Source organism: Ziziphus jujuba, chromosome 7, assembly GCF_031755915.1.
Source record: "Ziziphus jujuba cultivar Dongzao chromosome 7, ASM3175591v1".
Classification (NCBI taxonomy): Eukaryota; Viridiplantae; Streptophyta; class Magnoliopsida; order Rosales; family Rhamnaceae; genus Ziziphus; species Ziziphus jujuba.
Window position 1 is genome coordinate 23,246,971 of NC_083385.1, and position 144,179 is coordinate 23,391,149.

The following is a 144,179-nucleotide window of genomic DNA, read 5'->3' on the forward strand; positions in this document are numbered from 1 at the left end:
GGATCAGATTTACCTTCATTCCTTGGTGCTTGGACAGATTCGCCCGTAGCTTCCCTTTTTGGCCGATTGGTGCTTTCCTCACCCAGCTTCGGTTTTGGCTTGTAATCATATGTGGGATTGCTTCTCCAACCACTCGGATTTGACCTCCCATTGTTGGATACTCTTCCAATTCATGTACTTGAGCCCTTCCTCTTGAACTGATGCTCAAGTTTGATAGCCACATGCAACATTTCTTCTAATTCAACATATTGTTGCAATTCTAATTGATTAGCTATCTCACGATTCAATCTACCAAGAAACCACGCCATGGTTGCTTCCCTTTCTTCATTCATGCTCAATCTCATCATAAGCATCTCCATCTTCTTGTAATAATCCTCCACAATCCTTACCTTGTGATAATGATTGGAGTCTTTGATGTAGCAACCTATGGTAATGAGTCAATACAAATCGCTTCCTCATGGCTCCTTTTATTTGTCGCCAAGTAGTAATCAATTCGTCACCTACTCTCATTTAGGTAATTTGCTTATTTATTCACCATTGAAGTGCATAATGTCCAAATTCCATTGCTGCCACTTTTACCTTCTTAGTCTCCGAATAGTTGTGACAATCGAAGATCATCTCCATACGCTTCTCCCACTCTAAGCAAGCTTCCGGATCACTTTTCCCTATGAAAGGCGGTATATTGACCTTGATATTTCCAAGATCATCATCTTGCTCCCTTGCTAGTATCCCATGGTTTTGCCTTCCTTGATAAGCAAAAACTTTACCAAATTCATCCTCTAAATTATCTCCAAAATTACCTTCCCCGAATTCCTCTCTAGGTCATCCTCGGCTTCCTCAATCTCTACCTAAGCCTCCATGAAATTCTTGCCTCAAATTTGGTCCACCTTGTGAAGTCTCTAACCTGTCCATCCTTTGATATATATGGTCAAAACGAGCATTAATCAGCTATAATTGCTCCATGACTGCCATCATGTCTGTGCGCTCACCTCCACTCCCCAAAGCTCGGGAATCATCGTTGGATCCTACGGATTTCTCTTCATTAATTCTTAATGGTGGATCTTCTCTTCTCATCCTTGAATCTGCCATGTTAGTATGAATAACACAAAAATAAAATAAAACCTCTCCAAAATCACTCCCTTACTTGTTTCACTCAAACAAGGTTTCAACACTCGTGTTTGCACACTAGTTTCCATTTTTAACCCTCTTTTTAGCTCATACACTCTTGCCTTCTTCCACTCAAAGAATTAACTTATATTTCTGATTAAAACTCCCACAAAATATCAATTAGATCACAAGTATGTTTTAATTAAACTTATCAACAAAATAGTAGCAAGCAATACCAAGTGAATTTAAACACCTAATTCTCGGTTTTCTAAGAAAAAAATAAGGCAATTTAACAAAGAAAAATTTCAGAATCAATAAGAACTGGACCATATGGTAAGAAATTCAGAATTCAAGAATAAAATTTAGAGAAAGAAATTCAAACACGAACAAGAATAAAATTGAACAAAAATATAGGATAGTTGTTGGTTGTTACTCTTTGTAATTCAAGTTTTTGCATCAAATTCTTTAACTAATTTCAATCCAATAGTTTGACCACCCAAAATTCAAATATCCAGTAGCAAAATTAAACTTCCAGCAACTCCAAATATTGAATAAATAAACAACAACTTAGCGGCTCCAACAAATTTCCAGCAAACAAATTCAGACTCAAAATTCAACAAAAATAGAACTTGTAAATTTTTATTTATTTTTTATATTCGGCTTTTTCTTCTTCTTTTTTTTTCCTTTTTTAAATCACAAAATATAATCTCTACTGCAGTAGCAAGAATTAGCAACTAAATTGCAATTCCAACACCAAACAACTACCAAACCCGAGACAACACAATGCAAAGTTTGCAAAATTTGTGACTTTTGTATTTGTTGCCGCAAACACACTTCTTTTCTCTTTTTTTTTTCTTTTTTTTTTAATATATAAGTGCAAATATTTAAGATCAAAAATAGCAAAGAAAAATCAACAGTAAACTAAATTACTAAGAACAAATATGTAAGACAACTAACAAACTAGGAAACAAAAAAAAAATACGGTAAAACAAAGAACCTAATGTCGGCTATGAATGATTTTTTTTTTTTTAATATGCAGAACGTATATAATGATAGAAGCAACCTTAAACTAATGCTAAAATTGCAGATTAACACAAAACAAAATAAAGCAAATAAGATAGATCAAACCTGAACAAAATCTTGGCTCTGATACCAAATGATATGAACCTAGGTCGACTCGTGCCTAAACCCGTATTATATTAGCCTGAATCTCAATTAAGTCCAAGTTCTTATGGAAACTTTAACCCCTAACCAACCTGTAATTAGAAGCCTTGATATAATGAAGATTCCACAATAGGTTATGAATGCCTTATTAATAAGTCAAAACTAAAACACACACTCTCTAATGGTGTTTTAGGTATTCAAAGAGAACAAAGAGAATTCTATCTCACAAAATAAATTCTTAATATTATTAAAGGTTGTGTTCTTCCTAAAAATTAAGCCCTTAAATAAGCTAGAGTTACAAAACAATAAACCCTAAAAATTTAGGTTAAAACTGGCCACCAAAAAGAAAAGGAAACATGTTAGCCTATTCTCACACTACTTTCCTAAACTAATTTGTGTTAATTAATTCACTTATTTTGAATTAGGAATTGATTAATTTACAATGAAAATAATAAAATAATAACTTTCCTAAGTTGATTTCTCCAGCAAAATAAACAAATAAAACCAAAATAAAAGCTAGTTTCCTAAAACAAAAGACAATGTTCAAATTAGAAAACTAGTTGACTAGTTTGAAAACTAAATTAACTTTGACCAATCTTCAGATTGTTTGAGCTCCAAATAAGTTTCTACATGCCATGTAGGATGCCAAATATGATTAATAATGATTCCTACACATTGCTCCTAAATTGGAATAAGTCAAACTTGCTTGAACAATAAGAAAAGTAAAAACCAGCGGCTAAACATCATATTTTCGGACAAATTGAGATGATGTTTGTACAAGTTTGTTTTAGGTGCTTTTGATTCTGCCTTGTCATGGTTCCATGACCTCTTGGTGATATCCATTGAATCTAAGAAGTTTTGGATCCATCCGTGGCTCCCCGAATTCCATATTTGCACTAAAATAGCTATCTGAATCTGTAACGGCTTCCACTACTTGGATGCTTAAAATAGGCTTTGTATCTTCGGGTATTGTCAAACCCTTTTGAGAATTAATTACTCCCTATATAAAGGCAACTAGGTTGTCCTTAAATCGCTTGGTTTGAGCTCTAGTGATTGGTCTGGTTTTCACTCATATCGGATCAGCACCTCAATGGATAGTCGGTTGTGCGGGTTCAGTGAATTCTCATCAATAAATATATTATATATAAGGTTTTTTTGTATGAAAAAAAGAAAAAAAAAAAACCAAAAACTGTATAAAAATTTTTTTGAAAACTATTCAACCAAACATGTTTTCGATTTTTTGGTATTGAAAACTGTTTTCAAACACCAATGGCCAAATGCTCATTGTTTTCGTTAAATACTGAAAAATAGTTTTATATTTTAATTTTTAAAAATAATATTTTAAAAACAGAAAACAAAAAACATAGTCAAACAGAACCTATATTAAAGAATAACCAGCATATAATAGTTCTAATAGCATAAAATGTATGATTTAAGCAAATAAGAAAATAATAAAAAAGTGCAAAAAATAGACTTTTACCCCAAAAAAATAACTCTTTTTTTTTTTTTGAATAATAACAATAATAAATAAATAAATAAAACTAATTATGCTTGACTAATTTCAGCCGGAGCGCATTCTTAAATGCACCTGCTTTAAAATTAATGTAGCTATTTGTGTACTTAATCATTGCTATCTCTATTTAATTTATTCCATTTAGAACTTTTTTTTTTTTGGCAATATATTTTAATTTGAGTTAAATGAATAACTATTAATAAAGAAACATTAAATTATGTATGCTATTAAAAAAAAATAAAAAAGAAAGAAAGAAACATTAAATTATGTATGCTATAAAAAAAATGATAATTTTGTAAATGATGAACGAGTAAAAAAACTAAAAAACACAAAAAAAAAAGAAAAAGAAAAGAAATTAACTTATGGTAAATATACCATAAATCAAGGTTGAAAAACAATAAATGTTGTATAAACAAAAGTTTAAGAATATGTGTCCGGAAAACTTTTTTTGTACAAAGACCTATAAAATGGCTTTCAGCAAACAAAAAAAAATAAAAATAAAAAGACCTATAAAATGACAATTTGATAAAAGATACATAAAAAGAATAACAATCGTTAGTTTGTGTTTTGAGTAACCTAGATTTTTACAAAATTACAATACATGCGTCATTTACACAAAACAGACAGTGCATTAGATTGTGTACGATAGAGGGACAAAGTGAAAAATGTGAATAAAATGAGATTGAGATTTAACCCATAAAAAAATAATAAAAAATAGACGTCCACTCAAACAAATAAAAAAATAAAAATGAAAAGTGGCGTGAATCGGAAGCTTGGAAGATGGCAAGCAGCGGAAGCGAATGAAGGTTAAGGGAAGTGTGAAGTTTTGGATTTTGAAAGGAAAACATAAGAAATGGCACCGCCCAAGAAGAGCAAGGCCAAGCAGGCCAATAAATCGGACTCTTCTGCGGCTTCCCCAAATTCAACCACTTCTTCCTCCAAATTCCCATCATGTATTCGCTCCGTCCCTCCCTCCTCTGTCGCCATCACCATCCATGCCAAGCCCGGTTCCAAACTCTCCTCCATCACTGGTCTCTCTCTTTCTCTCTCCTCTTATACACATATATTCATACACATTGTAATTATATGATTTGTTTTTGTATTCTTTTGAATGAAGAAGATTTCAGCGATGAAGCATTAGGAGTGCAAATAGACGCGCCTCCCAAGGACGGGGAAGCTAACGCCGCACTTCTTGAATATATCAGCTCCGTGAGCCTTTTCTTTTATTCATCTCATTTTTTATTTTTATTTTTATTTTTAAAATTTTACGTTTTATATTTATTTATTTTTTCTACTCAAAGAAAGAAAAAGGTTAGCTTAGGTAGATACTTGATCACGCATCAGACACTTAAGAATGTTTAAAAATTTGTTGTTTTTGTGGGTATAGATTTTTCACTTCATGTTGGATTTTGAGCATTATTATCTAATACTGTTTCGAACCCCTATCCTAAAAGTTATCTGGGTTTGATCTCATGAGTTTTCTTGCTAGGGCTTGAGTGAAAAAAAACTGGGTTTTGTCATTCCTACTAAAAGTGGATGCTTGACTTGAGTTGGTTGTGCTTTGAATAATCTGCAGTTTCATGAAGGGTTATAAATTCATTAGAGATTAGGATTTTAAAGCTTAATGCTCCTATGCTGTCTACACAATTGGCAATAAAATCAATTGGTGACAAAAAATTCGTTCCATAAGTCAAGCATAAAGTTGAACCCTATGAACAAAAGGCTAACTAAAGATTCTAGGGATTCCAAGTATAGTGAGGAGTTTTTAGACAAGACGGCACAAAAGTAGAGTTGTAAATTGTTTACATATTTGACCCCCTTCTGCAGAATCCCTACCAACTGCTAAAACTTAATGAAGCATATTTGATTCTGATAAGTATTGAACTGTAAATTATACAATCTGTTTCTATGATATGTATTTCAAAGTGAGTGATGTAGCAACTCTATTTCATGATAGTGAATCAATTGGGTGTGAGAAGGGTGAGGAAATCAAGGCATGCTTGAATGAGGCTTTGAAGCTGCTGTTAGATGATTGAAAAAAAAAAAAAAAAATTGATATAAGATAATATTTGTATATTTGTATGTATATGTGTCGTAGCAACTCTATTTCATGGCAGTGAATCAGTTGAGCGTGAGAAGGGTGAGGAAATCAAGGCATGCTTGAATGAGGCTTTGAAGCTCTTAGATGATTGAAAATAAAAAATAAAAAAATTGATATAAGATAATGTGTGTGTGTGTGTGTTGTAGCAACTCTATTTCATGATAGTGAATCAGTTGAGCGTGAGAAGGGTGAGGAAATCAAGGCATGCTTGAATGAGGCTTTGAAGCTGCTGTTAGATGATTGAAAAAAAAAAAAAAAAAAAAAATTTGATGTAAGATAATGTGTGTGTGTGTGTGTGTTATTGGTGCAAATGAGGCAGTTGGATCCAAGTTTAGGTTAGCTCCTTATAATTTCTATTTGAGCTCAAGCTCATCTTGAGCCTTTGCTTTTAAATGGAGAATTTGGAAACTTCAATATTTAAATCTAGATATTTATTTTAGTTTAGAAACCATATAAGAATGTATGTTATCGTTGTTTTTGGGCTTACAAGCCTAAAGCCAATCTAGGTGAGCTTGGGGTGACTAATTTATTGCATAAGAACTTGTGCTTGACTTAGCAAATGTTGTCCAAATAAAGCTTTTCTGGTTTGCAACCACTATGATGGGTGTTGCTTTGCTAAATTTGCTTGTTCTCTGTTCTGCTTCGGATGCATGGATTATAACTGGAATCATTCTATCCACCAAAACCTTGTTTCAATAGTCTCCATACCTGGCTCACTGGGGTTGGCCAGCAGAGTGGATTACTCATTTGACTCATATCAGTATCTATGTTTGTTCTTGAAAGTAATGAATTATATAGAACTATTGATATATGGTCTCAGATATGCAAATATTTGGTGGGGCCTTAAACTGAATCGAAGATTTATGAGAGTCAGTGAAAGATTTAAATGGATATGGTGTTTGATGCTTATTGGTATTGAAGCATTGAGAGGGGGACTTGGAATTTTGGGAAGTAGTGTGGTCTATGGACTGTTAAATTGACTCTCTATTGAGAGAGAGATTTGGACAGCATGGTAGTGGGAAAGGTTGGAACTCTGCTATCTTACGTTGTTTGTGGCTAGCGATATAGTCGGGCTATATAAGGGGATTTTTTTCGTGTCCATAAACTTACGCTTATGCCCTTTGTATTGTAACATAAATGAACCATCTGGTAAGTTTTGCTTTTCCACCTTTTTGGGATCTTAATACTGGACTTTTTAAGAATTATTTTTCCCACATTTTCACTTTTTTTATTTTTTATTTTTTATTTTTTTCCCCCAACTAGTAGGATAGGAATCCTTAAATTAGTTCAATGAGATTTAAGTATTTGAATTGGCTTTACTTGAATTATTCTATTAGATATCTCTATCTAAACTGGCTTTAGTTGAAAGGCCAGTCATTACTGTAAGTAGTGCATATTGACCATTAATTGAGTAATCTTGCAAGCTTCTGAGTTATATCATCATGAATCTGACCAAGAACTTGCTGTTGCATAATTTTTTTGCGTAGTTTTCTTTACAATCTTCTCTGCTTCCTGTGTCTGGTTTGTTTAGTTAGAGGGAGTTATTGTTTTAGATACACATACCTTGTATTCTTATTCTTCTTGACTAGCAGGTTTTAGGGGTGAAAAGAAGGCAGGTTTCAATTGGTTCTGGTTCTAAATCAAGAGACAAGGTTGTGATTGTGGAGGACGTAAGTCTACAAAGTATTTTTGATGCTTTGGACAAAGCTTCAAAGTCCAACTGATGGACAGTTATTTTTGAGTTAGGCTTGCGTCTGTATTATGTATATGTTATATTGGTTAGTAACATGTTGCGAATTTGATCTTGTTTACAATTATCTTTTTCACTGGAATTCTTCTTACAGATGCTTTCCATGCTCTGAGATCAATGTTACTTTGCTCCACTTCAGCTGCAAAATTAACACATGTTTTGTCTTCATCTAAAAGTATTACACTTGTAGTTTATCACAGATCAATATTTCCTTCAACTTTGTTACTTTGACATTGCCCCTTTCTTTTTATCATCATGTGATACCTTTGTATGTTATAGTGGACATTCTGACACTCATTGAATGTGTTTCATATATAATTTTATTTTCAGGCTCTAACATTCATCTAAACAATTACACAGCAACTTTTTGTATGCATTGTATGGCATGATGTTTTTGTTGAGCCTTTTATAGCTCAAGTGCACACAAAAGGCAAAAATAATTATAGTTGGATTATTCATTTTAAAAATATAGTACTATGAAGATTTATCTAATTAAAACCAAAATTACAAAAGCTACATGATTGTAAAATTACAAATATTTATAATGAGCTGAGATTGGCCCGTTAGGCCTGAGCTAAAAATAAGGATTGGGTTAGGTTTTGGTTAAAATTTTAAAATCATGATGTGAGCATCTTGAAGGGAAGAAAAGGAGAAAAGTATCAGAGATTTGTTCTGAATTTCATATAGAGAGCCACTCGATAAAGGAAAAAGTCAAAAGCTTAAACAGCAGAATTATGGGAGCAGAAATATAGTAGTGTCAAACTCCTTAAAATAATCACCACAGATATTACTGGCGATATAAATTAATTAGATAATGGATATTCATCAAATTGTTACCTAATGATGCTATAATATATTAATAGTTGAAAAATTAACATAAACTAAATATATATAAGATTAATAGTTGAAAACTTAACGTAAACTAAATATATATAAGGTAACCATTGATATGTACTGGTGAAACTCATTACATATCAATAAAATATTATTGCATTATTTGGCACACCATTTGTTAGTTAAATATGTTAAACAATATGATGAGTACAGAATTGTTGATTGAATTATTAAAATAAGGTTAAATTTTGGTACTTTGGGAAGTTGCACTTGTAGTTCTCAATTTTTAAACTTTGTAATTTAAGCCTTTAAATTTCAATTTGTTGCACGTCGGTCCAATTAAATATTTTGAATAATGATGGTTTGGAGCTCCATCTCATGTGAATAATATCAAAATACAATTTATGGCAATTTAGACTTTATAGTTTCAATTTGCTGTAATTTAGCCTCTCTAAAATCAAATATTTGCATTTCAAAACCTTCCAATTTATAATCACCGTAAGAACAAAAATTTGATTGGATCAAAATGCAATAAATTAAAAGTAGGATCTAAATTACAATATTTTCCTTGATAGAGGCTCTTCTTCATGCAATTTTGTGAATTGAGATTACCAAATATTCTTCTATATAATTTTGCTCCATCCCTCCACCTTTAGTGGGATATATACACTGTACCAAATTCTTCTTTTAGGTCCCACCATCGTTGGCAGGATGAGTTCGTCACCCAGGAGAAAAGTAGTGCTCTTCTGTGTACAAAAGTACAATTAATTCCTTGTGCCTCCACGATCACTCTATCCTTAGAACAGAGCCTTACATATATATATAATCATGTGCAGTTCAGGGAAAAACTGTCCAACGAGATTGTTTTTATCATACTTTTCATTTCTACTTCCCATGTTCTTTCTTCTGCTTCAGATATTAGCCATAACAAAGCAACAAAGCAGCAGAGGCTCTTCTAAAATGGTAAGCCAGCCTAGAAATCAAAAGCCAATTCCTCTTGTCTTCCTGGACTGCTGGTAGTAGCCATTGCGATAAATAACTTGTGACATGTCTGAAAGCATCATCCATTTCAGCCTTTCAGGTTATGGTTTAAGAGATACACTTCACGAGCTCAACTTCTCAATGTTCTCTTCTCATCTACTTGGAATTTGGGATAGGCAAAATCCAATTCAACCCGTTTAAACCGATCAATCCAATCCATTTTTAGCGGTTTGGATTGGATTTCTTACATAAATGGATTGGATTGGTTATTAGATTGGAAATACAAATTCAACCAATTCAATCTAATCCAATCCAAATAATATATTATATGATTAAAAAATTATATATTCTGTATTTTTTTATTATACATTAATTTTTAATATATATTTTTTAACATATCCCCAAAATCCCCAAATGAAATGAAATCCTAAACAACAGCCTACCTTATCATTATGTTGCCTTGCTACCGCTATCACCACCATAACTATTAACTAAGTTTCGACCATCACAGCCATCAAAACTCATGACACAACAAGCTATCAATTGCTGCTCATTCTTCATTTCTTTGCTTCAATACTCAGCTATCAATTGCTCATTTTTCATTCTCTGCTTCAAGAGTCATGGCAACTTCACAAGCAACACTCATTCTTTAATTCAATACTCGGCATCAGTTTGCTGTTCTTTCTTAGCTTCAAGACACACGATAGCTTCATAAGCAATACTCATTCTTTGCTTCAATACTCGGCATCAGCTTGCTGTTCCAAACGGGTTAATCAATCCAAACCAAACCGATCATGTTAGGACCCGTCCAAAATTCCTCACCGGAACCCTAGACAAGCCCTGATCCTAGGGAAACCCTACCGGACCTTCCAATGGAAAATCCAGCAGAACCTCCCCTAAGGATTGGACTTACCACAAATTTCCTGCATGAAAACACACTTCTATATACATCCCCTTATTCCTCCCACATTACTACATTTTAATTCCACAAATTTGCAGCACTCCAAATGAATAACAGTAAATCAGCGCATAATTAATAACTAAATGTCTAATACAGAATACAAAGCATTATACAAATAAATGTGAAATTAATACAATGTCAGATAAAGAAGCAATACAAGATGAAGAGGAAAAAGGGAAGAAATGTTTCTTGGACTTTCGGCAAAGAACTGAGACGTCGGGCTCGCACCGGACGATCAACGTCTCCCAAACCTGGTACCTAGGGGAATGGAATTCAGAAATATGAGATGCTAATTATCTCAGTGAGTGACCCTATATACTGTACAATTATAACCGTAATAATAATTATAGTACACTTGATTAATTAAGAATAAATAAATAAATAATAATTAATTGAAAATAATATTTTCACTCAAAACCCTCCCCATTCACTCCGTTGGAAAAATTCCCCGTTTAAAAATCATTTCACCAAAACCCAAACTTGTACCCCAATTAATATCATAAAAACTGATGCTCAAAAATATGAATGAGCGATCATTGTAATATTATGAAATGTTTCAAATCCAGATATAAACATTTGAGCATACACTATAATAAATACAATTCCACCAAATAAATATGAAAATGTAGGAATCATCCTAATATTTGTAACTCAACAATATATATACAAACATATACAATGTACCATACGATGTACCAATCTGTAAATCGTGGGATACACCCACCTCACGACCCTCAATATATGAACGGTGTCATGGAAATAATAAATAACTGTCGGAACGTACCCAACCTCACGGTTCGTGGCAATAATAAAACATGGGGTGATACCAACCTCACGGCACCGTGGTAATAATAATAAAACCGTCGGATGAACCCGACCTCACAGTCCATGGTAATAATAGATAACCGTTGGATGAAACCAATCTCACGGCACCGTGGTAATAATAATAAACCATCAGATAAACCCGACCTCACAGTCCGTGGTAATAATAGATAACCGTTGGATGAAACCAATCTTACGGCACCATGGTAATAATAATAAAACCGTCAGATGAACCCGACCTCACAGTCCGTGGTAATAATAGATAACCGTTGGATGAAACCAACCTCACGGCACCATGGTAAACCCAGCACGCTGTAATATAATACTGAACCAAACTCTGGTACTATATGGTACATCAATTAAAAATAATCAATACAGTATCCTATTATATCATAATTATAATTTAATTGTCAAGTTCAACCGCTTGTTTAAATATTTTAAAATTTTCAAATCGTCATTTCATACGAAAATCAGAAATACCACAGTGAAATATATTCACCATAAATCAATTTTTAAACCCATAAAATTCTTAAAATATTTGAACGTGCTTAAAATTATAAAATTTTCCATCTGCTTCTCAAATAAATAATTTCTGAACTGATTTAAAACCCCAAATTAAATACCAAAATATTTAACTACTCCAAGTTCACTTATGAACCCATTAGAATTTAAAACCATTTAATATATTGTCAAACCTTACGTAAAATGACAACTCATATTTAATAAGGCAAATATTTGTATATGCATAATCCAAACATTCAATTCAATGGTATATAAGCCAAATTATTCGAGTACATATATATTATATTATACCCCAAAACAATTTTTAAAACTATTAAGCATAGCAATAATTAAAATAAATCAAACCACAATTTCTTTAAATTTCCAAATATATTCCTTTGGCACCAAAACATATATTAAAAACATTATAAATTAGCAATACCATTTATCTGAAAATTCTCTTAATATCAAATACATAAAACATATTTATCAAATATTTAAATATCAGATATTTCAACAATGAAATTTGATAAAATTTACCAAAATCTCAAATTCCTTAGAACCAACATATTTTATGATGCTCAAATATTTAATTCCATTCAATTTTGGCATCAAAAATTCCAAATATAAATTTACTAAATATTCAACACATCAAACATATTTTCAAATAACCAATTAACACAAAAAATATATATATTTTAACATCCCAAAATAATTTTGAAGGTGGGTCACTCACCTCGAGCACGCAATTAATCCAAGATCCTCCATGGGATCAATTCCACGATGTACACGTGCTCCTAAAACAACAATATTACACATATCAAATAAATTAATATTTTATTCGGGTAAATAATACCCGGTACCCGAGGGGACTAACACAAACGTTAACCAAAATTGACGAGTAATATACCAAATCGAAGCTTATGGAACGAGGATCGCGGATTGAGGCTTACCTCCCGGAGATTGGACCCGTGGTGGTCGAAATCTTGTCGGAAAACTTTCGGGATTCAACTCTTCGATTCTCTCAATCCATTGAGATTTGAGGAAAGGGGACACCAGATTTGGGTTTAGAGGGTTGGAATTAGTAGGAAAGGAGGGGCGGTGCAGCCGGAAACTCGCCGGAAAGTCAATTTCCCGGCAAGCCGCTGTGGTCACCGGAATCCGCCACCGCCGGCGGCGCATCCGATGGCTACTGGCCGTGATTTTTGGTGGGAAGGTAGATTTGGTGATGGGTAACTCAATGGAACTGGCGGTGAGGCAAACGGTGGCCGGAATAGGGAGAAATCAGGGTTTGATGGAATCAGCGCTGCCACTGGAAAAAGCCTCGATCCGGGCGCGTCGGCGATCGGTTGGCCTTGATTTTTGGCTGGCCGGCCAGTTTTCAGGTGGGCTTCAAGGTGGGGTGGCGTGTGTACTGTTCCAGTGGCTGGAAATGGGTGAGCGGTGGTGGCCGGTTGGTTTCTCTCTCTAGCTCTCTCTCTCTCTCTCCTCCTCTCTTTCTCTCTCCTTTCCCCCTCCGGCTTACGCGTTTTGCCAAAATAAAAGCCACCCGTGGATGACACTGTTCACTTATGGGATTGGCTGAAATTGCGACATGTGGCACACACTGTTCACTCAAGCCAAATATATTAAAATAATACTGTATTCGGAAACTTTGCATGCCCATAACTTTTTAACCCGATGTCCAATTTAAGCGTGCCGCTAGTCTATGAACTCGTATCGACGACTACTTCACAACCATGCATGAGTCAAAGCTCAACTTTGCATGAATAAAAAGTCAACTCCGGCACCCCTTGGACAATTTGGACCTCAACTTGTTGTGCTCATATCTTTCAAACCGTACCTCCGTTTTCGACGTGCTACTAGTTTATGAACTCGTGCCAACGTGTACTTCGTAACGGTACCTCAGTCAACCTAAAATTCCATCCGAGTCAAAAAGTCAACTTTTGATCCCTTGGTCAATGGTCAATGGTCAAAGTCAATGGTCAACGGTTAACCTCGGTCAAAGTTGGAAAATTTCCGTTGTACTTTGGGACGGGGTGCTACAGATCATAAATGGTTTGGATTGGATTCTTCTATTAGGTAAACCGAAAGTATGGATTGGGTTGTATTTTGGTTCAAAACCGAACTAACCCAATCCATGCCCACCCCTACTTGAAATCATATAACCGGTTCAGGTCCTCAAGAAATGTGAACGTTGAGACCCTTTGATTATCTTGACTTATCAAGAAACAATCTTACTGGTTTGCTTCCTACTTCTTTTGGAAACTTGACCAACTTGGGTATTCTTTATATGAATGGTAACAAATTTTCTAGTTCCATCCACGAACAAATAGCACAACTCAATTCTCTCAGGAAGTTATATTTGCAAATAAACCATCTTAATGGATTTAACCTGCTGCTTTAAGAAACATGAGCAATCTATACCAACTTAGATTGTTTGGCAATAGGCTTTCTGGATCCATCCCTTGAGAATCGAGAATGCTAAGATCTCTCGAGAGTCTTAACATATCAAGAAAAAATCTCACAGTATCTTTTCCTCTTCATTAGGAATCTTGAGAAACTTGGCCATTTTATGCCTTAATGGACTTCTTTTAAATTTTGCATAGTTTGAAAACCATTTCACAGGTTCCATACCAAAAGCCTTGAAGAATTGTAGCAGCCTAATAAGACTTAGGTTTGAACATAATCATCTTAAAGGAAATATATCAAAAAATTTGGGCATTTATCCACATTTGAAATATATGGATCTGAGTTACAATGAACTTCATGGTGAGCTTTCTTGGAAGTGGGATATGTTCTCGAAACTACTAAGCTTGGAGGTCTTCAACAATGAACTTTCTGGAATGATTCCTCCAGAGATTGGGGAAAGTAATATTCAACTTCTTAATGCCTCTTCAAATCATTTGAGTGGAGAGATTCCAGCAGGGTTGGAATGATACCCTATTCTTAGAAAATAACAACCTTATTAGCACGGTTCCTGACAATTTTGGAGTGCTGTTCAATTGGCAACATTTAAACTTAGTAGGAAACAGGCTCAGATGTTCGATTCTTTAAAACCTATGCCAATCTCCAAGGCTTTGGTACCTAAATTTGAGCAGATATAAATTTAGAGAGCAAATTCTTATTCAAATAGGAAACTCGAGTTTCCAGAAGTTCTGGACCTTACTCAAAACCTTTTGAAAGGAAAGACACCACAACAGCTTGGAAAACTGAATATCTTAGAAGACTTGAACCTTTCCCACAACAATTTTTCTGTCTCCATCCCATCGGCTTTCGATAAATTGATAAACTTGACATACATAGGTCTGCCTTACAATCAGCTGGAAGGTCCTATTCCAGAAAATAAGGCATTTCAATTATCTTCCAGTGAAGCATTCAGAAATAAAAAGGCATGTGTGGCAATGCCTCCGATCTAAAGGCTTGTCTCCCTGCAACTGACAGCACAGGAGATTCCATGATTATGTGATATATAAATAAGATATCATAGACACTTTTAATAAAAGTTTCACAAATCATCAATCAAAGATAATATAAAACTCATGCATATTAAGTTAATCCATCAGAGTAATATAAGGAGTACAAGTAAACAAAAGAAAAATATTGAAAATGCCAATATAATGTATACATTAGCATTCACAAAAGAAAGAATATTTACTATCATCGGAGTCAAGGGAAAGAACAATACATCTGTAACAGAATAACATAGAAACAACGAAGATGCCTGGACATAATGTACATAACCTATTAGCTGAGACGTAGGGAAACAATTTAAAAATAAAATAAAAAAACTATGAGACAAGCTTAGTGAGTAAACAAACATGGTATTATGAAAAGAAATATTATTCTTAAAAATCATTTCCCTCAATACGTCACTTTCACTCTTTGAAAATTTCCATATTTAGCAAACAGTTTTCACAAAACCCTTAATTATTCCCAACATGACAATTTTGTAAATCATGGGATAATGAAATTAAAACCAAATAATATCAACTAGCTTACATTAAAACATATTCTTATGAGTTATGAATTATAGCTATCGATATAAGCATATATTATAACCATAGTATAACAATAATAACCCTATATACAATATCCATTACCATAATGTGTTGCCTAACCACATTAGAGTCCTAGTGTGTCATTGACTAGCGGGGGACAGAGAAACTGTCAATGCGATCCTTGGTGTCCCAGAAATGTCGTAGATTGGGACTTCCTAATACGAACCTAGGTCAACTTGCTACTAAACTCGTTTTATATTAGTCCGGATCACAATTAAGTTCAAATTTTAATGGTCACCTTAACCCCTAATCAACTTGTGATTAGAAACCTTAGTATATGATGAAGACGCCATAATAGGTGATGGATGTCTTATTGATAAGTTAAATTAAAACACTCACTCTCTAATAGTGTTTTAGGTGTTCAAGAGAACAAAGAGAATTCTTTCTCACAATTAATTTTTTAAATAATATGTAAGCTTAATGTACTGAATATTATTGAGAAATTAAGCCCTTACATAGGTTTCAAAAACAAATAAAAATTCTAAAGGATTAGGTCAAAACCGGCCAAGCATAAACAATTCCTAATATGGTCAAATTTCAACTTCCTTTCTTAATCTAATTTGGAGTAATTAATTTCTTTATTTTGAATTAGGAATTAATTAATTTACAATTGAAATAATAAAATATCAACTTTCCTAAGTTAATTTCTCCAGCAAATAAACAAATAAAAATCAAAATAAAATATAATTTTCTAAAACAAAAAGTCAAACTAAAATTAGGAAACTAGTTAACTAGTTAACAACTAAGCTGTCTTTATCCAATCTCCAGCCAGTTTAGGCTCCAAATTAGCTCCCATATACCATGTAGGATGCCAAATAGGACTAATAACAATTCCCATACATTGCCCCTTGATTGGAATAAGTCAAACTTGCTTGAACAACAAAAGAAGTCAAAGCCAACAACAAAATGAGCAATTTCGGCCAACAAGAAGAGTCATACACACAAGTGGAATTTAAATGCTTTTTTGTCTACCTTGACATGATTCTATGGCCTTTTGGTGATACCAATTGAGTTCATAAAGTTTTGAATCCATTCATTGCTACCCGAGATCCAAAAATTTACCAAAACAGCTTACGAGGTCCATTTTCGCCTTCATAACTTGGATACACAAGATGGGCTTTGGATAATGTCATGCCCTCTTAAAATTGAATCATTCCTTGGATGAAGCTAATCAGATTGTCTTTAAATTTCCTAGCTTGTGTCCTAGTGATTGGTCCTGACTTCATTTGTAAAGGATTAGCACCCCAGTGGGTAGTTGGTTGTACGGGTATGGGTGGATTCTCCTCATTTCCTTCATCTTGAAAAGGATTTGCCCTCAAATCAAAGTCACCACCTGCAGCAAATCGAGATAAATAAGCAACATTAAATGTAGCACTCACATTATAATCACCTGGCAAGTCAAGTTTATAAGCATTCTCATTAACCCTTTCCAAAACTTGAAAAGGTCCATCCCCTTGTGTTATCAGCTTTGACTTTCGTTGTTCTAGAAACCTTTCTTTTCTTAAGTGCAACCAAACCCAATCTCCTGGGTCAAACATATCACAAGAAATCCTAGAAATACAAGCTTATTTTGACAAAAATAATGCTTTTTAATATTAGCAAACAATCTTTCCTTCCTAATAATTTTTCAAACTTGCCTAATATGTCCTACATATTCATCAAGGTTTTGGCTATATACTAAAATATCATCAAATATACAACCCCAAATTTTCCAATGAATGGATGCATGACATGATTCATTAACCTCATAAAAGTACTAGGTGCATTAGTTAAACCAAAAGCCATGACTAACCATTCATACGATCCATATTTAGTCTTAAATGCAATTTTCCATTCATCACCTTCTTTCATCCTAATTTGATGATACCCACTCCTAAGGTCAATTTTAGTAAACATGCATGCACCATATAGTTTATCAAGTATATCATCTAACCTAGGAATTTAAAGCCTATACTTAATAGTTATATATTTAATAGCCCTACAATCAACACACTTGCGCCATGAACCATCTTTCTTAGGTACTAATAAAACAGAAACAGCACATGGACTCATGCTTTCATGAATATAATCTTTGTTAATCAACTCACTTACTTGACTTTATAGTTCCTTTGTCTCCTCGATATTACTCCTATATCAGGCCTATTAGGAATTGCAGCTCCCAGCACAAAATCAATTTGATGTTCAATTCTTCGAATAGGCGGTAAACCATTAGGAATTTCCTCCGGAAAGACATGATTAAATTCCTGCAAAAGAAAGGAAATAGAACTTGGCAATTCAAGCTCTTCAAAGTTAGCTTGATCATTTAGATAAACATCTTTATAAATCATGACCAGCAATGGTTTATTATTCAAAATTGCCTTTTAACCTCACCTAAACTGAGATAAAAAAAAATTTATTTTTCTTTTCTTTCCTCTCTTTTTCTTTGTGACTCATGGCCACCTCACTCTCTCTCATGCTCTCTGTTTCTCTACCCTTTTCCACCCTCTCGGCTTTTGAATTATTTTTCCACTCAATTTCACTTTTTGAAGACTTATCTTGGATGGATGAACCGGCCTTACCTCCATTCTCAATTGGTGAAACCGTGGGTGCCAGACTTGCACTCTCTTTTAGCTTTTCGGCCTCCCTCCTTTGCTAGATTTGAAGTTGGTCGCTAAACACCTCCTTTGGAGTTAATGGCTCTAGCTTGATCTTCTTTCCTTTGAATTTAAAAACAATACCATTCTCTCTTCAAATTGCCATGGCCTTCCCAACAAAATATGGCCAGCATGTATAGGAACAACACCACACACATCCACATATTTATCAATGCTGAATTTTACTTTGCCTTGTTTGTTCAGTTTCATCTCATTGCTATCATTAAGCCATTGTAATCTATATGGTTTAGGATGTTTAATAGTTTCTAATCCTAATTTATCAACTACCACATTACTAATTACATTAGCACAACTTCCACTATCAACTATCATACTACGTATGTTACCTTGAATTTCACATTGTGTAAGATATTCTTTCTTTGAATTTGATCCTCATCTTTGTACACAGTTAGAACCCTTCTTGCCACCAAACTCAATTCAGCCCTTAAAGCCTTGAGTGTTTTAGATTCCTTATGTTCCTCACCTTCAATTTCTTCAACATCAAACTCGGTTTCAGCCTCACTTTCTTCACTTTCGGATTCCAAGTCTCCATTACCTTTGAGCACCACGATCCTCATATTTAGGCATTGACTAGTAGTGTGTCCTCATCCCTGGCACTTAAAACACACAATATCATGAGTTCTAGAAGGTTTAGGATCAATTTTACCTTAAACTTAAGTGCTTAGACAGATTCAGTTTTGACTTCCCTTTTTAGCCGAGTAGAACTTTCTTCAACATGCTTCGGTTTTGGCCTTATGCCATATGTGGGATTGCAATTTGATCTCCTGCTATTTAAAACTCCTCCAAACCATGAGCTTGTACCCCTCCTCTTGATTTGGTTCTCTAGTTTGATTGCTACATGCAACATCTTTTCCAATTCCATATATTGTTGCAATTCTACTTGATTGGCTATCTCGCAATTCAATCCATCTAGAAACCGTGCCATGGTTGCCTCTCGATCTTCATTAATGCTCAACCTCATCATGAGAATCTCCATCTTTTTATAATAATCCTCCATGGTATTACTTCCTTAAGTTAATGATTGGAGTCTTTGATGCAGCAACCTATAATAGTGAGTCGACACAAATCTCTTTCTTGTGGCTCTTTTCATTTGTCATCAAGTAGTAATTAATTCATCATCAACTTTCCTTCGGGTACTTTGCTCATTGTCCACCATTGAAATGCATAATGTCCAAACTCCAAAGCTGCCAATTTAACTTTCTTAGCCTCTGAATAGTTATGACAATAAAAAATCATCTCCATTCGCTCCTCCCACTCTAGGCAAGCTTTCAGATCACTCTTTCCCATAAATGGCGAAATGTTGACCTTAATGTTTCCAAGATCATCACCTTCTTCTCTTCCATGCCTCCTACGGGTTGGCCTTCCTTGGTAAGCAAAAATATCATCAACCCCCTCTTCGAAATCATCTCCAAAATTACCTCCTTCAAATTCTTCCCTAGGCCATCCACAACCTCCTCATCCTCGTCCACGGCCTCCATGAAGTTCTTTCCTTGGATTTGGTCCACCTTGAGATGTTTCTAACCTGTCTATCCTTTGATCTAGGTGATCAAAATTAGCATTCAACCTTTGAAGTTGTTCCAAGATCACCATCATGTCGGTAGGCTCACCTCCACTTCCCGTTGCTCGAGAATTACCCTTGAACTCTATGGATTCCTCTTCATTAATTTTAAATGAGCGATCTCCTCTTCCCATCCTTGAATCTACCATGTTATTATAAATAACACAAAATTTCACACCAAAATCACTCCCTCAAATGTTTCACTCAAACAAGGTCTCGACACTCATGTTTGCACACTAGTTTTGACTTTTACCCTCTTTTAAGCTCACACTCTCTTGCCTTTTTCCACTCGAAGAATTATCTCTAAGTTCTAATTAAAACACACACAAAATAGCAACTAGATCACAAGTATGTCTTAATTTAACTTATCAACAAAACAGCAACTAAAACAAACTAATACCTAGTGAAATGACAAAACCTAGTCTCGGCCTAACTAACAAAAAAAAAAAAGGTAAATTAACAAGCCATTTTCAGAATTCAATAAGGAACTGACCAGAATATTAAGATATCAATAATTTAAGGATAAAATTTAGAAAAGAGATTGAAACAATGAATAAGAAACAATTCGAACAAATATGGAGTAGTTGTTGGTTGTTGTTCTTGTAATTTAGATCTTTGTATCAAATCCTTTACCAATTTTAATCCAAACAATTTTTGCACTCAAAATTCAATTTTCAAGCAAATAAATATGAATTCCAAACTTCAACTAAAAACCGGCCTTTTACAAATTTTTTTTTCTTCAGCTTTTCTTTCTTTTTTTTTTTTTTAACTCATAGAATATAAACTCAACTCCAGTAGCAAGAATCAACACCAAAAATTTCAATTCCAAACCCGATCCAATCTCCAAACAAAAACAAATTGCACAATTTTAAGATTTTAATGCAATATGCTTTCAACCCCCCCTTTTTTTTTTTTTGAATATATGAATGCAACTAATTATGATTTAAACAGCAAAGAAAAATTAACAATAAACCAAATTAACAAGAACAATGATGGAAAACAACCAACAAACTAAGAAGCAAAAATATGGTAAAACAAGGAAACCTAATTTGACTAAGAATGAAATTTTTATTTTTATTTTGTTTTTTCTTTAATGTAGAATGTGTATGAGATGGATGCAACCTTAACCTAATGCTAAAATTGTAGAATAACACAAAAATAAAGAAAACAAATAAGATAGATCAAACCTGAACAAAATTTGGCTCTGATACCAAATGATACGAACCTAGGTCAACTCGCGCCTAAACTCGTATTATATTAGTCTGGATCTCAATTAAGTTCAAGTTCCTATGGAAAAACCTTAACCCCTAATCAACCTGTGATTAGAAACCTTGATATAATGAAGATGCCATAATAGGTTATGGAAGCCCTATTGATAAGTCAAAACTAAAACGCTCACTCTCTACTGGTGTTTTAGGTGTTCAAAGAGAACTAAGAGAATTCTATCTCACAATTAATTTTTTGAATATTATTGAAGGTGCATTCTCATTGAAAAATAACTCTTACATAGGTTAAATTCACAAAACAATAAACCCTAAAGACCTAGGACAAAACCGGCCAAGCATTGTTATTTTCCTAATGTGGCCGAATTTTGTATTCATTTCCTAATCTAATTTTGATTAATTAATTCCTTTATTTTGAATGAGAAATTAATTTATTTGCAACAGAAATAATAAAATAATAACTTTTCTAATTTGATTTTTTCAGCAAATAAATAAATAGAAACCAAAGAAAAACTAATTTCCTAAAATAAAAAGTCAAAATCAAATTAGGAAACCAATTGACTATCTTTCAAACTAAGTTGTCTTTGACCAATCAATGACCAATTTAAGCTCTAAATCAGCTCCCATGTGCCATGTAGAATGCCAAATAGGATTATCATTGAGTTCCAAACGTTTCCCTTGATTGGAACAAAGAGAAAATGCCAACTCAGCAAAATATAGTAAAGCCAGCAACAAAATCCAGCAAAACTGGCCAAATTTTCCCCTATCCGCACAAGCCTTTTTTGATTGCATTTGATTCTGCCTTGGCTTGATTCTATGACCTCTTATTGATATTCATTGATTCCATAAAGTGTTGGAACCATTTCTTGCTGGCCGGAGTCCATATTTGCATTAAAGCCGCTTCCTAGGTTCTTAATGGCTTCCACCACTTGGATGCTTAAAACAGGCTTTATATCTTTGGATATGGACAAGCCCTTTTGAGAATTGATAACTCCCTAAATAAAGGCAGCTGGTTGTCCTTAAATCTATTAGCTTGAGCCCTAGTGATTGGCCAAGTCTTCATCCATAATGGATCAGCACCCTAGTGAGTTGTCGGTTATGCAGGTTCGGGCTGATTCTCATCACTAACTGTAGTTATAGAATATTGTCCAATGTTTCCCAAAGCTAGTAGAACCTCCGATAACCTGGCTTGCTCGTACCCTATCCCTCAACATCAACAATCCATTACTCGCACAAAGAACTCTAATCTCATTATGCTACAAGTAAGGCAATCTCATTTGAAATGGCTAGTTATCCAAAATAGAAACAATCCTTCCTACTCTAATAATCTCATTTATGTAATTCCTTCACAATATTTTCTTCAATTACAAGGCTTTGTGATGGAACACATGGTCTTTCTTATTGTGGGTCCCCATTGGTTACTCCTTATATATCAACAACACCATGTAACTTGATGAGTTTTGCTTCAAACATCTTGAATGATCCAATCTATACTTGTGAAACATAGTTTGTGAATATGTAATTAAATCTAAAACAAAATTTCTTGTAAAATTATTTCCCATGATGGCAATGTAGAAGATAAATTGCGCTTCATCTATATAGTAATGAACTAAATAAAGATTTTCAAGTGTCCAAGATAAAGGCTAGGTATAGAATAAACTTTGTAGAAGTAATATCATGTAGAAAATACATGCACAATTCATGGAGGAAGATTTCTGTGCCTTTCGTAAGGAATCGCCTTAGGTTGAATTTTTGGCCAAAGCATAACTTCCTTATAATGAAATCTACTGTAGCATATTTGGTAGCAACTATTTTATCTTCAAAATAACACAGAAACCTTCAAGCAAAAGAATTGGATTTGCTTCCATATTTGATCGCTAACCATGATTATACATCCATAACCATATTTGAAGTAGCATGAGTTTCTTGCTATATCATAGCAGAACTTTGCCTTGGTTTAATGATCGTCCTTTCTAGCTACTATCACTGCCTTTAGGAGTTAATCGTACTCTGCTACCGAAGAAAATACCATCTATATATCTTGCTGTGGACTTTGTCTCTCAGTATCATTGGCTTCTCAATGAGGAAAAAGCCTAAACCCATAAGCTCTAGTATTATTATATACCAAAAGAGGGTATTTCCTCTTGAAATAACTAAGATGTTCAAAATAATAGCATCCATTGCCATTCTGATGAATTATAAAGTGAAATTTACCACAAAAGCTATATGTATCATGATAATTTTATCTAAATTATCCATATTAATCACCATTAAGCTATCCAAAATGATGAAAATCACTAGTGCAATCCACTAATTACAAATCAGTACCTTGCATGAATGTAACTCCATAAACTCTATGATCCATAACACCAATACTACCTTCTCTGATATTGAAACCATCAGATAATGCTGAAGTGTAACAATCCTTTTTTGAAATAATATCTAACTGGAAATGCCCAAAGAAGTACCACTAATAAATCAACATCAAGCACTACTCAAAACACCGTACTTCTCAACTTCAAAAGCTACACTTTTGATAATCTTGATTAAAACCTTAGTTAAACAATTTATGGGATCCATTTGCTGTACAATCTAATTAACACTCCCATCTAACTTATAATGAATCCAAAATCCACCACTTCCATAACTATGAGGCATCTTTTTATCAATATTAAAGAAAAGAAAACTTACACATCACAATTGAACCAATAAATACAACTATTATAAATCCACATGTTTGGAAAGAAAAATCAAGAATCAAAAATCAAAAAACGAAAAGATGTTACAACTCAAATATTGCAAATTGGCCAATCATTTAACAACATATAAGGCAATATCTAAAAAGATAAAACAATAACAAAAGGAGATGGTAATGCAACTCAAGTGACATATTGTTGCCAACTCCATATCAAGAATGAGAATAATGTTGATAAAATAATTATCAGAAGGAAAGGATGCACACATAGTGCAAGTCTATAAGATCAAGATATCTAATGCTCAAATACCTCATTGATAGGAACACTCCAGGGGTTTTCTCCAATACCCAAAGTGGTCCCAATTATGAAAACACCACTGAAGTGATAGTGAAAGTTCAGAGGAACCTCCTCGTACTTTGGATATAACCTAATAATATAAATAAGATATCATAAATATTTTTAATAGAAGTTTTACAAATCATCATTCAAAGATAATATAAAAGTTGTACATATTAAGTTAATCTACTAGAGCAATCTAAGGAGTACAAATAAACAAAAGCAAAATATCAAAGCTGCCTAATATAATTTATATAAAATAATCCACCAAAAAAAGAATATTTACTCTCATTAGAGTTAAGGAAAAGAATAACATTGTGATGTTAGTGTGGTCAATTGAGCCCATTTATCTCAAGACCTCCCTTTCAATCTTTGAAAGATCCTCTCTTTTGACAAATGGTTTTCACAAAACCATTAATTATCCTCAACATAACAATTTCATAAATCATAGGATAAGAAAATTAAAACCAAATAACATCCTCTACCTTACAATAAAATAATATTTTTACTAGTTATGAATTTAACTATCGGTAATAAAAAATATATATATAAATAATCATATATTGTAACTATAGTGTAAAAATAATAACCTTATGTATCATATCCATTACTATAACCTCATGCACGACCATATTAGCATCCTAGTGTATCATCAATTATAGAGGAAGGGGGAAACTATCAATGCGATCCTTGACATCTCAGAGACATCGCAAACTAGATATTCCAACCAACCTAAAAATTATATGATCAACCAATGGATGGTCAAATAAGCGCCCATAGTCATAATCAAACAAATCTATATCCATGGCACAGTATGATACATAATAATCCACAATCACTATATAATTCATACCCAAAATATTTATACAATTTATCAACTAATAACCATAACCATCATATCAAAATATTATTACAATATCCAACATAATGATATATATGTATATATACTTGTCAAGCCATACATCAAATTTATTTATGCCAAACCATTCATTTTAATATATCATAATATGCAAAACCAACTAGCTATTTCATAGCATGTAATAAAGCATATGATTTAAGTAAATCTAGAAAATAATAATAATAATAATAATAATAATAATAATAATAATAATAATATAACTCATATATCATATAAAATCAAACACATAATTCCCAAAACCATTCCACAGTATGTATTAAAGCATATGACTTAAGTAAATATGGAAATAATAAAAATAATAATAATAATATAATTCATATATCATATAAAATCAAGCATGTAATTCCCAAAACAATTTCAAAAAATAAAGTTCACTCATAAAATTGCAACTTACTCTGAATCCATAATTGGATTGTCTCCAATCTCCGCCCTAATGGCGAAAATATCTCTAAAATTGCTCAATTAGCACCATATATCAACAAAAGAAAATGGATTCCTAACCCAAGCCTAATTTCACCCTCATAATCTCGAAATCCTAACTCTTAGTGTCAAAAACTAACTTCTCAAAATTTCTAACACCCTAACCTTAAAAATTAGGCTTTTCCAAGCTAAGATGCGATTTATGAATTCAAGCTTTCAATAAGTACTATTAAACCACAAATACACTTTTACAAATTCAAATGGGTCCTAGATCATTCGATTTCAATCCAATTTTATCTAGAAAATACTCAATTTATCTAGTTTAACCAAAAATTAGAAAACCACCCATATGACATCAAAAACTTGCAAACAATATATCATTGAAAAGCCCAAGAGACAAGGATTATAAAGGTTTACTCACCTTGTCGGAATTTTTTGGTCGGTGATAGAAAAACCTCCAAAGGGCCATTGCAAAGCTTGTATCTTCCAAACTGGAGAGAATAGGATCTAATGGAATCGAATATGGATTTAGAAGGGTCAAAATAGGTGTGCTAAGGTGAGAAAGGGGCCTAGGTTGACCAGAAAATGGTAAGTGGTAGGTGGAGGTCCAAGTTGGTTTCCGACTGGGGTTGGGGTTTCTCACAGATTTTTGGGTTTCTAAAGGATATTTTGATAATCTTCATCTTTTGAGATAGTTTCTAAACATGAGAAACCATGGATTTATTTCTAAGCTTTATATAGAATTTGGTCCACTACAGGACAAAATATACAAGTTTGGGCATTGCAAAAATTATATTGCATGAGAAATTTTATAGGACCATCAGTCTGTATCCGTAACTCATAATCAAGCATGCCACCAGTCTACAAACTCACATCAATGAACTCTATGCTAATACACAAGAGTCAAAACTAAAATCTACCTCCAAGAAAAAGTCAAACCTAGTCACACTTAAAAAGTCTAACTTAGTCAAACTTTGTCAATTTTTGTGAAAGTGCTCAAAAATTTCAATTTCGGATGTTTTATGGGGATGAGTTGTTATAGCTATAGTATTTACAAATCCATTTCTATTGAAAAAATAATTATATCTCAACAATGGGTATTTATTTTTACTTCTAGATTCTTTACAGATGAACAATACTTTGGGTGGAATTCAAAAATGAATTTTTGAAAATAAGTTTACCTTTGTATTCAAGTTTACCTTTGTATTCCTGGCATTGTGAAGTTTGGATTGATGGAATAGGAGAGAAAAGAAAGAAAAAAAAATTATATTTCGTTGTTTGGATTGTTAAAATTAATGGAAATGAAAGGATATGAAGGAAAGAGAAGAAAATAAGAGAATTAAATTATGCCTATTTTAATGAGTACCTTTCCACTCAAATTTAATAGGAAATGAATGAAAAAGAAAATAGTTTAATGAAACTTTTGAATATTTTAAAATTATCCTTATTAATTAAAAGCTAATTGATTGAGATATGTTGTATTAGGGTACTTTTGTAAAAACCATAAACAGCATTAATTATTTTGTTCCTTTTCCTTTCATTTTCATTGAGGGACAATTATTGTAAATATTGTCTTTTTTTCTTTCATTTCCATTTCATTTACTAATCATTCAAACAACAATTATTAATAAATATTATCTTTTCCTTTCATTTCTATTGTGGGAAAAATAAGTTTAAGACACATGGTGCAATCAAAACCATTCATCTTTAAGACTAAATATAATGGTGATGGATGGCAAATTGACCAAGAATTGGACTCCTTTGCTCGACCAAAAACTAATCTCATCTACTAAGAAAAGATTGGTCTCATCTATTCGACTAGGGGTTGGTCTCATTCATTCGATCAAGAACTAGTCTACCAAAAACTAGACATAATTTCTACTATCAATATTATGGATATGACAGAGCAAAGCCTTCATATGCTTAAAATTGGAATAATAACAAATAAGATCTATATTTGAATAATTTATCACCTTTTTGAGTAACACAATATTTAAGGATAATAGATAATATTCTATAGTTTTCTTATGGTTTAAACTGAGATTTGATGAAATCAAATTCAGATTGCACCACAATCTCAAAGGCCTAAATGCTATTATAAATATCTCTCAATTCTCTGATAATTGTAGAATCTTAAAATTCCTTCTACTATCTCTACTATTAACATCATAATTGATTTCTAACTTGAGTGGCGAAGTGTCTTTATTTGATACCACACCAATATCCCAAAAGGTTTAACTTTGTCCTTGATTGTAAGTTAGTAGTCCGATAGCTATGAGAAATAATTGAATAGCAGTTGGCTAGACAAAGAGAGGAATCAACGGTAGGCTAGATGGACAAGTAGTTGATTGGACAAACTAGTTGCCGGTGAGACAAATCGATGGTTGGTCATACGGATAGGTGGTTAATCAGACAAATTAATGGTCGGTGAGACAATCAAATTGGAGGAGATATTGGAAGTTGAATTTTTTGCTCCAACATTTGGCACTAAAAGGAAGGCTATGCCACTCCAATCAGACCTAGTTCTACAATAAGCTCATAATAGAATGTTGTAATTATTAATAATAAAGTACAATCAAATACCAATCTCACCAACATTGAAAACTAGTCTCCTTCTCTTGCTCAATTAGGGCAACGAGTAAAAGAATGAGCGGTGCTAATCTTCCACCAGCCAAAAACAAGAAATCCTCAATTTATATTGCTTAGCTTACAACACTAGAGAACCAAATCGAAGAACTCGATTAGACTATAAGGATTTTGCTTGACGAATCCATTCTAATCAAGAAGAACCACCTCTACTCAAAATGAGTAGGAAGATAGAGATCTAAGCAATGAGAGAGAAACCACTCATTCTTCATACAACCAAGAGTAATAATCAACTATATTTAATTGAAATTTGAAGTATCTTAATAATTAATTTAGGTATATTATAAATACACCAACCATAATGAAGTTAACATCATTTTTTTATTTTTAATTCAACATATAGAAACACAAACTTTTTGAAATAGCCCAAACTTGGGACCACATCACACCCAAGGAAACCCATATTCAGGACCACACATCACCAACAAACCTAGTAACAAATCAATTTAATATATATTGTGTATGTGTAATGGGGAACAAGCTTTCTATAAAGGATGGGATATGGGATCCAAAACCAGTACCAACCTTCTGTCATTTTCACTTTTCAAACCATATATGAAAGTTTTAGAGTATAAAACCTACAACTCAAACAAAGATGCAAAAAATTTCCTAGCCACATATGATAGTTGGGAATTCATTCATCACATCTTCATCTTTCAGCTTTACTCCTTGGATCAACTCAGCTCCTCATATCAGCTCAGCTCCTTCAATTTTTGTTCGCGTAAAGCTCCTCTCCAATTTTTGTTCACACTGTGCAAATTTCCTTCATGTAACTCTAATCAAACTTTACTTGATCAGCTCAATCTGTGAATCCTTAATATCAATCTCAGTTCTTTTTTGGGCTCAAAATCCCAATCTGAGGAGACCACTTTCTATTAACTGATCACACACATGAGAGGCATGTGATGGGGCCCATGAAATTACCTGAACTGATCTTGCTTGATGAGTACATGCATGACACGTGATCATTTAGTTATGCATTTTTAACAAAAGAACTAACGGTGCAAGCGAAAAGGATGTTTAGGGTGCAAATTGAGGAAAAAAATTTAGGGTGCAATGTGTCCACTTCAATAAAATTTAGGATACTTGACTACCAATATTCCAAAAAAAATAATTATCATCATCAACAACAGTCAAAAGAGAGGATAGAGACATGCATTCAAAGATTTCAAAAGAAAAACTGCTGCTTTCCTTGGCATCAAAGAAAGGAAAAAATATATGTTCTCACATGTATATATGTACATATATATATATATATATGTTTGCCACAATAAATTGTCAATTACAAGTAGCAAATAAAATAAAAATCATACAACCTTTTGCACAGTAGTGAGTAAGAGAAGATGAAGAAATATACAAACCCAGTGTAAATGCAAAAATTTCAAATGCTAAACAAGTTTGGACCAGAACAAAAAAACTTAATGATGTTGTCATTCAACAAGTTAAGAGCACTAAACCAAGCTCTTTGTGTGCGTGAGACTTGAACTTTATCAAAAAAAGGATTCAACAATAGGTTTCTCTTTGGAATTCTACATTTTGGACAAATATACAAAAAAAGAAAAAAAAAGGATAATAATATTTTTTTTTAAGAAACACCTTTTGGCTAGCAATCAAATCACTTTAACCTTCAAGTAAGCTTCAATGACTTGTAACAATGAATGCAAGGGAAACAGAGATTTTGCAAAGCTGATGAAGAAGGAAGTGTTGACTAACAAAGAGAAAAATATGGCCTATCTTTTCAATTTTCAAAAATATGTGATAGAAGTGAGAGACAAGTATAACTTTACAAGAAAGTGGTAACTATTACCTTTGTTTTCAAAAAAATATTTTCACAAGCCATGTTTGGATTCTTATCAACATTTTTTTTTTTGGCTTTTATTTATTTATTATTTTTTTAAAAAAATTTAAAACGTACTAAATATTAAAAAGAGAGGTTTTAGCCTTCATTATGCTTCCTTAGTCATAAAACATTTGGGCTTCAGGCTCATTTTAATATATATATATCTATCTATATATATATATAAAGACATATTGGGCCAAGATTCTTTCGCTTAAATTTTGGCCAATAATTTTTTTTTTTTTTTGGGGAAAAAAAAAAACTGCTCAATCCTTGGAAAATTTCTTTTAGCTTAAGCATAAAAGATTTCATATAGAGCTTATCAAGTACATGGGTTTATTTTAAAAAATAAGCCCAAAATTGTTAGAAATGCCCCAAGTTTTTATAAAGCTTCCTAGTCAAAATTGACTATTGTTAATTCTCTGAACTTTTCGTTTGTTTTCAATAAGTTCACAAAATTAAAGGGGTTTAATATTGATGGTCAATTTTGAGAAAAAGAACAAATATTTTGGGCCCAAAAAAATCAAAAACAATTTTAATATATAAATTTTTGGATCTATTTTACAAATAGCAAGTAGTCTCAAGCTATTACAGGGCCAAAAAAAGGAGGTGGTTTGGTTGGCACAATATTAAAATAAAGATCCTACATTAATTTATTTTCATAAATGAGTAACCAACTTAGGGGTCTCCTAACCCAAATTTATAAGATAAATTAACTTAGACAAATGGCGATGTTTACTTAAAAAAATAATAATATATTTTTTCTTACTAAGCCCAAGTGCTCAAGTAAGGCCCATAAAATAACAACCTAAGAATCCTTTCATCACATGCCCTGAAGCCCAACAAAATAAGATCCAAACTCTCCCACTCTTGGTCAAGAAAGATAAACTTTTATATTGCCTTTCCATGAGGCCCAAAAGGACCAAAACCAATCTTAAAACTTTTAGCTAGAAAAGCATCTTCCTTCTTTATTTATTTTATTATTAAGATTCCACATGCTTTTTTATATAAAATATTTCAAGACCTTTTTTATGCTAGAAAGCTATCTTAGCAAGAAAAACCCATGTGCTCTTATTCTTTGTTTTTCCCAAGTCTATCTTTCTATTCCCAAAAATGGATCTAAAGACTCTTAGTTATTTCTTTTTTTCACAAAAGCATCTCCTTTTAGCCTCTAAAAAAGGGAAACAATCACAATAAATGCAAAGTGGTTTTTTATCTCGATTTCTCACCCTTTTAACCCCATCATGATAAGCACTCTCTTTTTCTTCTTTTTGGACAAAGCTTATTTCCTTAAGTAAAAATGAATGTCATCTCCCACTATATAAACTCAATTCTTTCTTTCAAAAAGGATTTTTCTTTCTAGCATAGGAACACATTTTGCAACATTTTATAGCACAATTTCTTCTACACTTAGACCATTTGAAAACCTCCTAAGAGTTTCTAGTACATTACAGCCCCTAGGAAAAAATATACTTGCATGGAGGACAAACTTGCTTATCCATAAGATCGCTTTTAGATAATCTCCAACCAAGCACCAAAATAGTGCAAAAAAGCAGAAAGAGTGCAAGATTTCACTTTCGCTATGCCCCATTTTTCTGCAGCATTTTGGTGCAAATGGAATTATGTACAATAGCACACCATATTTGGTGTGCTATTCATGCACCAACATTATTCGTTCTTTTTTTTTTTTTTTACTTTTTAAATTTTACCAAAAAGAAGCCTATATTATTGTAGTTTTTATAATTTTTACCCCAATTGTACATTTTGAACAATATAAATTGCTTTTCAGTACCAAAGAATAAAAATCTTACTTTTGTCCAATATTTTTAATTATTATTTCATGATGATTAATTTTATATGGAGTAAAATTAATATATAAATAATATGAAATGTTATTTACAATATAAAAAGGTTAATATTAAAATTTATAATGAAATTAATTAAAATCCTATAATATTCAAATTGAACTTGAAGACTAAACGTAATGCAAAATACATATAATCCAATAACATTACATAAGTTCGACCAACAATTTAGTATTATGGTAGACCGAATCCAAACCCTATATTCTTGGTGGAAGAAGACTCTTGTTGTTGTTGAGATCTTTTTTTACATAGTTCTTATTTGTTCGGCTTGAAAATATTTATGTACATTCGGATCACCGATGAAATTCAAGTCTTTTAATAAAATTTTGTTGTTTTTTTCTTTTCTTTCTTTGAGGGCCAAATTTTGCCATTAGATATGCATTTGTTCTTGCCTATCGAAGCTCATCTTTTTTTACATATCCAGAAGTGGCTGATCTTCTTCTTTCATGGTGTTCATTGCAAATGACATTTGTTCATCTTTTTTTCTTTTTAATTTGTTTTTCTTGACCCAAAAAACCATCATTATCTAAATCGAAAAAAAAAATATGAAAACCCAAGAGATGTTGATATGGGATATCTAGAAGTGGGATCATCTGACTATGATGAGTCAAACTTCATATTTTGGCTTTGGCTTTGAGTAGTATGTCTTGTAGTTGGACATTATCTTTAAAGTTTTCAAAATTCTTAACCATACTCCAAAATGAACAAATTTGAAGTTTCTTTGTAATTTTGTTCTTGCATGAATAACATCTTTACTTGATGTAATTGTTGTGAACGTGATGAGAATCCTCCATACTTGTTCAATCAACTACCCACTGGGTGTTGATCTTGTACAAATGAAGATGGGACCAATCACAAGGGCACAAGTTAAGAGATTTAAGGACAACCTAGCATTCAAGGTGTTATCAAATCCTAAAAGGGCATGACAATACCAGAAGATCCAAAGCCCGTCTAATGCATCCAAGTTATGAATGCGAAAATAGACCCGGCAAGCTGTTTTGATGCTTCTATGGACTCCGAACATCAACGAATGAATTTTTTGACTTATGAACGTGATTGAGCACTCTTAGGGGCCATAAAATCATGCCAAGGTAGAAGCAAAAGCATTCAAACCCATCATTTAAGCATGGAGCTCAATTTGGCAAAAAATGCATGGTTTTGGCACTGTCTTTGACCATTCTTGTTATTCAAGCAAGTTTTTCTTATTCCAATCAAAGGCAATGTATGAGAACCAATACTAAACCTATATGGCATCCTCCATGGAATATTGGAGCTGATTTAGAGCCTAAACTAGCTGGTGATTGGACAAAGACAACTTAGTTGTAAAACTAGTCAACTAGTTTCGTAATCTGAAATTTAACTTTTGTTTTAGGAAATTAGCCTTTTATTTTGATTTTTGTTTATTTATTTGCTAGAAAAATTACTTTAGGAAGATTGATACTTTATTATTTTGGTTTTAAATTAATTAATTTCTATTCCAAAATTAACGAATTAATTAAACCTATTTAGATTAGGAAAGTAAAGGAAATTCGGCCACATCATGTTTCCTAAACCTATGGCCGGTTTTCCTAATGTGATTTAGGATTTTTGTTTTGTAAACCTTAGCCTATTTAAGGGTTTATTTTTCAATGAGAAGCCAGCTTAGATATTATTTAGAAATTTATTTGTGAGAAAGAATTCTCTTTGTTCTCATTGAGCACCTAAAACATTTAATAGAGAACAAGTGTTTTAGTTTGACTTATCAATAGGACAACCATCACCTATTATGACATCTTCATCATATACCAAAGTTTCTAATCACAAACATTAGGGGTTAAGGTGACCATTAGAACCTGAACTTAATTGTAATACGGGCTAATATAATTCAGGTTTAGGAGTGAGTCAACCTAGGTTCGTATTAGAACGCTAGCTTAAGTATTTTGATTAATAGTAATAAATTGAAAGTAAAGGAAATTCGGCCACATCATGTTTCCTAAACCTATGGCCGGTTTTCCTAATGTGATTTAGGATTTTTGTTTTGTAAACCTTAGCCTATTTAAGGGTTTATTTTTCAATGAGAAGCCAGCTCAGATATTATTTAGAAATTTATTTGTGAGAAAAAATTCTCTTTGTTCTCATTGAGCACCTAAAACATTTAATAGAGAACAAGTGTTTTAGTTTGACTTATCAATAGGACAACCATCACCTATTATGACATCTTCATCATATACCAAAGTTTCTAATCATAAACATTAGGGGTTAAGGTGACCATTAGAACCTGAACTTAATTGTAATACGGGCTAATATAATTCAGGTTTAGGAGTGAGTCAACCTAGGTTAGTATTAGAACGCTAGCTTAAGTATTTTGATTAATAGTAATAAATTGAAAAATAAGTTTAATAGAATTCTCACAATATCTTCATCCAAAGCACCACTCGGATTCATATACTTTACTTGTTTCAGGCACTCATTCAATTTCTTTACTTCAATAGTTATAGTGCTCCTTTGAGCATGTTACAATACTTCAATTAATGTTGTTAAAGTTGTATTTTTCCTTCACACAAAACCTAAATTCATCTGAGACTGCTATCTACTTGCAATAGGATCTTAAGAAATATTTAAATATACTTGACAAAGGAGTACATCTTCATTATCCAGAAGATCAATTAGTCATTTTTTTTTTCCCTCTTCTGAACTAGTGGATGATTTTAGAGAATAGAAATAGTTTGACAAAAACAAGAAGATGTGATTTGAAGGATTCTTTTTCCCCCTAATAGGATGATTTCAAATAGAATTAAGGAATGTTATTTATAACAAAACAAAAATCTTATATGATAAGAATTATATCGGTTTAAGACTTTATTCAATGTATACAAATAAGAAAATTTGGATTTTGTGAATATTTTCAAAACAAAAATCTATTTGATAAGAATCTTATCAGCTTTACACTTTGTTCAATGCATATCGATAAGCAATTTTGGACTATTAAAAGTAAACCATTTGATGGATTCATGATCACCTTTCATGGTCAGATTGGATTTTAAACCTTATAAAATAAGTTTTGCTATTTTCTATAAATAGCATATTACATTATGATATAACTCACAATCCTTAATTGTTATTAAAAAAACATATCTTCTCCTTTTCTGTACCTTTTTTAAAAACCTAAAAACCAACAAATTTAGCCCTTATCCTCGTTTTGAAAATAAACCTCAATATTGGAGGTCCATCATATTTATTAGTGATGAATAATATCACAAAGATTAATGCATTCAAAAAAAGCAATTTGTCGTGTGATCGTTAACAAACAACATGATCCTCACTAACTATTTCAATCAACAAAATAACCAAGTAACCCATGGTGGCTTGATTCCTAGTCACGTAGTGATCTACTACGATTGAGAAACCACGAATCATTTGTTCAAAGACTACTTGCCAAGAATCCACATTATGGTGATAACATGTTTCATCTATGATATTGAATGTTGAGAAGTTTGTTCCTTCATAGTATTGATAAGGTTAAAGATCATGACAATTACTCCCTACAACAAAGTAATGGACTTAGTAAACTAGGATTAACAACTTTATAGAAAGTAATAGCTGTATTCTAAAAGTTGGTGTGTGGTCTACTAATGAATGATATAGCAGATGATACTGATTAGTACATTAAAATAGGTGAGGTAATAGCAATTAAAAGCATGAAAAGATCTTGTCGTGCTATTAGGGAGATATTTGCAGAATGGTATCAACATGGTTTTTCAAGAATGTTGGATGGTCTAGATTGTATGCATTGGAAGTGAAAAAATTGTCCAACCATATGGTATGGACAATGCATATTTTGGTATGCTACGCACCAACAATGATATCAATGTGTTGGAGTCATCCAATATATTTTCTGGTCTAGCTCAAAGTATTGCTCCTCTTGCTCAATATGTTATTTAAGGAAAGAGTATAACATGTGTTATCTTTTAGCTAATAGTATATAGCCAAAGTGGTTCACTATTATACGAACAATTCACCAGCCATAAGATAGAAAGAAAAAAAAGTATTTTACCATGACACAGGAAGCAAGTAGACAAGACGTAGAATGTGCCTTTGGAGCTCTCTAATCGCAATTCGCAATTGTGGTAGGACTGGCATATTTTTGGAGAAAAAATGTGATACATGACATAATGAATATATGCATTATTATGCATTACATGTCAATCAAGTATGACCATAATTTTGATGCACCAATTGAAGATGTGAGGGAGTCAACAGCACAAGTTGAAAGGGTAGTAAATGAGACTATAAGATTTAATCTGTTTACTGCTTGCCATACACAAATCAAAGATAAAAATGCCTACATTGCTCTTTGTAATATATTAATTTATCATTTGTGGGAGGAATACACTAGTTCAAATGGTTAAATGAACATTAATATCTATTTTCTTTTATTTTTTTTATGTTTTATTACTAAATGTAGTATTTTGTTTCACAATTATTTTGTTAATGTAAATTTGTATTTAAATAATGTGTCAATAATAAATGAGTCATTTTAATGAATAAAATAAAACGCTTTTAATATGTTAGTTTCTACAACTTTGTTTAATGGTAAAACATATTATTGGATCAATATGTTGAAAAAAAAAATTATATGTGGGGCAATTAGTGAAATAGATAAAAAGTTAGGAATTAGAAAAAATGATATAAAAATAGATAAAAAGGAATATAAAGAAAATATTCTTTTTTTATATTAGAAATGGTACAATGGATTGGAGAGAAATTATTATTTGATGTAATATTTACACCATTTTGATGCTCTTAAATCCAACCCTCAAGTACCATCTCCCAACACTTACTCTCTATATATATTATTAAAAGTATTTGACTAGTTACACATCACAAGCTTCTTAGGGTTGTTCTTAATTTGAGTTTCTTTAACAATTTCCATGCATTTTACTATGGGCTAAGCAAGATACAAACTATTTTTTTCAACTCTCTATCTTGCCACCATACCTTATTCTAATATTGCTTTCCTTATTTTTGTTTCTTATTGTGTTCGATTGCTATTTTGAACTTTGCTTTATAGTACTTTATATTTGTCGTGTTATATTCTAATGTGCATACTTCTATTGGATTTTTTTAATTTATTGTTGGTTTTGTAATTAAAGCACATTCCAACATTTTCCTTCACTTGGCTCTCCCTTCACAAAGAATCTTGGGCTCAATGGAATTTCCATCTGCTACAGCAAAGAAGACCCAGATAATCCTATGGCAATAAGACAAATCGATCTTTCCCAACTTTAATCCCCAACATAAAGAGAGGAGGACTTGCTGGTTGATATGGTGTAAAGCCCAAAACTATACAACCTATAGAATTTCCATATACTATGGTAAAGAAAACCTTAAATAACCTTATGGCAATGAGACAGATCCATCTTTCTCAAAAACCTTTCCCAGTGATGATCTTACCCTCTTGGCATAACTGATTTGCTCTTTACATACATTTATAGCCTATAATTTTGTTGTGAGATAACTTTATTTATGCATAATTTTGAAACTTTTCTTTTCCAGAATTTTAAAACATGAAAGTACTTTTCATTTGATTTATGAGATCACTTAGCAAGTTCCATAAAATATTTATATATAATGGTTTTACTATATACGAAAAAAAAATATTTTGTTTTTGAAAATAATAGACATTATCCATATTTTGTTATAAATCTATGAGTAGGTTTTTTTTAGAATGCAAAAATAACTACATACAATCACATAACACGGTTAAATGACCAAAATATCCATATTATTTTTTGTTTAATTATTCTTTTTTCCTTTTTGTACTACCCAAAAAAGTTAAAATTATTGAGCTATATAAAGTTCTTTGTTTTTCAAAAGTAAAATTTCTGCTCAAATCTTAATGACATTTTTAATTTTGGCGATTCATTTTAAAAATGAAGGGTACACAATGGAAAAGATAAAGTTGCCAGAGCATATTCGAGGAGAGTCTTTAAAATAAAGAGTATATTTTCTATAAAAAAAAAAAGAGTTTCTTTTAAAATAAATAATGAATTTTTAAAATATCCTTCGAAAGCACTTTATATTTGTATTCTTTTTTTATTTTTTCTATAAATATTTATTGCTTTACTTATAATATATCTTTCTTTTTATATGAATTATCTATTAAATATTATAATTGCAACATCGGAACATTTAACATATCAAATTAAATCAATATTATATCATAATAAAGATTGGATTTTTGGCTTTCTACATTTCGAGAGCCAAGTACCACTCTTTATATTTATAAATTAAAATAAAGAATCTCTTAAAACTCTTTTTTAAGAATTAGTTCTTTAAAATAAAGAAAATTATAAATTTAAAATGTTCGTTGGAGATACTGTTATAACCTGTCATTAAAATGCTCTGACCACAATACTTTTAGAGTCATACCCCAAAAGCCAATGCATGGATAAAGAAAACACAAAGACAAATATAACCAAGTCTTTTAGAGAGATAAGATGGAATTTCTTAAGCCTTTTAAAGAAGAACAATCCATATTTCAAAAATATCAAATATTTTAGAGAGAAAAAATTAAATTCGAAAAAATAAAAATTAAATGATTAAAAAATTAAATCCCAAAAAATAAAATTGAAATAATCTTTCGATTACCCAAGAAAGCGTTAGACATTAATTAAACAAAAATGCCAGTAATTTGGTTTTAATAAAGGGTATTATGGTCATTTAAAAATTATGAGACTATGTAAAGTTTTTTCCACAATGCAAATAGCACTTTTTCAAATCTATTTTGAAATTTTTATAAATACATATAAAACATATTTAACGACAAATTTAAAATACATCTATATATTTGAAGAATGTATTGTACTTTTTGCAAATCATATATTTCAAATATAACTATGGAATGTAGTTTTGGCAAGTTTTTTTAATTTGTAAAATAAATAATTGTTTTAACAGATGGTACAAGATACAAGTACAGATCCTAAATTGTCTTAGTGTATGTTTAGAACATCTTCAATAAACATGTGAACTATGAAAATAGATTTGCCATGTAAATAATATGAACAGTATTTTAATAAAACTGCTCTCTTATGACAATGAATAGAATGAATGATGTGTAAAATCAATTTGCAAGTGCACGAATCGTTTTCAAGTAATAAAGTGGAAAAATAGGGTTGTCGTACTCAAGGGATTAAGTATTAAGTACCAAAGATAATTAGGTTTTGATAATATTTGAACTAAAATTTAAGATGGCAATTGAAAACTAAATAAACTAAATTAAACAAAAGCAATCAATTAAAATTAGATCAATTTCAAGTAAGAGAGAGAATTGAATAATTATGAATACTAGAGCATTTGATTTCACCGCTAACTATTCCAATTTAATTACTTAAATATGTGAATTTAATTAATTAGTAATTTTGTTAACCACACTTAATCATAAAATTAATCAAAAGTAGTTTCCACTCACAATTGATAATATTCACATAACCTAATTTATTCCTTCCGAGCTATAAATTAAATCATGCAAATTCATCAAGTATAGATTAAGCAAATAATATGGCATGAGACATAACTATTTTCCAATCAATTGTGCATTCATGTAAATCAATGTAGATCCATAATATTATCCTTTTCCAAGCTCAAATATTATTAAAATCATTCATTTCTTCCGACCTATGAAAGCATTAAGTATACCAATGATTTATTAACAAAACATATTACTAATTAAATAAAACTCAACATATATTAAAATAATTAAACCTTCATAGTTAGGGCTACATCGTAGACCTAGCTATGAAAATTAGTTCATGGTAAAAATAATTTCAACATCCATAATTATTAAAAATAATAAGATTCACAATTAAAGAGAAAGGAAAAGAGAATAAAAACTATTGAAGAAATTCTCCTCCAAGAGCTCTCAAAGTTGTAGCCTTCTTCTCCAAGCAAGCGCACGTCTCTCTGCCTCCTCCAAGCTCTCCAATTGATCTTCTAAAACTCTAAAACTTTAAAACCCTAGAACCCTTAAGAGAATCTTAGAAACTCCCAAAATTTGGTTTGTTTCTATTTAAGCCCCCTAAAAGCTTGTAAATAACTCTCTAAACTTGTATCTTCCTTCAATGTGGTGGGGGCTATATATATAGGACCTTGGGAATCTTTTTCTCTCTTTATTTTCAATGTGGGAGTCTTTAAAGATACCTTTTTTAGGCCATGAAAAGGGTTGGACAAATTTCATGTGTAAACAGGAAACTGGATATTACTTGTTCTCTACTACTTTCCTTTTATCTAATTCCTCCTAAAAAAATAGTTAATTAGTCTAATTTACCCTTAATGAAGCATGTGACATGACATGTGCCTCATTAATGATGAATTAACCAATTATTGCCACTTGTTTTTATCTTGGCCCTCAAATTGCCTAGATTCCCTCTTTTGATCAATGGTGGAGATTTAACTAGAATATTATTTTTTATAAATTCCAAACTTTAAATGATGATAACTCTTTGCTTGCACCTTGAAATCCAAAAATAACGAGACATTTGAAATCCTCAGATCGTGATGATTCATATGACATCCACTTCCACCATGAAATTCTCGATAGAATCTTTATGGAATCTTCAAGGTATCTTTTTGGAATCTTTTTAATGCTTAGTCCATTCGAGCTCAAATCTTGCTTCCCACCATAATTCGACCCAAGTAATCCATTTTTATGGTTGTTTTCTTAAAATTCTTCCTCTTTTACCTAGATTAAGAAAAATACATAATTAAGTATCTTTCCATAACAAATTAACACAAACTAACAAATATTAAGCTATAAATATGGCATAAAATCATCAATATTTTAGACCTAACAATGAATATCAAGTTATGTGGCCTAAACACCAAAATGAATGTCTACTCTTAAAAAGTCATTTCTTTCAAAAAAAAAAAAAACTAAATATAAAATATATATCAATTGATAGCCATAAAAAAGCCTTTCTACATATTATCAATAAAAAACCTTTCTACATATTATCAATAAAAAACAATTTTAAAATTAACTTGACATTTATATCTTTTGATTTAGATAATATTAATTTCTATATCACATAAGTAGCAATTCACATTCACTATTAGAAATGCTCTTATATTTGATTTTAAATGCCTAAATTTACTTTCAAAATGATAAAAACACTTTCTAGCATTTGGCTAAAAAAATGTGAAATCAATTTTTAATGATTATATTATTAAAAAATCGCATATTTGATGACTATAATAAAAGCACCAATTAAATTATTATTGGAAAATCACTTCCTAAAAGATAAGAAATTATTTTTTACCCAAAAAAGATAAGAAATCATTCATACTTTTAAAAAGCTTTTTAAATTCCAAAATCAATATTTTTTTACCACAACCAAACAATTATATGTGTGGGTTTATTTTGTTATGAGCTTATTTGCTGAGCCTCGGGTCGAGCATTTCATATGGGAGACATTTAGCGAGAGCCTTTAGTTGATGGTGATATGGTGCACCTGAGGCATCAATAGCTTCGACCTGCTTTAGGGTGACCGAGCTTTAATAGGCTTATGATCTGCACAAATTAGCTCATGTTCATCTGAGAAAAAGGAAATCTGCTCGTAATTTATGAAAGTATGCAAGAATCAGCTTTAGGAACTTTACATATTTGGAATCCTAAAAATCAACTCGTGAAGAGGAAATAAGAGTTTAGGAAATAAAGTGACTTTCCTATATTCAAGGCTCTATGGTCCAAGTCTATTAGAGCTTGGTGAGCTAGATTTCTTGAGAACCAAGGATACGAATGCCTATAAAAAAGTAAAAGAATTAGCATCTAAGCAAGAGAACACTAGATTCAATATTACCTATTACCTGCTTGAGGCATTCAAAGATCATGGTTTGATTTGAGTGTCAGAATGTCTTTGACCTTGATAGAGATACATAACTATCTACAGTTGTGATAAAGTAATCTTGCTGTCATGTGTGTATAGGTAGCTGGTGTATATCATATATGTATTGTTTCAAGTGTAGCTTATCAGCTTATCCTCTACAGTCAGAACATAGTCAAACACATTTGTACATAAAGCCTCAAATATATTCAGTAAAACTAATTATGTTTAGCAAGCCATATTCTTTGTACTCAATCTTTCATGGTATCAGAGCCTACAAAAATTTTCAAAATGTCTCAGATAATTATTTCATCATCAAAACTACCATCCTTGAGTGAAGTCACTTTACCTAATTACAATTTTCCTTTTCAGCTTCAAACTGATAATTATATTTTGTGGAAAACTCATATGCAGCTAGCAACCATAGGCAGAAATCTTGAAGGTTTTATAAATGGTGCTTTTCAAGAACCACCAATGGAAATTGCTATAAAAGAGGGTAGCAATTCAAAAACAGAGATCAATCCTGATTACTTGCTGTGGAGACGTTTGGATCAAGCTCTATTAGGTTGGATGCTTTCCTTTGTTTCAAAAAAGGTACGTACACAAATTAGAAAACCAGGAGCTTCTTTTTAACTTTGGAACTCTGTTGAAAAACTTTTTGGAAATCAATCTAGAGCAAAATTAATGCAACTGAAGCTTCAAATTCAATCAACAAATAAGGGATCCTTAACTATGAATTCATATCTGTCAAAAATGATGGAAATCTCAGATAATCTAGCCATGGCAGGTTATATTATTTTTAATGAAGACCTTGTGATGTATATTCTACAAGGCTTACCGATTGAATATGATCCAATTATTGCTAGTATTAACTCTTCCCGTGAACCTGTTGATATTGCAGATATTCAGGCTCTGTTATTGAGTCAAGAAATTTGTATCCAGCAGCAAAATACTTCTGAAATTGTTCCTTTTGCAAACGTTGTTGATCGCCAAAAAGGAAAGGATAATAATTATTTTGACTGGTCCGGAAATCATGGAAATAATTGGTTTGATCAATCTAGAAGTCGAGGAGGAATGCAACGAGGACGTGGTGGCCATGGAAGAGGTCATGGTGGTGGTACAAACCATAGAGGTAGAAACAACAACGGCTCCCAAGTTTTCTGTCAGCTATGTCAAAGATCTAGTCACATAGTAACTGAATGCTAGCACAGGTTTGATAAAAACTTTCAGCCTCCCCAAAATAATAATAATTATGCTTATTACACATCTCCAGATGTTGTGGCCACTCCCGATTGATTAATGGATAGTGGAGTAACAAACCATATCATTGCTGACCCAACAAATATTCAGAACAGGTTAGAGTATAGAGGAACAAAAAAATTGATAGTTGGAAATAGACAAGGTTTGCCTATACACAACACTGGATCATCTTTTTATTCAGTCTCCTGGAAAATTAATTTTAAAAGACATATTACATGTGCCAAAAATTAAAAGAAATATGTTAAGCATTGCTCGTTTAACGTCTAAAAATAATGCAATTGTAGAGTTTAACTCCCGTTTTGTGTTTGTGAAGGATCAGGTTACAAAGAAGGTCCTCCTACAAGGAGTGCTTCAAGTTTCTCTTCCTGGCATCCAGAAGGAAAAGTCGGCATCCTTAGGAATAAATAATTCATATTTTTTAGGACAAAATAATATTACTTCTTTCAGTTGTTATTCTTCAAGTTTATCTCAAAACAAATTTTGGCATTTTAGATTAGGTCATCCTTCCTTTCCCATTCTAAAATTAGTTGCATCTCAGTGTAGAACTCTATCCATATTAAATAATAAAGATTTTTGTGACTCTTGTTGTTTAGGAAAAATGCATCGCTTACATGCACCCTTATCACAATCCAAAAGCATAGCACCTCTTAATCTTATCTTTTTTCATGTGTGGGGCCTAGCTCTTGTATTATCCAATGAAGGTTATCGATATTATGTCCTATTTCAAGATGATTTTTCAAAATATTCCTGGATTTACCCAATGAAATTAAAATCTGAGGTTTCTAAATTTTTGTTTGCAATTTAAAACAATGGTTGAAAATATTTTTCAAACAACAATTAAAAATTTTCAATCTGACTGGGGTGGTGAGTTTCGACCTTTACAAATAATGTTAGCCAATTTTGGCATAAATTTTTGGCATCCTTGCCCACATACACATCACCAAAATGGCAAAACTGAAAGAAAACATCGGCATGTTACTGAAACTGCTCTTTCTTTAATGGCTCATAGCTCACTCCCTCATTCATACTGGTGTGATGCATGTGCTACAGCCATTTACCTCAGAAATAAATTGCCAACAAAAATACTTCACTTTAAATCACCCTTTTAGATACTTTTTAAAACAAATTTTAATTTTAATTTTTTAAAAGTTTTTGATTGTGAATGTTATCCATTCATCAGACCCTATCAAAAAAATAAATTTTCTTATCATTCTGAAAAATGTAATTTCTTGGGTTACAGTTCAAATCACAAAGGGTACAAATGTAAAAGCATTTCTAGAGGAAAAGTCTATATTATCCCTCATGTGGTTTTTAATGAATCACATTTTCCTTTTTGGATAATACAAGATCAGTCACATACATCAATTCCCCGTAATTCTACTTTTTCTCCTCTTAATGTTTTGTTGCAGCACCCCTCTCATTCACACGAACCATCACTAGGCAAGCCTTGCACGGATCATGCTTCATAACCAAGTCCATCACCTTTACCTAACGTAAGTGAACATTCCTACTGCTTCTCAAAGACTTGTTTCAAGCACATCTGCTCCTCTTAGAACCTATAGTTGGTGTTTCCATCCATCTACCAGGCAGTCGGCTCCACCTACTCACATTCCTATACCTGCAACGTCAACTCTCCATCCCAAACAACAAGCTGATCATATAACAAGACCTGAGAATATTCAGCTGTTTCCTGAACCTTCAATTCCATCTACTACCACCCATCCTTTGATCACATGGTTAAAAGCAGGTATCTACAAAAAAAAAAAAAAAACAAGTCATGGTATCTACTATTGACATATTTCAAGACCAAGAACCTGTTACTACCAAGCAAGCATTCATATCTCCTCCATGGACAAAGGCTATGCATAAAGAAACCAGTGCTCTCAAGAGAAATATTACTTGGCCACTTGACCCCTATCAGCCTCAAATGAATATACTTGGAAATAAGTGGGTATTTCGCCTAAAAAAGAATCCAAATGGATCCATACAGTGTTACAAGGCGCGTCTTGTTGCAAAGGGATACCATCAGAATGCCGGGATGGACTTCAAAGAGACCTTCAATCCTGTAATCAAACCTACAACCATACGTGTTATTCTGTCTATTGATGTTTCTAAAGGCTGGCCCATCAGACAGATCGACATTAATAATGCCTTTCTCAATGGCGACTAATGTGAGACTGTATACATGAGACAACTGATTGGATTCGAACATGAGAAGCACCCAGATTATGTTTGTAAACTCCACAAATCACTCAGTGGATTGAAGCAAGCACCACGGGCATGGTTTGATAAATTAAAAACCACACTTCTTCAATGGGTTTTTAGAATTCAAAGATGGATACTTCTCTTTTTTTGTTTCACAGTAGCCTTAGCTCTATTTGGGTCCTTATCTATGTTGATGATATCCTTGTAACTGGTTTTAATTCCTCTCTTATTAATCAGTTTGTGTCAAACCTTGATAAGGATTTCTCCTTCAAAGACTTGGGTTCTCTAACTTATTTTTCGGGCATTGAAGTACTTTGAAATGATGCTTTTCATTTGTCTCAAACTAATTATATTGATGATTTGTTGCATAAGACAGACATGGCTACTTGCAGCATCAGTCCTTCTCTAGCTAGTAAAGGTATTCAACTTAGCAAATCAGCTGGTAATTTATTCACAAACATTCTTTTTTATAGCAGCACAATTGGTGGTTTATAGTATATTACCATTACAAGCCCTGAACTTGCCTTTATTGTTAATAAGCTCAATCAGTTCATGCATAAGCCCACTGAAATCCATTGGACAGCTTGTAAATATATTCTGCATTATCTTAAAGGAACAAGATTTTTTGGTCTACAGATCAGTCCCTCTTCTTTAGATCAATTGGTAGGCTATACTGATGCTGATTGGGCCTCTGATGTGGATGACCGCTGGTCTACAAGTGCTTATTGTATGTTCTTGGGCACGAATCTAGTGTCTTCGTCCTTTAGGAAACAACCTATGGTTGCTCGGTCAAGCACCGAATATGAGTATCGATCCCTTGCCAATGGTGCTGCTGAAATTATTTGGCTTCAGCATTTGCTTCATGAACTAAGGATTCATCTCTCTATCGTGCCTATCTTATGGAGTGACAATCTAGGGGCTGGTTATCTTGCCACAAATCCAGTTCATCATCAAAGGACCAAGCATATTGAAATTAATGTTCATTTCATTTGGGATAGAGTTGTTGACAAGAAGCTTCAAGTCCAATATGTCCCCACTTCAGATCAACTTGCAAACTTGCTTACTAAAATACTACCTACAGCACGTTTTCTGTCTCTGTGGACCAAACTCAACGTCAAAGAATCTCCATTTCGTTTAGGGGGGGTGATAGAGATACATAATTGTCTATAGTAATCTTGTTGTCATGTGTGTATAGGTAGTTGGTTTATATCAAATATGTATTGTTTTAAGTGTAGCTTATAAGCTTATCCTCTACAGTCATAACATAGTCAAACACATCTGTATATAAAGCCTCAAATATGTTCAATAAAACTAATTACGTTTAGCAAGCCATATTCTCTATACTCAATCTTTCAAACCTGCACCATGCCAATGCCCTAAAGATCTTTGCGTATTGTTTGTGGAAATCTCATTTGGAGTTGATTCAATCTAGTAGTGCAAAATAGTGCATCAATATTATGTTTCCATAAATAAATAAAAAAATACAAACCACTATGTATTTTTTTGCCCAAAAAAGGAAAAATAATAACAAATATGTTTTTGACTTTTTTCACAAAAGAATTTCTTGCCATTTATTAATATGATGGCCTCTATTGTTAAAAATTTTATCATGTCAAATAAGATAAACAGTATTTAGTAAAAACTCTTTTTAATGGTTATGTGAAAGAGCTCTATCAAATTGATGTGGTGGACAAAAAAATAAAAATTGTGAAGCTAACACTATGCTTGTGGAGAATCCATTAGACATGGTAAATAAGTAATTTATTTTCTTATTTTAATAATTTTTGTTTTGCTTTTTATTTTTCCTTTGCCTTCTAATTTTTTTTCTTGCTCAAATTTCTCTTTCTCTTGCTCGAGTTTCTTCTTCTTCCATTTTATTTTCATTTTTACCTCTATTAAACAATATCCGCGGTTCTAGTGATATTTAAATATCATCATTACCTTTAGATGAACTATGCCCATTCCCTCACATGTTGGCTGTTGGAGACACTTGCAGTATGTTGTTGACTAAACACGTCCAATGATTTCGATGCCACTGCCTTTGGTGTTGGGTTCAATGGTGGCCAATCTTCCCCATGGATGCATCCTGATACTTAAAAATCTAATTTCTTGAAATGGGGATTTGAAATCTGGACCAATGAAGGGTTGAAGGTGGGGTTTTGGGAAGGTGGAGGATTTGGATAGCCTATAACAAGTCTCTAAGGGTTTACAATGGCATAAGACTAAAAGTAGATGCATTGGACATTGAATGACCACCTGCTACTGACGAAATTGTTAATCTTGTTCTTTGGCTCTCTATTTGTTTACTTTAATTTCTTTTTTTCTTTTTTTTTTAACAATTCATCTAATTATAAACTATTTTAAATCTCTTTTCATAATTTAAATTCGTGCTCTTGTAGGTACAAGTAGAGATACTCAACTACATAATTTAAATTTGTGCTCTCGTAGACATAAATAGAGGTACTCAACCACTGGAGCTATCCACTGTATCAATTTTTTTTTTTTCTTTGTATTCTTTTGCTTTTGTTTTGTTCTTTTTTTTTTTTTTTTTTTTCCCTTTGTTTTCTTGGATCTAGAGAATTGGCTTGAAAAAATTTACTCATACTGTATTTCAACATTTCAACGGAAAGAGAAACCAAAAAATAGAAAATAAAAATAATAAAATAAACTATAAATACTTTCCAAATTTCACGCCACTTAAACAAAGTTACTGAAAATACCATGAGCACGGTCTTAAAATTTATGTTTTCTCTCGTCATCCCGTCAGTTTTATTTATTTATTTTTTACTGTCTTAAAAATATCAAAATGTAAAAAGCGTATACACTTTGTGAGAACGCCCCCACCGTAACCTAACCACGAAAAAATAAAAATAAAAAATAAAAAATGAAAACGAGAACACACTTTTTGGCGGGAAAAAATCATTTCGCACCCAAAAGAATATTTAAACGAAAATCCCAAAAACCTTAAAGAAAAGAAAAAAAAAAAAGAAAGGCAAAAATCAGAGAATCGACGAAGAAAACCGAGGAAGCTGCGGGAACCCTAATATCACGAGAATAAACAAAATTCAGGTAGGTTTTGAGTGGAAAATGGGTCGCGACGATGCGAAGCTGAGCTCGGCGAAGATGTCGTACCAGAACGCGAAGGCGGTGGGGAACCATCACGAAGAGGCTCGGTGGGCGAACGTGATCGGTGACATCTTGAAGAACAAGGGAGAGTACGTGCAGGCTCTCAAATGGCTCAAAATCGATTACGATGTCTCCGTCAAGTACTTGCCTCAGAAGCATTGCCTCCCTACTTGTCAGTCTCTTGGGGAGCTCTATCTTCGCCTCGAATATTTCGAAGAAGCTCTCTTTTATCAGGTTTTTATTTATTTATTTTTTTTATCCCCCCCCTTTTTTTTTGTTTTTTTTGGGTTTTGGGTTGTTAAGTTAAATTTTGAATTAGGGAAAATTGGATGGAGAAAGTAGCTGAAACGGAAAATTTAGTGGGTTTTGGTTGCTCAGAAAATGAGCCAGAACAAAAGAAAATTAAGATTTTTCAGTTGTACGGACATAACTTTGAAACATGTTGCTTTGAGGGATAAGCACACGCTCAGATACAAAAACTCGCTTGGTCTATTTGGCAGAAATTTGGTTTCTCTTATTCAGCGATGGATCATATCTGGATGTGGGAAATGGTTAAGATCTATACTTTGACGACTTTCTATTTCGTGTTACTGTTCTCATATCTTAATAGAGGCTCAATTTAGAGTTCAAGTTTTCCAATCTGCTTTCATTGAAGAATAGCATATTAAATTGTTGTGTTTCAACATATTACACTCAACATCGACTTTCGTATTCAGCAAATTGCTTTTTGTTCCTTTTTGTTTTGTTGTTGCCTCTTCTTTTCTTCTCCACACCACCCTTTTGTGAGAATATAATAAACTAATAATGGCTCTAAGAATAATGCATTGAAAGAAAAAAAAAAGAATGACAATTTACCTTGTTGATTCTGTGGCAGAAAAAACATTTGGAGCTTGCTAAGGATACGAATGACCTTGTTGAACAGCAAAGAGCCAGCACCCAACTAGGTCGTACCTACCATGAAATGTTTTTAAGATCTGAGGATGACCATTGCTCAGTTCGGAATGCTAAAAAGTATTTCAGGTCTGCTATGAAGCTTGCACAGACTCTCAAAGAGAATCAACATAGTAAGAGTAACTGTTCTTTCCTCAAGGAATACATTGATGCACATAACAATATAGGAATGCTTGAAATGGATCTTGACAATTTGGAAGAGGCTCAGAAAATCCTGAGGAGAGGATTAGAAATCTGTGATGAAGAAGAGGTTATTGAAGATGATGACGGCCGCAGTAGGCTCCATCACAACCTTGGCAATGTTTATATGGAACTAAGGATGTGGGATGAAGCTCGGGAACACATTGAGAAAGATATATTGATTTGTAAGAGAATTGGGCATTGTCAAGGAGAGGCAAAGGGATACATCAATCTTGGTGAATTACACAACAGGGTTCAGAAGTATGATGAGGCACTCTGTTGCTACCAAAAGGCAATTGATCTGGGAAAATCTATGGAAGATGAGGATGCTCTAGTTAGGCAAATTGAACAGAATATTAAAATTGTAAAAGAAGCTATTAGTGTACTGGGTGACTTGAAGAAAGAAGAGCAGAATTTCAAGAAATTAACTAGAGAGTTGTCCATTGCGAGAGGAACACCATGTGAGAGGAAGTGCTTATTGCAACAAATTACTTCTCTTGACTGTCTTCTTGAGAAAGCAAGGATGATATATGCGTGGTCAAAGGTAATTTTTTGGCTTACTCATGTATTCTACCTTTTGCTTTTCTCAACTTCTTCTCTGATCAAAAGAACTACTTTCTTGGTGGTATCAATTTTCACTCGATAGTTTTCTTTTTACATCTATCTGCAAGATACATGCAAAACTATATTCTGTATTTTAGTGGGAATCACTGAAGTTGCAAATTGTTTGTTCAACTAAATATAACTTTTCACCCATAGTAGCATAAGTTGTATTTGCATCTTATATTTCTGAACTTGTATCTAAAAGAGACAGGTATTGAAGTTTCAACAATGTCTGTTACTAAATGTTGTTCATGCTCCTATTACACAGAAATCACACCAGCTTGGTTTGCACAACCATTTTTAATTATGAAATGCATTATGAAGTTGTTCATGCCCTTGTAATTTTGATTAGAATATAGTTAAACAAGAAGATAATTTGACTTTGCTTTTATGCTAATGGGCAGGTATTCTGAATCGTTATTGTTAATTGTCTATTAGGTTAGCTTGATAAACAATGTTGAGTCTACTTTCTATCATTTTAAGGTTTTGGGATGATGGTAACTTAACCTCCTATTAAAGCCTAATTATCTTACCAGTTTGTATTTGATTCATGCCAACCTCTATTATTGGATGGACCTATACATGAAGTAGAGTGTTAATTGTATTATCTGATAACTTCTTTTACGTAGGTGATAGTTGAAATGCTCCTTTTAGCATAAGCTTTTGGGAGTGATGGTAAATTAAAGTAATAATTATAAATATGGTTCTACTGGAGTCCCTATGGTAACCATTAATATTGAGCAATTGATGGTAAATTAAAGTAATAATTATGAATATGGTTCTATTGGAGTCCTTATAGTAAACATTAATATTGAGCATCATGCAGATCGATTACACCAAAAAAGTTCTTCTAGGTTCAACTTATTATTAATTATTTAAAAGTTGACGCGTTTTTGTTTGAAATGCCCATTTCAGAAATGAAATGTGAATCATAAGTTTCATGTAAGAACAACAAGAGTGTTGGGACACTTATGTCCATTCTTTTTCATGCTGAAGTGTTTAATCTAGCACTGCTAGTTTATTATAATAAGTTTTTTAGGATGGCTTGTTCATGTTCCTAATAAACTGGCTATATATTGCTTGTTGGTTTTGCCTCCATATTGGAGCTATAGTTCATTATTAATCTAGACACTGGAGTTTTTAATATGGCTGAGAACTGTTTGTGTATATTGTTTGTTCTTATTAAATTTAATTGGTATTATTTCTTATTTTAAAATTTTATGTTCAGCTTCGTGAATTCGCAAAAAGCAAGAAGAGGATAGCAAGTGAGCTTTGTGACACAGAAAAGTTGAGTGATTCACTTTTGGCCATTGGGGAATCATATTATAAGCTCAGGAAGTTCAGCAAAGCCATTAAGTGGTACATGAAGAGTTGGGAAGTATACAAGTCAATTGGAAACCAGGAGGTAAGATGGTATACTATAAAATCATGTACTGATTATTTTTTTCATTTGAAAAAAAAAAAAAAAAAAAAAAGAAGGAAAACTTCATAAATTCCATAAGGATGCTTTACATAATTGTATTTTGATGTTTTTATCTAGTCCAGGTTCATGTTTATGATACTTTGGTTCTTAGAGATAGGCCTGTTCCTAAGGGGGAAATAATGGGATTAATGTTTTCATAGTTAATACATATGTCATAATTATTGGTGCTCTGTATAATGCCTTTTACAAATTATACTCTGACTGATGAAATTTTCAGGGGCAGGCAATGGTAAAAATCAATATCGGTGATGTTTTGGACAGTGATGGTAATTGGCAAGGGGCACTAGATGCATTTGAAGAAAGCTACAGGTATTGTTCTTTGGGTGAAATATATTTCCTGGAGCTGGAAGTTGTTAGAAAGCATTTGAATATTTGAATGGCTTCTTAATTGGTGATGTCTAATGAGGTCCTATTGTAGTGGGCAATGGGCATAAAAATGCTCGATGCATGGGTCTGCAATTGTAAAATATGAACTTTTTAATATTCTGATCATTTGCCTAGTGTTATTAACATGAGTTTAGCTGACTGCATGATTCGACTACTGCTCTCTTCGTAACATATAGATTATAGAAAGTTTATTTTGCAACAGAAGTGCATATAGCTCATATCCAAGTTAAAAAAAATACAAAAATCAATAATATTGTAGATGTATATGTCAATGGTTGTATCAATGATCCGCTTTCTGTATAATGCATATTGGGGATATGAGATCATGATGTGCATGTAATATGTATGTCTTTTATTGGCTAATGCTGTTACTAGTGTGCTAAAGCATTTTTAAATGATTGATGAAAATGTAGCTATGTGGAAATCTTAGCGGTCTAGATTTATGGAAATATTGATGTATTCATGGATATCAGTATCTGGCAAATAAGATGACTGATATTTGACTCAGAGTATGAATCATCTTAAGTAAAACTTGAAATGGTAAGACAAGCAACCTTTGTTGCTTGGACTTGGGTACGAGTATTGGATACGGGGTACATATCTAAGAGTCAGATCCTTTCTTTTTTAAAATCTAGGGTATGGGGATACAGCTAAAAAGGATCCAAAATTAAGATACAAGAGGGCAGCTATGTCTTAGAAACATAAAATATTGTAAAAACTTATTTACTTAGTTGTATTTTTGAGGGATATATACTATATATTTGATTTAAAATCTTATATTAACTAAATAATAAATAATTATTAATTGATAAGTATGATGACAACTATTATCCATCTTAAACACAATTCTAGCAAACCTTGTCTCCTTATTTTTATGGTTTCCAAAGCTATTTTCTCCAAAGTAATCTTGAAAAAACAAGAAAAGAGCCATATTCTTTTTTTAACTTGAAGGATCTGGAACAGATTCCTTGCGAGCATCTGTGTTTTGTAGTGTTGACATGGATACTTCTTCCATTTGGTGGGTCTGAGCAACAGAGCAAGTGATATGGAATTTATTAAATTAGTTTTCTCTTAAAGTTATACATATCTATATATATATATATATATATTATTTCCCATGTGAGAATCATGGATGAATTTTTGTTCAGGACAAAGGATACGTGGGTAAATAAAAATACACGTGCATCCTTTCCTGGACAAAATTTTGTCCAAGATTTTTGGATTTGAGAATTACTATATATAAATATTACTATCTAATGCATAATCTCATCAACAGTCATCTGCATAGTAGTAATACATAACACAAACAATTTGATGATTGTGTAAGGTAAAAATATAAACAATTTGTTGATTGAAAGCAGGAGATGGAATATACGGCTAGTTTAAGGTGACATCAAAGAAGCATACCAAATGTGTAAAAGATGCGCTCTGCATGCAGGTGATCAAGGCATCAAAAAGTGTGCTTTTCTAAAATTTACTACTTCATCTTAAAGATAACAATTAATCAAGTACTATTATAGGGCTTACAGTGGTTTCTAAGCCTCGTTAAAACTTGAAAATTTCTCCCTGGGAGGACATTAAGATAGTATTGAAAAGAAAAACTAAAAACGAAAGGAGAAGACATAAAAAGAAGAGGTGTTTTCTTCTGGCCAGTTCATCCTCTTTTCTTCTCTTATTAGATCCCTTTCCCCATTCCCTCTAGTCAGATTTTTTTGGTTTAAATTTTCATAAGTCTCAAGATTTATTCTCACTTTTTTGGAGTTGAAGGAATATATATACTTATGAATATATGTATATTTTTGGGTTCAATTTGTATCTATTAGAACTTTGAAATATGTAACAGTCTCATAGTAATGTACTTTGTCGTGCTGCTTGTTCAAAGAGGTTGCAACAAATTAATTAAAAAAAAAAAAAAAAATTCTTTTTCAGAATTTATTCCCACTAGGATTGCAGATAAATGCACCCTTTTTAACTTGCTTTCCAGAGAAAAGATATACTTGCTTTGAGGGATAAGTTAATTTGTGCACATTCTGTATTACAGGATAGCTGTTCAAGCCAACCTTCATTCAATGCAGCTTTTAGCACTGGAAAATATGCATTATAGCCACATGATAAGATTTGATAATTTTGAAGAAGCCAGGTAAATTTGGTTCATTCCGAATAAGTTATCAGTTATATTTTAATTACTGTGGAAGATGATTACCAAAATATCATGTCTTAATTATTTAAGATTTATCATGAAGGAGGTCAAGTCTTGGTCAGTATATGTGTCTATCATGTTACTATCATAGCTTAGATAAAGATGCAGCTGTGCAGGAGGTTGCAGCTTCTAATTGACCAATTGAAGAAGCAGAGTAATAGGGAACCTGAAACACAAGATTTGGCAGAGGGTTGCTGCTCTGAGACTGACACTGAAGAGGAGATTCGTGTCTCATCAGAAACAAGCAAATCCAATTCTAGTAGATCAAAATCTGTAGCTGGTGTAGAAGAGTTGAATGATGATGTGCCTTTAATTTCACTTCTTCGGTCCACCAAAAGACCATCCAAAATGGAAACAACATATATAGGCTCACAAAACACTTCCACCAAGCCTGCTGAATTTTCACCAAAATGTTTGTCTAAATCCAACAGTGATCAGCAGACAATTGTTGGCCGCAAGCGTGTTCGTGTAATTCTTTCTGATGATGAAGATGACATGCATGATGAAGTGGAGAGCTCAAAAGGCAGAACTCATAATAATCCTGTAAAGGATGTCGCTAAATCCAATGAGTGTAGGTTTTTCAATGACAAAACTGCTTTAAGCTTGAATAAGCATTGATTGGAAAGTCTGAATTTTATCTCTTACATGGTTGCAGTTAAAGATATAAGTAGTAAAGGCAGCCCTGTTTCTATTATTCAGGTAAAGAAGTCAGTGAAGTTTTGACTTAGAGAATGCTGTTGCCATTGTTTTTAGTTGGTTTAAGTGTTTGGTCTTTTATTCACAGGACATCTCAACAGTTGAGTCCAAATGTGTGAACAGCTCCTGCAACCTTGTTAAAATTGAAGAGAGCTTTAGTTCATACAAAACTACAAATCCTTATGTTTCAACCCAAAGTGGCAAGTGTTTCAGATCTTCAAGCAATGATGAAGTAGCTATTGCATCTGGTTTAGCTGCTAGTAGTTCTAAATGTGAAACTGATGTCTCTGAAAACCTGTTGCATAAACAAAATCTCAAGGTACATGCTCCAGGTGATGAATATGGTGTGAGTGCTACTCATAGAGCTCTCAAAGTAATTGTCATATTTTACTAACCTGTTATCTCCTTTAAAACTGCAGCCATGTATTATATTCAAGATTGGCGAAGAGCTGATATGTGCAGAAACAAGTTTATCTTTCGCTATTGATACATCATGCATTGAGGCTTTAAAGGTTGAGTTAGCGTGCTTATACTACTTGCAACTTCCTGTGGAGAAAAGATCAGAGGGTGGGAAATATCTGTTAATTTGACATACTTCTATTTGGGTTTTCTTGCCAATCAAATTCTTGTGATATAAGATGATATGCAGCTGAAAAACTGACTTTCTTTTGAAGTTTCAACAATAAAGCAGTTATTGCAACCAAGTGATTTGTATGTATAGAAAAAGAGTGATCGAAGTGTCTATTTGTGTATTGTTAAATGTCTATCACATTTTTCCTTGATATATTGTTGGCTTTACTTCCTAGTTTATCTTTGTATTCATGATACATGGTTGAGCAAGGGATGGGCTGCCTCGGTGGACATAGTGGACTGCTGTCAGATACATAGTTATTCTGTACCAAAACTAGGCTATACTCTATTTGAATATACAGACATGCACTAATAGGAGAACCACTGTTATTTATTTATTTATTTTTTGCACAGCATTGTATTATCTCATGTCGAATCCTCAATTCACGTGTCTTGTTTAATGCCAGTTTTTTAACTTTTAATTTTACTAATATGTGGTTTGTTCTTTGTTAGGGTTGTTCCCAATTATTCAACTAATAAAATTTGGTGAAAGAGTAATAGAATCAATGGAAGCAATTGTATCCCTTAAGGATCATACAGGAAAGGTCTTTCTTGAAGCTTTCATTGAAGGTATGTACATGTTTGCTCTGTTTAAGTTCATATAATGCCGTTCTAGTACTATTGTTTCTATCATTTCCATACAATACAATGTGAATGACTTTTTTACCCTTTTTCTTTTGAGAATTATAATTTGTATAAACGCAGTAGTATGTCATACTTGCACACTTGATCTAACTATAAGGAATGGTTGCTTAACCACTGTGCTTTGCTTTCAAATAATTAACAGATCTCATGTCAGAAGACATGAACCGACTGTATATGGCAATGTCCTCTTTTGTGGACATTATACAGTGTGTGTGCATGCACTTGTAAAAAGTCATTAAATCTTTTTTTTTTTTTTTTTTTTTTTGACTTTTCTTTTGGTAAATACATCACTTCATTATTCATTATTGATTGAAACTCAAATTATTGAACATGGATCTTGCTCTTTGGCTTAGCAATTTGGGCACTCACCTAGGACTCTTAACTAAATCAATCAAAAAATAACATTATGGTTCTGTTATGTCACTGCCAATCTAATTTACTTTCATTTTGCTTTTAAGTTGGCCGACAGTAATATGGATCAAGTATGCAAAAATATTTTTTAACTAAAATTAGGGTAAATTGCATAAAACCACCTTAAACTATTAGTTAGCTATAAAAAACTTTCTTACCTTGCAAATAACTTCATGAACTTTGAAAGATGTACAAATAAGGATACTAATGACTTGAAAGAACCATATCACCCTTACAAATAACATATTAATGTGCATTTTTTTTTTTTTTTTTTTTTTTTATAGCTAACTTAACTATTAAGTTTATACAAAAATTTTGTTCAAAAAATTGAAAATGAAGTAATATCATCTACAAATCAATAAGAATACTTAAAAACTTTTGAATTCATGAATAATTACTATCATTAGTATTCATAGTTTTATTTTATCTTTTTTTATTTTTGTTTCCCAAAATACATGGACTGTATAACATTGTAGCACAGATTTTTGTTCAATTTATATGCACATGATTATAGCTAATAATATCAGACTATTTATCAATTTAATTTAAAATATTTCACTAGTATGACATAATAAAAAACAATACCCAGAATTGGGTATTTTCGTTGTACAAAAGATATTGTAATCTTTTTATTAATTACCAAATTGACATTATGGTTTAATATGCAACATCTTACTACACTATAAGGTTTTATTTGTTATTTCCATGGTTTGAGGTGTCATTTGTAACCATTTTTTTTTTTTTTTTTTTTTTTTTTTTTTTGTGAATGGAATATATAAGTTTTTTTATTGCAAAATTGTCAAATTAACCTCCATACTACATACAAAGGAAAAGTCAATTTAAATAAGTTGACTTTGTAATTGAAATTTTATAGTTTAAGCAAGTGCTTGGAAGTAAGTAATTTTCTATTGCAAAGAAATGAGGTCACACTATTGGCCTTTCCTCAAAATAGATATCTAACCTATGATTTATTCATAAATTAATGGATTTCATTCAACTTATATTCCAACTAGATGGTAAGTTTTGTCAGAAATTAGTCAGAAAGTAATACGAGTTGCTTTTGATTTTATTTAAATTAAATATGCAATCATTTTGAATTTTTAATGTTATCTCTAAATATTAATCATAATTAAGAAACTTTCTTAGATATTTGATTTAAATATTTTGACCTTGACGAAGAGTGAGATAACTTGGGGAAGATGTTAGATTTTGTTGAGATATCATACTCTAATTTGATGTTTCCATTACAAAATATAAAACATAGGGAACTAGGACTTTAGAAAATAATTCTACTCTATGGTTCTTCCTAGAAACTTATTTATACTTCAAATTTTAGGGTTGTACAGATGTTAATGGTTGTATCATGAGTCCCTACAACACAGATAAAGTCTCTGTCAATGCATTGATTTACAACAACATAGTAAAATTTTCTTTGTAACTGTCACAGGTTGGGTTCAGAAGCGCTTGATAAAACTTTATGTTGATTGCTGCAAGGAGTCATCTGAGACACCCAATATGAAATTGTTAAAGAAATTATATGACTTGGAGGTAAGCAATGAAGTATGTGGCAGTGTGGCCAAGTACTTCATTTATATACCACAAACTATTTCTTGATATATATTTGTTTATTTTTATTTCTTTTTTATTTGGTTTGCCGTAATGGTAATTTTCCAGGTTTCAGATGATGAAGTTGTTGTGTCTGAATGTGACTTGCAAGATTTGTCAATAACTCCGTTGCTGAATGCCCTGCATGCACACAAAACATTTGCAATGCTGGACCTTTCTCACAATTTTTTAGGTAGTGGCATTTGATTTCTACCTCATCTTAGATTGTTAAGATTTTTTGGACTACAAATTTTACACTGCATGCTTTCAAAAACACAAGCATTTTTCAATACTTATAAGAAATAAGTAGACCAACAATTTTTGGGTATTATTAACTGTCTTTTTTCGTACTGTCCCCAGGAAATGGAACAATGGAGAAACTGCAACAGGTTTTCACATTATCAGGCCCAAAATACGGTGGTCTAATGTTGGATTTGCATTGTAATCGATTTGGTCCCACTTCTTTATTTCAGGTATGCAATTATTTTGAGTTCCTAATATAACAGCTTGACCTTTTATATTCCTTTCTTTTCAAGTATTTATTTGTTTGAAGGATTGAATTGATTATTTTCTACAGGTTCATATAGTATTCTCAGCCAACCTTTTACATGCTTGACCTTTTAGGATTGTGATGTCTGAAAATGGTGTTATAGGTGCTGATCCTATTTTCAAAATTCTGAATAACTCAAATGTTACATTTTTTTGGATGTATGTTGTGATACGTATATTTGGATACACTTCCTTGCAACTTATGTTTCTGGGATTGATGGTAATTTAATGTGGTATCAAAGCCTAGTTGTCCATGTCTTGTGTTTGAATGCCTAATAAATGAGTTTATATTAGTCTATCTGGCTGCATATATACTTTTTTCTCCACCGTTTGACAGGTCTCTAGTGAGGGGGAGTATTTAGTGTGTTTTGTGTTAACTTGATACTTCATACGGTATCAAATCCTACTTGCCTGTTTGGTTTTCCATTCAAATTATGCGAACCCCCATTTATGTTAATTATGCAATGCATGCAAGACCTGCTTTTGGTCCTATGAGTTGACAGGCCTACAAGTGTTGGAAGTGTTAAAGCATGTGATATGTTGGCCTAATAGGCATCGTGTCCCCTTCCTAGCATTTTAATTTTTCATAATAGTGGTAACTTAACAGGACATAATTACCATAGTTTCAAGCTGTGATGCTCAAAATACATGAAGTAGCTGTATCCTGTATATTAGATTTTGCTTATACATTCAGTCTATGGTTGTATTGCCATCATACAAAGCTAGAACCACTTTTGAAGTTTACCTGCATTTTACCTCAACTATCCATTTAACATTTAGCATTCTTAATTAAGATTGCTTTAATTTTCAAACTCAGCGCTAAGTTCCATAGTTACATCCCACTATCCACCAATTTTTTGTGACAAGAATATTATTGTTTTAAGGGACAAAAAGTTATATGCGTTGTATAGTCCAACCGTGTGAGTAGTGCATCCAAAGTGGTATAGTGAGTCTATGAAGAAAATAGCATGAATTTAAGGCTATTGCTCTGTATCTCCTGATTAAAAAAGGAGGAGGTCTTGATTCAATTAAGGAAGAAGGAGAAAAGTGGCCAACCTAGACGATTGTATACCTGATGATATATTGATTACTATTCACTGAGTTCTATATTTTATATCATTATGAGTCAGAAATGTAGGCAATGCCTTTTCATTTGTAGTTATAGTATTATTATTATTATTATTATTATTATTATTATTTTTTAATAAAATTTCAGATTTGTGAATGCCCTGTGCTATTTGCACGATTGGAAGTTCTCAATCTCTCTGGGAATCGCCTTACCGATGCTTGTGCATCCTACCTCTCAACTATACTGGAAAACTGCCAAGGTAAACTGCCTTTTTGTTCATTTGTTCTTTGTTATCTTGCTTTGCATTTATTTGGAACTCTTCTCAGTACCATGACTTTGCATGGTGTTCCTTTTTTTTGTTTTTTTTTTTTGGACACACAATATCCATGGATTGGATATAACATATTATTCCTTTGCACTTTTTTGAAGGTACTGTCAAATTTCTTTCTTAAACTTTAACCAAATTTGAATTAATTGTTCATCTAATGTTTCTTAAAACTACTTAATTGTTTCAAAACATTTATTATAAAGACATTCTTTAATTATTCTACATAGCATTCACAGAATAGCTCTTAAGAGCTTGTTTGAAACACTATAAAAACATGTGAGCGTACTAAAACATACAATAATGTGTTTGGTATTTTGCAAAACCAGCATAACCTAATACCGTTAAACCCTTTTTGTCCAGTCCACCTCGCATAACTTATCCCAGTAAAAGCTTGGGTTTGGGTGGGACCATACTAAATTTTCAGAACCCAAAAGCCACTCGCAGTCAAGTTTCTTTCTTAGAGCAACCACTCTTTAAAATAAAGATGTCTTTTCTACGATAAAAAGCATTTTTTAAGATAAAAGAGTAAAATTAGGATACTCCAACAACACTATTTATGCTTTTTATTTTTATTCTCTGTAAACATTTATCGCACTACTCGTGTTTTATTTGTATTCTCTCTCAAATATTATAATACTGGAATGAAAACTAAGTTATACAATAAATTAAAGCGATGTAATATTAAAAGAAAATAGATTTAATTTTCTTCGTTTTAAAAGTCAAATTAATTTTTTATATTAAAAATTAAAATAAAGATTCTCTTGAAGTTATTTTTGAAGGGTTGACTTTTGAGCCCTTGGGATTCTCTTACATTTTTGTTGCACCTGCCTTTTGCCCAATGACCACCTCTACTGTCAACCTCACCGCACCCAACCTCTTCATCAAATTTCTATAGACGGTTTCTTTTCCCCTTTCCGCTTCTTTTTCTTCTTAATGCATTATTAACAATTCAAGTAAACAAACGATTCAGGCTGTTTCCACATCTGATCTACCTTTTGGTGTCCAAAAAATTGCTTCATGCATTTTCACTTCCAATAGTAAGACGAACAGTAGGAGAAAGAGAGATCTAATAATGAGAGAGTAGCATCATCAAGTGGGGGGTTGGGGTTGTTTTTGAGCTTTGAATTGGATAATGGTTTTGAGTTTGGGGTAGAGGATATTGCTTGTCGACATTCGTCTTCACGGCTGGGTTCTGATCGAGGAAGCAACAGGGGTGGGGGGATCTATGGTGGTGCATGTGAGGGATGGTGGATGAGACGGCAAAGATGACGACCTCCTTTCCTGTTTTTTTCCTCATATATAGATTAACATCATTTTTTATTTTTCATTCTATAAATCCGATGTATATTTTTAACAATAACTTATTTAATTTGTTCATATAGAATATTTAAATTTATATAAACATTGTTCATTAAAAAAAATTATTAAAAAAATTACAGTACAATACAACTATACATTCTACTTGTTTAACACAACACCAAACATGGTACAATATGATTTGATACAATCCAATTCATTACAACACAACATAAATAAACAAAGCATTAGTCTTGAATACCGGAATAACACTAACACTATCCTTAAAAATGCAGATTTAATATGTAACCAACCTTATAAAATGTCAAAAGCACACAAACACACTATGCATTATTAAATATTCATGAATTGTTGGTCACTTATCTTTGTTAATATGAATATTTGTTCTTGGGAAAAAAAATAAAAATAAAAAAATAAAATAAAAATAAAAATAAAAGAAGGAAAAATTGAATATTTGTTACTGATCCACTTGTTATCTGTAGCCCTTTGCAGCTTGAACATAGAACGCTGCTTCATAACATCTAGAACAATCCAAAAGGTTGCTGATGCATTGAGTCCTGGGTCTGTGCTTGAACAACTTTGTATCGGTAAGTTTACTTACAAAGCAGGTATTGGTGATATCTAATGAATTATTTCTATCCTAATAGGTTACCAACTCCCTCTTCTGTTGCAGGTCACAACAACCCTGTCACTGGAAGCGCTATCACTAATTTACTGGTCAAGCTAGCTAATTTAAAAAGGTGTAGATCGGTTAAAATGCTCGTTCTCTATTCTTTTTGAGTAAGCTGGAGATGGACTCAACTAATTAAAAAATACATAAATTTGGTGATAGATTTTCAAAACTACATCTGAATGGCCTGAAGCTAAGCAAGCCTGTCATTGATAGACTCAGCCAACTTGCTAAAAGCTCATCTCTGTCATCACTGATGCTTGGGGAAACTGGTATTGGAACTGTGAGTAAGCCCTTCGTTTCTCTACATCTTCTTATGTTACTTGTTAATGTGGGTGTTTTCTCCCGCTGCCTGTGATTGTATATGGTTATTTTGTCAGGATGGGGCATTACAAGTGACTGAGTCATTGTTCAATTTGAACGAGGAGTCCGTAAAGCTTGACCTCTCATATTGTGGACTGACATCTAAATACGTTCTCAAAATAAACACTAATATTTCTCTAGTTTGTGGCATTATTGAGCTGAACCTCACAGGAAATCCTATCATGCAGGAGGTCTGTTCTTTATTACTCCGTATCTATATATATATATATATATATTGTATATATATTTTTATCTTCTCATGTTGTGATTGGTCAGCATGTTTTATTTCTGTTGCATGTAATCATATGTAATTCTTGGAGTTAATTTAGAGACTCAATTAATTCTATATTTCATGTCAATTTTTTTTTTTTTTTTCCCCTCCCTTTCACCATTTTTCAATTAGTTGTTGGATGTATTAGTTGATTTTGTGAGGATGTATAACATGTACAATATAGCCTTTTGTTTCAGATATTTTATCAATGCTGCAAATGAAATAAAAATAAAATAAAATCAACTTGTTTTACTTTTGTTTAGTTGATAGTTCCAGTACCTCTTCTATGGTTTTTATTATATATATATATATATATAGATATATCAATTTTTGTGGAACTCAAATCTATAGGTAATTTAGAATATTTAATTTTAATAATACGTGTTGTATGCCCTACAAGTTTGCTTGGTAAGTTATGTCAAAATAGTTGTGAAGAAAAGAGGGAAAAAAAATAAAAATAAATAAAGATAGTTATTTATATTTATTTCTACCATTTTACTGGAATCACTAGCAAGCGGAATCATCATTTCTCACTAGCTTTATTGGACTTCATCATGCATGCTCATATCTTCTTGATTGACTTTGTTTATCCTGTGCCTAATTCAGTATATTTTGTTTTTCAGCAGTAATCCATTATCCTTAAAATTTCGTTGTTTTCTTTCTTTAACTAAATAATTCTATTCAACGTTGTATTTGCTTCAGTATGTAATACAACCAAATAGGTTTCGATCCTAACTATCACTATGATTTGCACTTACTTTGTTCAATTAGCATTTCAGGCATATTAGCTGATATGTATACTCTGTTCAATCCATATGGGGTTGGAATTGATTGACTTGCATTCTTTCTATCTTTTCATTAATTTGATGAAATTATACAGCTTTTCGAGAATTGGAGTTTCCTTTACATATTAGTACCACTAGCAAGTAGCATAGCAAAGGTGCTCTTTTAAATTTTTGTTGCAGTTGAGGATTAGGTTCTATTTATAAAAGTTCTTTGATAAATACACTAAAGTTGTATTAGGTAGGTCTATTCAAAAGCACTTTCTCAGACAAGGATTCCATCGCCTTGTGTTTCTAAAATGTAGGATTGAGCATTTCACTACATTGCACTTCTAATTACTCAAAGTTGTCTTGTTGTTGCCTGATTGTGACTATGGAAACAGGCTAGCGATGCACTATCATCACTGCTTTTGAATCCTCAATGTTGCCTAAAAGTTTTAGTCCTCAGCGAGTGTCAGCTTGGGGTTGTTGGAATTCTTCAAATAGTTCACTCACTATCAGGTTAAAAACTAATCCACTGTTATTTTTGTTGTCCACAGAATCTTACTCATGGGATCCTTGATTTCATGTTTTTTAATAGGTAATGGCTCTCTTGAAGAACTCAATCTTGCCGACAATGTCCAACTTGATAAATACCACCCTCCACAACATGACATAACAAAACAGAGCTCAGAACTCATGGTGCCAAACTTCAGCACATCCAAATCTTCTCCCAAGATATGTGTGCCTGAAGAAGTTGAGCCTTCTCAACCAGATTTATGCATCGTGAACACTGATTGCAATCAGCTTGAGGTTGCTGATAGTGAAGATGATCTAATTAAAGTTGAAGCTGCTACATTTGGAATTGATGACAGCTGTGCAAGTTCATCTCAAAGAAACTTCTCACCTCCTGAACGCCAATTTATTCAAGACCTTTCAACAGCAATTAGTGAGGCAAAAAAGTTGATTTTACTGGATCTTAGCAATAATGGTTTCTCAACAGAAGCTGCAGACATGTTATATAGTGCTTGGTCAAGTTCAAGAGTTGGTTCAGCACACCGGCATATTAAGGACCAGACAATCCATTTGACAACGGAGGGAAGCAAGTGTTGTGTAAAACCTTGCTGCAGAAAAGATTAACCAGGTTGCTACTACAATTTCTGCGCAAAAGGGATTAGCTTAAAGTGACTGGGAGGACACAATTAACAGGTATCATTTGTTTGTTGCTTGTAGCTATTTTCTGTATAGTGCTTTCTGCCCTGCTTAAATATGGAGTCACTGTCAAGTGAGTATTGGCTCAGTTGGTAAGCAACTCACATCTATGATTGGGAGGTCATCTGTTTAAGGTGCCGGCCAGGGAAAAAATGATTGTAATAATTAAAAAAAAAAAAGGAATTACTGTTTATGCATATTATGTTATTTGGCATGAAAGCTTGCAAAAAAAATATAGGAATGCTACTTAAATCAACATGCAAAAGAATTTTGATAAAGCAGGATAATGTAGGTTTTGTTGGTAACTTATTATGTATATGTAAATTTAATAGATTGATTGAATTAACTGATAATATCCTAGTGGTTGTCTTAATTGACCTTTATTTATTATTATTAGTTTTTTGGCTAATATTAATGACCTAGTTTGAATATGACTTGTATGCAAAATCTCATTCCTTGCTAAGGTTTAATTTGTTGAAACACTGTTAATGTAAACTTTAAAAGACTACATTTAAATTGTATTAAAGCTTGTCATAGCATGTTCAAATGATTCTTTGAGGGGACAGCAGCGAACTATTTCATCAATGATTATGAATTCAAACTCTCCTATCTTCAAGGTTTAAAAAATATCAATTTGTTTGTAAAAGAGAATATTTTATTAGTAAGACGGAAGAATATTTGCAGCAGGGATTAATGTTCAAGGAATCTTGTTGCGAAACCAATATTTTAATTTTTATGGCCCTTTTTTTAATTTTTTTTAATTTAATTTTTTTTTAGGTTAGTGAATTAGGATTATGCGGATGGTGAACCAAAACCTCTCATTTAAAGGGTGATGGATTTACTAACCAAACTGTAGCACAATAGTGCATTCTTATAGAGTTTACTCCCCAAATTCCACAATCAAAATTGAAAATCTATTTTTTGGGACACGTGTCAAGCTTATTGAAAGCATTATTTAAGTAGCTTTATATATGTAATTTTGGAATTAACAATTAAAGGGAAAATTAAAAATGAAAATATCCAAATTTGATACATTATAATAAAAATATAACACATTGAAAAGGAAAGCAAATTTTAATTTTGTACAAAAACTTACATGTTCTATTTTTTTTCTAAATTAGTTTGAATAAGTTTGATTCAATGATAAAACCATCTACCTCCAAATTCTAGGTTAAAAAATAAGTTTGATTCAATGATAAAACCATCTACCTCCAAATTCTAGATTCAATTAGGCTTCAAGTGCATTATTGTTAGCACTACCTGGCTTGACATAGGTCAAAACAAAAACAGTTGGGAAGGACAGCCTCCCAATTCCTACAAGCAAAGAACCACTTGGTCTTCCATTTTTAGTTAGTGGAATCATTGAGTACAGCTCCTGTGATAAAAAAAGTTTGGAGGAACATTGTCTGCAAAGAGGATTGTTGAGTCGGGAGTTATAGCCTTGCAAGGACAACTATTGCAATCTTAGTAGAGCCGTGTCTTTGCTAGGAGCACCGTAGACAGTTATGCCATCCAAAGTCTGGGGAATCATTATTTGTCAATATATAAATATATATAATAATAAAATAAGTAGTCTGGGGAGTCATCCATTACAACAGTGGATTATGACATCGGTATAATCCTTTGTATTTAGCGTTTTATAGTGCCTTCATATTTATCGTTTTTGTGTGTGGACTTCAATTTAGCTTACTTAGTAGATTTGAGTAAAAGCAGTTACTTACATTTATTGTTTCCCCATATAAGTGAGTTCTTCACGTAGAATTCTTTGTATTTATCATTGGTTAAATTGTTTAAGCAATAAATTTTAAAAATGTATAAATTCATATCCAATAAAATCTCTCACATTGATCATTTGACTTGATTGATGGTCATCCATCTAGTCAACATATTATCGACCACTTTATCTTGTATGTATGGGAGCAATAAGTTCTTAACCGTTTTGCAAAGTCAGATATTCGAGAATAACAAAAGGAATTGCACTGAAGTAGAATAGGTTAATACATCTACTTGACTACAAAAGTTGATTAAATATCTACCAAAGATATATTCAAACCTCTCAATTCTACTTCCGTTATGCATTTTCAAGCTAATTAACATGAATTCCCCTATGTTATGCGATATTTACACTTTGATCCCTAGTTTATTTTTATTTTCATCATTTACATAATGAAATCGTAAGCCAAATGCACATATAGGACATTGATTATCATTTCCCTTTTTAAACTCGACTAAAGTGAAAATTTGAATAATTTAAAAGGGCAAACACAGCAATATTATAATATTTGTATCATTTTTTGCCAAACAATATTTAAAAATTTTAAAAAATGAGTATAAGCTATAGTTAGTAAATTCACGAATAATAAGAGTAGAATATGCATAGGTTCTTTTTTAAAAAGAAAATTTTAAAACATGTATTAAACGTATTGATGTTTTATACAAGTGAAAAAACACATGTTTTCAAAAAATAAATAATTTCAATTATTTTTTTCTCTTCAACGACAACATATAAAAATGTGTATAAAAGTATTTTTTTTTACTTTATTCTTTTAACTATTTATTATTTATTATTTTTAATATATTAAATTATTATTATCTCAATAATTGTTATATTTTTCTCATACACATTAAAAATAATTCATTTTAATATACATTTAATACTCGTATTTTTGTCCCATATTTTTTAATTTAACGTATTATATAAGTACGAACCAAATTTATAAACTTCTTGTTTATATAATTTTAGTGAGTTTTTTTCCGTATTGTTAAATAAATAAACAATTTATGTATGTACATATTGTTTATACATTTTTACCATCCTCTATTTAACTAACTATGATATAAGCAGTTAAAAAAAGTAAAAGAAAAATAAAATAGAAACAGAAAATAATTTTAAAACATTTATGAGTAATAATTTATTTATTTATTTATTTTACAACCAATGATTAAAAAAGAAATTGAACCAGACTAAGAAATTTGATAAAGTTCAAAATTTTATAAAATCCATATAAATATTTTAAGATTTTGAAACATATTTTTTGGCAAAACCTAGCAATTTTTTTTTTTTTTTTTTTGAAATTAGAAGAAATAGAAATGCTTAGATTCTTTTAAATTTTAGAAATAACTATATTTTACCCTCTTTAACCATGAAAGCTTTTGCTTTTGCCCTTTATACCATGAAACCTCTCAAATTACCTCCTAAACTATTACTTTTTGGTCAGTTAAGTTCACCATGTATTTGACAAACATCAACGGAACTATTAATGAACCATGGCCCTCCAATATTTTGAATTTTTATAGTAAAGAATATTTAAATGAATATAATATCCCCCTCCTTCCCAGCCTACAGTACTTTTTCAATTTATTTTTAATATATCTATTCAATGCTAATTAGATATAAATTTCATTTTAAATTCATAAATATTAGGCGTTATCACTCTAATCTAATCTTAATCAATCTAAATTTATATACTAAAAAGAAAAAAATCAAACCTTTTTTCTCCCATCATAATACACAAGTACACATTACTGCTCTACAAGTTGCAATAACAAATTAGAAACATATTAGTATTGGTTCCAAAGGAGAGTAGGTAACTTTTCTTTTCTTTTTCTTTTTTTAACAATTAATAATTCATAAATTTAAGTGTATATCTTCGGATACATGAATTTTTTTCCTTTTTCCTTTTTATTTTTTCAAGTATCCAATAAACATATAAGGATTGATAGAAGGTGTGAAAGGGATGTTGGAAAATAAAATATTTGATTTGGTAGTGTTAATTTGTGGTTACCTTTTCTTCTGTATAAATGTATCTGTATAAATCTATATTATTACATTCCAATTCCTTCCTAATACTTCCGAAGGAAAATCTCGAATTGGATCCCCTTGAACTGAACATGCTTTGGCACTTTAGTCTCAAAATTTGACTTTTTAACACTTTGGTCCTTGAAGTCAGAAATAGTCTTTAAAGTGCCAAAACATGATTAGTTTAAGGATCATTTGTAATCATTCATACAATTAAAATTTGAAGGCACAAAAGTGTTAAAAATTCAGGTTTTGAAACTAAAGTGCCAAAATATGTTTAGTTCAAGGGGAAATGGACCATTTACCCTTTGTTAATATATATATATATATCTATAGATGATGAAATCATCTACTGTTAATTGGTTTTTCCAAACGAAATACATGTGCTAATTTAAAAGTCGAGACATCATTGCAATTTCTAATAGCAATGCAGAACCTAAGATACAGCCAACAAACTCTCCAAGCTTTTTCAACAGAATGTTGAGAGTGAGAAGACTCCAAATTGGCAACACCATATGAGGAGATTGTCATGTGCTGTGGAAGTAACTGCCCTCATCCTCATCTTGCTCTAGAGGGATAGATTCCTCCAAATACGCACAAAAAAAAAAAAAAATGCTCCAACTTGCTTTTCTAATCTCCCACTTCATGGTATATGCTTTCAACATGATCCTTTATTAAATGCAGAATGTGATACTTCCTGCAAAAATTGGCAACACTCTTTAAATGAAACCTCATCCCTTTAGATTTTTCCACTTACAGCTCACATATTGGATTGTTCAAGAAAGACTTAAACACATGAAAAATATGTGCCTAATACGGATCAAAGGCAGATACATACATACCAACACAAGAAGGATGTGCAACCTGTTCAACAAACTCCAACAAATTAGGATGTCTCAACTCTTACCTTAACAAATTGACCCAAAGGCTATAAACCATATTCATAGTTAGCGATGGATATGAGGATCCTTTACTCTAAACCAAATTAACCTTGACTCTATAGGGAGAATAAAAGGTAGTTGAATCTTTAAGCTTAAAATTCAAGCCCATGATGAAAACTAGAATAGAAATCAAGTATGGAATAGCTATATGAGGCACATCCAGTGTAAACATGATGGTGTCATCATATATATGAGCTGACGAATGAGTGTTCAAAATAGGGGCAACAATAAACCAAGGTTCTGTCTCCTTGAACAGCTTAAAGATAAATTGCTCTTCATTATCTGTAAAATCATTTAAGTGAAAATAATTTTCTCCTTGTGAAATGAAACCAAAAATGAAACGGGACACTCATCTAGAAAGCTTTTCAAGCTCTTCTATGGTAGTCCATTCTAGGAAAGTAGCCAGATCACTCAAAGGTTTGGGACTTGGTGCATAGATAGAGAAGCGCTCCTATGGAAAAAACTGAAGAAGGTTGACCAGGATGTATGAATGAAGCAAAGTGTAACACCCCGCCTCCACAAGCATACCTGTCATTCTCTATTGATATTGTTCCCAATTTAGCTATCGCATTCGGTATGAGGTTTTGTTGATATTGTTTCCAATTTAGCTATTGCATTCGATATGATATTTTTTGTTCAAAGCTACAAAGAGGTTATTCATCTAGGAGCCATCGCACTTGATATGAGAATTTTCATTCAGAGCTTCCTAAGAGGTCACCCATCCTAAGATTGTTTTCATTGAGTACACTTAACTTTGGAGTTCTTTTGAACATTGAAGTCAATCGCTCTGAAAGGGCTTCAATATTATGAAAATGACTACTATTATATTTGAATTATCCAATAATCTACATCCGGGTGATATAGGATTGGATACTAGGCAGCCTACTAGTGCCTTATACCCGCCCACATTGGTCGTCACAATCTACCCCCTTTGAGCCCAACGTCCTTACTGGAACACTTTCAACTGGGTAAAAGCTCTGATACCATTTGTAACACCATGCCTCTATAGGCGAGCCTATCACTCTCTGTTGATATTGTCCCCAATTTAGCCATTGCACTCAGTATGAGGTTTTTTTTTTTTTTTTTTTTTAAGAGCTTCCTAAAAGGTCACATATCCTAAGATTGCTCTTATCTAAGCACGCTTAAATTTAGAGTTCTTTCGAATCTTAAAGCCAACTACTCTGAAAAAAACTTGATATTATGAGAGAGACTATTATTATATTTGAATCTTTCCTTAATTTACACCCGGACAATGTGGGATTGGACATCAGGTAGGCTGCTAGTGCCACACATCTGCCTACATTGGTTGTCACATAGACAATGACAAGCACCAAATGCCTTATGATAAGTGAAGATGTCAAAGCATCGATAGAGAAAACTTAAGAAAGAAAGAGCCAAAGAAATCTCTAAACAAAGTATAATTGGTGGATGAAAAGGTGAGTCTTGACCATAGGAAGGGTGTAGAATAGGTACCAGCTCAACCAAGGCAACACCAAAATGGGAAGCTTAACAATGACATTTAACTTTTGGTTATATGGAATTTGTGCATCCATAAACCGCCATAGTACCTTATCCAGCCAGCAAAGGTGTGTCGAATGCCTTTCTTTAAATTGAGGCTATCCCAAATGGCATTTCAAAGATTGGTCTTGAAGTTCATTTTATCCTTAACATAACCCAAATTTTGTACAAAGGTATGAGTATCTTTGTTCCATTGGTCTTGAAAATCTTTAAATGTTGGAGCGAACTCGCCCTAAAAACATGCATAGGTATGAGTATCTTTGTTCCATTGGTGTAGCAAATAACGAATGGAATCAACATTTTGGATATTTCAAAATTCTAGGAAATCATGATGGAAGAAATAACTCTGGCATGATCAGCAGCTGGCGTATTTCCTATTCTTCAATTATTTTTCAACCCATTTATTTAGTAGCAACGTTACCTGATCTATTGTATTACTTATATGTTTACTACTATCTTGAACATCTTATACTAATAGTTAGGAAGTCTGTTAGTATGTTTGTATATCTTGCATTTTGTACTTATCTTGTAAGATGTATTCAAATGTTATTCTACATATTAATAATATTAAGCTTCACAATCAATATTCTCTCAACTTCTTTTTGGTATAGACTCACCATACTCTAACAAGTATTTTCTTTTTTAAAAAAAAATATGGCTTCCATCTCCTCTGCTACCTCTTTATCCAATACTGAAAGCATCTAATTCTACTTCTTAACCCAATCCAACGTGCATCTTTTAGATCCGCCATAATAAGTTTATTCTTAATGCTCTTCTTGTTTCCATTAATAGTGATGTCTTTCATCTTTTATCTGTAGCCAAAACTTCTTATAAGGTTTAGAATAAGCTCACAAAAACCTTTGCAAAACCTTCTTAGTCACATATTCTTCATTTAAGGGAAAAGTTGATCCATCCATAAGGCTCTCATGTTATTACAAATTATTTGTTGGATATCAAAGCAGCTGCTGATGAACTTGCACTCCTCCATCAACCAATTCTTGAGGACGATCTCACACTTTACATTGTTAATGGGTTGTCTCCAGCACTCAAGGATATCTCTACGGCTATTTAAACCATAATGATTCCATATCTTTTAAAGAACTTCATGAGCAACTTGTTGAGCATGAATCTTATCTCAAATGGCTTGAATCTCCATCAGATAACGAAGTTGTTACTACTTATTTGGCAAACAAATCTATTACCAAATCCAACTTCACTTCCTATAAAAGCTCCTGGATATCATGTTCATCTCATCCTACATAAAATTTCTCTCAATCCAATGGGTATCGATCGTAAAATTCTGCAAGATAAAGCAAATACAAAGACAAATGCCTACTTTATGATGCCTTGAAAGAACAATGGACATATACACCACAATGATCCTTCGTCCAGCACTAATGCCTCAAGCTTTTTATGCCAACCTAAAACCACAAGGACACCCAATGTCTTTAGGAATTCTTGGTATGCCCCCTACCACCTTTGCTAATTGGCTTATAGACTCTCGTGCCTTTCACCATATAGCCAATGATTTGCATAATCTTTTTTTGCACTTTAATTACAATGAAATTATTGAAATCATTGTTGGAAATGATAAAACACATCCCATTACTCATACAGGTTCTACTATATTAACTTCTCTTTCAAAATATTTTCTTTTAAACATTATTCTTTGTGTACCTAAGATGACCAAAAATTTATTTTCAATTTTCAAATTCTGTAAAGCCACTAATGTTTCCATCAAATTCTTTTCTAACCATTTCTTGGTTAAGGACTTATAGACATGATTGGTTGTTCTTAAGGGCTTGCATGAAGAAGGAACATGTGAATGGCCATCCATCAACCACAAGATGCCATCATTATCTTTGCCTATTCAAGCTTTTAACAGCTCAAAGGCAACTCTTCAAGAATGGCACCAATGTCTTGGCCATCCTTTTGATAAAATACTTCGAACAATAGTTTCAACTTCTGCTCTTCTAGTTTCCTCTTGGAAAATATTTTATTATTCATCTTGGAAATGTAATAAGATGCACAAACTTCCATTTGGCATTCCGTCAATGTTTGGTACTCAAACCTTTACAGTTGATTTACTTTGATGTCTGAGGTACTACCTAAGTTACTTCTTTTGATGGTTTTAGATACTATGTCTTGCTTATTTATCATTACTCTAAGTATATTTAGCTCTTTCCAATAAAACCTAAAGATTAGTTGAATATATTTTCATCCAATTTAAATCTAATAATTTCTTTCTACTTTGATAATGGAGAAGAATTCCTCAAGTTAAAATATATTTTTTTAAAAAATATGGTATTACACACTTTCTTACCACACCTTACACATCTGAACATAATGGCTATACCAAATGACGGCATTGCCATATTAGGGAAATTGGTTTCACACTCTTAACTCAAGAAAATTTGCCACCACTTTTCTGGACAGATGCTTTTAAGATAGCCGTATCTTTGATCAATCGTATGCATACACCTACTTTGCACATGTTGTTTCCTTTTCAAAAAAAATTTGACAAACATCCAAATTAGTCCAACCTCAAGACTTTTGGCTGTTTATGCTTCTTTTAGATAAAACCATATGTTCATCATAAAATTAGTGTCCTATTCTACCTTTTATATTTTCTTAGGATATCTTCAAAATCAAAGTGGCTATATTTTCTTTGATCCTATTAAGAAAAAAAAATTTAAAACAACTTATGTAATATTTGTTGAAAATATCTTTTCTTATCACACTTTGTAGCATCTGGACCCAAGAAAATGCCCCGAGTTTGAAATTTTGACCGAGTTTGACCAAGGTTGATAAGGATTGATCAAATAGATCCCACGGTTGATATTTTACTGCGATCAGAACTTTATGTTGACTGAGATACCATGGAAAAGTACCCATTGACACGAGTTCATATACTAGTAATATGCCAAAATCAGAGTCAAGAATAGAAATTTATGGCAAAAACAATATGCAATTCAGACTGATCAGCGAGTTTAGAGTTGAGTTTTTATCTATATAGATTTTGATATTGACTCATGTACTATGTGATAGTGTTTGTTGATACGAGTCTATAGACTGGTGGCACACTTAATTTGTACCTACGGTTGAAAAGCTACGGGTCTATAAAGTTATGCTTATCTTTTCCAGGACTGACTTTATTGGATAATAAAATATTTAAGGGGATCTCTGGCTTGTGCCGCATGTCACCTGTTTGAAGGTGTCGCATGTCATGTTTAGAGCATGCCACATGTCATAATATAAGAATGCCATATGTCATCATTAAATATAAAAAATATTTTTTTCTTTTTCTTTTTCTTTTTCCTTTCCCCACTCCCTCTCTCTCCTCCCTCATGTGCAAAAAAAGGAAAACCGTCCAACGGCAACTGCCGGTGACTTCCCATTCATCCATTTCTCAGCAGTCTCTGGTCGTGAGCTCGGTCCCTCCCTCTAGTTTTTAACCCCCTGATATTAAAAATAGCCTCCGTTTGTCTAAATTTCAAATTGTTTGTGAGATACATTGGGGGAGAGTTTGGTCGAAACGTTTTGAGCATTTTGTGGCTAGCACCACTAGCGTTGGGCTCAATGAAGGTTACTTTAGTGCTCCTCATCCTTTTAGCTTTCTATTGGTAACCTATTTAAGAATTTTGATGGTATATTTAGAAAATTGCCATTTTTGAGTGAATTTTTGTATTTAGTATAAAAATGGTGTGAAATTGAATATATATATTTATATATATGTGTTTAGATGTATATACGCATGTATATTTGTAAATTCATATATTTTGTATATATATATATATATATGTGTGTGTGTGTGTGTGTGTGTGTGTGTCTGTGTGTGTGTGTGTATATGTGTATGTGAATATGTATATATATATTGTGAGTGTATGGATCTATACATGTATATATATTAGTTTAAATATATTTTGTGGAAAGCTTTTGTATATACATATGAAAATGTATATATGTAAACATTTATATTGGTTAAAAATATGCTTGTTAAAGGTTTGTATGTATATATTTAAATGTATGAATATATATAATGTATGAATATCTATAGATGAATATATTTATACATATAATTGTGTATATATATATATATGTGTGTGTGTGTGTGTGTGTGTGTGTGTATATATATATGAATGTGTATATAATTATTAAAATGTTGTATATAAGTATGTGCGTGAATATATGTGTGTGAGTAATTTAATATAATTACGTTTGTATATATAAAAGTATATTTGTGATACATTTTAATTTTATGAATATATTTATCATAAACTTTGTTATACATATATATATATATATGTGTGTGTGCTTACTTTTATGTATATCTGATATATATCTATATATATATATATATATATATGTTTTTTTTTTGTTTTACTTAAAATTTCAGAAAGTATTGCGCTGCTTTAAAATTTAAGAAAATTGTTATTAAATTTGATTGTGTAAAACTTATGTGATATAAATATATTTCTTATAGAAAATTTATATTTATGATTTTAAAGAAATTATTGTGATAATAATTAATTTTATAAAGTTGTTGAATTTATGTGGTTATTTAAAAAGAAAATATGGAATTTTATGAGTTTAACAAAAGTTTATTAAATGCGATGGTATTTTAACAAATTTTAGTATTTATGATATAATAAATTTTTATAGTTTTTTAGATGAACCATACAGTATTGGTATTCTGTACTATATTGTTACAATTAGCGAGTAAGTATGTATGGCCAATCTGTGAATGGTTGTTTATTATAGTATGGCTATCCTGTGGGTGCCATGGACCTAAACGTTGACGAGTATATTTGCACAATGAGCATCAATAGCCCTCTTCCTTGGCTGCACGATGGTTGTTTATTATATTATGACTATCTTGTGGGTGTTATAAACATGAAGGTTGGCACATATATTTGTACAGTGGACGTCAACAACCTCCCTCCTTGGCCGCAAGATGGTTGTGTATTAGATCAACACACAAGTTACATTCACGGTCGTCCTTGTGTGTAACAACCTGCACCAAAATACACATGTTTTACTAGTTTGACCAGAATTGGACCAAGTTTGACCAAGTGAATAGTTTGTCGGTCCTAGGTTGACTTCTTCAATGGTCAATATTTTTGGTTTGATTGAAGTACCATTGTGTAGATCTCATCGATATGAGTTTATAGACTGATGGCACACCAAATTCTGAGTTATGGATAAAAAGTTATGGTTCTGAGAAGTTTTAAATATCAGTTTTATATCAGTGTCCAACCAGTCCCAAGTTTTTATCTATTAGTGATCCAAGGCTCTATATAATCCTCGATAAATGTGTCAAACAGGAGACAAATTCCAAAATATCCGTTTTATCCCCCAAACACCAAGAAATTTCTCCCCAGACCTGTGGATCTGAACTAGGTCGTTTTGAACCCGTTTACTGTCAAATTGGATCACCACCATTTTTCTCCATTCCAACCACCCATCATCTACACGCACCGGCCAAGGTGGAAGCTCACATAGCGGTGAGCTTGGACGTGAAATTTCACGGTGAACGACGGTCGAACATGCTCGGATCTGGCCTGTGAAGCTCGCGATGGTCGGCGAGGTGGGTCATTGGATTTTCATGTCTTTCGGCCATTCTTGGCTGATCCATACACCTCTTCTACTATTTTTGGACCCTATGAACTCATTTCTGTGCTTTTTTTGCCTAGATTCTTCACCGTTTAAGAGGTACGACAAAGGAAAGTTCGACCGAAACTTTAACCAAGTTTTCTGGCCACCGAAGGAACTTTTGGATCGAGGTGAGCATATCATTAAGTTCCTTGTCTTTTAGGCTTTCTGTAGATATAAAGTTTGTAAATTTTGGACATTATTTGATAATTTTTCCATTTTTGGGTTAATTAGTTAAATACCGGATAAATTAGAAATGTGTTTGGACAAAATTGACCAAATTGGACAAAACTGAAGTTAGATTAGTGAAATTAGATATTATTAGGACCCATTAGAAGGTTCAATTTCAAAAGAATAGTCTTCGGGTGAAAATCCCCAATTTTGGGTACCGAGTCTTAAGGGTATGCAATATAATTAGACCATTCGATGTCCAATTTATGAAATTTTATAGTGTTATAAATTAATTTGAGATATTTGATGTTTACAAACATTTTTGATTTAGTTATTGGAGCCTGAGAAATATTTTTATTATATTACAAACACTCGTGTTGAATTTGGAGGCAGTCCTATAGGAAAGAAGGAGCGAGCATCTGTAGTACTGTGAATGGTTATATCATTTTAAAATGCTTTGGGTATATAGTATAATATATATGTGGTTTAAATATTTTATGTATATACCATTTGATTGAAATATTTGTTTTATACATATATAAATATCCGCTTTCACATATATATATGCTATCATTTTATGTGATTTTTGACAGTATTTTAAGCGATTTTCAAATGTAATGAGTTCATAAATGGACTTATGGTATTTAAATGTTTTAGTATTTTAATTGAGGTTTTAAATCATTTTGGAAACTCATTGGTTTGAGAAAGCAGATTGACAATTATATGATTTTAAGCATGTTCAAATATTTTATAATTTTATGTGCTTAAAATTGATTTATGGTGAATATATTTCACTGTGGGATTTCTGGTTTTAGCATGAAATGATGATTTAAAATTTTTGAAATATTTAAATAAGCGATTGAATTTGAATATTAATTATGAATTATGATACAATATTGTTTGGAAAAGTATATATGATCTTACAAGACTGTTTTAAGGATACTGTATTGATTATTTTTAATTGATATATCATATAGTACCATAGTTTCGATTTAGTATTATATTACGGCGCATTGGGTTTGCCACGGCCTGTGAGGTTGGGTTTATCCTGCAAGTTTATTTATTGCCACGATACCATGAGGTTGGGTTCACCCTACAGGTTATTTATTGTCACGGACCGTAAAGTTGGGTTTATCTCACAGGTTTATTATTACCATGGTACCGTGAGATTGGATTCATCCATAGGTTATTTATTGCCATTTACCATGAGGTTGGATATGTCCCGATGGTTTACTATTTCCATGATGCTTTTCATATATTAAGGATCGTGAAGTGGGTATATCCAATAGTTTACAGTTTGGTACATCAAATGGTACATTGTATATGTTTTGAATATATTAATGGTTTTCAAATATTGTGGTTATTACTGCACTTTCATAATTATTTTACGAAATTGTGTTTATAATATTTTATGTTTAATATTTATATCTTGATTAAGACATTTTATAATATTATATTGATCATTCACATCATACCTTTTGTGCATCGATTTTATGATATTGAATTGGGGTAGAATTTTGGCTTTTACAAAATGACTTTTAAACAGGAAACTTTTCAAACGAGGGGAACGAGAGGTCTTGAGAAAAATTTTTACGAAAATAAATTATTATTTTTTATATTATACTGTACCACTTATTAAGATTTTTTATCTCACATTTTATTTGTTTTAAATTCATTCCCCTAGGCCTAGGCAGTTAGTAGTCATCTACCTCGCACATCGCTTGCCACTTCATTTTTTTCACAGCAGTAGTAGTACCTATCTTTCTTTATCCATCCTTATCTTTCTAGACTAATTTATTATTTATTTGTACTTCTAAACTTTGCAAATACTCTTAGAATGTGCTATTCTAATTATTCGACTCAGTCGAAACCATATTATATACATGTGTAGTTATGGCCTGTGGTACGATAGACTGGCTGTGAACTTAGGTTGTGGACTTTTATGCTATTGTGGTTTTATATATATTGATGTATTATTGCTAATGGATGTTGTGCATTGTCCACGTTTTAAGTGGGGTTCCATTGGATATCCTTTAGAGATTGTCCGGTGCAACTTTACTAGGCTGGACCACCCAGGAGATCCTGGGAAGGTTCTTGCGGGGGGGGATCCTATCATTGTGAGTTGTGTTGAGAGAGGGTATGCAAGTATAATGCAAAGTGAGCACCAAGCATCTTTTCCTTTGGCCACAGAATGGTTGGTTAGTCCGGGTTAGTGCAAATATATGTATGATTATCCTATGGGAGCTATGAGCTTGAGGTATGGCAGGTATAGTGCACAATGAGTATCAACCACCTTTCTCTCAGTCAAAGCATGATTGTTTTAGCCATGAAAAGTTATTAGCAGTTGGCACCGCAAGATGCTAAGATGACGATTACGAGTTTCTTTCTTTAACCTCCCTATCAGGTAATGCTCGGGATGGGATGCTGGATACTGTATGGCACCACTGGTAAATCGTATGGTGCATTAAGTATCTTTTTTTTATATATACGTGTATATATACATATATATATTGTTGTGTTTGTATTTATCACACCGTATAGAAGTAACAATTCAATTCGGCCCTTGAATAGCTTAGCCTTGTAACTCTGCTGCTTACAAGTTCAAGAGGTTGGATGGCCATTAAAAGTAATCATCCCGGACCGTGTTGGTAGCAGTGTACCTGCAATAGTTGATATCATAGGATCGTGTATTAGCATGTTATAGTATCATACTGATGAGAATCCGCTCGAACCCGCACAACCGATAATCTGCTAGGGTGTTGACCTGATACGAATGAAGACCGGGCCTATCACTAGGGCTCAAGCCAAGAGATTTAAGGTCAACCTGGCTATATTTATACAGAGAGTAACTAATTCTCAAAAGGGTTGTCAATACTCGAAGATACAAACCCTATTTTGAGCATTCAAGTGGTGGAAGCCGTTACGGACCTGGGTAGCTGTTTTAGTGCAAATATGAACTCCAAGCAGCCATGAATGGATCCAACATTTCTTAGATTCAATGGATATCACCAAAAGACCATGGAATCATGACAAGGAAGTATCAAAAGCACCTAATATGACTAATTTCCTAAAACAAAAAGTTAAAATCAAATTAGGAAATTAGTTGACTAGTTTGACTACTAAGGTATCTTTGACCAATGTCCAGCATGTTTGACCATATGCCATTTGGGATACCAAATATGATTAATAATGATTCCCACACATTTTCCCTTGATTAGAATAAGTCAAACATGCTTGAACAAAAGAAAAGTCAAATCCAGCGGCTAAATAACACATTTTCGGCCAATTTGAGATGCTGTCCGTACAAATCAAGCTAGAAAATTTATTATTTTATTATTTTCATTGTAAAGTAATTAATTTCTAATTCAAAATAAAGGAATTAATTACTCCAAATTAGTTTAAGAAAGTAGGTGAATTTCGGCCAACATGTTTCCTTTTCTCTTTAGTGGACGGTTTTAACCTAAATTTTTAGGGTTTATTGTTTTGTGACTTTAGCCTATTTAAGGGCTTATTTTTTAGGAACAACACACCTTTAATAATATTTAGAATTTTTTTATGAGATAAAATTCTCTTTATTCTCTTTGAACACCTAAAACACCATTAGAGAGTGTATGTTTTAGTTTTAACTTATCTATAGGAAATCCATCACCTATTGTGGTATCTTCATTGTACCAAGGTTTCTAATCATAGGTTGGTTAGGGGTTAAGATTTTACCATAAGAACTTGAACTTAATTGAAATCCAGGCTAATATAATACTGGTTTAGGCGCGAGTTGACCTAAGTTCGTATCATTTGGTATCAGAGCCAAGATTTTGTTCAGGTTTGATCTATTTATATATTTTTTTTATTTGGTGTTGTGTTAATCTACAATTTTAGCATTAGGTTAAGGTTGCATCCATCTCTTGCACATTCTACATCTTAAAGAAAAAAAAAGTTCATTCATAGCCGAAATTAGGATTCTTTGTTTACCGTATTTTTGTTTCCTAGCTTATTGGTTGATTTCATCTTTGTTCTTAGTAATTTAGTTTATTGTTGATTTTTCTTTGCTATTTTTGATCTTAAATATTTGCATTCATACATTAAAAAAAAAAAAAAAAAGAGGAATTGCGGCAACATGTATAAATTTACCAAAACATTACAAATTTGTATTTTTGTTGTTGTTGATCACGGGTTTGTTGGCATCTTGGTGTTGGATTTGCAAACTTGTTGTTAATTCTTGCTACTGCAGTTGATTTCATATCTGGGACTAAAAAAAAAAAAAAAAAAGCTTAATAAAAAAACATTTAGAAGGGCGGTTTTGGTTGAAGTTTGGAGTGTCGAATTTGTTTAAGCTAGAAATTTGGTATGTGATATTTTGGAGTTGCTGGAATTTTATATTGCTGCTGGAAATTTGTATTTTTGAGTGCTACAATTATTTGGATTAAAATTAGTCAAAGGATTTGATATAAAAAACTTGAATTACAAAGAACAACACCTAACAACTATCCTATCTTTTTGTTCGATTTAATTCTTGTTCGTGTTTGAATTTGTTTCTCTATATTTTATCCTTGAATTATTGGTTCATTCATGTTCTGGACAGATTTTATTTCATTCCAAAAATTTGCTTGTTGATTTACCTTGTTTTTGCTTAGAAAAGCTGAGAATAGGTATTTTCATTCCGCTTGGTATTTGTTTAATTTAGTTGCTATTTTATTGATAAGTTTAAATTAAGGTACACTTGTGATCTAGTTGATGTTTAAGTGTGTTTTAATTAGAACTTTGAATTAATTCTTTGAATGGAAAAAAGGAAAGAGTGTGTGAGCTTAAAAGGAGGGTCAAAAGCCAAAACTAGTATGCAAACACGAGTGTTGACCTTGTTGAAGTGAAACACGTAAGGGAGTGATTTGGTAAGGTTCTATTTTATTTTTGTATTATTTATACTAACATGGCAAATCCAAGGGTGGGAATAGGAGATACACCATTAGGAATTAATGAAGAAAAATCCATAGGATTCAAAGGTGATTCCTGAGCTACAAGGAGTGGAGATGAGCACATGGATATGAGGGCGGTCTTGGAGCAATTACAGCAGATGAATGCTTGATTTGATCACATAGATCAAAGTATGGACATGTTAGAAACATCACAAGGAGGGTCGAATACAAGGTTTGATGCTCATGGAGGCCGAGGTCGAGGTCGAGGTCGAGGAGGCCGAGAGCGACTTAGAGAAGAATTCGGTGAAGGCAATTTTAGAGATGACTTGGATGAGGAGTTTAATGAAATTTTTGAACCTCAAGCTAGGCCAATCCGTGGGAGACCAGCAAGGAATGAAAATGATGATCTTGGGAATATTAAGGTCAACATATCACCTTTCATGGGAAAAAGTGATCCGGAAGCCTACTTGGAGTGTGAGGAGCAAATGGAGATGATCTTCGATTGTCACACTATTCATGGACCAAGAAGGTAAACATGGTAGCAATGAAGTTTGGATACTATTCACTCCAATGGTGGACCAATAAGCAAAATACCCGAAGGAAAATAGGTGATGAATTGATTACTACTTGGTAACAAATGAAAAGAGCCATGAGGAAGCGATTTGTACCAAGTCATTTCTATAGGTTGCTGCATCAAAGGCTTCAATCATTAACTTAAGGAAGTAGGACTGTGGAGGATTACTTCAAAGAGATGGACATGCTTATGATGAGATTGAGTATGAACGAAGAGAGCGAAGCAACCATAGCAAGGTTTTTGGGTGGTTTGAATAGTGGTATAGCCAACCAAGTGGAGCTTCAACAATATGTAGAGTTGGAGGAGATGCTTCATGTGGCCATCAAAATTGAAAACAATTCAAAAGGAGGGGAAGCTCATGGTTTAGAGGAGTTACAAACAGCGGGAGGTCAAATCCAAGTGCTTGGAGAAGCAATCACATCTATGATTCAAAGATGATACCGAAGCAAGGTGAGGAGAGCTCCAATCGGCCAAAAAAGGAAGCCAAAATTGAATCTGTCCAAGCACCAGAAAATGAAGGTAAATATGATCCTAAAACTTCTAGAACTCATGATAGTGTGTGTTTTAAGTGTCAGGGATGAGGACACATCGCTAGCCAATGCCCGAATAAGAGAATTATGGTATTGAAGGGTAATGGTAAGCTAGAATCTAAAAGTGAGGAAAATGGAGATGAAACTGAGCAAAAAAAGGAAGAACTTAGAGATGAGGCCGAGACTTTGAATGCTTCACATGCCAAATTGAGTTTGGTGTCTAGGATAGTCTTGACCATGTACAAAGATGAGAAGCAACTGCAAAGAGAGAATATCTTCTACACTCAATGTGAAATCCAAGGTAAGATTTGTAACATGATTATTGATAGTGGAAGTTGTGCTAATGTGATTAGTAATATTGTGGTTTATAAGTTAGGCTCATAAACAATTAAACATGCAGAACCATATAGATTACAATGGCTTAATGATAGTGGTGAGATGAAAGTAAATAAACAAGCCAAAGTAAAATTCAGCATTGATAAATATATGGATATTGTAATGTGTGATGTTGTTCCTATGCATGCGGGTCATATTTTGTTGGGTAGACCATAGAAATTTGATAAGGATGCCATACATTATGGGAAAGAGAATTCCATTGTATTTAAATTTAAAGGGAAAAAGGTTAAGCTAGAGCCATTACCTCCAAAGGTAATATTTATAGATCAACTTCAAATGCAACAAAGGAAAGAGGTTGAAAAGCTTAAAGAACGGACTAGTATGGCACCCATGGTAATAACACCAATCCAAGGAGGCAAGGCTGAACAAAACCAACCAGGTAAGTGTTCTAAACTCAAACATGAAAGGAAAGAAAGAGAGAAAGCTGAGAGAGAGAAAGAGAGAGCAAAACCCGAGAGTGAGAGTGGAAAAAGTGACTCCATGAGTGGGAAGGAGAAAGAAAGAAAAGAAAAGAAAAACAAAATTTTTTTATCTTAGATTTGGTGATGTCGATAAAGCAATTTTGAGTAAGAAACCATTCCTGCTTAAGATTTATAAAGATGCTTATCTAAATATGTTTTTGTTGCATAGAACTTTATCTGCATTGTTGAGAACTTTACTTAGAGGAAATTTGAAAATTTGGACGACATTATTTGTTAATTTTAAAAAGTGTGATTTCTTTAAAAATAAATTGGTATTTCTAGGATTTTTTGTTATAGTATTTGACCCAGGAGACTTGGTTTGGTTGCATTTAAGGAAGGAAAGGTTTCCCGAACAAAAGAATCCCAAGCTTATGCCACGTGGAGATGAATCTTTTCAAATTTTGGAGCGGATAAATAACAATGCTTACAAACTTGATTTGCCGGGTGAGTATAATGTTAGTGCCACATTTGATGTTGCTAACTTATCTTCTTTTTCTGTAGGTGATGACTTTGATTTGAGGGCAAATCCTTTTCAAGAGGAGGTGAATGATGAGAATCCGTCCGAACCCGCACAACCGACAACCCGCTGGGGTGCTAACCCAATATGAATGAATACCAGGCTAATCGCTAGGGCTCAAGCCAAGAGATTTAAGGTCAAACTGGCTGCACATTTATATAGGGAGTAACCAATTCTCAAAAGGACTTGTCAATACCCAAAGATACAAAACATGTTTTGAGCATCCAAGTGGTGGAAGCCGTTACGGACCTGGGTAGCTGTTTTAGTGCAAATATGGACTCCGAGTAGCCACAAATGGATCCAACACTTCTTGGATTCAATGGATATCACCAAGAGGCCATGGAATCATGAAAAGATAGAATCAAAAGCACCTAAAATCAGCTTGTACGGATAGCATCTCAAATTGGCCGAAAATGTGTTGTTTAGCCGCTGACTTTGACTTTTCTTCTTGTTCAACCAAGTTTGACTTATTCCAATCAAGGGGCAATGTGTGGGAATCATTGTTAATCATATTTTGTGTCCTAAATGGTATATGGAAGCTGATTTGGAGCTCAAACAAGCTGGACATTGGTCAAAGATACCTTAGTAGTCAAATTAGTCAACTAGTTTCCTAATTTGATTTTGACTTTTTGTTTTAGGAAATTAGTCTTATATTTGGTTTCTATTTATTTATTTTCTGGACAAATCAATTTAAGAAAGTTATTATTTTATTATTTTCATTTTAAATTAATTAATTTCTAATTCAAAATAAAAGAATTAATTAATCAAAATTAGTTTAGGAAAGTAGGTGAATTTCAGCCAACATGTTTCCTTTTCTTTTTGGTGGCCGATTTTAACCTAAATTTTTAGGGTTTATTGTTTTGTGACTCTAGCCTATTTAAGGGCTTATTTTTTAGGAAGAACACACTTTTAGTAAGATTCAGAATTTATTTTGTAAGATAGACTTCTCTTTGTTCTTTTTGAGCACCTAAAACACCGTTAGAGAATGTGTGTTTTAGTTTTGATTTATCAATAGGAAATCCATCACCTATTGTGGCATCTTCATTATACCAAGGTTTTAAATCACAGGTTGGTTCAGGATTAAGGCTTTTCTATAAGAACTTGAACTTAATGGAGATTCGGGCTAATATAATATGGGTTTAGACGTGAGTTGACCTAGGTTCGTATCATATACATACCTCTATTACGAGTGTGCATACTTCGTAGTATATTTATAAATTTTAAAATTTTATTTTACTTTATTTTAGTTTATCTTTTCTATTTATGTTTATAATTTTGTATTATTATTATTATTATTATTATTATTAGTCGTTAATAACTTACTATTATTATTTTTAATTATTGGTACTATCTATCATTGTTAGTATTATTATTATTATTATTATTATTATTATTATTATTATTATTATTATTATTATTATGATTATTATTATTGTAAGTTGTTATTATTTATTATGATTAATATTATTATTATTATCATTACTATTATTATTATTAGTATTTTTACTAGTATTAATTGTTATTATCTTAATTATTATTGTAGTTATTATTATTTATTATGATTATCATTATTAATATTATTATTATTGTAAGTTGTTATTATTATTATTATCACTTGTGAATTTGTTACTGTTGTTACTATCATTATTAGTGTCAATTGTATATTCATTGTATTTATACTATCGGCCAAGTGTAATAGTTTTCAAATAAATATAATAGCCTTTGAGCAAGTGTGATAGCCCTCGGGCAATTTGTACTAATTACATTATCATTATGATTATTATTATCGTTGTTGTTGTTGTTGTTTTATTATCCTTCTATTTACATTTATGTCCATGAGTCCTAAAGGTGTTTATTTTCATTAATTTATTTTCAGCACATGTAATCTTACATTTTGAAGTGTTGCTGTTGTGGAAATCCTTGTAGTAAGGTGGGAGGAATAAAGTGGTATCTTTTAGAATTGTGTTTTCTATGCAAGGAATTTTATGGTATGTCCAACCCTTATGGGAAATGCTATTGGAAGGTCCAGTAGAGTTTTCCTAGGATCATGACTTATCTAGGGTTCCGATAAGGGATTTTGGATGGGTCCTGACACATTCTCTGCTAGACCAACTCTCCACCAGATATTTCGTTCTCTTCTAACCATGGTTCTACACATACATTCATTCTTTTCCAGCTTAAATTTGATCCTCTTAGCTACTCTTTTTACCACCAATTATCTATTGAATATCCTCATCCTTCTTAAACTCCTTCACAGATAACTCTAGGTCTAAATTAACAACCAAAATTGGATGCCACTCATAATGTTTCCCCACATGGACACCTTGAGGATGAAATCTCCTTAAGTAAGTCTTATACCTCTCAGTTTGAAACCCTCCACGTCAACACAAGATGAGAACTCCTTCCATGAATTTGATTTTTAAACCAAAAAAATTATTTAACGAGTTCTTTGCGGCAACCAAGCAATCCTTGTTTGAATAGGAACCCAAAATTATTAAGCAAGCTTTACACAGCAAAGGGTGGCATGAGCCAATGTCATTGAGTTTAACGCTCTCATGCACAGTGAGATGTGAAAACTAGTGCCTTCATCAAAAATTCAAAATGTCATTGGATGTAAATGGGTATTCCAAATAAAACGTAATGTAAATGGTTCAATCAACCAATACAAGAATCATCTCGTTGCTAAAGGATACAACCAACGGCATGGAGTGGATTACTCTACAACATTTAGTCCAGTTATCAACCCAGCAACAATTCATCTTGTTCTCAGCATTGCCTTGATAAGCAAATGACCAATTAGGTATCTAGATATCAATAAAGCCTTCCTCTGTGTCATTCTTCATGAAGAATTTTATATGGAGCAACCACATGGGTTCATTGATTCCAACAAACCAACTCATGTATGTCAATTACGAAGGCATTCTATAAGCTCAAATAAGCTCCAAGAGCTTGGTATAATGAGTTAAAGATGTTCTTACTATAGATTGGGTTCACACGTTCTCTGTTCAACACATCACTCTTTATATATCATCATCACGACCAAAAAATGTATGTGCTAATTTATGTGGATGACATTGTTTACACTGGTAATAATTTTACTCTTCTTTCTCATTTTCTTATTCAGTTATCTAATTGATTTTCTCTTAAAGATATGGGCAATCTAAATTATTTTCTTGAAGTTGATGTTGTTCCTACTAACACAGGTCTTTCTATCCCAAATCAAGTATATCTTGGAGATGTTAGAAACAACAAAAATGCTTGAGCAAAAGAAGTCTTTACACCAGCGGCTTCCTCCACTTTACGCATTCTTCATGATGGTTCCAAAGTCATTGATGCAACTCAACATAGCAAGTTAGTAGTCAAGTTACAATATCCGTCATTAACTTATCTCAGTTTTGCTTATCAGTCAATAAATTAACTCAGTTCATGCATCAATTGAGTCACACTGCGCTACTATTAAATGGTTGCTGCGTTATCTCAAAGGGACATCCTCAATGATACTCCTTTGTTTCTGCATACCCTCTTCGACGTGAATTAAGTAGGAAATAGGGATGACAAACCATCAACCATTACGTACATAGTGTTTCTTGGTACAAAATCCTATCACGTGGTCATCAAAAAAATAGAAATTTGTCTCGAGCTCCTCAACAGAGACTGAATATCAAGCAATTGCAAGCACAGTTTCAGAAGTATGCTGGTTGCTTTCTCTTTTGCATCAACTACATGTTTATCTTTGTCATCCCCATCGGTGCATGTGAAAAGCTCGGTTTATCACTCCAAGGTTAAGCATGTCTCTACTAATTTCCACTTTGTATGTGATCTAGTTTTTTCTAGCAAAATTTGTGTGACACTCTAACTAAACCCTTACCTTGACAACAATTTCAAAATATTAGGTCCAAGATTGCTATCTTTTCGAGACCACAAATCTTTAGGGGGCATAATAACAACATTACCTGATTGTTTTATTACTTATTTGTTTGTTACTATCTTGAATATCTTATACCAATAGTTAGGAAGTCGGTTTGTGTGTTTGTATATCTTGTATTTTGTATGTATCTTGTAAGCTATATTTAAACATTAGTCTACATACCAATAATATTAAGCTCCGCAGTCAATTTCCCTTAGTTCTTTATCATTCTAGAGATAAATGTTACTAGATGAAATAGAGAAGGAGATGGGAATATGGGGAAATCATATCTTTCAATCCTTAGCAAATGAAGAAATAATGAAAGTGGGAATTTCTCATGATCCTCTATTGTTAAAAAGCCCAAACATGTTTCTGAAGAAGCTTCAATGAGCCAAGGTTGAAATATTTCATAATTGGTGACAAAGTTATCCTTTTTGGGATATAAAGGGTCCACTGTGAACATGGATTAGGGACAGAAAGGCTCCTCATCTTAGCAAACATTAACCTCTTTTTTGCCTTTTGATATGGAGGATCAAGTCTACTAACGAAAAAAAAAAAAAAAAAAAAGCAGCAATTCAGCAAGGCTAACCATTCACCATCTATATAGGTTTAATTTTATTTATTTTATCATAAGAGTGACACACTTGAAGGATTCTTAACTCGATAATGATAAAACAAATTGAATTAAACTAAGAGTGGATATAGGGTTACCTTAGTATAAGGAACCAAATTATAATATTAATGTCTTTGTATTCTTTAGGCTCGCCCTCATGCTTGTGCCCACTTAGTTAGTTTGACCAAGCTCATTTCCATGCAAACCATTTAATATTAAGTTCTCTTGCTTCACCTAATTCATAGGCCCAACTCCTTAACACATCACCAATGCTTTCACGAGTATATATTTGTTTATAAATAAGTTTTTGCATATATAAATACATGTATGCATGCTTTTCCACACTAAAAAAATTATATTTGCTTACATACATAGCTATATGTTCACATATTTCAAGATGTATATGTATTTTGCTTGTATATTATATATGTATATAAAGAGAGTTTATATTATCAGGTCTAACCTTATCAAAATGGTGCGGTCCAAAAATGTAGAAAAATGGTCAGCCATTGGATTTCAAACTTATCACATGGATGGCTCAAATGACAGACTCACATGAGAAATACTTGACAAAATGAGGGAACCCTACCCGCTCGCACCACCGTTCCACCGACGGACCTTCCTCTTCTCCTCTGCTTCATGTTTTTCTGTATATTAATTTTTTTTTTCACTCTGGTTCAGTTCTATTCTTTGAAAAAAAAAAAAAAGAAAAAAAGAAAAAATAGTGGTAAAGTGTTTTTATTATTATTTTGATATGGGTTTTGGTTTGTTCTGCTTTCCTAATCTCCCATCTGTTATGTTTATAAAACGCTGACATCAGTGTAGTATATGTAACCACATCTTGTCTTATTCCTACCTTTGCCATCTCTGCCATAATCAATATGCTTTATCCAAAATACCCATTTCACAGTAAGCCTTAATAACAATATTAATGGAAAAAACATCTAACTCAATGTCAAACTTTGATGGAACCTCTTTCAGAAATGCTTCAATAGCTCCTAAATCACGGGTTAGTGTCAAAACTAAGTGCAGCATTGAAAGACTTAACAGTTCTTCGACAACCATACAAATGCACATCATAAAAACTATCAATTGCATGGTTAGTCATTCTAGCCTTACCATACAACATTATAATCCTCACAATAAAACATTCCCTCCGGCCCTTCAGAAGAGTCTTTTGATGCTCAAGCAACTGCTCGATGTAATCAAATCATCGAGCACTTGCTAGGCGGGACACTGTATCTTCAAATGCAAAGCTGTTCTCGATAACAATCCGATTGAACAACTGAAACAGCTTCTCAAGGTCTCTCTCGGCCTTAAGCTTAAGGAGAGTAGGTTCTTCTAATCGTTTGGTACTCAAGATGTGATTAGAGATAGCTGCACGATGGTCACTGGATGCTAAAACAATGGTGGCATTGCAAAACCTATGAATGGGTTGCAAAGAGGGCATGTTCTATAGGAGTTCCCTCAAACTCATAACCACCCATTTAAATGAGTAGTATTCTACACCAATGATTTTGATAAAATAACCATAGCCAAATCAAAAACTTGAAAACCAAAAAAGACGAACAATCAACAGTGACGACTCGTGGCTTTGTCAGATAATGTTGCAAGATTTCTTTCTTAGACTGAATCATGCTCATTGATCAATGCTCTAGGTAGCGATTTGAAAATAGTTATTATTACCCTTTACCCATAAAGCGAATTGAAGAACCCAAAAACACAAACACCCCAGAAACGAAGAACAAATGAGAATCAGAACAAACGTAAGGAAACCATCTTCCTCAACCTTTTTCTCTTTGGTGAATAACCAACTTCCTCAACTGAAAAATAACGAACATCATATGTTCTTCTGTTGCTTGATAAAATTGCTACTGCTACAGAACTAAATACTCAAACCCAACATATGTGAAGATCTTGAAAACAAATATTTTTCAGTGAATTGCATACCTATTGAGCATAATTAACCTTCTCTAAATAATTGCTGTATAATCCTTGTTTAATTTGCTAGTGTCCTGTTGTAAAGAAATTATGGAGTAATTTTTTTAAAATTCCTTTTCCTAAGAGATATAAATAATTGCAACTGAAAGCAAGTGGGACATGGTGGTGGCTTGTGTGCAAGCGAGGAGATGGTGCGAGTGGGAAGGGTGGAAGTAGAGGAGAAGAGGAACGGTGGTTGGGCTGGATTTGGAAATTTGAAATGGTCAAGCGGGTCGTTGGAACGGTGGTGCAAGCAGGAAGGGTGGAAGCATTTTGCCAAGTTTTTCTCACGTGAGGAAGCTTTGATCTAAGCCGTCCATGCCTTGCAATATGAATCTAATGACTATAATTTTTTCCACATTTTTTGACCGGACAATTTTAATTAGGTTGGATCTGAGGATAGAAAAACTCATATATATATATATATATATATTCTTTCACTAAATATATATTCTAAAGACATTTTCAGCATCTCTTTTCAATGGAAATGATTTGTTTTATTAGGAAATTGAGTTTTGTAAGCAAGCCCTTTGTCAAATTGCACTTTTCTTCTTTAAAAAAAAGAAAAAAAAGAAAGTTCTTTTGTTTTCCCAATAAACTTTTTCAGCTCATTGGGAGGAGAGAGAGAGAGTAGGGAAGAGAATAATCTATCTCATATTAATCTCTTCCGCATCCTAGATCTAGACAAAGATAGGCCTATCCAGATGCCCATCATCATGCAATAAGCCTTCAGTTTTTATCCTCCTTGGTACCAAACAAGGGAAGCAAACCATCTCCATCTCTTTATCTCTCTTTTAACCATCATCGTTGCTAAGTATTTTTTGGCTTTTGTTTAGTGGATAAAATAAATTATTGGTTAAAAGAGCAATCTAGAAGGGGATTTAACCTCACTATTTAAAGAGAGGCCTCTCATTCAAAAAGGGCCTCTTCTTCTCTCATTTTTCAGCCTTCTTCATATCACCATAGCCAAGCATTAAGATCAATGCAAACAATCCACACGACCCTCTAAACTTAGTGAATATTCATTTTCAACTCACAAATCCGTGCATTTCTTTCATTAAAACATCATGCTTTCTCTTTAGACTTGGAGAATCAAGTCATTCCCTTTACTTAGCACTTTAGAAAAGGCCACTTTGAACTATATTCCAAGGTTTGCTCCCCAACTTTTTCCTAAAACCATTTTCCCATATTTTGCTTCGTTATAGACATAGTTTGTGGCATATTTATTTCATATGTAAATAAAATAAATATATTTTTTTTTCATAACATCTTCCTTAGTCAGCTTTGTTCCTTATTTCTTGTTTCTTGGCAATTTCTTGAAGTTTGTGACTAGACGTCTCTTCAATGTTAGCCAAAATTGGAGTGCACTTGACTTGGCTTGAATAAATCAAGAATCGAGAAAATTCAATTCGGGCACTTAAAAGGACCATCCAACATAAGCCCAGTCTAGATACTCGTGTGAAGCCTGTAACACACATTTTGGTCCTGACAACTATTTTTTTTATGGCAAGATCCAAGATTATGTCAATAAATTTGGAATTGTCCTATCAATCGACAAGATGAAGTTCAAAGAACATATAATGAGGTGGGCCTATACCAACCTATGCTTTCAAAATATCCAAAATTTGGATTTGCAAATCATCTTCAATGCTTTCAATATTTATGGCTTAAGTTATTTCCTTTGCGGTTAGAACATTCTTCTCATAAAGATGCTGCTTTTTGTTTACCATGTTTTCTCTCTAATAAGATGTCTAGATGTTATACACAAAATGCTTTTACTATTAATGGATTTTAAAATTGGAAGAAAATTAGATATGGAAAAAAATTGTTCTTTTTTGATTCATGTAGAAAAAGATCGTAATTTGCCTCATAATATTGCTGAGAAATAAGCGAAGACTTGATGAATCAACCTCAGCATATAGAAAGAAGTACTCAATAACTATAAATTGCAAGCAGCCAGTTACGACTTAAAGTATCTATTGAAATGGTTCAATCGCTTCCATTTCAAGATCGTGCTTTCAGAGGTAAATATGAGAATCAAAATTCAAATGATCGTCGAAATTTTCTTCAAATGTTAGATTTATTAGCATCGTATAATGAAAAAGTTGCATTAATTATATTTCATAAAGCTTCGAAAAATGCAACTTACATATCACTAAAGATCTAGAAAGAAATTTTACATGTTTTATTAGCTAAAGTGAAGAAGGCCATCTGAGAAATTGGGGATGAAATATTTTGTATAATTATTGATGAGTCTTGCGAAAAGTTAAAAAGGAAGCATGTGACTATAGTTTTGAGATGTATTGATAAAGATGGTTTTAATCAAGAATGTTATTTTTGTTTTTTTCATGTCTCTGATACTGTTGCATTAACTTGAAAAAAAAGAATATATTTTGTACTATCTCATCATAGTCTAGATATTCAAAATATTCATGGCCAACTATATAATAGTGTAAGTAATATGGGAGGTGAGTGGAATGGCTTACAAGCTTTAATTTTAAATGATTTTGCATATGCTTACTATATCCATTGTTTCAAACATGTTTACAATTAACATTTGTTGATGCTTCAAACGACGTTATTCTTATTCATCAATTTTATTTTTTTTCACTAAATTTCATCCACTATCAATGTTCTTAGAGCTTCAAGCAAGCGTAATGATGAATTAAGACATGCTTGAGCTCTTAAAATTGAACATATGATTGTAACTGAAGAGATTGAAATTGGAAAAAAGACAAAATTAGATTGGTACCTTATAACAGCTTGGAGATACTCGTCGAAGTTCTCACTAGTATAAATCTTTTACCAGCTTGATAAAAATGTTTAGTTGGAAATGAGTAGTTTTACCGAATAGAATTGAAGATGGAATTGCTATTGCCCTACAAGAAGAACTAAATGTAGCTTATAAGGCATTGTTTTCATTTGAATTTGTCTTTATATTGCATTTAATGAAAAGAATTATGGAGATTACTTATTTACTTTGCCAAGCTATGCGGTGCCAGTCTCAAGATATTTTAAATGCTATGAATTTGGTTTCATCAACTAAATCATTCATACAAAAGTTGAAAATTGATTGATGGAATGATTTAGTTATGGAACTCAATTCATTTTGTAAAGCATGAAAAATTGATGTTCCAAATATGAATGGTCATTATGTTGTTAGACGAGGTCAAGCCTAAAATCAACAAGATGACTTTACAATTTAGCACCATTACCAAGTTGATATTTTTAATGCCGTAAATTATTCTTAGTTAGAAGGATTAAATAGTCAGATTGAGGATGACTTTCTCACTGACTAGTTGATTATGTATATTGAAAAGTAAACTACAGAAAATTTTAGCAATGATTCAACCATAGATAACTTTTCTGATTTGAAAGAATATAAAATTCTATTTTGATTTAAAAATAATTTTTGAATATTGATATATGCATGACAGAATTGAAAGATTTCAATTGAGTTATTAATATATATATATATATATATATCTTTTGCTTTTACTAATAATTTGATTTTATATATGTTTATTGTATTAGAAGTTATGTGAATCCCCATACCCTGACAATCTTGGTTTTGTCCCTGTTGACAGATGATTTCGATGAAATTAAACATACAAAACTCATGTAACTCTATTAACCATTCTATTATGTTTTAAGTTACTTTTTGATAGTACGCATGACTAATTTTGCTAAATTGTTATGGAAAATTGCATATGATTGGGCTAAATTGATCGAAAACAATTGTTAAAGGGCAGTACGAAGAGTTTTATAGTTTAGATAAAAATGTGCAAAAGATAGTAAGACTGGGAGTAAAATGTAATTATCCCTAAATTTTAATAAATAATACATGAATAAAGAAAAGGTTTTATTTTTTTTTTCTGAATATATCTATATATATATATATATATATATATATATATAAGTTCATGTGTCTTTCTTTTACATCATGGATTATGGTTTTTTGTTCTGATAATAATAATACTAGTTACAAAAATGTTTACTAGATTTATTTACCAAATAAAATTGTAAATGATATGGTAAAATTTAAATTTTTTTTTTATTCATTTATTCAAGGATTCACTTATCCATATTTAAGCTGTATAAAAAATACTAACTAATAATATAATAAGATATGTTATTTGATGAATAAATTTTGTAAATATTGTGATTGTTTTGAAAAAGCCAATCTATTGAGCTACAACAAAGGTACATGAGATTTTGTTTTCATTTAGAGTGAACATGAATTAATAAATTCAAAATGTAAATTTGATTTAATAGAATGGTTTCCTCATGTATATTTACACATAAATATTTAAATGTAACGTGAGTATAGAACTAAATATTTTACTAGACAATGGTAAATTTTTAATTTTGCATTTTACACTATCCTAATATAAAAATTATAATTTTTTTATTTTTATAAGATATATTTGATATAATTATCATTTTTTTATTTTTTTATAAAATATATTTTATATAATTTCAATTATCTATACAAATTCTTATAAAAGTTATGAAATATTAGAAAATACCTCATTGTAGTGGAAATAAGGCATTAATTTGGCATGTTTGCTCTTATACATTGTGCCACGTTGATATGGTTACGTTGATATGGTTATTATACATCCTATTAAAGGTGTTTTTCATATCACTAGGTTCTATGCAAATTTTGATGCTTCTTTACAAGTTTTTCTTGTGGAACTTTTGAGAAGGTTATCAGAAAAATATAGTTCACGCTGGTTTCTTTTAGGTGATTTTAATGAGTTATTTAATCATTCAGAAAAGTTGGAAGATTGTGAATGGCCTCAGGTACAAATAGATAGATATCTATGAGGTTGTTGATGCTTGTTATTTGCGTCAGATTCCATATGTTGGCTATTATTTCACATTGGTCAAATGGAAGAATGGACAAAGCTAATGTTCGAGCTCAATTGGATCGGTGTTTAGCTACAGTTGAAGGTCAAGTTCTGTTTCCTAACGCTATTGTTGAGAATTCGACAAGTAAAACTTCTGACCGTCAAGATATTTTGGGAAGGTAAACATGTTCGGTTCGAGATTCATTTTCACTTGGAGAGGCTTCGATAAAGGACCCTAGTTGTAGTAAAGTGGTGGAATCTACCGGGAGTTTTTCCATGAGTAAAAGTCACCATTGTTGATTTCTCAATCTTTACATATTTGTGCAGGCCGGCTGCAGCCATGGAAAATATTCACACTAAAAGTGGTGCAAAAGGATTTACATCAATGCCAGGATTGGCTAGTTTATTTGTAGAGGTTTTCTCTGTCTAGAGAGAATATTTTGAGTATTCGTGAAGCAAAGAAGCATATTAATCAACTTCTAGAAACATAAGAAATTATGTCGCATCAACATTCAAAGTTTGACTAGCTATGTAAAGGAATCAAAATACAAGTTTCTTTCATAATCATGCTAAGGGATAAAGACGTCAGAATATAATAAAAGGCTTTACTATTGATGGTGGTGCTTCGATGGAAAATAATGCATCTATTGGAGACGTTTTTGTCCAGCCGTAATATGTGAGGATCTATTTTTTGGGTTTGAAGGATGCGTTTCGGAAGCTATGAATAATTTGTTATGCTGTCCATATATAGCAGAAGATATTCAAGTTAGCCTTTTTAAGATGTATCCGAATAAGCCTCCAAGATATGGTGGGATGCCAGTTTTGTTTTTTTAGAAGTATTGGTCTATCGTAGGCCTGAATGTAATTGCTGCCTATTTGAATTTTTGAATGGAAGAGGTGACTAGGGTGTGTTAATCATACAGTGATAGCATCAATTCTAAGATCAATGAGCGAACTCAAGTTATGGATTTCCAACCTATTAGCTTATGTACAATTTATATAAGATAATTTCTAATAACACTTTTTAAATGTATTTTACCTTAAATTATATATGTGGAATAGAGCCTTTGTTCTAGGAAGGCAGATTATAGATAATGTCATAGTGGCTTTTGAGACTATGCATTTTATTGGGGGTAAGGAACCGGCGAAGATCATTTAGTTGCTTTAAAGCTAAACATAAGCAAAGCTTATGATTGAGTAGAATAAAATTTTCTTCAATCTATAATGCATCCCAAGGTTTTGATAGGCTGTGGGTTCAATTAGTTATGAGACTTATTTTTTCAATCACATATTCTTTGCTGATTAATGTTGAAACTTAGAATTTTGTTCAATCGAAGAGAGGATTAACGAAAGCTAACCTTTTCTCAACTTATCTTTTTCTTATTTGTGTTGAGGGTCTCTCTTGCCTGCTAATAAAGACAGAGTGGAATGGTTCTTTATCAAGTATTCAAATTTCTCGATTTAGTCCTGTTTCGTATCTTTTCTTTATTGATGATAGTATTTTATTTGTAAAAGCATTTGAAATTGAATGTAATAATATTAAGAATGTGTTGCTTACTTATGAAAGAGCTCAAGACTGCAAATTAATTTATGAAAAGCATTGGCATCTTATCGCCCTAATACAGCTCGGGCAATTAGAGTTAGAATCTTTTTAGATTTCAACTTCTTCAAGACATGATAAATATTTAATATTTGGGTTTATCAACCTTGATTAGATGAAATAAAACTCAACATTTTTGCATTCTAAAGGAGTACATTAGGTCTAAATTGATGGGTTGGAAGGAGAAGTTGTTATGTTAAGCTAGTAAAGATGTGTTGTTGAGGTTAGCAATACAATCTATTCCTACATACTTAATGGGGTGCTTCCGGATTCCGAAGTGCTTAATTAAGGAGATATATGGGATTATGGCTTCTTTTTTTCTTTTTTCTTTTTTAACGAGAACATGGAGAACATAGTAGAGAGATTTACAGAAAAAGCTGGGAATTTTGTGCCAACCAAAAGCTTGAGGAAGGACAAGTTTCAAATGTTTACATGATTTTTTTAAGGCTTGCCGAATAATGTTGGAGATTGCTTCATAATCTATCTAGTTTGGTTGGTCGAGTGTTAAAGGGTAGGTATTTTCCTCATTGTTCTTTATTGGAAGCTGGGTTAGGTAATCATCATTTTCATCTATTTAAAATTTTATGTTAAGACATGAAGTTATAGTCTATGCTGGTATATACTGTGTTAAGGATGGGAGCTCAATCCATCTTTATCAAGACCGTAGAATATCTACTAACAATTCGATAAGGATATTGCCTACACATACTCTTGCTTTGGATGCTAGAATTTCAAAATTAATTGTTGAATCTGGAGGAATGGGATGAGCAGCTTTTCATGCACATGTTAATCATAAAAAAGCTAATGATATTTTGCAAGCTCTTATCTTAGGTCTGGGTTGTAAAGACAAATTTGGGTAGCATTTTTCAGCATTGAATATTACCTCAATAAAATTTTAATATTGGGTGGCTTGTGTGATGAGGAATGGTGCGTTAATCAATGGTCTTAGTAGTCTTGATGCTCAAAAATGGTGGCGTAATATCTAAAAGTTAAAGGCCCTAAATAAGGTTAAATTATTTTTATGGTGGGTGGTCAAATGAGTTACTCTATGCTAGTTTACTATTTAGGAGGAAAATTAGTGGTGATGATGGTTGTGATGAACTGTAGAATTTATTGTTCATGTGTTGTGGGAATGCAAGCATGCAACAAAGGTTTAGAAAGAATAAGATTTTGTTGTTGAGTTGAAAAGTTTGAAGTTCTTATCTTTTGTTGATTTGTGAAGTGTGGTTTTTGAACAATTTTATGACTTTCATCAAAAGAGATTTGCATTCATGGTGATAATGGTTGTGACACTTGTCAGGGAGTTGTAAAATCTATTATTTATGCCTCGTGGGAATCCAAGCACCCAACGAAGGTTTGGAAAGAATAAGATTTTATTATTGAGTTGAAAGGTTTGAAACTCTTATCTTTTGTTGATTTGTGAAGTATATTTTTGGATTAATTTTTTTATTTTCATCAAAAGAGATTTTTGTTATGCTACTAGAATTTGTTTTCATTCAAGGGTTGTGAGTTCTAATTGATGGAAATTTGATAAACCATGTAGCTGATCTTCATGTAGAGTATGATGATTCAGAAATCTAACATGACCAAGATTCCCACCTCCTCGATCTCCAACCTACAAGTGATATTAGAAAAAACTTGGGATACCGGTATGGTACTAACCAAAACTCATGTCAGTACCGATATAATTGAATGGAAGTAGAGAATTAGTCAAAAAAATTTGAATGTCATCCCAACAGTGTTGATGCAGTTTGTATTTTAGTGCCTTTAGGATAGTTGATAAGCCTCGTAATTGAAATTTGATTATACCATTTATCTACTGAGATTTATTGAATAACTATTGATCAAGTCTTGAGATCATATTATCTTTGAGATTTACCTCATAATATGTCTGTCAAGAGGTTAGTTGAGATTATTCTTTCATATTTGACTAAATATCAAATATTATATCCCAGGATATCTCATTATTTGTAATAGTACATTGTTTTAGATTCCATGTAGGATTGTAATGCCAAATAGGATGACCATATAGGATGATAATGCCACATATATAAATATCACCACATAAGACTGCAATGTAAGTAGGAGCTAAATTCACTCATGACATCAGACCCCAAGCTACATTGCACAGTCGAAAAATGGATGTAAGTATCTTAAAAAATTAGTAGCTTAAAAAATTAATTATTTCTTGCAGCTCCATATATTTCTAGTGGCATTTAAAGATTTTCAAGTGACTTTTGCTACATATTTATGTTTATCATTTAAACCTTATGATAAAATAATCTCTGCAATAATTCTTCTCCAAAATTGCTCGATGTGAAAGCATATCCTCTAAAATTAGGTCTTCTTTTCACAATAAATTAAGCATCTAATCTCACAATTACAATATGGAAAATCATCAAATACTCTTTTACCCTTTGCGGGCAAAGGCTCTCTGCAAAAGACAAAAGGTAAAAACTTAATTTCTCTTCATTGCCATGGAAACACCATTAATGTTACTTTTGCCTTTCCATTGATTCCTGTATATATCCATATATATTAGACTCCAATTGTATATCTATTTGATACACAAATATTTTCCTCCATATGGAAATGTTCTCGTAGGTTTGCCAAAAATGAGCCCAAAAGCACACTACTTTTATCGAACTTTAGCTTGCTCAATATTTCAAATAAGTTCATGGAAATCAAAGATACAAATTATAACTCTAAATATATTATGTTATGAATTAATTGAACATTTGTGTGGAGAAACATGTAATTACCATGCTAGTAATTGCAGCTAACATTTCTTCTCCATTTTAAATGAATAATTGTATAATGGATGCCTCATGTACATCTTTCCTTTGATATATTGATATATATATATATATATATATATATATATCCCTTACTTTGCTCAGCCATGCACATCTATGTACGTCTACACTCACATATATTTTACTTCCACAATTCCAATTGTCCTATAGTCATGTGCACATATATATAGACATATTTCATGCATGAACCATATACATGCACGTTTGCAATACCCATTCAAAAAATTTTAGCTTTTTACTGTAAACTCCATCATGGCTAATCTCAAAGTAATAATTTACTTACTGGAAACTTGTGCAGCAATCTTGTTGACCCATATGCTTATATGTTGAGAACTTGCTGAAGTATATTTTTTTGTGTTCTATAGCATGTGCATAGTTACCATGAATCCCACTAACGTTGACGTATTCACCATTGACTCGACTCCTTTGATCCTGAATATAGCTCATTTGAATAGGCTAAGTGAAAAATATGACATCCCACCTAGCACTGGTTTGTATCTCCTAGTCATCCACCTCAAGGCATGGTGACCTTTCATTCAACTTTTTTCAAATTTGGTCTTTGTCTGCTATTTCTCCTATTCTACAAGGCATGGTGGCCTTTCATTCCACTTTTTTCAAAACTGGTCTTTGTCTATTATTTCTCTTATTCTACAAGGCATGGTGGCCTTTCATTCCACTTTTTTCGAATGTGGTCTTTGTCTTCTATTTCTCCTATTCTACAAGGAAGTTCTAACTCAATTGGGTATTGCTTTTGCCTAGTTGAATTTGAATGATTGGTGAGCTATTGTGTGTTATCTCATATTATGGTGTCGATTTGGTTATATTTTGAATGCAAGTATTTTTTTTTTTTTTTTTTTTTTTTTTTACTTATATAATATGAAATCACATACTTCAGTTGAAGGACTGTATTTTGTTAGCCCATTCCCAAAGCAAAGAAAAGGAATTATGACTTTTAATCCTTTGACAACCATGCTGGGAGAAACAAATGGTTTCTTATGTCTAGTGTATAGGAGGCTTCTCCTTTAGAATGAAAACTTAGCTTCTTTATCCTGACTAATTTCCAATCCCTAGGTAATTTATAGATGTCAATATCAACTTTCTTTTTTTTTTCACATTAACTTTATTTTTTTAGATGCTCAAAGACCTTTATGTCAACCATTAGCTATGCAAGCACAAAATAAAAAACTTCGTTTAGTCGACATTAAGGACAAAAACCCTGAATCAACCTTGCTATAATTGTGACAATTGCTGATTTATATAAGCAATGAGGACTTTTACCCTATTAATAGTTCAAATTTCTCTCACTAATTTCATTGTATCTTTAAGTGTTGTCTATAATTTTATTGATTGTCAATGCTTCAAGAAACAATCATGCTTTTGAGGATAAGTCATCCTTGAGGATGAGATGATTTTTGAAGATGAGATGATACCTGAGGATGAATTGATCATCCTTAAGGATGAGACTATTCTTAAGAATTTGATAATTCCAGTGACAGTGAATCCTATAGTACTTGGAAATGAATTTGTTTCCCACTTTACTTTTGAGGACGATGTTATATTTGAGATTGTTCTTGATTCTGAAGTTAAGCCAACTTCTAGCAAACTATCTCATGAAATTAATTTAGCTCTAAAGAGTAACTCGATACTCCCAAAGGTCCTCCAAACAAAATCATCAAGTAGATGATTCATGAAGAAAAAAGAAAATGGGAAAAAAAGAGTTCAAATAAAATCCTTAATTCATCCCTCAAAAACAAAGGTAAGGCTATCTGTGATCATTTCAAGAAATCTTAAAAGGTTGATAATATAGGACCTAACCTTGAAAGTGTCCTATAGTTAAAGCCATAGCTTGACCGCTCTCATAATCAAGCTAACCCTCTAGTTACCTTTGGCCAATGGGTTAGACAAGTCATCCCAACTCATGTAGCCAAAGTTTGAAATAATCATCTTGACAATGACTTATTCACTAAAAATCTTATTGATTGCTTTATGGTATATATTGAACTATTAATGAGTTTCTATAATATATCTTGATATTTATGTCGTATTCCCTGAAATTTTATGACATATTTCTTTTTCTTGTGCCAAGTTATGTATACTATGCTAAACTATCAAACTTGTTACAATTCACCATTTTCTTATTCTTATGATATATTGGTTCAGCTTGAGGATGTGAAGCTTCAACTATCAAATTGCCAGAAAGAACTAACTCATCAAAAAAAGCAAGTCTGCTCATCTTCAAGAAGATACACTTTAGCTTCAGACAAAGTGCTCTGATTTTGAAAAGTTCATAGAGACTAAAAAAGTCAAGACAACCCAAAAAACGGTTGAGGCATTCAGCTGAGATGGTAAAATTAATGAACAGGAAGCTGGCTCAAAGTTATTTGGATGGTAAGGTTCAAGTAACTGATAGGAACCTTGATGTCAACATAATATGGAATTAGATGAAAGATGATAACCTTCAAGATGGTGATGACACTCTCAAAAAATGATGAGCTATCTTTGACAACTTCAAAGTAGTGTAAATAGTTGGACATATATTTGTTGCTTATATTTTATTTTTAGTAGAATATAAGATGATATCTTTGATGGCATCATATTTATTTATTTAGGATGTAGGGCTATGTTTTTCCTTATAACATCCTATCTATTTTTATTGCTTCAATATTTTTAATAACATATCTTTTTTAGTATTCCTATACGACATCAAAGTTATTGATAAATTAATTTAGATTTTATACTTAGTTGAGTTTTGATAAAACTTTCAATAGGTGATGTTCATCATATTTTTAACACTTTGTTGATCTTGCAGTATTCACAATATTTACTTTATGCATTGCTTTTCCACATAATTTTTATTCATGCAATATTAACATTGTGTCATGCATTGCATAATTCATGATGTTCTACGTCGAACAATATCAACTTTACATCATGCATCCTTTAATATCGTCCAATATATAAAAGTTGACTATGTGTCATACATTGCATCCTTCATGAGGTTCATATCATGGTGTTTATTTAATTCTCATCCGATGTAAACTTTAGGTCAAACATTGCATTGTCCACGAATTTAAGTTGTCGTGCTCTATTTCATTTCCATCTAATATCAACTTTAATTCAAACAATGCATCATCCATGATGTCTAAGATGTGGTTTTTCATCCAAGTTTGACGTTATGTTGTACATTGCACTATGAAGTTCAATTTGCCATTCTCTTATTTATTTTCATCCAATGTAAACTTCATGTCATGCATTGCGTTGTCCACTACATTTATGTCATGCATTTTAATGTCTAACATTGCATTTTCATTCAATGGTGCCTTTATGTTGTACACTGCATTGTCCATGACATTTATATCATGCATTTCGATGACACTTACTTTATGTTTGAGCTTTTTTGTTTTGATTTTTATATTCTACTAGGGTACCTATCACCCTTCATTTCATTAAGCTAGTTGATAAAATCCAAACTAGGTGAATAAAATTTAAGTTATGACTCATTGAAATTTTGATAAATATCCGATGGAAAATATTAGTTCATAAACAACCAGTTCTTACATGCACCAATGCCTATTAAAGAATTTATTGAATTGAAACTAATATCCTATGCTTGTCATAGGTAGAGCTTGAGATAGACCTATTGGTAATAATTTCTCAGATGTTTAATATTCCAAGGACAAGTTATGAAATTTCGATCCATGTCTTCAAGTCGATAAGTGCCAAGTTTTACTATCCTTCTGACTTTATATGGACCCTCATAATTAGGATCAAAACTGATACGAACCTAGGACGACATGCTCCTAAACCCGTATTATATTAGACCGGATCTAATTATATTCAAGTTCTAGTGGTCACCTTGACCCCTAACCAACCTGTGATTAGAAACCTTGGTATATCGAAGACGCCACAATAAGTAATGGAAGGGCCTATTGATAAGTCAAACTAAAACACTCATTCACTAATAGTGTTTTAGGTGTTCAAAAGAATAAAGAGAATTCAATCTCACAAATAATTTTCTGTATAAAATTCAAGCTTAATTCTTATTGAAAAATAAGCCTTTAAATAGGCTGAAAAATTCAGCTAGTAAACCCTAAAAACTAAGTGAAAACAGGCCATACATTGAAGTTTCCTAAAGTGGTCGAATTTCCTACTTTCCTAAATCTAATTTCTAATTAATTAATTCCTTTATTTTGGATTAGAAAATAACTAATTTACAATGAAAATAATAAAATAAGAACTTTCCTAAACTTATTTCTCCAACAAATAAATAAATAAAAACAAAAAAGTAATGGTAATTTCCTAAAACAAAAAGTAGAATCAAATTAGGAAACTAAAATACTAGCTTTTTAACTAAGTTGACTTTGACCAATCTTTGAGCTCCAAATCAGCTTCTATATGCTTTGTAGGATTATTATGAAGTCCCACATATTTCCCTTTATCGGAAAAAAAAGAAAAAGCCAACTCAGCACAATACAGTAAAGCCAGCACAAAATACAGCAAAAATCGGCCAAATTTACTAACTGTCCGTACAACCCCTTTTTGGATGACTTTGAAGCTGATTTGACTTGATTCCATATCCTCTTAGACATATTTATTGAATCCATAACACATTAGAACCATTTCATGCTTCACGGACTCCAAAAATGTACCAAAACTGCTATCCGAGCCCGTATCGGCTTCCACCACTTGTATGCTCAGAAAATGTCTTGGATCATCGAGTATGGACAAGCTCTTGAGAATGAATTACCTCCTGGATAAAGGCAGAAATCGAGTATGGACAAGCTCTTGAGAATGAATTACCTCCTGGATAAAGGCAGAAAGTTTGACCTTAAGTTTCTTAGTTTGAGCCCTAGTGATCGGCCCGGTCTTCATCCGTATCGAATCAGCACTCCAGGGGTTGTCGGTTGTGTTGACTCGGGGGGAATCACATCATTCCTCTCCTCTTGAAAAGGATTTGTCCTCAAATCTAGATCATCACCTGCAGCAAAAGAAGGTAAACAGCAACATTAAATGTGGTACTAACACTATACTCACTTATTAAATCAAGTTTGTAGGTATTCTTGGTAATCTGCTCCAAAACTTGAAAAGGTCCATCCCCACGCAGCATGAGCTTTGACTTTCTTTGTTTAGGAAACCTCTCCTGTCGTAAGTGCAAGCAAACCAATTCTACTGGGTTAAACACTATCACAACAAAATCTAAAAGCACATGCTCATTATGGTAAAAATTATACTTTTTAAAGTTAGCAAACAATATTTCCCAACAAAAACATCTTTAGATAAGTATCTTTAAAAGTCATGACCAGCAATGATTTCTTATTCATAATTACTTTATTAACATCACCAAAGCTAAGATAAAATTTTTTATTTTTCTTCTCTTTCCTTTCTTTTTCTTTCCCACTTACGGTTTGTATTTGTTTTCTCTCATACTCAGCTTTGTCTCTCACTTTCTCTCTCTCGGGTTTGTTAAAATTTTTCCACTCAACCTGGGTTTTAGATGAATTACCTTGGACAGCAAGCTCACCTTTCTCCTTTTGGATGGATGGTGGAACTGTTGGTGCCATACTAGCTTTCCCTTTAAGCCTTTCAGCTTCCCTCCTTTGTTGCATTTGAAGTTGATCGCTAAATACTTCCTTTGGAGTTAATGGCTCCAGCTTAAACTTTTTCCCTTTAAATTTAAATACAATGCTACTCTCTCTACCATAATGGATAGCATCTCTATCAAATTGCCTAGGCCTACCCAACAAAATATGACCCATGTGCATAGGAACAACATCACACAATACAACATCCACATATGTATCAATGCTGAATTTTACTTTGGCTTGTTTATTTATTTTTATCTCACCACTATCATTAAGCCTTGTAATCTATATGGTTCAGGATGTTTCATGGTTGTTAATCCTAATTATCAACTCCCACATTACTAATTACATTACCACAACTTCCACTATCAATTATCATACTACATACATTACGTTGAATTTTACATCGGGTATGAAAGATGTTTTCTCTTTGAACTTAATCATCATCCTTGTAAACACTCAACATTCTCCTTGCCACCAAGCTCAATTTAGAATTTGAAACCTTTAGGGTTTTAGCTTCATCCTCAATTCCTTCCTCTTCATGCACGGTCTCAATTTCAGTTTCATCACTATCTGACTCCAACTTACCATTGTCCTTCAACACCATGATTCTTTGGTTTAGGCATTGGTTGGCAATATGTCCTCGACCCTAACACTTAAAGCAAACAATATCTCTAGTCCTTGAATGTCTAGGATCAGATTTACTTTCAGATTTGTGTGCTTGAACAAGGTCGGCTTGATTATCTTTCCTTGGCCGAATAGCACTCCCTTCACCTTGATTCGGTTTTAACCTTGGCTTAAACATGGGATTGCTTCTCCAACTAGTTGAATTTTTCCACTCGCTGCTTGAAACCCCTCCAAACCATGAGCCTACACCACTCATCATGAATTAAAGCTCCAATTTAATAGCCACATGCAACATCTCCTCCAATTCCACATATTGTTGCAATTCTAGTTGGTTGGCTATCTCAAGATTCAAACCACCAAGGAATCTTGCCATGGTTGCTTCTCTATCCTCATTCATATTTAACCTCATCATGAGCATCTCCATCTCCTTGTAATAATCCTCCATGGACCTACTTCCTTGAGATAAAGATTGAAGCCTTTAATGCAGCAACCTATGATAATGTGATGGTACGAACCGCTTCCTCATGGCTTCTTTCATTTGTCGCCATGTAGTGATCAAGTCATCACCAACTCTCCTTTGGGTGTTTTGCTCATTGGTCCACCATTGGAGTGCATAATGACCAAACTCCATTGCTGCCAACTTCACCTTCTTAGCCTCCGAATAATTATGACAATAAAAAATCATCTCCATTCTCTCCTCCCATTCCAAATATGCCTCTGGATCACTTTTTCCCATGAAAGGTGGAATGTTTACCTTGATATTTTCTAGATCATCATCTTCATTCCTTGTTGGTCTCCCATGGATTGGCCTCTTGAGGTTCAAAAACTTCATCAAACCCCTCATCCAAGCCATCTCCAAAGTTACTTCCCTCGAATTCCTTTCTTAGTCGACCTCGGCCTTCTCGACCTCAACCTCATCCTCCATGAGCAACTAGCCTTATATTCGACACTCCTTGGGATGTTTTTAACCTGTCCATATTTTGATTTAAATGGTCAAATTGAGTATTCATCCACTGTAGTTGCTCCAAGACAGCCCTCATGTCTGTTTGCTCACCATTCCCCGAAGCTTGGGAACCGCCATGGAATCTTATGAACTCTTCTTCATTAATTCTTAAAGGTGGATCTCCTCTTCTCACCCTTGAATCTGCCATGTTAGTATAAATAATGCAAAAATAAAATAAGACCTCACCAAATTCACTCCCTCACGTGTTTCACTCAAACAAGGTCTCGACACTCATGTTTGCACACTAGTTTTGGCTTTTGCCCTCTTTTAAGCTCACACACTCTTGCATTTTTCCACTCAATGAATTATCTCAAAGTTCTAATTAAAACACCCACTAAATAGCAATTAGATCATAAGTATGTTCTAATTAAACTTATCAACAAAACAGTAACAAAAAGTAAGCAATACCGAATGAATTAACAAATCCTAGTTTTCGGCTTTTCTAGGCAAAATAAGGCAAACCAATGAGAAAATTTTGGAATTTTTAAAAACTGGACCAAATGGTAAGAGTTTAAGGATTCAAGAATAAAATTTAGGAAAAATAATTTCAAACACAAACAAGAATCAAATCGAACAAAAATTAAGAATAGTGTTGGTTGTTGTTCTTGTAATTCAAGTTTTGTATCAATTCCTTTATCTAATTTTAATCCAAATAATTTGAACACCCAAAATCCAAATACCCAACAGCCAAATAATTCTCCAGCAACTCCAAATATGTAACAAATTTTCAACAATGCAACAATTCAAAGAAATTTCCAGCAACACTAAATTCAACAAACAGAAAAAAAAAAAAAAAAAAAAAAGAAAGAAAAAGAAGAAGATATTTTCACTCACAAATCATAAAATAATTGCAGTAGCAAAGATCAACACTAAAAATTGCAATTCCACACCAAAAATCCACAAAACCTATGGCCTCCAACAAAATACAAACGTACAGTTTTTTTTCTTTTTCTTTTTTTTTTTATATCTGTTCAAATTTTCCTTCTTTTTTTCTTTCTTTTTTTTTTTTTTTTTTGAATATATGAATGCAAATATTGAAGACTAAAACAGCAAAGAAAAATCAACAAAAACCAAAATTGACAAGAACAATAATGAAAGATAACCAACAAACTAGGAAACAAAAATACGGCAAAACTAAGAAATTCTAATTCAACTAGGAATGAATTTTTTTTTTTTTTTAAGGTGCAGAATGTGTACGGGATGGATGCAACCTTAACCTAATGCTAAAATTGCAGATTAAAACAAAAACAAATAAATCAAATAAAGATAGATCAAACCTGAACAAAATTTGGCTCTGATGCCAAATGATACGAATCTAGGATGACCTGCTCCTAAACCCATATTATATTAGCCTGGATCTAATTATGTTCAAGTTTTCATGGTCACCTTGACCCCTAACCAACCTGTGATTAGAAACCTTGGTATATCAAAGAAACCACAATAGGTGATGGAAGGGCCTATTGATAAGTCAAACTAAAACACTCATTCACTACTGGTGTTTTAGGCGTTCAAAAGAATAAAAAGAATTCAATCTCACAAATAATTTTCTGTATAAAATTCAAGCTTAATTCTTATTGAAAAATAAGCCTTTAAATAGGCTAAAAAGGTCACACAATAAACCCTAAAAGCTAAGTGAAAACCGGCCATACATTGAAGTTTCCTAAAGTGGCCGAATTTGCTACTTGCCTAAATCTAATTTCTAATTAATTAATTCTTTTATTTTTGGATTAGAAAATAATTAATTTACAATGAAAATAATAAAATAAGAACTTTCCTAAACGTATTTCGCCAACAAATAAATAAATAAAAACTAAAAAGTAATGGTAATTTTCTAAAACAAAAAGTAGAATTAAATTAGAAAACTAAAATACTAACTTTTTGATTAAGTTGACTTTGATCAATCTTTGACCACTTTGAACTCCAAATAAGCTTCTATATGCTTTTTAGGATGCCAAATAAGCTTATTATGAAGTCCCACACGTTTCCCTTGCTTGGAAGAAAAAAAAAAAAAAAAAGCGCCAACTCAGCATAATACAGTAAAGCCAGCACAAAATACAGCAAAAACTGGCCAAATTTACTAACTGTCCGTACAACCCCTTTTTGGATGACTTTGAAGCTATTTTGACTTGATTCCATGTCCTCTTAGACATATTTATTGAATCCATGAAACATTGGAACCATTTCATGCTTCTCGGACTCCAAAAATGTACCAAAATCACTACCCAGGCCCGTACATGTTTCCACCACTTGTATACTCAGAACATGTCTTGGATCTTCGAGTATGTACAAGCCCTCTTGAGAATGAATTACCTCCTGGATAAAGGCAGCAATTTTGACCTTAAATCTCTTAGTTTGAGCCCTAGTGATCGGTCTGGTCTTCATCCGTATCGAATCAGCACTCCAAGGGTTGTCGGTTGTGCGGACTCGGGCAAAATCACATCAGAAACATCCAAAATTGATGTCTTCAGTGTTTGGCATTGCTCTTTGTAAGACCAAGTCACTGACATGAAAGCTTCTTAATTTAACACTAGTGTTATAGAATTTGGCATTCTCTATTGATATTGTTATCGTCTTATTTTTGCAATTTCTCTGTGCTCCTGTAAGAGGTCAATGATGACTCTTATCTAATCATCATTCTTGTTATGTGAGAATGTGATCCTTCTAAGATTAGGCATTCCTACCTCAACTGGTATTATAGTTTCACCCACAAAGGCAAGAAAGAGTGGTGTTTCACTTGTTAAAGTTCTTGTTGTAGTCTGTAACCCGAAGAACATTGGGCAGCTCATCAACCCAAACTCCCTCTAACTTTTCTAACTTTGATTTAAGGCTGAGTTTGATTATCTTATTAGCTATTTCAACTTTTTTGTTTACTTATGGATGAATTATAGAGGAAAATGAGTTATTATTTCCAACACCTCAGACATATTTCTAAATTTTGTATTGTCAAACTATCTGCCATTATCAATATTGATAGTATGTAAAATACTAAATCTAATAATAATGTTCCTTCTAATGAAACTTGAGGTCTTGCTCTAAGTGATTAATGCTAGAACTTTTGCTTTTAAATGATTATTCGCATTGCTCGTCACAGTTGAACTTCTTTTTTTTTTTTCTCTCTCTTTTAGTGCTTTAAAAAAAAAAAGCATTTGTCAGCGGCTATGGAAACAAACCTATTTAGTGCTATGATTATTCTAGTTAAGCAATGTACTTCCTTAACAATTTAAGGTGATTGCATGTCAAGTACAGCTTTGATCTTGTCAAGATTTGCCTTAATGCCTCGTTGGTTACTATAAAGCCAAGAGACTTTGTAGATCTGACTCCAAATGCACATTTCTTCAAATTCAATCTCATCTTGTACTTTCTTAGAATATCCAAAGTTTCCCTCAATTCCACTACATGATTTGTCAAGTTTTTGCTTCTGACCAACATATCATCAACATACACCTCCATAAAGTTGCTAATTTGTTTCTGAAACATCTTGTTGACCAATCGTTGATCGGTAGCACCGCCATTTTTAGTCTAAAAGGCATGACTGTGTAGCAACATAACCCTCGTTTAGTGATGAACGTAGTTTTTTGTTGGTTAGGCTTGTGCATTTTGATCTGTTTGTATCTTAAGAAGGCGTCCATGAATGATAGCATATCATTTTCAACTACAACATCTACCAATTGATTGATTCTCGAAAAGAAAACCTATCCTTTGGACATACTTTATTGAGGTCTGTGAAGTCATTACAAAACCTCCATTCTCCATTCATTTTCTTAAAAGTGACAACATTAGCTAGCCAATCAAGATATTTTACCTCTCAGATGAATCCGACTTTCAATAGTTTCTTGACTTGTTCAATGATTGTAGTAGATCTCTCAGAATTGAATGTTCTTCTTTTCTATCTTGTAGGTTTGAAGTCTGAATCTATGCTCAACCCATGACCAGAAAGTCTATTATGAGGGTGACTTGATTACGGGACTCACCAGCTGTCATCAAGAGCTAAATTATTCCTTCCAAGGCTACATTTTTGTCTACAAATCTAAGTAGAGTTGTTATTATTGGCTTCAAATGATCTTTGCTAATCCCCATCTTGTTAAAGTTTCGTGAGGTACATTGTAACACCCCGTACCAAAAATACACATGTTTTAACAAGTTTGACCAAGTGAACAATATGTGGGTCCAAGTTGACTTTTTTAATTTTCAATATTTTTTATTTGATTGAGGTACCATTGTGTAGATATCATCAATACGAGTTCATAGACTAGTAGTACGTCAAATTCTGAGTTGAGGATAAAAAGTTATGGTTCTGAAAAATTTTAAACATAAGTTTTATATCTGTGTCCAAACCAATCCCCAATTTTTGTCTGTTAGTGACCTACGGCTCTATATAAGCCTTAGTAAGTGTGCCAAATAGGGAACCCATTTCCAAAATACCCATTTCATCTCCAAAACCCAAGAAATCCTCCCCAGACATGTGGGTCCGAACTGGGTCGTTCTGACCCGTTTAACGGTGAACTGAATCACTGCCCTTTTTGCCCATTCTGGCCACCAACTTTGTACACGTGCCAGCAAGAGAGAAAGACCACATCAAAGCAAGCTTGGCCATGAAATTTCATGGCAAACGGTGGTTGGATGCACCCGAATTTGGCCGAGAAGACGGCGGCAGCCGGCGAGGTGGGTCGCCAGATTTTCACGTTTTTTGGCCATTTCAAGCCAACCCATAGACCTTCCCACCACTTTTGGACCTCTAAACTCATAGCCGACGCTTCAACTGTGTTTTCCGGCCACCGGAGGAATCTTTGGACTGAGATGAGCATACTGCTGGGTTCCTTATCGCTTGGGCTTTCCATGGATATAAATTGTGTGAATTTTGGAGGTCGTTTGATAATTTTTCCATTTTTGGATCAATTAGTTAATTATCGGATAAATTGGGGCTGTATTTGGACAACAATAGTCAAATTGGTTAAAATTGGAGTTGGATTAGTGAAACTGGATATTATTAGGACCTATTTGGAGGTTCAATTTTGGGTACTGGATCCTAAGGATACGCGGTATAATTAGATTATCCAGTGTCCAATTTATATAATTTTATAGTACTAAAAATTAATTTAAGACATTTGGGTCATACAAGTATCTTAGTTTAGTTGTTTGGAGACTGAGGAATATTTTATTATATTACAGGCACTCAACTTGAGCTTGGAGGCGATCCTGTAGGGGAGCAGGAGTGAGCATCTATAGTACTGTGAGTTGTTATATCATTTTAAAATATTTTTGGTATATATTAGAGTATATATGTGCTTCGAATATTTTACATATATACCTTTTGATTGAAAAGTTTGTTTTGTGCATATATAAATATCAACTTTCACATATATGTGTTATCATTTAATGTAACTTTTGATAATATTTTAAATGATTTTCAACTTTAATGAGTTCATAAATGGACTAGTGGTATTTAAATATCTTGAAAATCAAATTGAGATTTTAAATCATTTTGGAAATTATTTGGTTGAGAAAGCAGATTGAAAATCATATGATTTTAAGCATGTTCAAGTATTTGAAATTTTATATGCTTAAAATTGGTTTATGGTGAATATATTTCACTGTGGTATTTTTGATTATAGTAGAAAATGATGATTTGAAATTTTTGAAATATTTAAATAAGTAGATAAATTTGGAAACTAAATAAAGACTTATGATACAGTATTGTTCGGAAAAGTATTTGAGATATTACAAGATTGTTTTAAGGATACTGTATCGGTTATTTTTAATTGATGTACCATATAGTACTAGAGTTTCGATTCGGTATTATGTTACAGCGCGCTGGGTTTGCCACGGTGCTGTGAGATTAGTTTCATCCAACGGTTTATTATTGCCATGGACTATGAGGTCGGGTTTAACCGTTGTTTAGTATTGCCATGGTACCGTGAAGCTGGTTTCATCCAACGGTTTATTATTACCATGGACTATGAGGTCGAGTTTAATTGAAGGTTTAGTATTGTCATTGTGTCGTGAGATTGGTTTCATCCAATGGTTTATTATTGCCATGGATCGTGAGGATAGGTTTATCCGACGGTTATTTATTGCAACGATGCCGTGAGGTTGGGTTCATCCCACGGGTTATTTATTGCCACGGATCGTGAGGTTGGATATGTCCCGATTGTTTATTATTTTCCACGATGCCTTCATATATTAAGGATCGTGAGGTGGATATATCCCACGGTTTACAGTTTGGTACATCGAATGATACATTGTATATGTTTTAAGTACATTGATGGTTTTCAAAGCTTGTGGTTATTACTGCACTTTCATAATAATTTTGTGGAACTGCATTTATAATATTTACGCTCAATTTTTACACCTTGATTAAGGTATTTTACAATATTATATTGATTATTCACTTTATATCTTTTGAGCATCAATTCCATGATATTGAATTAAGGTACAAGTTTAGGTTTTGTGAAATGATTTTTAAACAGAAAACATTTTCAAACGAGTGGAACGAGAGATTTTGAAAGAAATATTTTTACGGAAATAAATTATTATTTTTCTATTATATTATGCCACTCACTGAGATTCTTTATCTCACATTTTATTTGTTTTAAATTCGTTCCCCTAAGTCCAGGCAGTTAGTAGCAGTCTACCTTACGCTCAGTTGTCACTTCGTCCTTTTGTGACAACAGCAGTATTTATCTTTTCTTATCTTACCTTTATCTTTTCGGACTCGTTCATTGCTTATTTGTACTTCTAAGCTTTGGTAACACTCTTAGAATGCTCTGATCTATGTTTTGGACTTAGTAGAGACCATATTACTGATGGAATTTGGTGTAGGTTTATGTTATTGTACCCTAGAGCACAATCATTCAAGGTGTTAGTCAAGAATGATTGTTGTTGATTCTTGGTTCTTGATTTTTTTTTTTTTTTCTTGGGGTTTGTTTAGGTTTTTTTTCTGGTTTTAATGGCGGTTTGGGGTTCTTGAGAAGGTTGTTAGCTTTTGGGAAGAAGAAGAAAACAAATGTAGCAGTTGAGAGAGAGAGAGAGAGAGAGAGAGAGAGAGAAATTGTTGTTTTTCAAAATTTTTTTTTTTTTTAATATTACTTCCCCCTTTTTTTCATTACAATTTTCATACTTTTAAATACATCAAAAAGGCAATAAATACAGAAGCATTAAAAGTAACCAACCAAGCCAAACTACCTCAACTAACTCTAATCAATGTGCTGGGCATACAAGAAACCTTCTTTAATGGGCAGTTCGGCTTGTCTAAGCCATTTGAATTTGAAAACTAGCTCCATTTGACTTGAAAATTGAAGGGAAGCCTTTTTGAATATTAAACTATGTTCTAGCCAAAAAATAGATAAAACAAAGTCCATTTTCCCATTCAAAAATAATCAAACCTGAGACAGTTTTGCCTAGATTTCTGGGCAACAAAACTGCACAAGGGTCAGATTGTTTAGGGCTTAACTCAGCCTTCCCAACTCCAAATTGGGCCATTCTTTTTATGCTGCTTCCTCTGTGTTTCTAGCTTATTATATCCAAAATTCAGATTCAAATCCCAAACCTTCTTCAAACGGCATCCAAGGAAGTGGACTTATGTTGCTGGAAATACAATTCCAGCAACTAGACAAAAAAGGCCCTAAGCTTTAGTTAATGAGCTTAGGGCATTACAAAAAGGATATTGTTCTTAAACATTACAAGATAAAATAAAATGCATAAACATAAATAATGTTTGGTCTTTGATGTTACAAAACAAAGAATGCAAGTGTAACCGAACTACCTTGCACATAGTGGCAAAATCACTACATTTCAACAATTACTTATGTGTGTAGTTATGGCCTGTGGTACTATAGGCCGGTTATGGACTTGTACTGTTGTGGATTTATTTCATATTTATATATTGAGGTATTATTGATATTCATATGTTCGGTTGGCCATGTCTTACAGTGGGGTTCCATTGGATATCATGTACGAATTGTCCAGTGGAACTTCACCAGGCGGGAGCACCCGGGAGATCTTGGGAGGGTTCCCGAGGCAGGTCTTGTCATACATAATGTCAGTAGAGCTCCCATTGTCTACTAAGATACAGTGAACCCTATGATTAGAAATTCTTATAGTGAGGACTAGTGCATCATTTTGAGGATGACGGATGCTCCGTGCCTCATCATTAGGAAAAGTGATCATGCATGGCTCCTTCCTTATCTCTTTTGTTGATCTATGAACTAAATAGATGAAATTATCTTCAGGGTCTTTGACATGTTGAGCATAGGCTTGTCGGGCTCTTTTTGAATCTCTACCAAAATATGGACCTTCCAAAATGGTATGAATTTTATTGGTAGGCTCACAATGTTCATCTCAATGATCTTGGTTATTAAATTGTCTATCACTTTGTTATTTCTCTAGTCATCATTATCTGCTACAAATTCTTTCAGATGTCTTTTTCAAATCATATCTTCGATCTCATCATTCAGGTTTGTGCAATCCTCTATGATGTGTCCATGATGGTTGTGGAAATGATATAACTTGCTTTTATTTCTCGTTTTTGAATTGGATATGAGCTTATTCGATCAATGTAGCAAACTTTGATCCTCGATTTGCATTAGTACTATTCATGTGAGGTGATTAAAGGTGTATACCCATGGAAGCAAGTCGCAGGTGGATGTGAAGGACGAGTCTGGCTTGATTCATATGTTTATCGACCTCCAATCTTCTCATGATTTGTATTTCTATCTTCTGATGGCTTTCCTTTGCTTTTCTCTTCGAACTTATTATTTTCTTTCTTTTTCATCCTTCTAGACTTAACAAACTCTTTGATATTAATGAATTTTTGTGCTTTATTTAGTAGATCGGAGTCATTTCTCCAGTGGCTTTTTTCCAATTTTCCATAAAAACTTTTATGTGGTAATGCCCCCCATAATAGCCATCAATGCTAGTTCATCATTGCAAATTCTACCCGCATAGCCTAAGAATTAATCTGACAATGTAGTTTTTAAGAGACTCACCTTCCTCTATTCAACCAAGAGAAGATGAGATGCAGGCTTCCTAACAACCCTGGCTCCTACGAACTAAGAAACAAAAATGTGTCCTAGTTAACTGAATAACTCAATAGATCTTGGTGCAAGCTTTAGGAACCATATCTTAGCCCACCTGTTAGTGTGATAGGAAATACTCAACACATAGCTAGATTATAAATTCATTAAATCTCCAACCAAATAATGTATGATTGTGAATGCTCAACTAAATTTCCCATTCCATTGCAAAGGTTAATCTATGCATACAAAACTAGGGTAGTATTGGTGCTTTTGAAATTTCCTCAAAAAATGGAGATTTTATCTCTTTTAAGAGGTCAATTGTCTTAGTTCCATAACTAATTTTGAGGTCATCTATTTGCTCCTTTTAATTGATTAATATGCTCTTCTAAACCTTGCTGTCTCTTTCTTTGAGGTGAGAAGTCACTAAACCTCTAGGTCAACCTCATTGCCATGGTTCAAGGTGATGACATAGATCAATCTTGTCTTGCCTTTCTTTGAGATGAGAAGTTGTTGAATTTTCAAGTTCACCTCAATGTTGTGCATCAAGATGATGACGTAAGCCAAGCTTGTTTAATGTCTTACGTTTGTTCTTAGGCTTATTAGTTTTTCGCCGTTTCGTCTGAGCATTGGTCTCTCCTTCACTGCTACTTGAATTCTTATGAAGCTTACTTTCTTCAAGACAAGGTTGCTGTGAGTTCATTTGAGTGATCATCTATTCCAAACGTTCAAAGTGACTTTTTATCTTGTTTTCCAAATTTATGTAGAGCGATGACACCTTTTCTTTTTTTGGATTTTCTTTGTTACTAATAAAGGACTAACAGTGATACGAACCTAGTGCCTAAACCCATATTATATTAGCCCAGATCTCAATTAAGGTCAAGTTCTTATGGAAAAATCTTAACTGTTAACCAACCTGTTATTAGAAACCTTGGTATAATGAAGATGCCACTAGGTTATGGTTGCCTTATTAATAAGTCAAAACTAAAACATACACTCTCTAATGGTGTTTTAGGTGTTCAAAGAGAACAAAGAAAATTCTATCTCACAAACTAAATTCTGAATATTATTAAAGGTGTGTTCTTCCTTAAAATCAAGCCCTTAAATAGGCTAGAGTCACAAAACAATAAACCCTAAAAATTTAGGTTAAAACTGGCCACCAAAAAGAAAAGGAAACATATTGACTGAAATTCACCTACTTTCCTAAACTAATTTGGATTAATTAATTCCTTCATTTTGAATTAGGAATTAATTAATTTACATTGAAAATAATAAAATCATAACTTTCCCAAGTTGATTTTTCCAGCAAATAAATAAATAGAAACCAAATAGAAGACTAATTTCCTAAAACAAAAAGTCAAAATCAAATTAGGAAATTAGTTGACTAGTTTGACTACTAAGGTATCTTTGACCAATTTTCAGCTTGTTTGAGCTCCAAATCAGCTTCCATATGCCATGTAGGATGCCAAATATGATTAATAATGATTCCCACACATTGCCCTTTGATTGGAATAAGTCAAACTAGCTTGAACAAGAAAAAAAGTCAAAGTCAGCGGCTAAACACCACATTTTCGGCCAAATTGAGATGTTATCCGTACAAGCTGGTTTTAGATGCTTTTGATTTTACCTTAATATGATTCCATGGCCTCTTGGTGATATCCATTGAATCCAAGAAGTGTTGGATCCATTCGTTGCTGCCCAGAGTCCATATTTGCACTAAAACAAGCTACCCGGGCCCGTAAGGGCCTCCACCACTTAAACGCTTAAAACAAAGTTTGTACCTTCGGGTATTGACAAGCTCTTTTGAGAATTAATTACCCCCTGTATAAAATTAGATAGGTTACCTTAAATCTCTTGGCTTGAGGTCTTTATCCGTATCGGGTCAGCACCCTAGCGGGTTGCCAGTTGTGCGAGTTCGAGCGGATTCTCATCAAACAGGGTCTTTGATATTCTTCAGCCCACCTCTACCTCTTAATTGAGTAAAATATAAAGATCCATAGTTAGAGTTCATATTAGAACAAATGCTGTTTTAGGAACTTTCTCGGATACTCAGTGCTACCATTGTTTTAGCTATATCAGAATGTTCGTACCTTTTTCTAGTGCCGGAATATTAATGCAGAGATCTAGTACAATCAAAACTACCACCTTCTTCATATCCAACGTGCAAACCATGTCAAAAAAACCTTAGGGTGCCAATATGCTACCAGCCCAAGGCCCTCCAACACTTAAGTCTGTGTCAGTATGTTTGAACAGAAGCAGAGAATTAGTCAAGGGATTTTGAAGTAGCGATACTGATGTAGCTTGCATTTATAGTGCCTTTAAGATACTTGATAAGCCTTGTAGATGAGACTTGATTATATCGTTTATCCTTTGAGATTTATTGATTAACTACTGATCAAGCCTTAAGATCATGCTATACTTGAAATTTACCTCATGATATGTCTATCTAGAGGTTACCTAAGATTACTCTCTCATGTTTAATTAGATATCAGAGATTATATCTCAAGATATGTCATTATTTATAGTAGCAAACCGTTTTAGATTTTATGTAAGATTGCAATACCAACTAAGATGACCACATAGGATGATAACGCCACATAAGCAAATATTGCCACCTAAGACTACCACGTAAGCAAAAGCTAAATTCACCCATAACAGAGTACAAGGCTTATAATGCAGAAGTTAAGGAGTCTCAAAATGTATCTTCTGCTACTCATACCCAATGGTTGCCTCCATTTTTGGGTCAATTTAAGGCGAGTGTAAATGATGCTTTATCTATTGACAATGGGGTTGTCAATGCTCGGGTGTTAATTTGAGATCATCAAGGTCAATTATAAGGTTCAATGTCCAAACCTTTCTTTCATTTATATCTTCCCTTAGCTACTAGTTTGTTGGCAATTCATGAGAGTATATAGCTATGTTATAATTCTTGTTATACTAGTGGGGATGTGGTGAGTGATTGCAAAGAAGCAAGTAGGCTTATTCAAGACCCAGGAATTTACTTAGGACCTAAATGTTTCTTGCTTGATGAAGTTAAATCTCTTTTAGTTATTCATAGTGATTGTAATTGTATTTATGCTTCACGTATCTCTAATAGAGCTACTCATGCTCTAGCTAGGTTTTCTCATTCTGTAGATTCTTATGTGATTTGGATGGAGGTTGGAACTGATCAGTTGAATCTCATTCTTTAAGATCATATTGATGGTTTAACTTAATAAAATTGAAGTTTATTTTTAAAAAAAAAATCAATAAAAAAAAGTTTATCTCAAATTTCAATCTATCTCAAAAACCTTTTTCTTAATCAATTTTTTTTTTTTTTTTTTGTGAACTTAGATAGTGTTAATTTACCCCATCTTTAAATTTTTTGTAAGATTTGATGATACCGACCAATCAATATCAAACTGTTTGCATACATAAATAAAATATGTCTAACTCAAAACCTTTTTCAGAGTAACATTTTTCTTTTGCCAAAATATACTTTAATACCTCTAGTTTCACATAATCACCCATAAGGGCTTAAAAAATGTTTTGACAAACGATACTCCATGCTTTCGAGAAGTGATAAATCCATCCAAATCTGTTAAAAAATAACAAATGTCGTCTATTAATGGTCATACGATACTCACGTGACTAAAAAAAAGGATTTTTTAATTCTTTTTTTACATTTTCTTTAATTATTTTGTGAGAGAAAATCAGAAAACTAATTATCAAATCCTAAAAATCAAAACATGCCATTTAACCCAAACGTCTCAGTTCTTTCACTCTGTACTGTAATTTTTCTGCAAAAAATTTTCACTCCAAAGACATATTGTTACTGCTCACACACATCAACAATCCTCAATATGAAAGGCCTATGATTTGAATGGCAACAACATGAAGCACAGCCTCTGTATCAAAGCTGGTATTGAAAAGTGATCCATTATCTTTGCACTTAGCTCTAAGGACTTGATAATTCACCAAATTCCTATGGTAGGCAAAACCCAAAGACCTAAACCTATAGCCTGCAACAAAGGGACGGATATTCTTGAGCATGGAGGACCCAACTATCGAGTACCAAACATGCCTAATAGTGGAATCGCCAAACAATTGATTAAGTTTGGAGTCTTTTAACATGTCGGAGACGAGCCCAATACTGGTCATCAATTAGAAGACGTTGTCATAAACAAGGACGATTCCGACTGCTTTTTAACTGCAATGTTGGAGCATGTGAAGAGTAAGATCATAGAGGCGAGAAGCTTCCCAGTTACCATATATTCTAACAAACTCACAGCCATGACATGGCTTATCATGATCATCATCCTCGACATCACCATAACCAACGAAAGCTCCATATGGGTATGATTGTTTCTCAAAGAAATGTCAAAAATAAGATTTTTGGCCAAAAAAGTAAAGGCAACAGGTTGAAACTTTGAAAGAAGGTTAAAGGGAGAAGGAGTAAACAGTTTGAGATGGGATTATAGGGAAAGGTGTGGATTGGAGAGAGGCAAGAGACTGTTCACCATGGGGGAGATTCGAAGCAAAAATGCTTTGTTTTCAAAAAAATAGAGGCAAACAATGAGAGAGAGAAAGAGAGAGAGAGAGAGAGAGAGACTTAACTTTTAGATAGAGCGAGGTGGAAATATCTTAGAGTCGCTGTAGAGAAAGAACATAAACAGATGCGGAGAGCTGTAGTAGAGAAACAAAGAGCGAGATGGAAGACAATGGGAGAGAGAAAATAATGCGTTTAGATTTTAAGTTTTATCATTTATTTTTATCTCAAATTTATTGCAAAAATTAAAAAAGAAAAAAGAAAAATCCGTTTTAGAGTTGGGTCATGTGAGTCGCATGTGACCCATTTTCATGAATTTGGTTAAAAATTAATAGAGACTTTGATTGAAATATAAATTCTAAAATATGAAAGGTATGACTGTCAAAAATTGTTACCTCTACGAGACTATGTGAAAATAGAGGATATCAATGTGTTTTGACCTTTATTTTGGACATCATTGTTAATGACCCAAAAAAAAAAAAAAAAGAGCTTTATATTTTTGGTATTATCTTACAATTTTTATCAAATTTCATTAAGAAAAATTTTGATTTAGACATATTAATTTTAATTATATAAACAATTAATTTGATATTAACCAACCATTATTTTCAAATTCTAACCAAAAACAAAAAATTACTAAAAGGCAAGGTAACATTATGCCGAAGTTTAAAGAGGAAATTGCTTCAAGAAAAAAAGTTTATGGAGCAAATTGAAGTTTGAGCCAAGGTACATGAGGGATATTTCGTAATTTTCCCTAAAAAAGAAAAATTATCCCAATTTTCTTTTCGTATTGGTTCAAATTTGCCTAAAAAAAATTCTCAATATTTATTTTTTTATTATTTTTAAAGAAATACTTGTGTGTAGATATGGTTTATTTTTGGTATTGGTTTTGTATCATTTTCTTTTTGATAAGAATATTTTTAAATGTAAATAATCTTTCTTTTTTTCTTTTCAATGAACAATATAAATAATCTTTTTTTCATAAAAAATGAACATCTTTAACGGTCTATAAGCTACTTGTGTCAGCATATCATTGTCAAACTTGCTCTATAACCTTATCAGGTCAAAGATGAGATGATATGAAGTCTTTGAAGTCCATTTTTCCATCAGCAGTTTAAGCCAAATAGAGTGTAACATCCCGTTCCGAAGTACGCCGAAAATTTCTCAAGTTGACCGAAGGTGATCGAGTTTGATCATCGTTGACCAAGAAGGGTCAAACTTTGACTTTTTGACTTTGCAAAAATTCTAGGTTGACCAAGGCACCTTTGCGAAGAACGCATCGATCCAAGTTCGTAGACTAGTAGCACGATGAAAACGGAGTTACAGTTTGAAAGTTATGAGCAAAACAAGTTGAGGTCCGAATTGTTCAAGGATGCCATAGTTGACTTTTTATTTTTGTGAAATTGAGCTTTAATTCATGCATAGTTGTGAAGTACTCGTCGATATAAGTTCATAGACTAGCGACACGCATAATTTAGACATTTCGTTGAAAAGTTATGGACCTGCAAAGTTTTCCGAATATCGTAATATTTTAATATTATTTTTGAATATGTGAATAGTATGTGCCACATGTCAAAATCTGGTCAACCTGTGAGTGCACAGTGACAACCAAGGGAGGCATTTTGATTAGGCAAATGGTTGTGTGGGGCATGTGAGCAGTGAGGTGGAGGAGAGAGAAAGAGATGAGAGAGAGTCACCACCGGCCACCACAGATCCATCCTTTTCCGGCCACCCCCAATCTACACGTGCCAGACAACCATGAAGCCAACCTAAAAAGCGAGATGATTTCTAACGGAGGCATCAAATCCTTCTCCGGTCGATTTCTCTCAAGCCAGACCTTCGTTTGCCTTATCGCCGGTCCTATTAAGTCACCTATCCCCCAATCTACTTTTCCTCCAAAATCACGGCCAATGGCCACCGGATGCGCCACCGGCGGTGATAGTTTCCGATGACCACAGTGGCTCATCGGAAAACTTGATTCCAGCAAGTTCCCGATAACACCGCCAAACTAATCCAAACCCCTTGAAAGCAAATTCGAGGTCAGTTTCCTCCAATTCGCGGTGGTTTGTGAGATCCGAGAACCTAAAGACCGAAACCTTCCAGGCGAAATTCCGACCACCTCGGGTTCGATCTCCAAAAGGTAAGGGTCAATCCTTAATCCTCGTGTTGTAAGTTTAGTTTCGATATATTATTTGTGAACTTTGGTTAACGTTAGTGTTAAATCCTCCCGGTAACCGTGTATAATTTATCCGAGTAAAATATTAATTTAATCGGTTTGTGTATTGTCAATGTTCTAAGAACACATGTGAATTGTAGAATTGATCCTATAGAGGATCTTGGCTGAATTGTTTGCTCAAGGTGAGTGACTCACCTTCAAATTTATTTTGGGTTGATAAATTGTATATATATTTGGTTATTTGTGCATTAAGAAATATTTTAATTTCAAAAATTTTATGGATATGGGATTTTGTTAATAATTGTTAAATTTTATTGTTGGAATATTGTCTAATTAGAAATGTTTTCATATGAATTTTAATATATGTTTAATATTTGAAGGAATTTCCATTTAATTTTATAATGCCAATTTATGATGGTTTTAATATATGTGTTGTTGCCAAAAAAATATATATTTTGGATTTTAAAGGAATTATGGTTTAAGGTTTTTTAATAAATTATTGTTGAGTTTGATGTTGATTTTATAATGCATAATAAATGCGTTTATATGATTTTAAGGATATATGAATTTCATGTGGTTTTAATATTATTTTTGACATAGTGGTTTTAATGATTTCAAGAAAAATATTTGTTCAAGTTGGTGCTTCCAAAATATATATATATATATATATATATATATATATTTATGTGCTTAAATTATTAATTGATTGATTTTATAGTATTTGGAAAATTGTATAATTATATCGATGGATTTCTGATGAAGATTTAAGAAAATGTGGGTTTGAAAAATGGTATAATTTCCACAGTAAATTTTGGAAAAGCTTGGTATTTTAATAATAAATTTAGTAATTGATTTTAGACGCACTCATACAGTGCTGGTGTTCTATACTGTATATGTGGATAAGCGCATAGGTTGTAATGTCTCCTTTGAGTTGCCATCGGACCGAGGGTAGGCAAGTTTGATATTAGCCATATTCATCCCCCTCCATGGCCGAGATGATGATTATAAGCAGCAACGCTGTCGGGATGCCGAAGCGACCGTATGCAAGTTTCTCTCTTTAACCTCCCGCCAAATGGTCTCAAGACGTTGGGTATCGTAGGACATCACTGATATATAGTGTGGTACATCAAGTTATTTTCTCGATAAGAATTTCAAACCAAAATGCTTTAAAATCGTATTTAAAATTAAACGTATTTAATTTTGTTTTATTGTTTACTTCAAACTAATATTTTCTAAAATGTATTTATTCATGTTTTTATCAATTATTTTAAATTGGTGTTTTAGAATTTTATTTTACCATGTTGATATTATTTATTTAAATTTTGAGATTTTAACATGAATTTTATTGTATTCTTATATCTATTTTAAATTGAAGTTTAAATATATTAAAATGTTTCTTTGATTATTTCATTTATTTAAATAATAAAGTTTACAATTTATATATTGAGTTTATTTTTGTTTTATGCCAAATTTCTTTAATACAAGTTTATTTATGATTTTATTATTTTATCTAATGATATCTTATTCTAAATTTAATAATTGGATTTTTTTTTGAAATGTTTTCAATGTATATATATACTGAGTTCCAAATTAATATTTGTATTTTATGTGCAGTCTAAATTATTGCATTCCACTTAATTTAATATTTTCTTAATTATTTTTAATGTAAATTTATTATGATTTTACTTATTTTATTTATGACATTTTGTATACAATTTAATAATTGTTATTAAAATTATTTTTGTTTTTTATTATACATTCTAGATCTTTTATTTGATGTATTTTATTTATAATTTATTTAATTAATTATTCTTTGATTTTTGGGGTACAATTATTTGGTTTTGTGAAAATGTTTTAAAAATGGAAACTTTTCCAACTATATAAACTGTGAGGGTTTTGAGTGAAAACAATATTTCAACTACTTATTATTTATTTGATTATTTATTATTAATTAATAAAGTTCTTCTTATCATTATATTATTATTATTATTATTATAATTGTGTCGTAGTTAGGGTCACTCACTGAGATGATTGGCATCTCATGTTTTTAAATTTCGTACCCCTAGATCCAGGTTAGTAGACATTGATCGTCCGGAGGCGAGTTCGATGTCTTGTTCGTTGCTGAAAGTTCAAGGAGCCTTACTTTTCTTCACTACCTTGTATTGTTTCTTTTATCCTTTGTTGTATTAAATTTCATATTTAATTGTATCTTGATAAAGCTCTATATATTGTTTCGGACATTTATATATTTAATTATGTACTAATTCCTTATTATTCATTTGAAGTGCTACAAATTTGTAAAATTAAATTATAGTAAGGTGGGAGGAATAAGATAGTATATATAGAAGTGTGTTTTCAGTGCAGAGAATTTGTGGTAAGTCCAATCCTTAGGGGAGATTCTGTCGAATTTTTCATTGGAGGGTCTAGTAGGATTTTCCTGGGATCAGGGCTTATCTAGGGTTCTGGTGAGGGATTTTGGACGGGTCCTGACATAGAGTACACCACAAGACACAAATAGGACTTACCAGAAATCAATCCCATAAAATGCAATATTCATAAATTGGACAATATAGATTCGTTTGGCACATATATATCAGAGTGCATATCTTTCTCTAGCTCATAAAATCTAAGCTTATATTTTCATTTGTCATTAAAGACATGGTATACATAACATGGATGATATTGGTCCATTCGATATATGTACATCAGAGTGCACATATTATTTCGAATTATATAAATTGGTTTATGTTTTCATTTGTTATTAAAAATACAATATATATAAACTAGACCATATTGATCCATTTGATATATATAAACTGGACAATATTTGATTAAGTGCCAATATTTATAACCTTTTATCAACAGATATTTTTCAAATATAAAAAAAATTAAAAATATGGTATTGAGCAAATTTTGTAGTGTAAATACAAGTGCTGATAATTTTTTAGCACTAGAGCAGTTGCCCCCTTATACTATATGTTCCGCTTTGGTCGCCAACACCCATACATGCATGCACGTGCAATTGAAATTTGGGTCTTGAGAAGGATTTTTTATGATAGACCAAGTTTTAAAGGCTTAATGATGAAAAATAAGATATAAAAAAATAAAAATAAAAGTGAAGTGGAAAACCTTCTGAGCGTGCATGAAGCCCAAGCCGGTTAAGCTGAATATACTCCAAAATGATTTTTTTTTTTTTTTTCTTTCTCAGTTTTGTCATTCAACTTGATGAATCTATCTATATTTTTTTCTTCCTTGCTTCCGTTCTTACTTTCACTTTTCTCTTTTTGAATCATTAAAATCCACTAGCTATTGGTATAATGTTGCGAATGATGGTTTTACAGCAATCTCCGAGCATGCATACAGAATGGATCATCATGTAATATTATTAACTGCCAATTAGCGGAACAATGGCCAATAATGATCAGCCTGGATATAAAGGAGCTTCAAAATTTTTTTTAATTAGGTATGTGTAAGTGATTAATGTATATGATTATTTGAATATTATTTTGACATTGTTTCGAACATGGTTGTCAATTTATGGTGGACATCTATTAATATTGTCCAATTTGATTTTTAATTTTAAATCATTAATTGAACTAATATTTTTAAAATTTAATATGTTGCATTTCTCTTTTTTTTTTTTCTTTTTTTTTTTTTTTTTTTGGTGCAAAACACACTTCTGCCTTATATTGAAAATATAATTCTAATATAATGCAATTTATATAATAACGACCTTATAGTAAGAATAACTTATATCCAAACCACAACATTTAAATATGCCACATTATTTAAATATGTTTTGATTTATATATATATATATAATTTAAAAGGGGATTTGCAAAAGGTTAATTGAATTTTTTTTTTTTTAAAAAAAATGATTGATAATTTAATTTTTCATTGTGAAAATCAATATGAATGATATGGCTTGACACATAAAATATCTTTACTATAAGGTTTTCAAAACGTTCTTACCTAATCCATTATATATATATATATATATATAATATTTTTCCATATCAGGCATAGCTGTCACAATTTAGGCCCCAAGTTCCAAGTTTTGCCTTCACAAAAAAAATAAATAAATAAAAAATAAGGTTCCAAGTTTTGCAATGACCGAGGGGTTTGACTTTTAGAATTCATCTAATAGCTTTGATGAAGCAGTTTGAAATACTTTACCATTCATTTTCAATACTCAGAATGTATATCCTACCATATGGTAAGCTTTTGGGTTAAGGTGATGATATTAAAGGAGTATGTCTATTGCCAATTTTGGGCCGGGCTTTGATTTGATGAACCTTCCTTTTCCTTTTTAAATTATAACAATCCCACTAGCTATTGTTCTAATGTTGTAAATGATGGATTTACAGCATTCTCTTAGCATGCATATAAAATGGATCATCATTTAGTGGTATTATTAATTACCAATTGCCATGGCTAACAATGATCAAGGCTTTAAAACTTTTTAATTAATGTATATCTGATTCAATTAACCATAATTTTTGGGATATTCTGATCTACATTATATACCATATTAGAATTCTATATTAATTGTTAATAAATTCATAATGAGATTCCGAAGCCAAGTGAGATCTAATGTAAATTAATAAAATAATGTTATATTCCCAATTTTGTTGCATACTTTTATTATTACTATTTCTTGGTGTATAATATTAGTATATCCCGCATAAACATGACTATTCATTACCAAATTTTCTTTAGAGCTTCATAATATTTTTGGTGGCAAAAGTCATTTTGGCTTTTCACTCATAAACTTGATAAGTCACTTTGCTTAGACCTTTTACTGGAAATTTGAAACTCTTCTTAAAATAATAGTTTCCAAGTGGAAAATGTGAGCCACCAAAGGAGTTTCTCAAAATTTTAAAAAATTAAAAGGAAAGTTGTTCTCTAAAAATCGGTATCATTCTCAAATTCCTTAAAAATTAGTTTAAGATATTTTTTTAATAACGGTCTTTCCCTTAACAGGCATAAATTATTAATTACATTTAAATCATGTGTATTCCCGTCACTAACCAAAATTTTATTTTAGAAAAAAAAAAAGAAATAAAAAAAGAACGATTGTCTTGAAACTAATTCCCAACAAATAGTTTTGCTCATTTCTATGAACGAACGGAATCTAAGTTCCATTAAATTTTTTTTAAAAAAAATTTAAAAAAAAAAATCACCTTATTAGCTATTATTAACAACAGTCCTTCAAAAAAAAAAAAAAACTATTATTAACAACAGAGAATTAAACTAATACCAAGCCAAGTTTAGCTCTAGGCTTTTTTTTTATTTTTTTATTTTATATTTTTGGTAATTAAGAACCATTATTAACAACAGAGATTCAAGCTAATACCAAGCCACGTTTAGCTTAAGGCTTTTTTTTTTTTTTATCTTTTTTATTTTTGGTAATGAAGTATAGCTAAAGCTTTGGTTAGAAATAGGTAAAAGAAACTGATTTATTTAGCAAAAGGGCAAAAGCGAGTACATATATATTATGGTTGCTACTTGTGGGACCTCAAATACACTCAACTTTGTTTGTTATGATAGTCACTTGATCTATTTGATCAAATCAAGAAATGACTTTTTATTTGTGTCAAATCATGGGCCATACAATTTTTCCCTTCCCTTGAAATCATGGGCCTGCCCTTAAATGGTGCAATGAATTATATCCATCAAATAGACCTAATCCCCTACACAGTGGATTGAGACATTACATCATCCACTAAAGTTCTTGAAATTGATGAAACTCGTTTTTTCAACATTAGATTAAAAATCAAAAAATGGTTCATCATTATTTTCCATCTTCTTTAAACGACAAATGTGGTAAAAGCAAAGCGTCTTAGGTTTGGAAAGATAATGATTAGAAAGATTTCTAAAACTAATTAATTTCATGGACTATTCTTATCTCATAATAAAATTGTTGAATTGTCTGGCCCCCCCCATTCCAGAGAAGAGTTCATCATTGCATCCCAAAGCTTTTAAACTCATTTTGGGAAAGTTTTTTAGAAGGAAAAATAAAAAAAGGAAAAGTAAAACTTTTTGGGAACTTCTTAATTAATTTAAATATATCTTTTTTCCATGAAACAGGGAACAAAAACATGTACTGTTCTATTTCCTGGTCAAAGGTTCAAAAAGAGGGGGGGGAAAAAAAAAAAAAACCAAGAACATTTCGGCAAAACGGTCCCTCTAAAATTTTAAACTAATTGATTTTTTCCTTTTAAAAAATAAGCATCACTTGTGCTCAAAGTGTAAATATTGACTTTGAAATATCTTTGAAATGGAAGCAAAAATATTTTTAAATTTTAATATCCTAACTCTTCTTTAATTATTCTTATGTTTGGATTCTAAAATCATCAAAGGAAAAAACAATTGAAAAAAAAAAAAAAACTGAGAGAGAGAGAGAGAGAGAGAGATTGAAATCATTACTTGTATTTTTATTTAAAAAAATTATAGAACATGGACCTTTTTTTTTAATTGAAGATCATGGAATTAAGATGATCATATATAGATTTGAGAGCTAGCCATCATATGTATATGTTGGAGTTGCAAATCCGATTACAAAGTCCAATTGCTCGTAATTACCCAAAAAAAAATAAATAAATAAACAAATAAAAGTCCAATTGCTTGAAAATTGGCTATATTGGTGAAACTAGTGCAATTGTTCGAACTCATATTTATATTATATATATTAAAATAGACAAAAGGTCGTAAGATATTTCTTGTGCACGGTTTCCCATGATTGCTGTGAGGGTTTTTGTATGTTAGCATACTGTGGAACCTGCTCGATGTTAAAGAATTGGTAAATTTTTGGCCACCTGCACACTCAATTGTTATTCTTCCCATGACCCACACACAAACGAAGAGCTCTAAATTCATGCCATTGAATTTAAAATGCTGGAAGATTCTTGGTCTATCTGAAATTTGACTAAACCACTAAATTTTCAATCTCCCTCTAACATAGCCATGTGCCTCTTCTTCTTCTTCTTTTTTTTTTTTTCCTCTCTTTTTTCCTTTTTTTTCAACCAAAAATAAAAATTGTGTCCATTTTTTGGGTGGAGGTGGGGCTTGAGGAACAAACAGGGCCTCTAAACTTTGAAAAAAAAGTAAATTGCAAATTGGGGCTCACGCAAGGTCATGCAAGCTGTAATTCCTGTTCCTTTTGTGTCAATATTGCATAAGAATAATATTGAAGATAATAATTTTATTTTCCAAATAATATGATAAATAATGTAATATAATGTCATTGATTTTCATTAAATTTCATTTACCTATTTATTTTTAGTTGACAAATTAATGGTTTTCACAAAGAAAGCCTACCCAAAACGTCTGCTGAACCACGCACAATCACCAAGCAATAGCATCCAATGATCTATGGGAATTATAGCTTTTCAAGAATAATCAAGAACAAAAAATATTAATTTACCAAACAAAAAAGAATAAAACTAATATTCCTAATGCGTGAATACAAGCATCAAGCAAATAAATTTACTTATTATTTCAAAATAATAATAATAATAAGTGTGCTTATATTGCAGGAATATATATTAAATAGATAAAAACGAGGCAAGCAAGTTGACAGAGAACAAATAATAATCATTGTGGAGAAAAGAAAACTAACAATTTTTTTTTTACCTTATTTCTTTGTTGGTTTCGGGCGCGAGCCAAAAAACACAAAGAGCCTTGGTCGAATGAAAGATATTGATAGAGTATTGATGGTTAACTTGTTTATGAACTAGCCTCACCATTTGTTCTTTTGATCTTAGCATTTTAGAGAAAGTTCTTAATTAGAATTGTCCACTTCTTATCTTTAATGTTAGCTAGGTCTATCCTTCAAAGTCCCTGAACTGGCAAATGCTTGGTGAAATTTCATAATTTTTTTAAAGCTCAAATTAAGCTTATATTTACACAAATCATAAAATTACCAATTTAAATTCAACAATATTAAAGATATTAAATTGTTTATCAAATTCATTTATTGAATCATAATTTGATAATATTTAATTAGTTTTTAAAGGGTTTCACTTATTCATATTTAATCTATACGAATTTTTCAATCATTCTTAGATGAATTTTATTATTTATTACCCGTAGTTATAATTATTAATAGGATCCATTGTTATTGTGACACTTATTAACTGGTAGCATTTAATTTTATTTTTTATTTTTAATCTTAAAATTTAATGTAGGAAAGTGAACTCTAAATTAAATGGCAACAATGCAAATTGCATGTAGCCTGTAGGTTTATCGTAAATGGTGAAGTTTCCAACATTATTGATTGATTAAATTGCATTCACTTACACTTACAGATAATACGATAAAATAACTGACATTTTTGGACATGCCATCTCAGTTTTAATATGAGGCTATTATATATAACTATAACTTGGCAGTATCATGTTAATTAACATCTTTTTTTTTTTTTTTCTAACCTAGGATGGAGATGCAAAAATTAGAACTTAAAGTCATTATCAAAGAAATGTGATAGTTTGGATTTAAATACGATCGTTCAAATCAGTTTGTGAGTAAGCTGTGAGATAACTAAGTGCTCCATATATACAAGGTAAATTAACTAAATGCATAACTAAATAAGTTCAAACTTATCTAGTTTTGTACTTTAAGTTTTTTTTATTTTTTTCATGAACTTAAGTTTTTTTGGAAAAAAAAAAAACTAAATTTAAATTTATTAAAAAAAGAAACTTTTAGTACTTCATGACCCAAAGGTTTCTAGATCATCTTTTGTGCATATTACATGTCCAAATTAGATCAATCGAGCTATCACACATATTATTGGCATGTAATAGTATTTTGCCATTATTTTTCTTTTTATTATAATATTTTTTATATGAGCCAAATCATCACTTTAATTATAATTAACTTTTACTTCACTATAAGACTAAAATTTTAAATTAACGAAATACCAAAAATGTCATTTAAATAAGTTTGGTCATCAAGATAGTTTATAAATGTAGTTTATTAAAGCAAGAGAGTTATATGGGGAAAAGGTCATAATATAATTAAATTGTCACAATACTATCACACTCAAAATGGGTTCATTCTAGTTCATTTAAAATTATCATTTTCTTCAAATAATTAATCGAGCATGAGACAAACAAATACAATAAAATAAGTATTATTTAATTATTTTCGGTTACCTCATCATGCAACTAACCCCTTGGTTTGTTTCATTTGTCAAATAAATTAGGAAAACACTGCGATCTATAGCTATTGTTCCTTCATGATTGCATATCCCCAATAGTGTGATATTAATTGTCACTTCAGAAAGCAATGAGACATGCATCAATTGCAATTCCATATTGAAAAAGAAAAGTTAAAGTCTCAGAAATATATAGTTATATATATATATATATATATATATAATGAGTACAATAATTATGAACATATAACTAAATGTAATACGTAGATATCAAAAATCGTATATATATATATATATTATATGTATCATGCCCCATTTATATAAGCACCAATCCTTTCAAATAAATTGTCAACCAAAAAAAAATCCTTCCAAATAATTTAAGAGGTTTAATAATTTTCGAGTAGAATCCAATGGAGCCTCAAATTATAACGAGCCTTAGGACCCATCAATATTACACCCCTTGGTGATCATATGTAGGAGAGGCTACTTTGAATTGGAGCTTTTTAGTTTCTTTTGCAGTACTTGATATAATAGCATATGATGTGACAATAAAAATAAAATAATAATAATGATAATGATAACAATGAAAGAATTGTGTTATAATTGGGAAAATTTCATATTCCTTATCCTTTACTATTGGGTTAATATGTATATATATACACACCTTTAATAAGATAATCCACTAATTTCATCATTATACGGAATGTCATTGCTTATGATTTGAATTGTTTGTCAATACATATTCTTTCAAAAGTATACTTTAATTATATTGCAATGTGCTCAAGGATATATGTACAGTATACAATATTATAATTAGGAAATTTTTTTCCGATGATTATTGGGAAATTTGACAATGAGCAAACATATTATTACTATAATAAAGGTCTCGTGTAGATTGAAAATAAGATAATTAATTAAATATCATTGCTAAATATTAAAATGATTTACATATATATACATACCACTCATATTAAATTATAATCTTTTTTATCAACTATTAAATCGTTTTAAAAATTAAAATTTTAAAATACGATGATTATTTATCAAATATTAAATTTATTTTTTCTAAATAAAATTTTAATATATATATATATATAATTAAATTCATATTATATCATTAATAAACTTTTAAAACTTAACTTTGAAATAATACAAAAACTAATAAAAAAATATAATATTAAAAATATCAAATCAATATAATATAAGCTTGACTTTTTTTTATATTTATATATATTTATATGTATATGTAGTATATAATGTGAGCTTGACTCTCTTTTTATATGGATATCAACTTTATTCTCTTTATTATTTTCTTTTGGTAAATTTTTATACCAAAGGAGACAAAAAGTGCATGAAATTGGAAACACTCAATCAGTGGTAAGTGGGTAAAGTTAGATTTAATTAATTAATTACCTCACGCTGATTAATTATATATCATTGCTAAATATCAAGACGATATATGTGGGTTTTGAGTACACAATAGTAACACAGATAATGGCGTTCTATACCAGCTTTATTATTTTTCTTTTTTAATAAATACCATCTTTATTATTATTATTTTGGTATTTTTTTTTATACAAAAAGTGCATGAAATTGCAAAACCTCAGTCAGTGTAAGGGAATGGGTAATATTAGATTTAACTTTATTAATTACCTCGAGCTGATTAACTGTCAATGTGCAGATTATCATAACAAATTAAAGAATTGTCAACTTTAATTTTATAGCCTCTATATATATACATGCCTAACTTTTTTCTATACCCACTCGTCCATTTGGATATATTTGAGTCCTTTTTTGTTGCTTTCATTATTGTCAAAATCTCATTACATGATATTGTTGGACAACACAATTATAATACTTGATTATCATTCCACCTTAGAAATCAATAATTATGGTACACAGTAGTTCTTTTTTTTCTTTTTTTTCTTTTTTATGGGGACACTTAGTAGTTATTCAGGAAAAGGGCTTTTTGTGAGCAAGGGAAAAAATATATATGTTAAAGGTCTGAAAAAAAATAAAAATTTGAGCTTCGTGGCCACATTGAAAGATAAAAAAGGAAAAACAAATTAAATTGAGGAAAATAGACAAATGATTTAATTGTGTAGTATAGCTGAATTATGCATGAAATTAATTTTGCAAATATATTATACAAAATATCTAGTCCTACAAGTAGAGAAAGAGATTTATAAAAAAAATAAAATAAAGGGATAAAAATCAGTGACTAGAACTTTGATGAAGCTGTTGATTTTGTCTAAAATTAATGCAAGCCCCAAAAAAAAAAACAAAAAATAAAATAAAATTAATCCAATTAACCAGCTCTCCTTGAGTTAAAAGGAGAGACCAATACATGAACATTAATACACCTCCTGAAACTAAAAACATAGTCACCAAACACTCATAAAAAGAATTACCCTTTAACAACCCCATGTACATTGACCACCAAATCTTCCTTTTTTTTCCTTTTCTTCTTTTTTTTTTCCTCAAGAAAATTTGAAACTAAAAAAGAAAATATATATATATATAAGTAAAAAAAAAAAAAAAAAAAAAAAGAACAGGTCACCTTTTGTCCAAAACTTGTTTATGTATGATCATATTTTCTTCATGGTGATCTCCAACTTTGTAAACCAATGTCATTATGCTTTCTCGAAGGACCAGACGCCGGTATCGGTGTCCTTCTCGGTAAGAACCCTAAGAAATGACCTGAAAACTGAGACTTGGGCTTGATTTTGAAGACCTGGGTTGTTCTTGAACCTTCACAGTTACGAAATATGAAGACAAACAATATTACAAAAAGCCAAACAAGCAGAATTGAAGGTCTTCTACATTGACCCATTTTTTGTCAAGAACTAGAAGAGAAACAAAGAATGGATTTGGAGAAGATTGGGTTGGCTTGGTTTTGAAGGTATTGATGTAGAAAAGTTGGTGAAAGCAGGAAGCATATGGCCTGGCAAATTGAATGCTCAATATTTTACTTAGCGTATTAGATCGAGCCGTTGGGTTGTTTCTGTGCTTGTGTTTTTGTTTTGAGAAATGTGGTGCAGAGAGAAAAAAGAGCAAGACAGAAAGAGAGAGAGGTGACTTGAAAGATAACAGATGCTTCTACAAGTAGAAGTGATATTGAAAGCAGAAAGTTGAAAAGTTTTTGAGAAAAAAAAGAGCAAAAAATAAAAAATAAAAAAGCTTTTTTGAATTGGTCTTATGGTTGGGTTGGAGTGAATATTAAAAGAAAAAAAAAAAAAAAAAGCAAAACCTTAGGAAAAAAGAATGACAGAAGAAAAACAAAAAAGTAGATAGGAAAAATTATATTATTTGTCTCCCATAAAATTAGGTTTAAGTACCAATTTGATCCCATTTAAAATATATCAATCTTTTTATAGATTTTTAAAAGCTATCGTATTTCTCTTCTATTATTTCATTTATATCAATTGGATTAATATACATCAATTATTATAAATATAGAAGTATTAGTTACAATTTTTGACATCTAAGTACTTAAATTATAATTATAACAAATTCTGAACGGTCCAAATAAAATATACAAAAAAGAAAAAAAAAAAAAATATATATATATATATATATATGTTGTTTCTTCGTTAAATTCTAAAGAAAAAAAATTAAAAGGGAAAAGTTGGGTAATGTAGATTCGCAAATTTAAGGGGTGAAAAAGGAACAAAGAAAAGAAGGAGAGAAAGAAAGTAAGAAGGAAGGAGAGAAATGTAATGTCATACTTTTTGTTGTTAGGTGAGTGGTTGGTCCCACCAAACATTAATGGCCGACTAAGAAACTAAGAAACTGTTGTATGAGACCCCCCCATAACAGGAAATCTTGTTCCCCCTGCCACACCACCTTTTGTTGGGTACTTTGATTTGATGCTCTCTCTCTCTCTCTCTTCATCTCCGTCTCTAGATATGTGTGTTTTTCTTTTTCTAAGCTATACAATATGACCCATTCCCCTAATTCTTACCCACACTCCAAATATTTTATTGTTTTTACTTGTACACAAAACAGTAAATAAACAAATCCCAGTACGTATTACTGACCTCATTTCACCACCCTCTCCATCCCTCATACTATTTCAACTTTAGAGAGAGAAATGAAAAAATTTAGAGGGAGAGAAAGTGTATGTTTATAGGAGTGTTTGAGGGGCATGGGAATTGGAAGCTATAAATCTGAAAAATCTGCATGGTCATGTCGATTTGTCCAATGTCCAAAAGAATACCATATTGACGAGAGACACGTCCTTTTGTTTGTATGCATAAAATCATACTCATTTCCTTTATGCAATGACCCTTCAAGTTTTTGTACAGCAAAAAAAAAAAAAAAAAAATGTACAATTTTTTTTACACTCATTTTTCCAATTCAAAAACGCATTTATACCTTATGTTTAATGTAAACGTACGCAATAAAGAAAAAAGTGAAAAACTCAGGAAAGAAAGAGACACATAATGCCAAGCGATGAACCAGATTATGCAGAAAAATAAAGAGGGACAAAAGTCGTGACCATAATACAAGACGAATTATCAGAGAAAAGTAAATTAATCCATGTACGAGTTTACTACGTTTTGATATTTAGATATTTTTATAATCAATTTCCAAGATTAAAAATAATTATTTATGTATTTATTTATTTGAGAATTTTAAGGAGGTTTTTGAATAAGAGATTGAAGAATTTGAGGTGGGTTTAATTAATTAGCAAAGTGTGACATGCCAACTTGTTGAGATCTTCCAATCAGGAGAAGCAAATGCAGTGTCAGAGAGAGTTTCATGCTATCTCTGTATCCAAGCTCTGAGCTTCATAATGAGCTAGGGGTCCCCCTGGACCCTCCCCTAGTATAGTTGTTGAATTTAATTCAGCTACTAAGCTTGGCTATTACCAATATATATATATATATATATATATATATATATATAATTTTAACATTATAGAAGACGTTACCCATATGAATAACCATGCCATCGAACCCAATTATATCTAATTACAATATGCTTATATATAACCGTATAAATTGAATGGTGATAAATATTTATTGTGCATATTTTGATGAAGATATTGTTTGCAATAACATTTTTAAATGTATATATATATAAACATATAAATTTTTGACAGTGGATGTGAATACTTTTTTAATAATGAATATTTTTTTCACATGAATTATATGGAATTATATGTAATCGGCAATTTTTAGCATGGAAAGATCGTCCATGTCACTTTAGCAGTATTGTATATATAAACGCTTTTTCTTTTATCTCATATTTTTAATATTTATGGAAATGTAATATTTTTCTTTTAATTCGCTATCTCCGATATATATGGTCACCTCATTTAACCCCAACGAAAAAAATAAATGTGGTAAAGAAAAAAACAAACCAAAAAAAGTAAGGAATATAACTATTTTTAAATGATGTACGGTTATATTACTAGTGGAACATGAATGGGGATAAAAAAAAAAGGAAGAGGAAATATAATAAATAAAGAATTCTACATTTGATCCTTGTATTTAAAATTCAATACAAGTGTTTTTTTTTTTTTTTTTTTTTGGGTTATTTTCTTCTTCTTCTTCTTTTACCTATAAATACAAAAACTCATTTTCAAAATCAAGCAAAAGAATGGAAGATTTGGTGAAACCAACCTTGGATTCATTTATGGCTCCAAACCATTGAATTTGAGGGTCCCTACTTTGAAGATATGCTGGGCTCTATTAAGCTTTCCCAACTGGTGAGAGATGAGCGTACATGATAATGCAAACTAATATTGCATGAGAGAGAGAGAGAGAGAGGGAGAGAGATGGCTAACAATTTCTTTGACTGAGAAAAGATTGAAATACGTTTTTGATTTGTCAGCAAAGTCATCCAAAACTAGTCCCGTTGATTTGATGGTAAGCTTAGATTAGATCCCCATGTGTAGCGTCTGGCAAAGTCAATAACTTTGGACCTTTTCTCTTCTGTTCTCTCACATGTTTTTTATTTTTATTTTTTTATTTTTTTAATTCTCTATAATCTCTGTAAATGCTATATTTCTTCAAAGGAAATAAAAAAGCAAAAAACTATCAGGGCCCATATAGTAGTCATACATATTCTTTCACTTTTTTACTCTGTTTTAGAGTAGGCTTTTTCATCTTGTCAAACAATTGGGGATTTGGTGAAAGCTGTGAGCCGTCCATCACACATCACATTGCCAAAGATAAAATAAATCAATAAAAAATTTGAAAGACAAGTAGGACCTGTCATCCATAAGATGCAAAATATTTTATACAAAATGCATTAAATAATATAAATAAATAAATGTTCTTGCAAGCGGCTCGATCTATGACTGAAAATTAATTAATTTTTGAAAAGATGATGAAAAAGAGAGGAGAACCCTCCCAAAAAGTGTTAATCTTTTTGACTGTGCAATTCAATGTACTAGAACATTGTACGTAAATTAATTATGTGATTCTGGTCACCCTGCCCGTGATCCTAGAGTTGCCTCTCGTACATTCTCTCTCACCCCACTCCATGCCAACTGTTCTGCTACGGTAAACACTGTTGCCAACAACTAAGTGCCATTAAAAAATAAAAATATGTTTAATTACATGATTTTGTTTATTTAAACTCCATGCACTTTTCCCAACAATCCAGACTTAGTAATCCAGATTTTAAGTTCGATCTGAAACTAAAGCGAAATTTCTTTCCCCTATGCTTTATTTGACATATTCTACGTTCGATCAGTCTGAAACTAAAACAAAAAAAAAAAAAAAAAAAAAAAAAAAATCCATGCCTCCATGCCCTTTTATATTTTATTAGACAATCTAGATAACAATTATCTTTAATGATTATATACAATATAAAATTCCAAATTCGATCAGGTCTGAAATTACAAAATTTTAAAAAAAAAAATTTGAATGCCCTCCTTTGCTTTTATTAGGCCATGGGAATTTATGAGCATGGAAATAAGGGACAACCATTTGTTTAAGGGTTTTTCTACTTCATTGTCACTCAACTTGTAAAGGGAATTTATATAATCTGTAATTAAGGAAAGAGTTTGAAAGAGAGAGTGGACTTTTGTGCATAACTATTATGTGAAAAATAGTTTATGAGTTTGTTGTGGATAACGATAGAATTGAGAATCATATATCTGATGAAGATCGTTTGGCGTATGGTGTCCTTCACGAATAGCTTCAATAGGTAGCCTGATGGCAATGCCAATATTCTCTATATGTTAAAAGTCCTGATATTGAATCTTTTTACCCCCCAAAATTAAAAATAATAATTTGATTGTATATGGTGAATCACAGTGTACGCAATCCAAGTTGGATAGTTCAATTATTATACCAAATGTGGACAATAGGAGGTATATGTTCAATTAAGTGACATTTTAAGTTTTTTGCAGGTTAGGGTTCATTGAGTATGGAATTCAATAATGGCTAAGGATAATGTTATAGATATCTACTGGCTTTTAGTAATTGATATGACAAATAATTTAGAAATATACAGAAAATATAATATTTGCTTACATGAACAACACATAAGTTTCTTCATGTAAAAGATAGAGTTTAATATATATATATATATATATATATATATATATGTATATATTGAGGACGGGATCAAATATAGGACCTTTGCCTAGAAGAAATAAGGGTCGCATAACCACTTTGGGATTTCTTAGGGGATAAAAAAAAAATATTATACCTTGAGTACTGTGTGGATATAGTCTTTTTTTTTTTTTTTTTTTTTTTTTTTTGGTTGGTCATAAATTTGAGTATGTTGATGTCACACCCTCATTAATCTTAAAGATTAAAATTTGAGCTGGCTATATGAAATTTCAATCTTAAAGCAACACTTTATATTGTATTTAGATAAGAATTTTCAAATAGATTAAGAAGTAGTACAAATTAATTAAAACTATAACTTGTAATCCAAATAAACGTGGGGTAATTGCTCTTTGTTATCCTCTAATTTGAGGAAATTATATTTTTGATCCTTAATTAAATTTAAAATATTTCAATTTAAGTTCTTAAGCTTCAATTTATTGCATTTTTGTCAAATTAAATTCTTGACTAGTGATAGTTAACAATTTAAGGGTATTAAAATGTGTTTTTTTTTTATTTTAAAAAAAGACTATCTGAATAGCCCCAAAAAAACAATTGAAATAAAAAAACTTAAATTATAACAAATTATATTTTAATATTGCTTCGATATAACAAAACCGTTAAATATCATTAGTCAAAAAAATTCAATTGGATCAAAATGTAACCATTGAAACTTGAAGGTCTAAAAATTTGGAAAGTTTTTAATTTGAAAGTTGAAAGTGAAACTTCCCTAAGATACAAAATATTGAAGTGCAGTTAATTCAATTAACTTTTTATCATTTTAAGAAACCGTTATGTATATCATTCAAACAAAATGTTTGGTATAAGTTTTTTTAAGCATCACACTCGATTATTTATTATTAATCCGACTCCATCCTCTTCTTAACTTAAAAAGAAAGGGATAGATTATTAAAGTAAGCACCAAATTACATTTTTCAAAGAAGAAATTGAAGATGATACATGATACCCATTTAAATGTGCATTCTTGACTCACCAATTCAATTAAAGAAATTTGAAGAGAAACTCTCAAATATGGAGGGAAGCTTTCACTGAGCTTTTAAGCTACATATAACCTTTTTTTTTTTTGGATGAATTAAGCTACATATAACTTATATTTTAATAACAGAGTGGAAGAAGTTGAAAGACAGACAAAAATAAAAAAAATAAAAAAAATCTCTATGAGGTACTCCGATGCAGAGCCGAGTTTTGTTAGATTTTGTTGTCTATAATGTAATCTATAAGGTATTTTGAGTGTTTTCAGAAAACGTACTAGCTTTCAGTAGGAGCGTCCTAAACGATTTTTTTTTTTTTTTCATGGGCTTATTATTGTTATTTATTTATTTTGAAAGAAATAACATTTTCATTAAGAAATCACGTAATTACAACCATCATCTTTAATGACAAAGAGAAGCCACTCAAGACCCTTTTCCATTCAAGACTAATAAGATAGCATATTAAGCAATTTTATGAGCAACTCGATTTGCTTTCCTACATGAAAAAGACACATTATAAACCTTATGAATAGACAATAAAGACTTAATTTTTCCTCAATTAAGAAACAATGCACTTCCAAATTCGAACTAGAATCATTGAGAAGCCTCTTCACTATTTGAGAATTTGTTACCATCTCTCCACCAAATATCACTTGGAAACAACAATAGATAGCAACCTTAATAGCAACTAGTTTTGAGGTTAAAGCTTCCTATCCAACCTGAAAACTGTCCAACTTAATTATATATAATTTGCTTGTTTCAAATGTTTATTACTTAAAATACAATTTAAAATTATTTTCAAAATACAGTTTATTATTAAAATGTCTAATAAATTTTAATCACATTAATATTAACAAACATTTGAAGTAAATAGATTATACATAATTATATAAGGAAAAATCAAAAACTAAAAACCAACATTTTATCAAATGACATCTAAGGTTCAAGAAACGTTTTCACCACCAAAAAAAACAAAAAAAAAAAAAGTGAGAGAAATATTTGTGATGGAAATATGCCCCTCTTGCTTACAATTAAAATGAAATAACACCCACAAAAAAAAAAAATATTAAATAAAGAGGAAATTCTCTCTCTCTCTCTCTTTCTCTCTCCCCTTTAAAATAAAGTCTATTCAACTGGCTGTAGAAAGTTAGAAACCGTCTTTGTGTTCTGGGATTTTAGAAGTGCATGGACCATTTCTGTTTTCAAAGCCCAAATATTGAATTATACAAACCCAAGCCCAGCAGCGAGATCCGTATGCTCATTTGCTTGGAAGTATTACAGATGGACTTGGGACCACAAATAAAAATAAAAATAAAATAAAATAAAATAAAAATTTAGGTTGCTGATGCGGTTAATTTGGAATTTTCCCTTGTGATAATAATTGTCTTTTACCCATTCATATACCAAATACCAAACTTGGTATCCCTTTGCAAATGCAACGATGGATTGATCCTAAACCCTCAACAAACTAGGCTTATTTTGAAATGGTTTTTGTTGGACAATATAATTAAGTTTGGCTCAATTTAAAAAAAGAAAAAAGAAAAGTGTCTAGCTCAATCAAATTAAAGCTAAATTTAAAATAGTCTTTTCCCTTTTTTTTCCTTTTTTTTTTTTTTGTTAGCAGTTTATGCTTTACACTTTCAAAAGTACAAACTCTCCAAACATGATGAAATAAACAATATATGTGGATCATATATGAAAATTGTAAGTTGGGTGTTTGTACTCCTAAAATATTACAAATTTGTTAAATGAATTCTAATTGCAAACAGTATTTTAATATAATTTACCAAATAACTTTATTTATTTTTTTCTCAAAAAAATAGCTTTTTTATTATTATTATTATTATTATTATGATTATTATTATTTATCTTTTGAAGAAACCGAATAACCTTATTAAATGAGATGATAGCTGACGTAAGTCTTGTAATTGGTTTCATCTATTTATATATTTAGGTTATATTAATCAACTAAAATTATTAACATACTGCCACATCAGTTATTATGTTATTTAATAAATTATTTGATGACTCTAACAGTCTTATAATTACCAAATAAATAAATAAACAATCTTGTGCAAAAATACGTATATATCATAGTGGATATGATGGATATGCTCACGGAACAAAATGATTCCAAAAATCAAAGCATATATTTGTATATATAGATGGTGGTGCAATTAGTGCACTCTATTACCAATCAATGTATTTCTTAGTGGTGGATGACTTGTAATCTACAATTCAATCATATATATATATATATATATACTCACCATATTTGGTTAGGATCCAACCTAGGGGAACTTATATAATTCACTTTAACACCTTTTAAACCCAATTGTGCTTTTTTTCAAAAATAACAATAAAAAATGAAAAATCCTATATGTTTTCCCCCTCTTTTTAATGTCATGAGTATGATTTGAAGGAATTTGCTTCCCAACAACTAGTCAATGGGTGAGCCTAACAAGCCAAATACCGTTTTGCATTGTAATTTCAGTCTAACTTGAAATATTTTGTCTTTTTGGAAAATGAAAATGAAAATAAAAAAGAAAAGGCTGCATTTAAAAAGTCTCTCCTCCGACTTTAATTTTCAAAGATTGACGAAATTATTATTTTTTTCTTTCGCAAGAAAAATTATTTTAAAACCTATTATCCCATAAGGTAAATATTGTCTGCAATAAATATTTTTTATTTAATTTTACTTTTAGAGAAAGACACTAATATATACGGTGGATCATGGTGGACGTGCTTATAAACCCAATTCCTGCATAAAATTCTTACGCGCAAAAAAAAAGAAAAAAAAGAAAAAAAAAATTAATTTTAAGAGTTACGTTTTAACCGGGATTAATTATTTGGGATTAAATCATTAAATTTTTTTGGTAATTAAAAATCATTATTTTCTTGATGTTTACTGCTATTAATTTGCAGTTGACCGAAAACATTAGAGAAAAATAAACTAAACTACAATAAAAATAGTCAAATACTACTTATATAATATGAAAAAAGTCAAATATGGCTGATAAGAATATTTGAATGGATAACCATAATCATGCACCGCCATGTATACATTTACTTTATACGTCTGTTAGCTTTTATTTTAATTTTAAATCCCATTTGGAAAATATCAAACTCAACAAGGAAGCTTATTCAAGAGATTTAATTTTTCAGGATTTAGTTTATTAAAAATTAATTTTTTTATGTTTAATGAGTATTGAAAAAATTAGGATTTGAAAATAATTAAATTACTTTGTACAATAAATTAAAAACAATCTTTTGTATTTTTAAAAAATTCTAAAACTACTTTATTAGAAAATTTCGAAATTATATATTTATAAATAAGAATAATTTCCACATAAATAACAATATGATTCTCTAGCCTATACTTTCTCATCTTCAAATAATATCGAAATATAAAAACATTATCATTTTTTCACAAAACTGATATTCTAATAACTTTATCACTTATCAAATTGGATTACAGAAGAATTTGAAAAATTGCATGAACTATATATATATATATTAATTTTTTTATGATACATATTTTTTTATAATGCATATGAAGTATA

The 144,179-nt window shown here is 31.9% G+C and overlaps 2 protein-coding genes and 1 pseudogene across 3 annotated transcripts; 2 read left to right on the forward strand and 1 right to left on the reverse strand.

Annotated features, from left to right (window-relative positions):
- Positions 1-4,497: 4,497 nt before the first annotated feature.
- On the forward strand, positions 4,498-7,753 carry LOC107408414 (uncharacterized). 2 transcript variants are annotated; one of them, XM_016014033.4, is made up of 3 exons: positions 4,498-4,815; positions 4,902-4,993; positions 7,478-7,753. In XM_016014033.4, the coding sequence occupies exons 1-3, from the start codon at positions 4,638-4,640 to the stop codon at positions 7,607-7,609; spliced, it is 402 nt and encodes a 133-aa protein (XP_015869519.1). In that variant the 5' UTR covers positions 4,498-4,637; the 3' UTR covers positions 7,610-7,753. The 2 variants fall into 2 exon arrangements, with proteins under 2 accessions (XP_015869519.1, XP_015869096.1); XM_016013610.4 differs by having other exon boundaries at positions 4,503-4,815; positions 4,905-4,993.
- Positions 7,754-48,186: 40,433 nt separating this feature from the next.
- LOC107425517 (protein TONSOKU) lies at positions 48,187-65,084 on the forward strand. Its single transcript, XM_016035525.4, has 20 exons — positions 48,187-48,634; positions 49,275-50,075; positions 51,363-51,539; positions 51,835-51,926; positions 54,046-54,144; positions 54,321-54,775; positions 54,860-54,903; positions 54,989-55,219; positions 55,320-55,467; positions 55,984-56,100; positions 58,034-58,134; positions 58,261-58,384; positions 58,552-58,664; positions 59,957-60,068; positions 61,937-62,041; positions 62,128-62,194; positions 62,287-62,407; positions 62,505-62,678; positions 63,924-64,041; positions 64,121-65,084. The coding sequence occupies exons 1-20, from the start codon at positions 48,362-48,364 to the stop codon at positions 64,657-64,659; spliced, it is 4,011 nt and encodes a 1,336-aa protein (XP_015891011.3). The 5' UTR covers positions 48,187-48,361; the 3' UTR covers positions 64,660-65,084.
- Positions 65,085-65,959: 875 nt separating this feature from the next.
- LOC107425518 (pentatricopeptide repeat-containing protein At1g80150, mitochondrial-like) lies at positions 65,960-90,170 on the reverse strand (annotated as a pseudogene).
- Positions 90,171-144,179: the final 54,009 nt, after the last annotated feature.

Bases quoted from the DNA above. Each gene is read 5' to 3' on its own strand.
- LOC107408414 (XM_016014033.4), top strand. From the start codon at position 4,638: ATGGCACCGCCCAAGAAGAGCAAGGCCAAGCAGGCCAATAAATCGGAC. The intron at 4,816-4,901 runs GTCTCTCTCTTT...TTTTGAATGAAG, and splicing joins CAAACTCTCCTCCATCACTG to AAGATTTCAGCGATGAAGCA. The intron at 4,994-7,477 runs GTGAGCCTTTTC...CTTGACTAGCAG, and splicing joins TTCTTGAATATATCAGCTCC to GTTTTAGGGGTGAAAAGAAG.
- LOC107425517 (XM_016035525.4), top strand. From the start codon at position 48,362: ATGGGTCGCGACGATGCGAAGCTGAGCTCGGCGAAGATGTCGTACCAG. The intron at 51,540-51,834 runs GTAAGATGGTAT...TGAAATTTTCAG, and splicing joins AGTCAATTGGAAACCAGGAG to GGGCAGGCAATGGTAAAAAT. The intron at 62,195-62,286 runs GTGTAGATCGGT...ATTTGGTGATAG, and splicing joins AAGCTAGCTAATTTAAAAAG to ATTTTCAAAACTACATCTGA.